The sequence below is a fragment of the Suncus etruscus genome, chromosome 15 (genome assembly GCF_024139225.1).
Source record: "Suncus etruscus isolate mSunEtr1 chromosome 15, mSunEtr1.pri.cur, whole genome shotgun sequence".
NCBI classification, from domain to species: domain Eukaryota; kingdom Metazoa; phylum Chordata; class Mammalia; order Eulipotyphla; family Soricidae; genus Suncus; species Suncus etruscus.
In genome coordinates this window covers 31629532-31770371 of record NC_064862.1, presented here as the reverse complement: position 1 = coordinate 31770371, position 140840 = coordinate 31629532, and the positions used below count along the sequence as shown (strand labels likewise).

The 140840-nt window shown below is 51.2% G+C and overlaps 2 protein-coding genes, 2 long non-coding RNA genes and 1 other non-coding gene across 6 annotated transcripts; 2 read left to right on the top strand and 3 right to left on the bottom strand.

Annotated features, from left to right (window-relative positions):
* Window positions 1–21940: 21940 nt before the first annotated feature.
* Window positions 21941–56984, top strand: LOC126029785 (uncharacterized protein KIAA1671-like). Its single transcript, XM_049788083.1, has 11 exons — window positions 21941–23481; window positions 25896–25974; window positions 32121–34754; window positions 38579–38689; window positions 38783–38928; window positions 40948–41045; window positions 41211–41247; window positions 41315–41388; window positions 41501–41559; window positions 55679–55887; window positions 56825–56984. The coding sequence occupies exons 1-11, from the start codon at window positions 21941–21943 to the stop codon at window positions 56982–56984; spliced, it is 5148 nt and encodes a 1715-aa protein (XP_049644040.1).
* A 40-nt stretch (window positions 56985–57024) lies between these two features.
* LOC126030606 (uncharacterized protein KIAA1671-like) lies at window positions 57025–140129 on the top strand. 2 transcript variants are annotated; one of them, XM_049788833.1, is made up of 8 exons: window positions 57025–57151; window positions 126175–126296; window positions 130108–130354; window positions 132732–132909; window positions 134688–134830; window positions 135451–135593; window positions 138319–138401; window positions 139971–140129. In XM_049788833.1, exons 1-7 carry the CDS (start codon window positions 57101–57103, stop codon window positions 138395–138397), a joined length of 963 nt encoding a protein of 320 aa, XP_049644790.1. In that variant the 5' UTR covers window positions 57025–57100; the 3' UTR covers window positions 138398–138401; window positions 139971–140129. The 2 variants fall into 2 exon arrangements, with proteins under 2 accessions (XP_049644790.1, XP_049644789.1); XM_049788832.1 differs by lacking the exon at window positions 57025–57151 and adding an exon at window positions 81900–82388.
* LOC126031455 (U1 spliceosomal RNA) lies at window positions 78237–78400 on the bottom strand. The gene has a single exon (XR_007503329.1). It is a non-coding gene; the product is annotated as a U1 spliceosomal RNA (small nuclear RNA).
* Window positions 79045–80567, bottom strand: LOC126030703 (uncharacterized). The gene is made up of 2 exons (XR_007503163.1): window positions 80459–80567; window positions 79045–79844 (listed from the first exon to the last, which is right to left on the bottom strand). It is a non-coding gene; the product is annotated as an uncharacterized LOC126030703 (long non-coding RNA).
* On the bottom strand, window positions 80655–81741 carry LOC126030700 (uncharacterized). Its single transcript, XR_007503161.1, has 3 exons — window positions 81726–81741; window positions 81290–81375; window positions 80655–80816 (listed from the first exon to the last, which is right to left on the bottom strand). It is a non-coding gene; the product is annotated as an uncharacterized LOC126030700 (long non-coding RNA).
* Window positions 140130–140840: the final 711 nt, after the last annotated feature.

Sequence of the window (140840 nt, the reverse complement as noted above, 5' to 3'; positions counted from 1 at the left end):
ACAACCAGTGGCTCTGCTGCAACCCCCACCCCTGCATTGGGAAATGTCTGGATGCTTCCACATTTTCATATTCCTGCTTCATGCAGGAATTCAGTCCCAGTTCGTTTAACTGCCTACTCAGGCTTACTCATCATTTGGGGGGCATACTTGGGTGTGCTCAGGGCTTATTTCTGGCTCTGTAGTTGAGCATTGTTCCCTGGTGGGACTCCAAGGATCATGTGGGGTGCTGGGGATCGAATTTGTGGGGGGGGGGGCTGGAGCAATAATATAGAGGGGAGGGTGTTTGCCTTGCACACAGTGAACCTGGGTTCCAACCTCGTCATCCCATTTGGTCCCCTGGACACAGCTGGGTGTGATCCCAAACCAAACCAAGCCAAACTAAACTAAAGCAAAACCCAACAAAAACCAGAACCTGGACTGGTTGCTGCAAGACAAACCCCTTACCTGCTGTTATATGCTCAAGTCCTCCTGCTTAGTCAGCATTTTTTTTGTTTTTTTGAGTCACACCCAGCAGTGCTCAGGGGTTAGTCCTGGCTCTACGCTCAGAAATCGCTTCTGGCAGGCTCTGGGGACCATACGGGATGCCGAGATTCGAATCACCGATCTTCCGTATGCAAGGCAAATGCCTTACCTCCATGCTATCTCTCTGGACCCTTATTCAGCATTTTAAATACCTTTGCCCCCCAGCCCCCGAAAATTAAAGCACCTTCATTTTATCAAGGGTGGGCTTCCCCCATCTCAGCCTCTCTGAGCCTTGTTTTCCTCTCCTGTACAACTGAGGCAAAATGTTGCCTGCCTCAGAAGTTGAGTGAATATTTGCCTGGGAAACACTATTTTCAACCCAGAGAAACTGTTGTACTGCTGTTGATGTTTAATCTCATTGTATGAAATTTGGACATTATACATAATCAAAGATTAAAATCACTCCTGATCTCCCTGCAACTATGAATTAACTTTCGTTAACCCTGAATGGACCTCAGGACCACATAGTTCTTAAGTCTTTTATTTTTTACTTTACTTGTTTTTTTTTTTTTGAGAGGGAGGGAGAGAGACAGACACACACACACACATACACACACACACACACACACACACACACACACAGATATTAGAAGGTTAACCCAATTTCTCTACATTGTATTCCACTAGCTCTCTGCACACATAAAAGTTCCTCTAGGTGTTGTCACTCTTGGACTTTTGATAGCCTTTTCCTATTCTTATCAGGACCTTTAGATTTCCTTGTGACTTCTACTTTTCCAAGGGGTTCACCCTTCTCTGGATAGATCCTCAGTCTCTGCATCTGAATGTTGCCTCTGAGAACTTCTCCAACACCTGGGAGCTCCAGATATGGATCTCAAAGGGATGTTGTTCTCCTGCCATTGGGCTACTCCTGTGCAGTTTCTTCTCTTCAGTCTTTTAAAAGTGACTCCCAAACAAACAAACAAACAAGCAAAGTTCACTTTTACTGGTTTCTGAGGCTAGAGGATACTTTCACCAGATTTAAAATGGAAAGTTACCCAGGTATAGATAGTGAGAAATCTCCCTGCTATTTTTTATTTATTTATTTATTTATTTTTTGTTTTTGGGCCACACCCGGCGTTGCTCAGGGTTACTCCTGGTAGTCTGCTCAGAAATAGGCTCCTGGCAGGCACGGGGGACCATATGGGACACCGGGACTCGAACCAACCAGCTTTGGTCCTGGATCGGCTGCTTGCAAGGCAAACACCGCTGTGCTATCTCTCCGGGCCCATCTCCCTGCTATTTTGCCCCCCTCGCCCACTCCTTTCCTGCCCTCCTCCCTAAGGAATGAACTTAAAACTTCTATTTAAATTTTATTTTCCAGGGCCAGAGCAGGGAGGGTGCATGCCTTTGCTACCTACAAGGAATTCTTGCAGGTAGGAAAACCAAAAACAAAGCCCCCAAAATTTTTTTTGTATTTTCTCCTCCAAAAGCTGGGTCACTGCCCTTAGCCCAAAACAATGAGATTTGGGGGCCAGAAAGATAGCATAGTGGGCAGGTTGGCCCACTTCAGTTTGTTCCCCAGTATCCCATGTGGTTTCCTGAGCTTGCCAGGAGTTATTCCTGAGTGCAGAGCCATCTGGAGTAATGCCTGAACACTACTTAGTATGCCCCTCCCCCCCCAAAAAAAAGATTTTTATTTTTTCTCCTTTTGGTTTTGGAGGTATATCCAGCTGTGCTCAGTGCTTACACCTGGCTCTGTGCTCAGGGAGGGATCACTGCTGATGGGGTGTGTGGATTATATGCGGTGCCTCCAGGGATCGAATTTGAGTCAGCCATTTGCAAGACAAGTGCCCTACCTGCTGTACTATGGTTCCAGAGACTTGAGGATCCTAAGAAAATTCCTCTCAGGGAGCAAAGATTACCTTATACACGGAACCTTGTTCCCTGTCTATATTGAGACCATATTCCTATCCATATCCAACAGAGATTTTCTTAGTACTCTCTCTGCCTGTTAATAAGGAGGAAGAATGTGTGGGCCGGGGCAAGAAGGGGGTGGTGACCGATCACGAGTCCATGGCATGTCTTGGTCCGGATCACAAATGCTCTCTGCCGGAATGAGTTGTCCTTTCCTTCCCGGATTCGGTGGAGCAGACCTGTCATTTCCTCTGCTCGCCCCTCCTTGCACCCTGTGTTTAAGGGAGAAGGCCAGAGGGGTCACAAGAAAGCCTGGCTCTGGATCATGAACTCCCCTCAGTGGGAGACTCTGGCAGACTTACATGCTGTTCCAGATAGATAAGGCTGTGTCTGGTGGAGCAGTTGCACCACTGGGGCCTGTCTCTGTGTGCAGAGAAGAAAAAGAGCTCTAGAGGTCCTGGGCATGGATGCCATCTGGCTGTCTGCTTCCTCTCTCTGCCCTCTCTCTCCCCTCACTCCCCACACTCAAGTGCTTCCACAGGAGTACATCCCATTGGGACTGCACAGTCTAGAAGGTTCCCTGATGTCTCACTTCAGGATCAGAGTAGTCTGAAACACTGCTTTATTATTATTATTATTATTATTATTAATTATTTTAAGTTGAACACTGTGAGATTGCAGAGTTAAAAAGGTGTAGGGGGCTGCGCAGCAGGTAGAGTGTTTGCTTTGCATGCGACCAACCTGACCTACCATATGGTCTCCTGAGCCTGCCCAGAGTAATTTCTTTTCTTTTTTTTTTTTTTTTTTTTTGGTTTTTGGGTCACACCCGGCGTTGTCAGGGGTTACTCCTGGCTGTCTGCTCAGAAATAGCTCCTGGTAGGCACGGGGGACCATATGGGACACCGGGATTCGAACCAACCACCTTTGGTCCTGGATCGGCTGCTTGCAAGGCAAACGCCGCTGTGCTATCTCTCCGGCCCCCCCAGAGTAATTTCTGAGTGCAGAAACAGGAGTAAATCCTGAGCATTGTTGGGTGTGGCTCAAAAATAAAAGCAAATACAAACATATAAAAGTTGTTGATTGAGGCCATAGCACAATGGGAAGAGTGTTTGCCTTGCATGCGGCCAACCGGGTTACCTCCCTGACATTCCGTATGGTCCCCCAAGCAATGCCGGGAGTAATTCCTAAATGCAGAGCCAGGAGTAAATCCTGAACATTGTTAGGTATGTGGGACACCCCTCCCCCAAATGTTGTTCATGTCATATAATATGCAACACCAATGCACATTTATAATATGTTGTTTCAATCATATAATATGCAACACCAATGCACATTTCCCATCACCAATGTCCCGTTTCCTTCCTGTTCCTACTCCCAGTCTGCCCCCCTCCCTGCCCCCATCTTTTACATACCATGGTTTGCAGTACTGCTGCTCAAAGGGTATCATGCATATGGCTTTGCCTTCTTTTAGCACTGTTCTGGATAACATTTTCTTTTTTCTTTTTTTCTTAATCCATTGACATCTACAGTTTACTAACTCTGTGGGAAGCCAATATCAGGGCCCTGGGCCTGGAGAGATAGCACAGCGGTGTTTGCCTTGCAAGCAGCCGATCCAGGACCAAGGGTGGTTGGTTCGAATCCCATTGTCCCATATGGTCCCCCGTGCCTGCCATGAGCTATTTCTGAGCAGACAGCCAGGAGTAACCCCTGAGCACCGCCGGGTGTGGCCCAAAAAAACAAAAACAAAAACAAAAACAAAATATCAGGGCCCTGTCTTGCAAGATATTGTGCCACTAAAGGTCCTAAAGAGCTGGAAAAAGGTGGGGATGAGGGTGGAACATCTCCATGGGGATGACCAACTCAAAGAACTTCATAGAGACCTGAGTTGTTCAGACAGCCATTCAGCTCTCTTCTACCTCCTCCAGGTAGTCCTCTATTCTTTTCTCCCCAGTCTAGTTAAGCTTTCTATTGGGCTTCCTGTTGCTACTTGAAACACAGCAACATTGTTGGGCCCCAAAAGATAATTCATAGGGCCTGAGCACATGCTTTGTATGCAGGAGGACCTGGTTTGGTTGCTGGTACCACACAGTCTTCTAAGCACTGCCAGGAGCGACCTCCAGGTATGGAGCCAGAAGAAGTCTTTGAGCATTACTAGCTATGTGGGTGCACCCCCCAAAAAAAATAAATAAGTAAATACTTTCCAAAATGAGGCCTCTGAGTGTAAGCTTCGCATGACAGAGGCCTCGTGGGTTTGAGTCCCAAGCACCGCATGACTCCTGAGCACCGAGCCTGGAGTAACTCCTGAGTATCACCCTGCTTTTGCTGGAATTGGGGTGAATGAAGGAAAACTAGTCCTTGCTTATTCAACTTAGGAAAGGCTCAAAGCCTGTTTCTGTTTTCTTTCCTTTCTTTTTTGTCCTGAAAATTCTGTTCTTTCTACTTCCTTGCTTGACAATTTCCTGCTGGTTGGTTGGGCTTTTGCTGAATTCATAATTTTATTTATAAAATTTTTATATCTTTTCTGAAAGTTTCTGTTGTGGAACCAGAGCGATAGCACAGTGGGTAGGGCTTTTGCCTTGCACTCAGCCGACCCGGGTTCGATCCCCAGCATCCCATATGGTTCGTTGAGTCTGCCAGGAGTGATTTCTGAGAGCCAGGAGTAAAACCTGAGCGCTGCCAAGTGTGACCCTCCTCCCAAATTTTCTGTTGTAAGTAAAAAAAAATTCATGTCGTGGATCTTCAGATACAAAATAATGATTAGGGTTAGAGCCATAGACCAGTGGGTAAGCTGTTTGCTTTGCACAAACAAAGGACTTGGTTCTGTCCTCAGCATCCCCTATGGTCTCTGAGTCTGCCAGGTGTTGTTAGATGGCCAGTTGCCACGCAGAACATATGAGAGAGAGAGGGAGAGGGAGAGGGAGAGAGAGAGAAGACAGAACGACAGAGAGAGAGAAGACAGAGACAGAGAGTGAGAAGGCAGCGACAGAGAGAGAAAAGGTAGATATATTTCTTTTTTTTTTTGTTTTGTTTTTGTTTTGGGACACACCTGGCAATACTGAAAGGTTACTCCTGGCTCTGTGCTCAAAAATCACTCCTGGCAGGCTTGGGGGACCATATGGAATGCCGGGGGTTGAACCCAGGTCCATTCTGGGTCAGCAGCATGCAAGGCATGCAGACTTTTGATTAAGCCATGCATCTGTTTACAAGCCCTGTTTGCTTGTTGTTGTCCAGTCTCTGCCCTCCCAGAGACCAGTGGTGAGTTTTGGGGGATTTTTTTGATACCATTCTGGGAACAGGGAGGGTCTAGTCTTTGTTGTTTTCCTAGATTTAGGCTCAAACTCTGTAAATGGCACCGCTCTGGTTCTCATTGTAATTCCTGAATGCAGAACCAGGAGTAACCTCTGTTACTCCCCCAAACAAAACAAAGCAACAGCAGCAACAACAACAATAACAAGAAAGTGACAATAAAACCAAACAATGAAAATGAAGTAACAATGCTGAAATTCTGCCCTTGCATCTAATAGGTGGGAGCCTGGGGTTGTTTTCTGGTGTTCAATAGACTGATTAGAAGAAGGGTCAGAGGTTTCAGGGACTTCAGGAGAGGAAACAGGCCGACATTCTTAGCAGCTCCATCCTGTGTCTGAAATATCAAAGTGTGTAGAGCTCCCACTGCCTCCCGGTTCCTTGCAGAATCAGGCGTCAGGCAGGCTGGGGTGGAGGGTCTTGGGATGGGTGGGGCTCCGTGACTGCTGCTGAGAACCTCAAGTTTACGCCACTCTGCAGACATCATGAGCAGGTAAATTGACCCAGAAGGTTGGAAGTCATTTTGGCTCAGAAAATTAGCTTAGGCCACTTTGTGGCAGAAGTAATATTCCTTATCTACAGTTCAAAAAGGACTAACCGGATGGGTGGAATTTGGACTCCTGTAGCCAGAAAGTTGTCCAGAGATGCTTATTTTATTTATTATTTTATTTTATTTCATTTAGTTTGCTTTGGGGTCACACATGGCAGTGTCCTGGGCTTATCCCTGGCTCTGCACTCAGGATTCACTCCTGCCAGTGCTAAGGAGACCAGATGGGAAGCTGATGACCGAACCCAGGTTGGCCTCTTGCCAAGCAAACACCCTCCCTGCTGTATTATTATTGGTCCAGCCCCAGAGATATATTTGTGCTTAGAGGGAATCATTATTTGTTCTGAAGGTCACTGCTCCTGTCTCAGCTTTCTTACAGAGAGAGGCAGCCTTGGGCTCCCAGGGGCCCTGAGCCAAGTTTTGCACCCAGTGTCCTCTTGAATTAATGTTTGGATTTCCTTTGCTCTGAGCAAGGGTTTGGCGGCTGGGTGTTTGGTTGAGTCGCCTCTTCCTTTTCCTCCTCCTCCTCCACTTCTCCTCCTCTTCTTTCTCTTCTTCTACCTCCTCCTCTTCCTCCCCCTCTTCCTCCTCTCCTCCTTTTCCTCCTTCCCTTCTCCTTCTCCTCCTCCCCCTTGTCCTTCTCCCCTCTTCCTATTCTTCTTCCTCCTCCCCTTCTCCTTTTCTCCCCCTTTCTCCCTCCTCCCCCTCCTCTTTGTCTTCCTCCTCCTTCTCTTCCTACCCTCCTCCTCCTCCTCCTCAAAGCTGAACTTGGACTCTCCATCTTCCTCCCCCCTGCTGCTTTCATTGCCCTCACACATCTCCCTATCAAGTTCATGGTAATCAGGAGAACCATCAAAGTGACCCATCAGGGCACAGCCAGCCAGGTGCCTTGATTTATGGCTCCTGATACATCTTTATGGGCCCTGCCCCCAGGGGAGAGGTTGAAAACCCTGACCTCTGAAACTTGGGGCTCAAACAGCAAGGGGTGTGTTCCTCTTCCCGTGAAGGTCTATTCGCAATTATCAAAAGGTTTACAATACCCTTTGGACACAGCTAGCCCTTTGGCAGGCAACATTTATCTTTAAGAAAATGATTACACGGCAAGAGAGAGAGAGTTCAACAGGTAGGGCTCTTGCCTTGCACAAAGTGGACCTGGGTTTGATCCCCAGATACCCATATGGTTCCCTAAGCACCACCAAGAGTGAGCACCACCACAGAGTCAGGAAAAGCCTTGAGCACTGTGGAGTATGATCCCCCCAATTTCTCCCCTCAAAAAAAAAAAAAAAAACTGAGGAAGAAAATGCCTGCTTGGCTACAGCGAGGAAACACAGCAGGTAGTGCACTTGCCTTGCATGGGACTGACCCAAATTCAACCCCTGGCATCACATATGATTTTCTGTGCATCTGTAGGAGTGATCCCTGAGCACAGAGCCAGGAGAAAGCCTTGAGCAAAGCCAGGTGCGACCCAAACCAGGAACAAAACCAAAACAGAACAAATAAAAAGTAAAGGCTAGAGAGAAGGAAAAGAAAATGATTGCATTGAGACCGGAGAGATAGCATGGAGTTAAGGCGTTTGCCTTGCATGCAGAAGGATGGTGGTTCGAATCCCGGCATCCCATATGGTTCCCTGAACCTGCCGAGAGTGATTTCTGAGCATAGAGCCAGGAGTAACCCCTGAGCGCTGCCTGGTGTGACCCCACCCCCACCCCTAAAAAAGAAAACGATCGCATTGGCATGTGTGTTCATTTCTGCTGGGCCTGAGCAGGCAGTAATTGGAAGCATCTGAAGTCTTGAGAGGAGATGGATCCCTGAGTCCTGAGCTACCCTCCGTCACGGGGTTATTGTTGTGAATCATCTCTGATCTGTTATAAAATGAAACATCACAAACGCAAAAGTCCTGAACTTGTACATTCCATTTTATATTTTGGGGTGAGAGAGGGTGTACTTAGGAAGCGTGGGGAATCCCTCCTGAGGATTCTCAGTCATCGGGGGGTGGGGGTTCAATGCCACAGCTGAGGGTGCAGGGCCATATGGACCCTGTGGTGCTAGCAAGTACCTGAACCACTTCTGTGGTGCTCAGGACCCTCCAGGGCCACACCTAGCAGTGCTTGGTTGTGGCTCACCCCCTCTCCTATGTCTCCAGTCCCTCATTTCACCTCTGATGAAGGCTCCCTTTAGGTTGGAATTACACAAGTTGGCAAACAGCATAAAGGTAATGGTGCTGCTGGCTCTGGACTAGACTGGTGTGGTGTTGGGATAAAGGCATCTTTTCTAGGGCTATAGTGATGGTACAATGGGTAGGGCACTTGTTTTGGATGCAGTGACCTGGGTTTGATCCCCTGCATCCTATCATCCTAGAGGGTCCTCTGAGCACTGTCTGAGTGAAGAACCAGGAGTAATCCTTGAAGATCACTGGGTGTGGCCCCAAAACTGAAATAAACAGACAAAACCAAAATTTTCTAATCTATAGTGCTCTGAGTTAACACTTTGCACTATGCTGAAGGTTGTTTGGGGGGGGGGGATGTGATGTTGAGGATCAGAACTGATCAGAGCAGAGCATGTACTCTATACCTTGGAGTCATCTCCCCATCGCTCATTTGGGGGGGTGTTGGCCCACATCCGGTGGAGCTCAGGGGTTACTCCTGGCTATGCACTCAGAAATTGCTCCTGGCTTGGGGGACCATATGGGACTCCGGGGATCGAACTGAGGTCTGTCCTGGGTCAGTCGTGTGCAAGGCAAGCACCCTACTGCTTCACTACTGCTCTGCCCTGCCCCCCTTCCATCGCTCATTTGTATTAATTTTTTTTTGTCTCATTGTCACGGGAACCCCTGAAGAGATCTGGTGAGTAGGAGCTAGTTAAGTATTTCCAACAAAATAATGTAAGAGGGTTGGAATTTTATTTTATGTTTATGGATTTATTTTCTAGTTTTGTTTTGGGAGCACACCTAGTGATAGTTGGGAGCAACACCTGGCTCTGATCAGGGAACACGCTCCTAGTGGTGCTCAGAGGACTGTGTGGTATCAGATATTGAACCTGAGACCCTTACAGGCATGGCCTGCAGTTGGTCCTTTGAGAAGACTGGGCTTTGGGGCATCACATCCTAGGAAGAGTTCAGTCTCTTAGGGGACCGACTTTGCCACAACCCAGTGCAGGTGGCTATAAACTCAACTTTCTCTACTTATCAGGTATCATTGGTACCTATCCCTCCATGACAACTACTCCCCTCCATCCTCTTCCCTGCGGGAGAAGCCATTGAACATCTGTAAACAAACAGGCATGGCTGTGTGCCAATAAAACTTTATTTGCTCAGCCAGACAGTGGGCGGGCTGTGGTCGACCTGCCTGTAGTTTGCCCATCTCAGACTTAGAGGAAAACAAATCCAACCAGCTTGCTGCTTGATTAATGGTTTCAGGGAGTGCTTCAGCTCAGGTCCAGAAATAGCACAAATAGTAGGAAGGAACTGGCCAATGAAGTTTGAAAAGGCGGATGTTCTCACCGAGGCATAAAGATAAGTGGTAGCATTCTTTCTCCAGATCAGCAGCTGCACCTGGAACCAGGAATGCTGGGGTGATGCAGTCTGGAGCGTGCTTTGGGGTCTCTAAGTGTGTATATTTAAGTCCTAAAGAATCTGGAAAGCCTTCTCAGAAGGTTGCAGGGCATCCCCCAGACCCTTTTAAGAAACCATAAAGCTCTTCAGTGGGGACACGTGATCCTACTGTATTAGCCAGGAAACTTTGAGCTGGGAGTGGCCTGCTCAAACTATTTCAGTAGATACCATAATCTGAATCACCAGATGTGCTGAATGTGATTACTTGGGAGCCTGACATGGGCCTGGAAGGGAAGAGTTTGATGCTTAAAGCACTGTTTAGAGAAACAGCAGGTTGCAGTAAGAATATGGCAGGCAGAGTGCTTGCCTTGCACATTGACCTGGGCTCCATCCCCAGCACCCCATAAACTCCCATGAATCCTGCCAAGAGTGATCTCTGGGCCATGAGTAAGCCCAGAAAACAGTAGGGTGTGACCCCCTCAAACAAATCAACAGAAATAGTGCAACGTCTGTAGCGTGCTTAACTCATTCCCAGCGCTAGGGGAGGATTTTATTGATTTCCTTAGCAGTCTTTACCAAGCACTTCATTTTTACAAAGAATCTTCAGGGCTGTGGACATCAAGTGCCTAGATTGAGAATCCAGGGCATTTGGCTCCATGGGAAACCAGCTGAGCTCATAGAGAAGTGAGTATAACACAGACATGGTGCATCTGGGCATTTAGCAGATGGAAGAGAGCAGGATTCGGACAGTCTCAGGGAACTTTGGGGGGGCCCCTCGCCAATCTGCTGTTTCTTTTTGAGAGAACCAAAGTCCAGAATGAAGGACAGACTGACTTGAGGAGTCTTCCTGGCAAGTTAGTGGAGAGACTAATTCCCGAGGGGGAGAACATACTGTGGGATTCTGATTTCATGAACTACCCAGAAATTGCAAATCCACAGAGACAGAAGGCAGAGTGGAGGTGCCAAAGGCTGGGCGAGGGTAGGAGAGGGGCACGGGAATTGGGGAGGCCACATCTCAGGTATGGTACTTCCTTTTTTTTTGTTTGTTTGTTTTTTCTTTGGGTCACACCCGGCAGTGCTCAGGGGTTACTCCTGACTACGCTCAGAAATCGCTTCTGGCAAGGTAGGGGGACTATATGGGATGCCAGGATTCGAACCACTGCTCTTCTGCATGCAAGGCAAATGCCCTACCTCCATGCTATCTCTCCGGCCCCTAAGCTCCATTGTTTTTTTTTTGTTTTGTTTTGTACTGTTTTGTTTTGGGGGGGCACACCTGGTGATGGTGATACTCATGGGTTACTGTTGGCTATGCGCTCGGAAATCGCTCCTGGCTTGGGGGACCATATGGGACACCAGGAGATCGAACTGCAGTCCATCCTAGGTCAGCGCGTGCAAGGCAAACAAGGCATGGGTGATACATATTTGTGGTGATGCATATTCTTTTGGAACCAGGTAGTCGTGAGAGCTATGCAACATTGTGAGTTTACTAAATGCTACTGTGTTGTTTCGAGTGTGTGCATATGTGTTTGTTTTGGCCACACTGGCAGTGCTCAGGGTCTTCTCCTGCTGTCTCTGTACTTAAGGGTCACTCCTAGTGGGTTTAGGGGGCCATATGTGATGCTGGGACTTGAACCTGGGTCAGCTGCATTTAAGTCAAGTAGCTACCACTGTATTATTGTTCTAGCCCCTATACTGTACTTTTTCTTTTCTTTTTTTTTTTTTTTTTTGGTTTTTGGGCCACACCCAGCGGTGCTCAGGGGTTACTCCTAGCTGTCTGCTCAGAAATAGCTCCTGGCAGGCACGGGGGACCATATGGGACACTGGGATTCGAACCAACCACCTTTGGTCCTGGATTGGCTGCTTGCAAGGCAAACGCCACTGTGCTATCTCTCCGGGCCCGTAATCTGTACTTTTTCAAGAGCACAATTTCACACCACGACCATCACTACAATACCAATACCTGTTCCTCACCAGGGCCCATAGGCCAACCTGTCCCCAGTGCTTTCTTCCTCTGGCACCTCTGCTCTGCTGTCTGCGCCCTGGGGTTTGCTTCCCTTGAGTTCCGGTTCTCTGGATGAGATTATTCAAGATTTGCCCTTTTCTGACTTATTTTACCTAACACAGGGGTCTCAAACTTGCAGCCCGTAGGCCGCAAATGGCCCTCCATACAACATTTTGTGGCCCTGCCCTAGAGGAATCTTTTTTCTGTTTTGTTTTGTTTTAGTTGTTTGGGTCACACCCCCCAATGTTCAAGGCTTACTACTGACTTTGCACTCAAGGATCACCTCGACTTTGCCTCTTGTGGCCCCCAGATAAATTGAGTTTGAGACCCCTGACCTAACACAACCCCTTCCAACCCACCCATATTGTTGCAAAAGGCAAGATTTCATTTCTCCTTATCACAGAGTAGTTTTCTGTTGTGTGTGAACCCTACATTTCCCTTACCCCCTTCCTTTTGTGGTTGAGTATGCTGTTTTGATGACCCCCTCAAACACACACACACACACACACACACACACACACACATGTGAATATGAGCAAGCACCTGGCTTTGATGTCTACATGTTTGGTTGTGGTGCTTATCAAGAGTTATAGTCTTTTGCAGTGCTGTTGGTGACATTATGGTCTCGGGCTCATTGGCGCGCTTCCTAGGCATTGACCACAGTACTCACATGTCTGTAGTCTCAGCATTTGACTACGGTGGGCTGGACATTGTTGTGGTACTGGGGTCTCTCTGCTCAGAGTTGTGGGCCTCAAACTTGGGGCCTCACACTCACAGAGCAATCTCTGTAAGTCACTGAACTGTACCTCAGACCCATCAGGTCTTTCTCCATGATCTCTTGGTCAAGTCCAAATCTAGACTCTAGTGAACAGAAGGGTGCGCATGTATTTTTGAATCCTGTGTTTTTGAGTTCTTAGAGTTGATAGCTAGGGTGGTGTGGTAGATCTTAATTATCTTTTTCTTCCCAGACCTCATTTATGCAAACCAAATGCTTTATGTTGAGTTACTGCTTTAAATATATAGGGGATTGGGCCACACCTGGTGATGCTCAGGGGTTACTCCTGGCTCTGCACTCAGAAATTACTCCTGGCAGGCTTGGGAGTACTACATGGGATATTGGGGATCAAACTCAGGACCGTCCCAGGTCGGCTGCATGCAAGGCAAATGTCCTACCCATTGTACTATCACTCTGGTCCTACTTCCTTTAATGTTCTCTGGACTGTTTTCCTTAGAGGCTGTGATGCCTTACCTCCTCCCCCCAATAATGTAAGTGGGTTCTTACTTCTTTCTCTACACTTCTGCTGGCTCCTATTTTCACTCTTTTGATGTAGGGCTTTTATTATCATTAATCATGGAATTCATTTATTTCCCTCTCCCTTTCCTTTGTGGTAATGGTGGTTGTGATTTTTGGAGTCACACATGGGTGTGTTGTGTGCCAAAAATCACCCCCGGAGATACCAACCAGCAGAGCTGCTGGGATCGTGTTTGGTACTTGGGCCACTGCCGGGGATCCAACTCTTTGCGTCGCTTGCTAGCTTCAAGTTTGCATGTTGAAATGTGCTTTGGAACAGAATCATGTCCAAACCCCTTTGACGGCTTTGAATAGATTTGCCTAAAGGTCATGAGTCTCTGTGAACTCAGCGAGTGACAGAGTAATTAAAACTATCACCTTCAGGGGTCCAGAAAGATAGTACAGCAGTAGGATGTTTTGGCCTTGCACACAGAACTTGCACACAGGACTGACGGTGGTTTGAATCCCGGCATCCCATATGGTCCCCTGAGTATGCCAGGAGTGATTTTCTGAGCTTGGAACTAGGAGTAACCCCTGAGCGCTGCCAGATGTGACCCAAAAACAAACAATAAAAGGCAAACAAACAAACAAACAAACAAAAAACCCTCCCACACTTAGTTTGATTTACATTTGTATTTTATTTGTTTTTTTGGGGGAAGGTAGACCTGGTGGCACTCAGGGGTTACTTCTGGCTCTGTGCTTAGATATTACTCCTGGCAGGCAGGCTCAGGGAACCTTTGGGGATGCCCAGGGATCAAATCTGGGTCTGCCACATGCAAGGTAAATAAATACCTTGCCCGCTTTGCTCCAGTTCCTACACTTGAATTTTTTTTATTTTCTCACTTTCATTTTATTTTGTTTGGGAAGTAACACCTGGTGGTGCTCAGGAGCTATTCCTAGCTTGGTGCCTGGTACACCTCCATGCAGTTCATGGGATCAAACCTGGGCCTCTAGTACACCTGTGGGATGATGTCCTTTGAGCTCTCTCCAGCCCCTTTATTACTCTCTAAATGTGGCAAAATAGACAAAATTATCGTCTTGGCTTTTATTTGAGTAGAGGGGAGGAGGTTGGGCCATACCTAGCTGTGCTCAGGGCTTACTTCTGACTTTGCTCAGGGAGCAATCTTGGATGCTCAGGGGACTCTTGTGGGGTGTGGGAGTTGAACCCTAGTCAGCTGTATGCAAGGAAAACACTTTACCTTCTGGCTGTCTTATCTCTCTGGCCTCCATCTTTATTATTTTAATCTTGTAATTCAGAGATATTAAGTATATCACCGACATCTCCTCCAGAACTTCTTTTTCTCGTACCTGAACTCTGTACCCAATAGTCATCTACACTCTGATTTCCTAGCACCTCCATTCTACTACTATATGGCCATTCTAGGTCCTACAGAAGTAGACTCAGACAATATTCTGTTTCCTGAGGAGGGAGAGGGAGAGCTATACCCAGGAATGCTCAGCTCTTGGGCCTGGCTCTGTGTTCAGGTATCACTCCTGGCAGTATTTGGGGGACCCTGTATAGTGCTGGGGATCAATCCAGGGCCAACCAAGTGTAAGGTCAGCATCTTAACCCCCACACTATCATTTCCCTGACACCTGTTCATATTTTATGATGATCCTAGTGCATTTGGCATATTGTCCTCAAGGTCTGTCCTTCTTGTCACCTGTCTCCATTTCCTCCCCTTTTACGGCTGAATAATATTCCATTGTGCGGCCAGATCTGTTTCCTTGCTTTGTTCATCTGACAATAGACATTTCGTTTTATCCATTTTGGGCTGTTAGAGATTATTAATGAATATTTGTTCATGAGCAAGTATGGATCTGTTTGACTCTCCCTGCACTCAGTTCTCTTGGGCAAATTACTGATTTTGATTGCTGGTTTATAAGAAGATCCTGTTTTGTTTTGTTTTCCTTTGTTTTGCAGGGCAGAGGGCAGTGCTCAGGGGTTATTCTTGGCTCTGCACACAAGAATTACTCCTGGCAGTGCTCAAGAGACCAAATGAGAATGTTGGGGAAAGGACCCAGGTCAGCCACATGCAAGCAAGCATCCTACTTGCTGTGCTCTCTCTCCAGCCCCGAGGTTCCTGTTTTAATTCTTGGGGATACACCATCATGGTTCCCCAGCATGTCCAGTTCACCTTCCCTAGCCACACTGCACAGGCTCCCTGCTTCTCCACATCCTCACTGACACTAATAGATGGTTTCTCCACTCATAGCCAATGAGTGGGATGTGTCCTGAGCACTGGGGCATCATAAAGCACAATTTGTCCCAGTTAAGCCCATGTGGACTTTGGAAGATGTTTTGCAGGTAGGGACCTCGGGAGCTGCCAGCTCTGGGCAAATCCTTAATCCCTCCAGCTTCAGTCGTTTCATCCCAGGGCCAGAGAGATAGATAGGAAAGCAGATAAGGCCCTTGCCTTGCATTTGGCTGAACTAGATTCAGTCCCCTGCATTCCATCAGGTCCTCTGAGCATCGCCATGAGTAATTTCTGAGTGCAGAACCAGGGGTAGTTCCTGATCACAGTTGACAAAAACAAGAACAAAAACCTTCATCCATAATAGGCACTCACAGTAGGGCCTGCTCTATTGACTGGTTCAAGGCACAAACGGAGATCATATGCTTCACGCACAGTACCTAGCAGATCATATGCTTAACACACAGCAGCACCTTTTACTTTTTTTTTTTTCCCTTATTGCTTTTAGGCCACACCCAAGGGTGCTCAGGAGTGACTCCTGGCATGTTCAGGGGCCTATGTGGTACGTGGAATTAGGTTTGGTCCTCTCTGGTGCAGAGCGTGTGTTTAGTTCATTGAGTCATCTTCTGGCCCATACTAAGCTATTTTTATTCCTCATTTTCTGAGGTTCTGCTATGGGGAGGGGGAGTGTTCCTACATCCCCAGTTTCTCTGATTCTCTGTTCCTCTTTCCCTTTGTTGTAGTTGTGTTGGTGGTGGCTGTGGCCAATGTTGTGGTTGTGGTTGCAATAATTAGGGTAGTATACATGTCCTACCAAGGTACTTGCAAAATTTTCTTTCCTTCTCTCTCTTTTTCTTTCATTATATTTTGGTTTTTTTGGCCACACCCAGCAGTGCTTAGGGCTTTTTATTTTGTTTTAGATGCACTAGGTGGTGCTCAGGGGTTACTCCTGGCTCTGCACTCAAGAATCACTCCTGGTGGTACTCAGGAGACCATAAAGGATGCCAGGGATCGAACTCAGGCTCGGCTGCATGCAAGGCAAGGACCCTACTGCTTTGCTATCACCATGGCCCCACCTGTCACTTACTGATGTGGCTTAATGTCTTTTTCCCTCCTCCTGCTGGTTAGCCGTGTAGGAACAGTTTTGTTTCGTTTTGGGGCCACACCCGGCAGCACTCAGGGGTTCCTCCTGGCTCTGTGCTCAGAAATTGCTCCTGGCACGCTCAAGGGACCATATGAGATGCCGGGAATCAAACCTGGGTCTGTCCTTTGTCAATCGTGTGCAAGGCAAACTCCCTACCACTGTGCTATCACTCTGGCCCTGGGAACAGGTTTTTGATGCTGTCTTTGCTGCTCTGGCCAAGAGTCTGGGAACTGAAGGGTGCGTGGTGAGGGAGTCCTGGTGGGGACAAAGTATGGATGAGGAGCTGGGCCTACAGTCCTAGGGAGAGTGGGAACACTACGGTGACATTTAGACCCTGAGTCCTTCCCATCCGGGCCTGTGGGTGGAAGAGCCGCCAGCCTGGACTGTCTTGGCGTTTCCTGGCGGGGCGAGTGGGAGAGCCCGTGGCCTGTCCACTGGCACCATTAGCATGATTTGCACAGTTGGGATTCCCGGTTTGGTTCCAGCAGAGGCTGAGCTATGAGAGGACTGGCCCCCCTCCCCACCAGATGGTGGCATTCCCAGGAAAGGGCACCCGGAGATGGCTGATGAATGGTGCACCCCCCAGTCAGATTCAGGGGTAATTATGAAAGAACAGCAACAGCTGTGAGCATGAATCAACGACTCTGAAATCCAGAGAGAGGCTGCCAAGCGGTGGGGTTTGTGAATGGAAGTACTTCTCTTGGGTTCTTGGGGATTTCTCCTGCCCTCCACTCGGGAAGAGCACACCAGTCTCAAAGCAGCACAGATCCGGGTCTGTGGGCGGAAGGTCCCTGGGGGAGACAATGGAAGGCTGGCTAGAGCCTGCAAAGACTAGGGGTCTGCCTGGCTGCCTCCTTGGTAAAATGGCTTCCTTTGCAGGAAGTGGCAGGAAATGAGAATTTCAGACACTTCCAATCAGAGTGGGGAGATGAAAATGGTGGGTAGGTTAGGAAACAGAGAGACAGACTGTAGCTACCCTCAGTGCTAGATTTTTGGGCCACACTTGGCTACTCAGAGGTTCCTCCTGGCTCTGTATTCAGGGGTCACTTATGAAGGCTCAGGGGACCAGAGAGGGTTCTTGGGATTGAACTCAGATCATCTAGGTGCAAGGCAAGCGACTTACCCGCTGTGCTTTCACTCTGGGTCACCTTCTGCTTGAGATCAGCCTGAAGTCTGTCTCCCAGACCAGGGCAGGGATACCTCTCCACCTCCTCGGACACCCCATGTCCTTCTCCCCAGTGATCATACATCTCATTTCAGACATGGCCCTATTCCAGGGGATCTTCTTTGAGAAGCTCTTATGTACCTGGCTTGGGCCATAGGTCTAATACATCTAAAAACTGGGAGAGAGGGAGGAAGAAAAAGGAGCGAGGCCACCCAGGAATAAATAGCAGCTGGTTTCCGTGAGTGGGCTTCCGAAATGTTTTGGAAGAGACTTCGCATCTCTTAAATTAGGCTTGACATATGGAATACATTTGAAGTCGGATGTCAAAGCCTCTATTTCAATCCGTTTCCTTGTATTTTACACCAGGTTAAATGAAAACCTGGGAATCAGGAGTTTCTAGGTCTGGAATAGGCTTATTTTTATTTAGCTGTCCACTGCAGTGGTTTCAAAACACCCCTTTCCCCCCTTCACTTCCTCGAGATATTAGTAAACTTGCTAAATTGGTCCTGCAGCCATTTTTACGTGATAGGCACTTGATAACCCCCAACCCCACACTGGGCTAGGGATCGAACCCAGATCTCATGCACACAAGGCATTTTTGCTTTACCTCTGAGCCCTGTCCCCTAGCCCACTACTCCCAGCCAGGCAATTGGAAAAGAGACTTGAGAAGCCCCAAATGTAGAGATGAGGGTGCCCTGGGGGAAGGGGCTTGAACTGAATCTTCTTAAACCTTTTCTACTTTGCCTCCCCTGCAGTAAGGATACTGGGACCAGCCCTCACCTTCCTTGAACCCTTATTCAGCAGGTTGCCCTTTTCAGACACGGTCAGCAGGAAGCTTCATTCCTCCTTCGGACCAGGTGCTGGTATGGCCCGTCCTCCCTGGTGGTGCTGTTCTGTGCTAGCCTCTGGGTGGAGCTGGCACCTTCTGCTTCCACATAGATGCCCTCTGCCCAGCAGCTGGGGTTATGGCCCCGCACCAAGTAGAGCAGACTGGAGCCAAAATTCTAGCCCCAGTATCCTGATTTTCTCAGGGCACCAAGGCCCCTTAGAGTCCAAGAGAAGCAGGCAGTGGTGTTGCTGGGCATAAGAGAACCATCCTTCATGGGTTTGTTTATTCTCCCAGTTGCTGTTTATGGAGACAGTGTATTTGGTAGTGCCAAGTGTCAAGCCGGGCACTTGCATTAGTAGAAAGATAAAATGTGTGTGGGGAGGAACTTTAGCTAAAGGAGAAGCTCCAATGTGAGGTGAAGGACGCAGGGATGGATGTGACCTGTCTAGTGTCTGTGGTGTTCTGTGATCTTGGGGTCACAGGAGCTTGGTCTAAGTTGGTGGGGGCCTTAGGAACCTGAGCTGCATGAGGGAGTGATCAAAGGGAGTCTAGTGGGCAGACAGTATGTGGACTAAGGTCCTGAGCTAGCTTTGGGGGGCCTTTGGGGGTACAGAGTCCAAATACTTAACATGGTGCTGGAGAACTGGGAGAAACAGCCCTTAGGGTGCTTACAGCCGTCTCTACCCAGAGAACCACCTTGACCTCCACTACCAGATCAGGGCACCACCCTTGCTCTAGATGTTGGGATGTTTGTCCCCCAACATTGCAATAGTGTGTGCATGCAAGGAATTAATGCTTGCACATGAGAATGTCTGCATGTATGACTGTACATGTGTGTGAGTTTATGTACTGCATTTTGTGCATGAGGGTGTGTGTCTTTATATGTGTGCATTATGTGGACACGTGTCATGTATGCATGTATGAGAGTCTATCTGCATGTGTGTGTGTGTGTGTGTGTGTGTTTGAGTACCCCCCCCCCCCATTCCGTGCAAGGGCTGGGTCGGCTTCATCCCTGTGCACACCGAAGGCACTGCAGGCAACGGGAGGTTTGGAGTTTTCCGAGGGAGCCTGCTGAGAACCTGGCGCTTTCTGTGCCTGCCTCACCCAGCGGAGGCAGCTTTGAGAATCAGAGCGGAGCTCTTTGGAGTTTCCGAGCTGGAGGATCTGCCAGCGGATGTGGTGCGTGCTCAGCACCTCTGTGAGCAGATTGTTGGGGCTCCGGAGCCCAGGCAGCCATGGCCATCCTCGCCCTGGTCTCCCCAGCTCTGAGGAAACTGTGCTGGGGGAGAACCAGCTTCCCCCAGGCCTGCCCACCTCTGGCCCTTCTGAAGGTGGAGCACTCTCCGTGAAGAGGTGACTCGGTGGGCACCCTTTGTTGCCACACCTCCCCGAGGCAGGACTGCCAGCTGGGGGGGTAAGTGAGGCGGGTGCATGAGGGATGGGAATGTTGGGGAGGGGGCGCCTCTGGGCTCTGCTAGGACATTGTCTCCCTGTCCCTAAACTCGGTGATTATCCTGCGTCTCATGCCTTTTGGGAGAGACCTTTGGCTTCTGGGAGACCCTGGGCTTGGTGGTGGTGGTGGTGGTGGTGGGGGCTGTGCCCAAGTATCTGGGAGCTGCGTTAGTCACTGAGGAAGGATTTCACCCTGTGTCTGGACGTTTAGCCCGGGGATGAATCTGCAGTAGCACCACAGAACTTATCAGGGACAGAAACAGATCAAAATCCTCCTGCCTTTCTTTTCTGTGGGCTGCAGGAGTGAGACAGAGCTGGGGGGCAGCCATGTGAGCTTTGAGTGGCCCCTTCCCCAGTCCCCCCACTGTCACCTCAGGAAGGGAAGCTGGAGACTTGCATGGAACAAAATGCCTTCTCCCCCCTACCCCCAGTCTGGTGAGTTGGCGGGCGTTTTTAGGCTCCCCCACAGGCTCCAGACAGGTATGTTGGGCAGAGAACACTGGCATAAGAGTGGGGGCAGGGAAAGGACAAGAACTCCAGAATAGGGACTGGCCTGGCACTGCCAAGCTCCACTTTATTTACTTATTTACTTACTTATTTATTTATTTATTTATTTATTTATTTTGGTTTTTTGGGTCACACCCGTTTCATGCTCAGGGGTTACTCCTAGCTAAGCGCTCAGAAATCGCCCCTGGCTTGGGGGGGACCGTATGGGACGCCGGGGGATCGAACCGAGGTCCTTCCTTGTCTAGCACTTGCAAGGCAGACACCTTACCTCTAGCGCCACCTCACCGGCCCCCAAGCTCCATTTTATAAAGATGGGATTGAAAAGGGGTGATTTGTCGCTGGCGCTCTGCTGTGTGCTCCCAGGCCACGTGCATGCCCTCTCTGGGTCTTTGGCTTCCATTGTCTATCAGGGAGGGTTAGGGTGAGAGGAGAGAAGGGCTTAGAGATAGGTGGATCTGGGGCTTGTGTCTGAGCCAGTTGATGGCCATGCTCCCCACCCACGGGGCTGGAAGGAGGAGGGAATCCATCTGCAAAACTTACCAGGAGGCTCAGTTTAACGGAAGGCCACTGCTGGTGCTGCCCCTGTGCTGACCCAGATGACAGCAGCTGGCACAGGGAGGAAAGGAGCCGTGTAGGGCCCAGCCCAGCTTAGCAGGCTGGGTGAAAACTTTGGCTACTGAGGAGCAGGAACAGGAGGGTGGCCTCTTGGGTGTTATCTGAATCTGTCACCTTCGAGGGGACTTTGGCTTTGTTCAGTTGGTCCCGTCCTGGCTCTGTGGATCTCAGCAGCACGGGGCAAAGCAGGATAAGCTCGGGCACATCCTCAGGGCTGCTGGACAGAGCTGGCTCTCAGAGCATGCCCTGGACCTGGGCTCCAGCCCCAGTCACTGCCTCTTTCCCGCTCAGCACCTTCCCACAGGTTTCATACCTAGCCCAGCCACTGAGTCAATTTCCCTAATGCAGTCCAGAGAAGGGCCCTGTGGTTGTCATTGCCAGTGTTGGGGAGACGGTCCACTCCTCAGTTGTATGCTTTGTGGTATGAGTTGCAGGTGGGTGGAAGTGGGCACCCATAGCCTCACACTTGCCATGTCAGTGCTCTGCCATGTGCCCTGCCCATTCCCTCCAGAGTGTACTGAGTTGGGCTGGGGAAACCTGGAGAAGGCCATCACCTCTTGTGCTCCCTCTCAGCTGACGGGAACTTCAGAGCACAGACTGTGGGGGAGATTGGCCTGAGCTGGTGGGGAGCTTTAGTTCAGAACCCAGGACTCCAGACAGTTTTTACTCCAGACCCTCACTGAACTTTAAATTTACTTCTCCTGGGGGTCAGAGAGAAGTACAATGGTTAGAGCATTTGCTTTGCAGACTGCCGACTTGGGTTTGCCCTCTAGCTCCCTACAAGCCTCTACAAGCCCCACCAGAAAGATTCCTGAGTACAGAGCCAGGAGTAAGTCCTGAGCACTGCCAGGCGTGCTTCCCATCTCCAAATTAATAAGTAACTTTGTTTTTTCAATTTTCTCTTCTCAGCGTTCGTTTCTCCTCACCGGATATTCTGAACCCCTATGGACCTGCTCCTATAACCATGGTGACGCGGGTCCAGGTGGGCTCCGTGACGCCCCTGCCCGGAGTGCCAGGCCTGAGTGAGCTCGCCAAGGAGGAGACGCTGCATCGGGCCTACTTCCGCCAGGCTGTTGACCCACCAGGGGCCCCCTCAGCACGGCTCTTGGACAGAAAAAGCCCCCTCAGGAGCCCTACTCGCATCCTCCCTCTGTCCCGACTGGCTCCCAAACCGTTCTCCAAAGACCAGGCCCCCGACATGAAATCACCCGACACATCTTGGGGCCTGGCCCGGCCTGGTTTTCCTTGTGGGCATCCCCAGGATGGGGTGGCCAGGGAGCTGGGGGAGAAGATGCCCAACTCGGTGGGGCAGGAGGTGGGGGTCGGGACCGGCCTGAAGAGAAGCACCTCTTTGTTCTACAAGGCTGAGTTTCTGCAGATCAGTCCCTCCACCAACCGTGTCTTGGAGAACACTGAAGTGGACCCCACTCTGGGCAAGGGGGTCCTTGCCTCAGGGACCCCCAAGGTCAACAACACACGCTCAACTCAGGAGCCCCTTCCGGGTCCTCTGCCTGAGGTGGCTGCCAAGCCGGCCGTGCCAGCTAGAAAGCCGGTGGGGACCGTCACCCGGCCAGCTTTCCTGCCACTGGACACAAGGCTGGCTGTCACCTCAGACAAGACAAGCCCAAAGGAGCTCCAGACCCAGGCCAGTGGTGTGGAGGACCTGGTCGCCCCAGCTCTGGAGCCCAGACCTCGTCCGAAGAGAAGGCCCGTTTCGGCCATTTACATGGAATCCATTCAGCCTCAGAGGGTCATTTTGGAGGGTGCTTCTCCCGTGGGGAAAATGCCCCCCACTCCTCCTGAGAAGACCTGGGTCAGGCGACCCAGGCCCCTCTCCATGGACCTCACTGCCCGGTTTGAGAGCAGAGAGGTCTTGCTTAAGAAGGGGGCTGAGGAGGCCCTGGCTGGGGGGATTCCCCAGCGTCAGGGACCTGAGAGGGCCAAGCCAGAGCCCAAAGTGGATGGAGAGCACTCGGTTCCAGCTACAGACACCCCAGAGGTGGCCCCAAAGCACCCAGAGCGGAGGGAGAAGTCGGTTCTAAAGCAGCTGGAGATGGGCAGCCTCCGAACAGTGGGGGGCTCAGCCAAGGCCGACAACCTCTTGCAGGACCAGACTGTGGGGGACCAGAAAGTTCAGCTGGACAGGGAACCAGAGCCAACACCTCAGGTCTCTTCTTCTAGGCCAGGAAAAGGCCAAGACCCTGCTGAGGTCAAGAACAGAGCGGCTGATGGGGAGACTGGGACCCCTAGAGAATCTGGCTCCCGCCTTGGCCTCTGGAAACACATCAGCTCTGTAGAAGGGGAGAGCTCCCCAGTCTTGGTGGCAGCTTCCAAACCCCCACCTATCTCTCCTGAGCCCCCGTCAGAGGCGCCAGCGCTGGGGAGAGCTGGAGTGAGTGTCCTGGATCGCATCAAGGGCTGGGCAGGCGAGAACTCGGAGCCCAGGCCGGAGAGGAGGAGAAAGACGGTCCAGGCACGGCCACTGTCGATGGATCTGACCAAACTGTGAGTGGAAATGTTCTGGAGCTTTCTCTTTGCACCCCCTGGCCATCTCTGACCACTGTCCAGAGATACCCCTCTCCCCCAGAGAAGGGAAACAAAAGAGATAAGGTGTTTATGTGGGATGCATCGGTGCATCGAAAGCCTGTTTGTTGTCCTCCATGGTCTTAGCATGTTGTTGATCTCATGCCCTGTTTGGGCATGAGTGATCACAGCAGAGATCAAGGGCACAAGACCTACCAGGTGCCCTGCCAGCTTCCTGTGTCCTGAGGCTCAGGAATCTGAGCACAGGGCCTAACCCTCGGCAAGGCAACCAAAGATTGAACTGGAGCGATGGCGCTAGTGGTAAGGCATCTACCTTGCAAGCGCTAACCTAGGACGGACCGTGGTTCGATCCCCCGCTGTCCCATAGGGTCCCCCAAGCCAGGAGCGATTTCTGAGCGTGTAGCCAGGTGTAACTCCTGAGCATCACCGGGTGTGGCCCAAAAAACAAAAACAAACAAACAAACAAAAAAGATTGAAATCAGACATTGGGCTGGTCTCAGTCAGAATGAATTCTCAATATCTTAGTTTTTTTTTAGTTTTTTGTCTCCAAATGGAACCGGTATGAAGACCATCTGCCAGGATTTGGGGACAGTTGGGAGGAGGATCTTGGGCACTGCTCTGCCCCCTTGGAAACCCTTTGTACCCACTCTGTGCCCCATGATTGATTCTCTCAGCCCCATTGGCAGCTGATTCTCCCAGCTCTCACTGCCTCTGTTCCCTCTGCCTCCTTGAAGAGACTGGGTGTGTGCACTAACTTGTTAATGCCATGCATGCCACTGACATGCTTTGTGAGGGTGGGGGTTCCCAGAGGGAGGGGGACGTTGGATCCACTGCCCAGTAGCCCTGAGAACCAGGGCAGCCAGTTGGAATGGTAGGGTGGTGGTGGCATGCTCTTTGCATTTAAAATCATGTGGAGAGGGGCCTAGGACATAGCTGAGACTGTCTGGTGTGCACAAGGCCCCAGGTTCTAGCACCAGCACAGTTCCGACTCCCCAATAACCCTGTGGCCCCCAGCACTGCTGGATCCTTGCATTGACCCATTCAGCTTGGAGAGCTGGCCCAAATGTCACAGGGTGTGGCCCTCTACCAAGGTCTTCTTTGTACATCCATACAGTCTAGTTCAGTTGTTCTGGGAGAAACTACCATGGGGGGGGGGGGGCATACCTGGCAGTGCTCAGGGGTTACTCCCGGCTCTGCACTCAGAAATCGCCCCTGGCAGAGTCGGGGGACCATATGGGATACTGGGAATTGAGCCCAGGTCTGTCTCTGATAGTCCATGTGCAAGGCAAATGCCCTACCACTGTGCTATGGCTCCGGCCTCAAAGCTACTAACTTATTTTTGGAGGAGGATGGGATCACATCAACAGTGCTTAGGGCTTGTTACCCCTGGATCTGTGTTCAGGGATCACTCTGAGCATTGCTCAGGGAACCATATGGGGTGCTGGAGATCAAACCCAGGTCTGCCTTGTGCAAAGCAAGAGGCTTCTATCTTGTTTATTCTTAAAAATTTCCCAAGTGAGTCAGTCCGCTGCCCTCCCTGCAGCCCACAAGCCCCTATGTGTTGGTAACAGAGAAAGGGACATCCAGGCCAGCCTACTCATGCTGTGTCTTCTCAAGTGTTTCTGATAGTTGGGGAAACTGAGGCTCTAGGTGTAGAAAGGCCTCCCTAGGGCCTCATCCTGCCCCTTTCTCTGCAGCTTCCAGCCTTTTTAGGCACATACCCCACATATTCTTGGGAGATGGGAAAAGTTCCAAAACCCTGCACTCTTCCTTTCTCCCTCTTCCCTTTTACAGATGGGAAACTGAGGCCTCAGGGAGGGACAATGACTTGGCCAGGGTCACTCGGAGAGGCAGAGGCACGGTTGGACAGTGGTAGAGCCCCTGTTGTGCCGGGAGTTGCCAACAACAACCACCAATTATCCCTCCCAGGGCATCTTCACTCTTCCCACAACGCCCTCACGTAGCTATTAGGACCTTGGGCAGCCTCTTATCTGCCCTACAAAAGGCGAGGGGGAGGCGTTAATTATCCCGTTTTGGAGATGAAGAAACAGAGGCTCAGGAGAGATCACAGATCAGACCTGAGCTGCTACAGAGGCTGGTCAGACAGAGAGCTGGGCCAGCTGGGCCCTGGGTCTCCTGGGGTGTCCTCCTACCCTCCACAATGCTGTGTTTAAGGTAAGGCCACTGGCCCCCTGGGGTGTCCTGCTGGGTTTCTATCCCAGGGGACCGGAAATGGCCTTTTCCCCAGAGTCTCTGAGACTCAGGCTGACCTCACCGGGCCATCCTGAGCTCTGAGATTCGGCCTGTGGAGCAGAGGGGCGCTCTGGCTCCTGGCCCCATTGTGGTAACCTGGGTCTCTGTGTCAGGTTTTCCAGCCCAGCTGCCAGCCACGAAGTCAGATATGAGAAGCTTTCTGCCCGGAGCAGCACGATTCCCCAGGAGCCCCAAGATAAGGTACAGAGTGTGGCACTTTGGGCTTTCTGGTTCACATCACACTGCTGGGAGAGAGAGCTTTGGTGACTCTGGGAAAGTACCTGAAACCTCGCCTAAACAAGAAGGTGTTTTCTTGTTTACTTTAGTTTTTCTTTCAATTTGGGGATTTTTTTTTTTTTTCCCAATTTGGAGATTTCTAAAGCTCTTTCTGGCCTGTTCCTTCATGGACAATGCTGTTTACAAATATAAAGCACCAGCCATTGATTTTGTTTGCTTGTTTGTTCGTTTTTCATTCAAGGAAGAGGAGGAGGAGGAGGAGGGGTATGGCTTTCCTCTGTAGGAATGCCTGCTTTATTAAGAAGATAAATCTAGATTTTAGAAATGTTAATGAGAATTTCTTCCAGTTTTTTTTTTTCCTGCTGATGTCCCTGTTCTGTTCCTTACCCTCACTTTCATACCTTGCAGCAGGAGCTAAATTACAGCTACTAAGTTGCTTAAAAAGATTTTTATGTCATCTCTTTAATAAGAAAGAGCTCATAAAATAACAGCAAGGTATAACTGACTTGTGGTTGATGCTCTCTCTAGAGTTTTAAGTTGTTTTTAAAATCAACTTTATTCGGGCTGAAGAGATAGAGCAAGGGTTAAAGCTCTTGCCTTGCACGTGACCAACCTGGGGATCAGTCATGGCACCACTTATGCTCTCCTGATCTGTCAGGGGTGTCCCCTGAGCAAAGGCAGGAGGAAGCCTGGTGTGACCCTAAGCCTAAAAACAAACAAACAAATCTGACTTGTTTCCCTCGGTATGTTGATCTCACAACTCTTGGGTTGTATTTTACAAGTTACCTTGAGATTGATCATTGCATTATGCATCTATCAATAGCTCATTACACACTGTTCTGGGAACGAGAGTACTGTTGACGTATTCAGCCCTTGGGGACATTTAGGTGGTTTCATTTGGGGATCTCTGTGAATCCAGCAGCCAATGGCCATTTGTAGGTAAGGCTCTGTCCAGACCTCTGTTTCCTTGTCTTTTGTTTTGTTTTGTTTTTGTTTTGGGTCACACTTAGCAGTGCTCAGGGGTTACTCCTGGCTATATGCTCAGAAATTGCTCCTGTCAGGCTTGGGGGACCATATGGGATACCGGGATTCGAACCACCGACCTTCTGCATGCAAGGCAAACACCTTACCTCCATGCTATCTCTCCAGCCCTCTGTTTCCTTGTCTTTGAGGTAAGTTGATAGTGAGGCATAGCAGAGCTGGCTCATAGGCTCAGTTTCAAATACCAGAATTTGGATCCAAGCCTGTTGTTCCTGATATAAATCCTCAGAAAAAAAAATAAGTGGTTTTAAATCACAGTGCCCTCCACCCTTGGTGGCTGCGGTTTATCCTGTTTTAGTTTTTTTCTCCCACCTCCTGAGCCGTTTCTTTGATAATGCTTGGGAGATAATCCAACTTCAGCAAAACTCCTCAGATTCAGTGAGATGATAGTAGCAACCATGAAGGCAAGAACAGAGATGGTGAAAATCAAGTTGGGTAGGGGCCGGGAAGGTGGCGCTAGAGGTAAGGTGTCTGCCTTGCAAGCGTTAGCCAAGGAAGGACCGCGGTTCGATCCCCCGGTGTCCCATATGGTCCCCGCAAGCCAGGGGCGATTTCTGAGTGCATAGCCAGGAGTAACCCCTGAGCGTCAAACGGGTATGGCCCAAAAACCAAAAAAAAAAAGAAAATCAGGTGGGTAAAACCTTGGCTCTAAGGGAAGAACTGGAAGCACATCTCTTATTTCTCTTCTCTATGATGCTGTGTGTTTGACTACTAAAAAAAATACTCGAGGAACTGAAGAGATAGCACAGCAGTAGGGTGTTTGCCTTGCACGCAGCCAGCGATCCAAGAGGGACAGTGTTTAGAATCCCGGCATCCCATGTGGTCCCCCGAACTTGCCAGAATTGATTTCTGAGCATAGAGCCAGGAGTAACCCCTGAATGCCACCGGGTGTAAATCCCCCCCCCAATATTCAAAACATTAAAGAAATTCTTGCTTTTTTTGTTTTTGTTTTTGTTTGGGGCCACAGCTATGCTGAGTCAGGGGTTACTCCTGACTCTGCACTCAGGAATCACTTTTGGAGGGGTTCAGGGGCTGGGGATCAAACCTGGATCGACCTTGACAAGGCAAATGCTCTTCCTGTTGTATTACTGCTCCCGTCCAAGAAATTATTGCTTTAAATCAAATGAGGTTCCACCTGAAATGTTTCTTGGTGGTTGTTTGTTTATTAGGCAGTGCTGGGGATAAAGCCTAGGGCCTGATACATGCAGAGGCTGTGCTCTGTCTCTGAGCCATATCTCCAGCTCCTTGATGATTTTTAAAATTGTGTTAAAATAGGGGCCAGAGAGATACCATGGAGGTAGGACGTTTGCCTTGCATGCAGAAGGATGGTGATTCGAATCCCAGCATTCCATATGGTTCCCCGAGCCTGCCAGGAGCGATACTGGTAGTGCTTAGGGGACCACATGGGGTGCTGGGGTCAAACCCAGGGCAACCATGTGCAAGGCAAGCACTCTCCACTGTTCTATTGTTCCAGCTATTCATTATAACCCCTTAAAAAGCATCTGATTTTGGGGGCCGGGCGGTGGCGCTAGAGGTAAGGTGCCTGCCTGCCTTACCTGCGCTAGCCTTGGACGGACCGCGGTTCGATCCCCTGGCATCCCATATAGTCCCCCACGCCAGGAGCGACTTCTGAGCGCATAGCCAGGAGTAACCCCTGAGCGTCACCGGGTGTGGCCCAAAAACCAAAAACCAAAAAAAAAAAAAAAAAAAAAAAGCATCTGATTTTGTGGCATTAAGGACATTTGCTTGTTTGTTTGTTTTTTGGGCCATGCAGCAGTGGCATCACTCTGGAGTTACTCTTCTTGACTCTGCACTCAGAAATTGCTCCTGGCAGGCCACTTGCAAGGCAAATACCCTATCTGCTGTGCTATTACTCTGGCCCAGTAAGGAAAGTTTCAATGTTGTGCAACCTCTAAAACTTTCTGTTTCCAGAATTTTTCAGAACCCCAAGGGACAGCCATCAATCTCTTTCCAGTCACTTCCTAGCCCCTTGTCTTGGGCTCTGGAAACCCTGAAAGGAAGCTGCTTTCTTTCTCTCTAAACTTGCCTACACTCAATATACCTTGTCAATGGAGTAATAAAAACAAAAACATGTAGCCTTTTGTGCCTGTTTAGCTTCTGCTACATTGCATCACATTTTAAGGGTTTAACATGTTGAAACCTTCATAGTTTTGTTTTTGTTTTTGTTTTTAAGACAGAGTCCTGTGCCGGTGGGTGGCTAGACCATGTTTTATTTATCCAGTTGATGCACTGATGGACTTTTGGGTTACTTTTACCCTTCTACTCTTATTATGAATAAGATAATATAGCCTGCTTTTATATTTGGGGGGGCATGGCATTGGGTCACACCTGTAGGAACTCAGGGGTTACTTCTGGCTCTGTGCTCAGAAATCACTCCTGGCAGGTTCAGGATATGGGATGCCTAAAATCAAAACCAGGTTTGTCCTGGTTGGCTGAATGCAAGGCAAACACCCTACTGCTGTGCTATCTTTCCAGCCCCTAGCAGGGGTCTCAAACTTGTGGCTCGCGGGCCGCAAATGGCCCTCCGTACAACATTTTGTGGCCCTGCCCTAGAGGAATCTTTTTTTTGTTTGTTTTGTTTCGTTTTAGTTGTTTGGGTCACACCCCCCAATGTTCAAGGCTTACTACTGACTTTGCACTCAAGGATCACCTCGACTTTGTCTCCTGTGGCCCCCAGGTAAATTGAGTTTGAGACCCTTGCTATGGCCTGCTTTTCATTAGAGCCTCCACAGTTCTTTGGGGATATCTACTCTGTGAGTGAGATGGGTGGTTCATCTGGAAATGCTTTTGTTTCGTGTTGGGGCCACACATGGCAATGTTCAGGGCTTACTCCTTCCTCTGCATTTAGGAATCTTTCCTGGTGGTGCTCAGGGGACCATCTGGGATGCTGGGGATCGAACCCGGGTTGGCTACAGGCAAGGAAGTGCTTCACCTTCTGTTCTATCTTGCCAGCCCCAGGGAATGCTATGCATACTACCTTGTTCAATACTAATTTCAAATCCATCACTCCAGCAAGGAAAAAATGCTAACTAATATATGTATATGATACAAAATGAAGTGAAACCGAAGCATGTAAGAGCAAATAACAATGTGCTTTCCACTTTCTTTCCTCCCACTACACTCCCCCACCTCTCTTACTCATGCTTTGCTGCCTATCTTTCCTCCATTGTTTAGCTACATTAGAGGTTCCAAAGGAAAAGCATCCCTTGATTTCACCCACAGGGACTCTTCTCTTGGTTGCTCCAGTTCCCTGTTGGTGGTATCATCTAGTTAGGAAAATACTGGCCTACATAGTCTGCATATACAGATACCCACAGACCACTTTCTTTTTTTCTTTCTTTTTTTTTTTTTTTTTTTTTTTTGGTTTTTGAGTCACACCTGGCAGCGCTCAGGGGTTACTCCTGGCTCCACATTCAGAAATCGCTCTTGGCAGGCTCAGGGGACCATATGGGATGCCGGGATTCGAACCACCGACCTTCTGCATAAAAGGCAAATACCTTACCTCCATGCTATCTTTCCCGCCCACGTGGACCACTTTCAAAATGAGATGCTATGGAGAAACCTGGAGGGTATCAGGCTGAGTGAAGTTAGCCAACAGGAAAGAGGCTGGCACAGAAAGAACCCTCTCATATGTGGGATATAAAGAAACACAATGGTGGAATAGCAAAGACCCGAGGACTGTGGAAACAAAAAGCATGGGAGTGGGTCTTTAGCAGGAAACAGGCCACCTGAAGGGACTGGGGAAGAGGACAGGGAGGGAACAATGTCTATGTTGGAGGGAAGCATTCAGCCAGGAGGAGGAGGGAGTGGTAACAGGTGGTAAAGTATTGTATGTGAAACCCTATCAGCAATAGTACTGTGAGCCACAGTGCAAAAATTCATACACATGTATGTGAATTTATATGCATATGTGAATTTATATATATATGAATATATATATATGTGTGTATATAAAGTATTTCTTGTGAAAGCAGACTAGTAATGGGGATACAAATTTGGGAAGGAAGTAGACACCAGTGAAGGAATTGGTGTTGAAACATTGTATGCCTGAAATCCAATCATGAATAACTGCAATTTCATAAAAATAAAAAGTTCATCAAATGGGATGCTCTACAACCTATGTTCTCTCTCCACTGGACTGTCTGTCCTCCAGCCAACACCTCATCTCTGTGTTCTCAGAGTCTGGTCACGGGAATTCTGCCCCACATTGGGTCCTAATGCTGCATCTTGAGGTTTGGATCTCTTGGTGGGTTTTGCCTTTCTAGACTGTGCCATCTGAACCAAGTTTCCGCAGTTTGGGAGAGGGGCTAGAGAGCTTAGCATAGCAGGTAGGGCACTTGGTTTGAACACAGCCGACCTGGGTTCAGTCTCTGGCACCCTCTGGGATCCCTTGAGCCTGCCAGGAGTGATCCCTGAGTTCAGACCCAGGAGTAAGCCCTGTGCAGTTCTTAGTGTGCTCACCCCTATGAACAAACAAGCATGAAAATAACAACAAAAGACCCTACAAGAATTCTGGAAAAAGAAAATCAGGCCGATGGGAGGAAATGACTGCTTTAAAACCATGAGCCTCACTTGGTTCACTATGGTTTTAGGGTATCTCTTTGGGGAATTCAAATGCCGCCATTTTACTCCCTCAGCTCTTCCCTTCCACCTCAAATCCTTTAAGTCAGTGTTTTTCAACCTTTTTTATGCAAGGCACACTTTTTTCATGAACAAAAAAATCACGAGGCATACCAACATTAGAAAATATTAAAAAAAATTAACACTGTGCCTGTATTGACTATATATATATATATATATATATAAAGTAATTCTCTTGAATAGAAATCAAATAAACACAAAGAAATTATTTTATAATTACTTTATTATGAAATAATAAATGATGATGATTTGGCCTATTTGTGAGCCAAAGCCGAATGTTATGGATGAAGTTGGAATTTTCATGGTCTGGCACACCAGATAATATCTCATGGCACAGTTGTGTGCTGCGGCACAATGGTTGAAAAATACTGCTCTAAGTTATGTGGCATTTTCTCTTTTCTCCTCAGCAGAAGGAAGGGCCTGTCTTGGATGCAGTGACGTCCCCAAAGAGCCCCTGGAAGCCTGGAGCCCTCAGGGAGAAGGCCTGGCCACCAGAGCGGAAGGACTCCACCAGCCACGTTCCTGACAGGTGCCAAGAAGGCAGTGCCACAATCACTCCAGAGGCTGATGGAAGCTTCCAGACCGTGCGGGCCACGCTGTTTGAGCATCATGTTGAGAGACACACAGTGACCACAACCATGGTGGCCGATGGGTCCAGGCGTAAGCCCAGACCTGAGAGAGGCTCGTGGCTGGGGAAAGACCCACCAGGGGACTCCTCCAAGCCAGAAGCTGGCAGGTGGCTGCAGTGCCCAGACACAGAGAAGTCGGTGAGAAGCACTCGCTCCAACGGGGAGCCCAAACCCCAACACTCTCCTGTCCCTGACAAGTCCCCTTTGGTCAACAATGACCAGAGCCCAGTCAGCCCCTTCCTGCGGCACCTGGAACCCCTGCCCATGGTGCAGAAGGTGCAACCACACCTCAGCGTGGTTCCGGCTGTGGGGGGTCGTGTTGATAGCCAGACTGTGCCCATGGCCCCCGAGGAAACCGCCGTGACCCTGCGGAGCAGTGGTTCTAGGCACCGGCTGAAGGTGGGGCAGCGACCCCCGGAGACCCTTCCTGGTTACCCTGAGGATCAGGGCTTAGGACACAGGACCAGTTTGATTTGGGAAGTTCCAGAGACATCTGCTGCCAGTGGACCAAAGACTGACCTTCAAGAACCAAAGGGCAACTGCCTGTCCCCCAGATGGACAAAGGTGGCCCGCTGGCATCCAGTTGACACTGTGCAGAGTGTGGAGAGCGGCCAGGAGCGGAGTCCTAAAGTGGTCAGGCCCTGCGCCACAGAGGCCACCTTGTCCAGGGCCACTCAGACAACTATCATCTCTGAGGTCCCCCGAGAAGGGCGCCAAGGGGCTGCCAACAAGCAGGACAGCTGCTTCCCTGGTGGAGAAAGGGGTCCCTCCTGGGGGCGCCCCACAGACACATGCTCGGACTTGTGGGCCCAGCCTGGCGCAGATCTCGCGGCACTTGTGCAGAAAGCCAAGGGCAGCAGCAATGGGGCTGCCCGTGGGGGTGAAACTCAGCAGGCGCAGGCGCCCGAGCCCCTGGTCAGGCTGCGTAGGGCCCCCGGGGACCAGAGACTGGACAGGTGGCGGCGGCGTACCCTGCCCAATGATGTCCGATTTGAGGAATTCAGCTTCCTGGCCCCAGAGCAGAGACAGTCGGACTACCTGGGCCCCTCCACCACTGCCTTAAGAGACCCCACACCAGCCCACAGGAGGGTAGAGGGCCAGGAAAAGCGCCCAGGTGGTTCCCGGGACCCAGCGCTGGCAACTGGGAAGCCTGTATCACAGGAGGAACCCAGGGCCACCTTCTTTGCATTGACTTGCCAGCTTCCTGAGGCTCAAAAACCAAAGAACTCAAAGCCAGAGACCCCACCCTTCATGGAACGTTCTAGAAAAATGGCTCCACCTCCATCACCTCAGTTAGCATCTCCCTCAGTGTCTGTAGGCCAGGAAGAGCCGTCGGAGCCCAGGGACAGTAAAAACTGTGCCAGAGGCAGAGAGCGTGATGGCATAAGCTTCTCCAAACCCCAAAAGCCAGCCAACATGTACCTGCCCTCTGGAGGAGACAGATTCCTGGATCCTTCTGGCGAGAAAAAGGATGCCGGTGCTTTCTGTGCCCAGCAGATTTCGGAGGATCGATCCAGTTTTCAAAACGAGTGGAGGAACAGCCGGAGCAAGAGTGCCCCAGACAGTGTCCCCCAAACAACACCCGCTTTCAAAAGCCCTAAAGCCAGTGATCTCATCCTGAGGCAGACAGTCAGTGAGAGGCACCCAGGCAGGACCAAAGATGGTTACCGGTCCAGTGTGCTGGACATCGATGCCCTGATGGAGGAGTACAGGAAGCAGCCGGCCTGGGGATCCACTGAGGCCCAGGAGAGTCCCTCTGTCCAAGCCAACCACTCCTCTCCTGAGAAGCAAGGCAAGCAAGGCAGGATGGATGGTGCCAGGAGGAGCCCAAAGGAGGGCCGGGAAACTGAGGGATCCTGGAAACGTAACAGTTTCTTTGAGAATAACCACGGCTCCACTCGGGCCAGCTCCCCAGGGACGGCCCTTAACCCCAAAATCAATGCCCTCCTTTGGACGGTGCTGCCCTCTGCGCCCTGTGAAAAGGATTCAGGGGCCTCCACTGGCTCAGAGGGTCCCAGGAACAATGCCTCAGGACCCCCCGAGAATGAGAAAGGGGCCTTTGCAGGCAGACACCATCCTTCGAGGTCTCCGAGCTACCCCGTGGAGCCCAGACCTGCTGCCTGGGTGGAGCTGGGCAGGAGATGCACCAGAAATGGAGAGGAGGGCAGCGGAGGGCCCCCACGGGCTGGCTCTTCTCACCATCGACTCACACCACCAGATGTCAAGAGGACTTGCTCTGAGAAGGGCCCCCCTGCCCACATCCGAGAGGGCTTGTCCGTCCTGCAGGATGCCTGGGAAAGGAGGCGAGAGCAGCCCAAAGGGAGATCTAGCCTCCCCACTGAGACTTTGGATGTCAGAGAGATCAACAGGGGACTCGGCCAGCAGGACTTGGGGTCGCGGGAACGTCAGAAGGTAAGTTTGCGGCTGTTCTGAGCAGCCAAAATGGGTGAAGCATGCGGGCTGGAGGTGGGGGGTGGAGCATCTCCAAATCAACCTACCTGGATCTGGTAAGTGGAGTCAGGCTGGGCGTGAGGCACTAGGGTGGGGTGGAGTCTGGGGCAAGCTCACGCTTCTGATGTCTCCATGGACACTTTGCTGCCACTCCTTCCCTGAATCTTGACAAACAGGAGTGGTGCTCCTTACCCTTACCAGGCAAGTGTGTTTAGCAAGAGAATCTGAAAATTCGACTTTTGCTGAGTGATCCCACTGAACGAGGAAAGGCACATCTCAGAAATGACTTCATTTCCCCTCCTCTCCCCTGAGGTTCTTGCTGACCCCAGTGGGAAGCCACTGACTTCTGTTCTGACGGGGAAGTGTTCACTGAGGTTCCGCTGGGTCCAGCTCCCTTAGTTTGTTTGTTTGTTTATTTATTTATTGGTTTGGGGCTACACCGGCTGTGCTCAGGGGTTACTCCTGGCACTGCATTCAGAAATCGTGCCTAGCAAGCATGGGGGACCATATGGGATGCTGGGATTCGAACCACCGTTAGTCCATCCTGGATCAGCTGTGTGCAAGGCAAACGCCCTACTGCTGTGCTCACAGTCAGGCCCCTCCCTTAGTTTTAGACCATCTTCCTCAGTTTCCAGGAAACATTAACAAGATCCTCCAGCCCCAGCAACTGTGCGTCTACATTCTGTCTATGGTTATGCAGATCCCGGTCATTTCCTGTGAAGGGATCACACAGCATGTGCATGTGGTGATGAGATCGTTCCCTGGGCATCAAATTTAGAAGTTCATCTAGGTGGTGGCTTATATCAGCGCCCTGAGCACCCCCTCCCCCTGTTGGTTTGTTTGTTTGGTTATTTTTTGGTGGGGGAACCACACCTGGCTGTGCTCAAGGCTAATAACTGACTCTGTGCTCAGGGATCACTCCTGGTGGTGCTCAAGGAACCATATGGGATGTCGGGGATTGAATCAGGATCAACCACGTGCAAAAAGCAAGGCAAACACCTTCAGCCCCGTGCTATCCCTTCACCCCTTCATTCCTTTTTATGGCTGAATACTATTCTACTGTCTGATGATCTCTGCTTTATCAGCAGATGGGCACTTGAGTTGCTCTTCCTTGGGGTCTAGGATGAAGGACACAGCTGGGAAACTTTCCTACATGTGTGTCTGTGCAGTCCTCTGCTTTTCTCACTTTGGCCCAGGAGCAAGATGCAGAGTTGCTGGGTTGAATGGTGACACTTGGCGTGCCTCTGTAGGCCTGCCAGGCCAGGTCACAAAGCAGCCACACCATTTCATGTCCCCACCGCTGAGGAGAGGGAGGCCTCCGGATTCTCTGCTTCCAGGCCCACGCTCCTTATCACCAGCCTGCTGATAGTCGGCTCCGGGGTTGTGAGCATTATCTCCTGCTGTCTCTGACTGGGCCTGCCTGTTGAACACGTTTTCCTGTGTGCATTGGCTGTGGGTTTCTTTCCTTGGATTCCTTTCTGCCTGCTGAGGCCAGTTTTTAAATTGGTTTGTTTGCCCTTTTTCCTTAATTGAGTCATAATTGTGCTTTATATATTTGTATATCACAGTCTTATCAGACCTAGCTGTTTTGATATGGAGGATTTTTCTCCCATTCTGTGTCTCTTCTCTTCCTTTGGAAAAAAAATATTGGTGGGCTGGGCCAGAGAGATAGCCATAGGGTATATACCTTGCATGTTGCTGCCAACCCTGGACATACCTGGGTTCAATTTCTGGCAACCCATATGGTTCCCCTGAGCCAGTAAAGAGTGATTTCTGAGCTCAGAGCCAGGAGTAACCCATATATATATATATAGGTGGGGCTGGAGTGATAGCACAGTAGGGCATTATCCCTTGCACCCCATATGGTCCCTTGAGGCCTGCCAGGAGTGATCCCTGAGTGCAGATCCATGAGCAAACCCTGAGCACTGCTGAGGTGACCCACCCCCAAAAAGACACAGCCAAGTGTCATCCGGTTTGGGCCTGTACTGGCTGAAGTTTGCCTGTCACTCTCCATGACAGTAACTGGGGCAGTGATTTCAGTGCTCCGAGCCTCAGTCTCTTTCTGCATCTATTGGGGTCTGGGAGGGTTTCCTACCTGGCTCCTGTGGACATTGACCATGGAGCTGGGCACTGTGTCACTTCATCCTGAGTAGCAGTCACCAGGGTGGTGGGGTATTTTCTGAACCTGCCTGAGGGGGGACCCTAGTGTACCGAAGGTGAGCCCTGTAGAATAAAAATATAAAATACAGGACCAGAGAGATAGCATGGAGGTAGGGCATTTGTCTTGCATGCAGAAAGACGGTGTTTTGATCCCGGCATCCCATATAGTCCCCCGAGCCTGCCAGGAGTGATTTTTGAGCATAGAGCCAGGAGTAACCCCTGAGTGCTGCCGTGTATGACCCAAAAACCAAATATATATATAAAATACAAAGTGATCCATGTGTTGGGTGAGACCACCCCAGGCACTGTGTTTTTAACCCTTTAGATTGACGGGTCTGATGAAGGGTAGCAGAAATAATTCACAAGCAATCAGAGTTTCATCGGAGTCAGCTTGCTTTTATTCCATGGCCCTGTCTGCCATGAGTGAGTCTCTCTGTCTCTGTCTCTGTCTCTGTCTCTCTCCCTCCCTCTCTCTCTCTCTCCTTCTCTCTCTCTCTCTCTCTCTCTCTCTCTCTCTCTCTCTCTCTCTCTCTCTCTCTCTCTCTCTCTCTCTCACCCCTCCCCATCCAGTCACTGGTGGGTTTGATGAAACTCACTGTATTTTCCTTCCACTGCTGGTGCCTTCTTGTCTGGGAAACCCTGGTCTCATCTCAGGTCACCAAGAGTTCTGTCTGTTTTCTCTGCGTTTTCTCCTTTTAGTTCATACATTTTGGTCTTTGATCTATTTTGAGTTGGTTTTGGCACCGGATGTGAGCCCCACAGCAGGTGTGGGAGGGAAGAGGTGCAGTATGGAGGCGGAGCAGGTGGAGGAGGGCAGGAGGGGAGCCCTGGCCAGCAGGGCTCTGAGGTGGAGCCGGGGGCTAGGGCTGGGCCCTGGGAAGAGCCAGGAGGCTCCTTTGAGGTGTATGAAACCCCAAGATAGCCCTGAGGAGGTCAGGAAAAGCTGTGTGTGTGTGTGTCTGTGTCTGTGTGTCTGTGTGTGTCTGTGTGTGTCTGTGTCTGTGGGGAGACAGCATTTACTTCCAGTCCTGGGGTGGAAGGAGCGGACCCCTTGGTCCCACTGAGCAAGTGACATAGCAGACTTGTCATCTTTGACACTCCCTCTGATGTGGGGGCCCTCAGGACTAAAGGAGCACCCTGGGGTGATCATGGAGGATCAGGGGACTATGTGGGACCTGTGGAGGCTGATGTCATGGCCTCATCGTGAGGGACTCTGGAGGCAGCACAGATGATGGGATCAGAGGGCCACGAGGGACACATGAAGGCTATGTGCTATGGGAGAGGGACTCTGCAGGGCTGTTGAGTCTTACGTCCTGGGGTGAGGGGACCTTGTGGGACCATGTCCTGAGAGTCCCTTTTTCTCACACAACCCCAGGACCCCATGGACAATGGCTTTTCCAAGTTCTCCAGGCTCAAAGAGGTGATAACACTTGCCCCAGGTCACACAGTGAAGCTACGATGAGAGAGGACAGTCTATGGGACGGACGCAGACCCGGTGTCCCTGCATATAGTCCCTGCAGGTTCCGTCCTTGCTTGTGGTGCCGAGTGATGTGGTCTGGTCTCACATGGTCTTGTATGTAGAAGAAAACCTCATACAGAGCCCTTTCCTGTGTCCTGTGCTCCAGGTGCGGCCCCTGGGGAACCATGAGCAGCTTCCCAGGAAGGTGTCCCCTGCCTCGGCGAGTCCCCGGAGGAGCCACAGTTTCTGCAGGGACAAGAAGAGCGGGCCCTTCGTGGTGAGTGAATGTGGGGCGGTGAGGAGGGGAACATGGGCCATGCCCATGGGTCAGGGACAACGGAGCCCCTGATAGGCTTGGTCGTGGTCCCAGCATGTGGCTGGGTTGAGAAATTTGGGCCCGGAAGCCTGGAGTTTGCACCCCGATCTGCTCGTGATTAGTCTCCTTGGCCGTGCCCTCATGATTCTGATGTATCTCCTGGGCTCCAAGATTCTGCACATGGGAGGAGGAGGGAGTTGGTATGTGGGGCCCAAGGGATCGAGGGGAACGGCTGCAGGATGGCCGGCTGAGTGAAGAGGTTCTGAAGCTGCCTCATTCAACCTCAGATTCTGCCTCCTCATGCCGGTGAGCCTGTGGCCTCAGTTCCCCTGTCTGTAAAAATGAGTTTATAGACATCTCATAGAACTAATGTGGGACTCTAATGGGCTCAGGGCCCCACAGGCTCTTCAGAAAGTGTCTCCATTCATACTTGCACTATTTTCCTCAGGCGTTCGTTCCTTAGTTCCTTTGAGGTGCTGTTAGGCTGCTGTCACTGAGTTCTGCCTCCTGGGTGTGTTTGTGGTGGGGGAGAGACTTCTCTCTCCTCTCAGCCATTGAGAGAAAGGAGTGGCTGTGTGAGCCCCTGAAAACAGGAGCCCAGGACACCGTGTCCCCATGGCCATCCAGGGCTCCCCACTTCCTACTGTCTTTCTTGCGCCTGACTATTTTCGTGGCTCCCAGAGGCCTGCTCTGGGTTTTGTGCTTGCTTTTAATGCACCTTCTAGACTTGGAGTGAGTTGGAACATTGTGTGTTTCTCTTGCCTGGTATCTTCTGTGGGAGGGAAGAGGGGGAGAAAGAGGAGAGAGAGAGAGAGAGAGAGAGAGAGAGAGAGAGAGAGAGAGAGAGAGAGAGAGAGAGAGAGAGAGAGAGAGAGAGCGAGGGAGAGAGAGAGAGAGAGAGAGAGAGAGAGAGAGAGAGAGAGAGAGAGAGAGAGAGAGGGGAGAGAGAGGAGAGTCTACTTCATGCCACTTATTCTTGTCTTATCAGTGTCAGCCTGAACCTGAAGGGGCCAGGTAGAGGCCTACAGGCCACACTCCAGCCTCTTGACCAGTTTTCTGGCTTCATGCCTGTAATCAAGGGAAGTAGCCAATAGGGGGCAGTGTGTGCTCTGTCATACTAACTGTCCCATACTACTATCCTCATGATTTCAAAAGGGAGCTTCAGATCCTAAGCTCTGATTCTGCCATTGAGGGGGCCTTGTGCAGGGGACCAGATGAGCCTCCATGGCCCTCAGACACTTCCTTCCCAAAATGAGGATGCTGAAGTGATAGCACAGTGGTAAAGTAAGGCGTTTGACTCGCACGTGGCCAACCTGGGACAGACCCAGGTTCAATCCCCGGGTATCCCTGAGCCTGCCAGGAGCGATTTCTGAGCGCTGAGTCAGGAGTAACCCCTGAGTACTGCTGGGTGTGGTCCAAAACCAAAAATAAATAAATAAAAAGGATGGTTGTCTTAGAGAGTTTCTGTTAGCAGTGTGAGATCCCTGAGCACTTAATTCAGTTCCAAAGGGATGCTAGTGGTGACCTAGAGATCTCCCCCCTGCCCTTCATCCCTTCTCCTCCTCCTCCTTCTCACCTCTTCCTTTTCCTTTTCACCCCCCTTTTGGTCACCAAGTTCAACTGTCCCTCAATAAATGGGGAAACTGAGCTGGGGAGAAAGTACAGGGCTGGGGGCCAGAGGATAGTACAGTTGTTAGGGAGCTTGCCTTGTATGTGGCCAACCTGGGTTTGATCATGGTCCCCTGAATATAGATTCAAGAGTAAGCCCTGCTTTGTGAGGAAGTCTGAGGCGTGTGAGGTAGCCTGGAGGTGTGTGAGGGAGGTTGGGCATTTGGATCCTGAATGGCTTTTTGCTGCTGGTTTCTAGCCAGACTCAGGTTCCCCTCATCTTTGTAAGTCTGCATCTCCAGCCCTGTTAGTTCCCTCTTCACCCCACTCACCCCTAGTATGAATCCTTTTGTCCAAAGGGGGAATCCGAGGCTCACTGAGTTTCAGTCACTGCCTCAAGGCCACTCAGTACAGGGAGAGCTGGAATAGGAACTGGGTCTGTCCTTTCCAGCCTTGGACTTGGGCCCTGTCTGCTGCGAAGTGAGATTTGGGCCTGTTCCCAGCCCCTGCCAGCCCCCCACCCCCTTGAGGCCGCATTAGCTCTGGGAAACCAGACACCCGGAGCCCTGGGCTCGAATGCCATCTATTTATTCAGTCTCCGTTGCCACCAGCTGTTCCACCAAGGCTGTCTCTGAGGGGGTCCTGGGACCCGCTGGGCCTGGTGCCCTGCTGATGGACGCCCCCAGTCCTGCCACACAGAATGTGGCTGGTCAGACTCTGTGCAGGGGCTCCGAGCCAGCTGTGGGGTCTTGCTGATTACCAGAGAAAGTGAGAGAGAATTTGCTTCTTGTAACCTCTTCTCTCCACTGTTAAGGTCAGGGTGGGTGCATCTAAGTAACTCAGTGTCTGACACTCAGGTGTCCTTGGATTCTAGCTGATGTCGGCTTCGCCTTCCAGATGTGGAGCATGAGGTATGCAGCTGGGCGTCAGGGACCAAATTGAGCCCCTTGTGTGCCAGGCATGTGCTGTGTTATGGAGCTGCGGGCTGGACGACGAGTACATCGTGTGCCTGCACCACTTAGTGCCAGCTGATTGGGGGAAACTGAGGTCCAGTGAGACGAGGGGTCTTTGTCATGGTCCCACAACAGCCAGGGAGGCAGCACTGGCACCGCCTGACTCCCTAGCTAGTGCTCTCCACTGCCCCCCATCTCCTGTCCTTTTTAGGGGGTCCCTCCTTGAGGCCTCCCTCAGGCTCCCTTCACTGTCCCCTATCGGAGCACTTGGTCAGCACTTATACCCCATCATCACACTTTGTGTGGGCTCAGCTATGGACTTGGGGTGCCCAAGGCCCCTAAGGATACAGGCTTCTGTCAGGGTCTCTACCAGCCTGGAGACTGTCCTCCCAAATTCTCAGACCTGATGCTGGGCATTCTCTTTTTGTTTTTGGTGCTCAGGGATTACTTCTGGCTTTGCGCTCAGAAATCACTACTGGCAGGCTTGACTATATGAGATGCCAGGTGCCAGGGATCAAACCTGGGTTGGCTGCATGCAAGCCAAATGACCAGTCCGCTGTGCTATCTTTCTGGCCCAACACTGGGCATTCTCTGGCTCCTCCAGAGATAAGTCTATTTCCTCCAGGGTCTGTGGGGTGCTAGGCCTGGAGTCACCTCCTGGGGTATACAATCCTGGGGAGAGGGGGTTCTGAGAAACCTGGGAGTTGTCCTGATATGCAGGAGAAAAAGAGACCTCTTGTGAAGGATAAGAGCAGAAGCCAAGGCTTGGAGTGGTGGTCAGGGGTTCAGCCAGAGATGTGGGGATGGATGGCAGAGAATAGGGTTAGAGGTGTGTCTTGGGGCAAGGTGGAATGTTTGGTTATGTTGGTCTTTCTTCCAATAGAAGGTTTTTGTTTGTTTGCTTGTTTTTCTTGTTGTTGGTTGGTTGTGTTTTTCTTTTCTTTTCTTTGGTTTTTGGGCCACATCCAGCAACGTTCAGGGGTAACTTCTGACTTTGTGCTCAGAAATCACTCCTGGCAGGCTTGGGAGACCATATGGGATTCTGGGGATCAAACCCAGGTATGTCCTGGGTTGGCCATATGCAAGGCAAACACCCTACCACTGTGCTATCGCTCTGGTCCCTGGTTGTGTTTTTCTGAGGGCCATACCCAACTATGCTCAGGAATCACTCCTGGCTGGGTTTGAGGACCTTAGAGGATGCTGGGAATAGAACCCGGGACAGCGTGGTGCAAGACAAGAACCCCACCCACTGTGCTCTCACATAGGCCCCTCTTCTGATAGGTTTATTTGGTGCAGGAAGTTGGTCTGCAATTGTGAACAAGTCACGGACAGACAGGCCTGCGGGGGCCACTGGCTTCTAAAAGCTGCATCTGTCCAACATAGAGGCTATGGCTGGCTCTGTGTCCCCATCTTTGCCTCCACTTCTGCCCATTCCAAGGCCAGGGGACAGATGTGACTGAAGGATGGGCTGGTGTCTGGGAAGTTGTGTGGTAGAGGTGGGCCGAGTTTAGGGCCCAAGACTGTTCCAAACTGTCCTATGATACAGAGGCCAAGAGAGAGATGAGATGGTCTGGTGTCTCTCCTGGGCTTGTCTTGGCTGACCTGGCCCAGTCAGTCATTCCTGGGGCTATTGGGAGCAGTTTCCCCACTGGTGGCCCTGAGGGATGGCGCCACCTCCTGGCCGCTCAGGTGCTGCTCTCTGTGCCCTGGCATCTCCCAGCAACATATTATGGAGACTGAGGGGGAGGGAATCCCAGGATTTGATCAGAACTGCTAGATGATGAGAAATTGAAAACAGTTTTAGGCTTCAATGACGAGGCTTTTGGTTCCTGTGGATGCAGCTGTCCAGAGATGAGAGGGAATTCCCCAAGCGTTTTTGTTTTAAATTGGCTTTTGGGTCACACCCAACTGTGCACAGGGCTTACTCCTAGCTCTAAACTCAGGAATCACTCCGGGTGGAGCTTAAAGGACCATATGAGGTATCGGGGCTTGAACCTACCACGAGCAAAATAGGTGCCTTCCCCTCTGTACTATCGCTCTGACCCACCCATTTTCCAGTCTTTTTTTTTTTTTTTTGGTTTTCGGGTCACACCTGGCAGCACTCAGGAGTTACTTCTGGCTCTATGCTCAGAAATCACTCCTGGCAGGCTCGGGGGACCATATGGGATGCCAGAATTCAAACCACCGTCCTACATGCAAGGCAAATGCTTTACCTTCATGCTATCTCTCTGGCCTCTTTTTTTTTTTTCCAGTCTTTTTATAGGCAATTCACATAGGGCTTTGTGATGAAGATACATTATCCTTGGCCTCTGGAACCCCACCCCTAATGGAGAGCTGGGCTTGGAGAAGGGAAGGGAGGCTGCAGTGAGAGGTTCCGGCCCCTGAGGCCAGTGACAGCTCTGCCACATGAGCCTGGGTGATGCGCAGATTTAGGAATGTGACTGGGGCACTGAACGACGCTTAAACCAGATAGCTCGCTGGGCACTCGGGACACCCGGGCCCTCTGACCCGTGACTCCATCCACTCACTAATTCCTTCTTGTTTTTCTGCTAGGCTGAATGGCCTGAGTAACCTATAGTTCAGCTGAATGAGGTTCTGTTTGTGGATTAAAAACCAGCCAGACCAGGAAGTTTTTGTTTCTTGAGTCTTAAAATGCAAATGATTACTGGGACTCAGTGTTCATTGTATTAGTAAGATTTTTATACATTCTTTTACCAGCTCTCTCTCCAGTCACCTGCCTGCTTAGTAATCCTTCACCTATTCATCTATTATCCTGCTCATCCTCCTCCCTCTCTATCCATTATCCATCCTTTTATTCTTCCTTCCATTTTCCTTCCAGCCTTCCATCCATCCATTTACCGATCTATCCTTCCACCCATTCATCCACCCATCCACCCACCCACCCACCCATCCATCCACCCACCCACCCATCCATCCATCCATCCATCCATCCATCCATCCATCCATCCATCCATCCATCCACCCACCCACCCATCCATCCATCCATCCATCCATCCATCCATCCATCCATCCATCCATCCATCCATCCATCCATCCATCCATTCGTTCAAATATGCACCCACCATCCAGTTATGAATACATAGACCTGAGTATTTAAAGATGGATAACATTAATTTTCTTCCTCAGATTACTCACATTTATAGACTATAAACAGGTAATTACAGGTTATCCAGGGTGATAAATATTAGTCACTCATTCATATACCCACCCACTCATTCATTCATTAGGCATTGGTTGAGAACTTACTATGCATCTTTTTTTTTTTGTTTGTTTTTGGGCCACACCCGGCGGTGTCAGGGGTTACTCCTGGCTGTCTGCTCATAAATAGCTCCTGACAGGCACAGAGGACCATATGGGACACCGGGATTTGAACCAACCACCTTTGGTCCTGGATCGTCTGCTTGCAAGGCAAACGCCACTGTGCTATCTCTTCAGACCCTTCCTGTGCATCTTGGTTCTTGAAGTCCCGGAGTAAACAGCACATCTGTGGCTCTCAGAGCTGATACTGTAACAGGGGGCAGCAGATACTAAACAAGGGGCCAGACTCAAAAGAGAGCTGCTCAGATGATGCCATATGCCACAAGGAAAATAGTATAGGGTGTTGGGAATCCAACAAGGGAGGGCTTTTCTCAGGAGGTGACAATAAGCCAAGAACTGAAGGAGTAAAACCCATCAATGGTGGACCAGAGGAGCAGCATCAGAGGAAGCAACAAGTATGAAGGTCCTAGGATCAATATCAGAAGAATCAGCACATGTGAAAGTCCTGAGGCTTGTTGGGTATAGCAGCACTACTGATTATGGCAATGTTGCTGCAGTCCATGGGGCTGAAGAGAATGACATGTAGGGCCTTGGTAGCAATCAGATCACAGATCACCAGGCCTTGGTGGCCACTGAAAAGAGAATAAGCATAGGGGTAATAAGCATAGGCTGAGTGAAGCAGAGGAGGGGGTCTCATAGATTCTGGAACAGTGTCCGATCTAAGTTGATTGAAGGAATTTCCCAGGTGGGAGAAATTTGACAAGGGGGAATGGCTTAAGCCATGAGGAGACTTGAGGGATTGGACAGTACAGTAGGTGAGGCACTTGCCTTACATACAGTTGACCTGGGTTCAATCCTCAGGCATCCTATATGGACCTCAAGCACCACTGCAAATGATCCCTGAGCACTGATCCAGGAATAAGCCTTGAGCATATATGGGTGTGGCCCCAAACCAATTTTTTTAATTAAAAGATGTTTTAATTAGAATTTTGTTTTGTTAAAAAAACAAAATTTTAGGTGCCGGAGAGATAGCATAAAGGTAGTGAATTTGCCTTGCATGCAGAAGGGTGGTGGTTCGAATCCCGGCATCCCATATGGTCTCCTGAGCTTGCCAGGAGCAATTTCTGAGCATAGTGCCAGGAGTAACCCCTGAGTGCTGCCAGATGTGACCCCAAAACCAAATAAAAAACCCCAAAATTTTAATTTAATCACCATGAGATACATAGTCACAACATTGTTCATGATTGAATTTCAATTATACAATGCCCAACACCCATCCCTTCACCAGTTCCCATTTTTTACCACCAAGGTCATCAGTTTCTCTCCTGTCCTCATTCCTGCCCTCTCCTTTGTCTACCTCTCTCTTTTCCTTCCTTTCTCTGTCTCTCTCCTCTCTTCTCCTCTCCTCTCCCCCACCGTTTCTCTCTCTCTCTTTCTCTTTTACTAGAAAAACATTTTTTGGGGGGTGGAGCAATAGCATAGCAGTAGGGAGTTTGCCTTACATGCAGCTGACCCAGGACTGACCAAGATTCTATTTCCAGCATCCCATATGGTCCCCAGAGCCTGCCAGGAGCGATTTCTGAGCACAGAGACAGGAATAACCCCTGAGCACCACCAGGTGTGTCCCCCCCGCCCAATAAATAAATAAGTAACTTAAAAAAATAAGAAACACATTTCTTTGAGAGTCCTTTTTCCAGGAGCTCCACGAAGCATCCCTGTCAGGTGTGTTGTTGGGTCAGGCGGAGGTTGCCCAAGGGCAAGACACAAGGAACCCTTAGGGTCAGCATATAGGCTTTGGTGTCACCTGTGCCAGGCAGCAGGAAGGAGGGAAAGGAATATCCTGGTCACATCCTATTAGAAGCAGCTCTGCCGTCCTCTAGTGGTCAAGGAGGAGAGCGCGCTTTGGGTACCAATGTGAAAAGTTGCATTTGCTTTGGTCAAACACAACATGGAATTTATCTTCTTCAAGCTTCCTCTGTAGTGTCATTATATACAATCACAGGGTTGTGTATCGTCATGACTACTGGCCAGTTCCAGGACGTTTTCATCTACTCCAGCTGAAGCTCAGTGTGTGTCATCCCCCCCCCCCCCCCCAGCCCCTGGCGCTCCACTAAAGTCCTCGGAAGTTGTCTAGTGTAGGTTCTCGGTAGTTGGGGTCGTGGAATATGTGACTGTGGCTCTCTAAGTCTGCCTTCAGCATCCTGCGGGCTCAGCCTTTTGTGTTGTGACCCTTGTGAGCACCCAGTTCTCTCTGTAAGGCCGAGTCATGTTCCACCATGGACACACATACATCTCCTCTTGCCCATCACTTGTCTCTGGATGGTTTTCCTGGATTGTTTCCACCATGTGACTATCAAGAAGAAAGTCACTGGCAGCACTGGTCTGCATGGTTCTGAGTTCCTGCTATATGTTACTGGTGGTATATATTGAGTGTGTATGTGTCATGTGCTAATTAAAAAACCAAAGTAGGGCCGGAGAGATAGCATGGAGGTAAGGCGTTTGCCTTTCATGCAGGAGGTCATCGGTTCAAATCCCGGCGCCCCATATGGTCCCCTGTGCCTGCCAGGAGCAATTTCTGAGCCTGGAGCCAGGAATAACCCCTGAGCACTGCCAGGTGTGACCCAAAAACCAAAAAAAAAAAAAACAAAAAAAACAAAAAAAAACCAAAGTAATTCTTTTTTTTTTTTTTTTTTTTGGGTTTTTCGGGCCACAGCTGTTTGATGATCAGGGGTTACTCCTGGCTAAGCGCTCAGAAATTGCCCCTGGCTTGGGGGGACCATATGGGACGCTGGGGGATCGAACCACGGTCCTTCCTTGGCAAGCGCTTGCAAGGCAGACACCTTACCTCTAGTGCCACCTCACCGGCCCCACCAAAGCAATTCTATGTTTAGAACCATGCCAGTCTTTCCCTCTGCTGCCATACATTGCTTTATAGTCCCTTGCTGTGCCAAGGATTCTAGTCTCCCCACATCCTCCTCCCAACACTTGTTTTTATTTTCTTGTTGTTTATTGGAATGAGTCATCCGAATGGGTGTGAAGTGGGGTCACATGGTGAGTTTGATTTCTACTCCCTGAGTCCCTAAGAATGTGTAGTATCTTTTTCTTATGTTTCTCTCCTGGTCTTGCATCATCTTTGTCCATTTTTTAAACTTTATTATTTATTTATTGATTGTTTTTTTGGGCCACACCCGGTGATGCTCAGAGGTTACTCCTGGCTCTGCACTCAGAAATCGCCCCTGGCAGGCTGGGGTCCCATATGGGATGCTGGAAATTGAACCCGATCCCTCCCAGGTCAGCCACATGCAAGGCAAACACCCTATTGTTGTGCTACCTCTCTGGCCCCATCTTTGTCCATTTTTAAAATCAGGCTGTCTATCTCCTGTTGTACAAGTCTTAGATGTAAATTACAAATAGGGCTCTCTGTATTACCGTATTTGCTGGCGTATAAGACAACCAGGCATATAAGGCAACCCCCTAATTTTTCAGTTAAAACATAGGTTTAGGCCTATATTTGCTGTATCAGACAGAACGTTCCTGTGCTGCATGTGCTGCATGTGTTCCTGTGCTCATGTACCACAGTGAGCCAATCACAACAAGCAAAGGTTCAGAGGTTCTACTGTAATAGACTTCCTCTCTGAGTGGCCAATCTGAGCAGGCTTTTTGCAGTGTAGATTTGGTACAGAACACTGTATAATTTGCATGCATAAAAAACCTGCTTGGATTGGCTGAGTGAGAGAGGCGGTCCGAGCAGCCTGGCAGTGATTGGTGCAGGATCGAGTTGGATAATTCGTTTCGTGGCAATATTCAGGCAATTTTCGTTTAGCGGCATATTGAAACATTTTTCAGGATATACTCGGCGTATAAGGGATACCTACTCAAGCCCCGATTTTCGGTTGACTTTTTTTTTGTTTCAAAAGTCGTCTTATACGCCGGAAAATACGATATGTTATATGGATTATATATACAGATCTAGATATGATGCTCCCAGGACCCTTGGCAGGTCCCTTGGCAGTGCCACCCTCAGGAGCTCTGCAGCCTGGCTCGTGTGCGCCCCCTCGTGGAGCTGCTAGGGATCGCGAGCTTCTTTGCCCTAGTACCTGTGGGTGGGATGCTGGAGCCCCTCCGCCTTCACCTGCTGCACCTTAACCCTTCCCATCCCACGGTGCACTGCAGCCATGTCCCAGGGGAGGAATTGGAATCCCAGGACCTAGGCAGGGGTCTCAAACTCGCGGGCCTCGGGCCGTTTGCGGCCCTCTGTACAACATTTTGTGTCCCTGCCCTAGAGGAATCTTTTTTTGTTTTGTTTTAGTTGTTTGGGTCACACCCCCCAATGTTCAAGGCTTACTACTGACTTTGCACTCAAGGATCACCCCGACTTTGCCTCCTGTGGCCTCCAGGTAAATTGAGTTTGAGACCCCTGAAGGGGCTGCTGTCTCCCTCGTGAGCTGTCACGCATCCTTCTGGGATACCTACTCAAGCCAGCTGGTCTTTGTCCCTAGATACCATGCGTGGGTCTGTTAAATACCTCCCTTGAGTCAGTGCCCTGGGCACCCGCCCAAGCCAGATTGCAGGAGAGGGGCAAGCCCAGAGGCATTCTTGTCTGCAGCCTCCACACCTCGCGTGCCTTGGCTCGTGCCTGAGATTCACTGAGCTCTTTAGGAATTACTTGTTTTTGTTTGGGGGCTACGCCCAGCATTGCTCAGGAATCATCCTGGATCCGTGCACAGGTTTCATTCCTGTCTCTGCACTCGGGGCTCACACCTGGAATTTATTTATTTATTAAATTATTTATTACTAGTGGCCTGGAACTCATGGGTGGGAGTGTGGAAAGGAGTGTGGAGCCTTCTCAAACATTGAGAACAGGAAGACCCAATCACCCAGTGGTTCCATTTTGGGGCCTTTGCCAAAAGAATGTAGACATGGAGCTGGAGAGATGGCCCAAGGGGATGAGTGCAGGTCCCCCCTCCCAATATCACAGACCCCAGGAGTAATTCCAGGCACAGAGCTGGAGTAACCCACCTACCCCAATATGGAAGCATGAGCTCAGAAATAGATGCTTCCAACCCCAGCATTGGGGGAGGGAGGGAGGGATAGAAGGAGTGAGAAAGAGAAAAAGAGAGAGAGAAAGAGAGAGAGAGGGGAAAGAGTAATAGTAGCATTGTTCTCAATAGCCAAGGTGTGGAAATAGCTCCAATAGCTGTGGGTGACTAAGTAGTAAAGGCAGCTGTGGTCCAGGGGCTAGAGCAGTAGTACAGCAGGTAAGACATTTGCCTTGCACGTGGTTGATTGGGTTCCATCCCTGGCATCCCATGTTGTCCCTCAAGCACTACCTGGACTGATAATTGAGCACAGAGCCAGGAGTTACTCCTCAGTACCACCAGGTGTGGCCACCAACCCAAAACTGAAAGAAGCTGTCATCCATGTATATACACAACGGACTATTCCTCAGCTATAAAAAAATATCATGATGGGGCCGGGAAAGTGGCACTAGAGGTAAGGTGTCTGCCTTACAAGCGCTAGCATAGGACAGACAGCGGTTCGATCCCCTGGCGTCCCATATGGTCCTCCCAAGCCAGGGGCGATTTCTGAGCGCTTAGCCAGGAGTAATCTCTGAGCGTCAAATGGGTGTGGCCCAAAAACCAAATATATATATATATATATATATCATGGTGGGTCTTGAGCAAGGAGGACATTTTCCTTGTGCGTAGCCCACTCGAGTTCAATTCTGGGCATTTCCCATGATCCTCTGAATCTGCCAGGAGTGATCCCTGAGCACACAGAGCCAGGTGTGATCCCTGAGCAACTGCTGGGTGTGGCTTCAAACAAACAAACAAACAAACAAACAGCCTTATTAAGATACGACCACATGCCATTTGAAACATGATTCTGTGACTTCTACTATGTTCCCAGAATGATGCAAACTTCAGCACATCTTCCTAAGAATGTTCCTCTCCCAACTACACAGAACCCATTGGCTGTTCCCCCCTACCCCTGCCTCCCCACATCCCTGGGTGGAGGCTCTCTGGAGTCTGACGTGAATGGATTGCTGGGTTTCCTGGGGCCTGTGATTCTCTCATGCTTGGCCAGGTCTCGTTCCTTTCTTTGCCATCTCTCATCCTGGTTGCATGAATGGGTCACATGTGCTTCCCTGCTCCATAGGAACCTGCTGTTTTGCTGCAATTTCTTCCCACATCCAACCCGTGTCTGCTTCTGTCGGTTCCCTGAGTTCTAGTTTCTGTCTTCCCTCCCCAAGTCCCTCCACCCCTCAAATAAGAATGACATATTTGTGGGGCTTCAGGTGCATCTTAGAGGTGACCTACAGGGAGCCAGAGCGATAATACAGTGGGAAGGTGTTTGCCTTGCATGCAGACTACCTAGGTTTGATCTCCGGCATCCCATACGGTCCCCCGAGTCTGCCAAGAGTGATTCCTGAGCACAGAGCCAGGAGTCATTTCTGGGCGGGTTGACAGTGCATACAGTTGACTCATACCTGCTCTAGAGTCCCAGTGGCAGGGGGTCCCATACTCCCACCATGGTTCCTCATCATTGGCCAGACCATCTGCCCCAGAAATGCCCTAAACTGGCAACCAGCCCATGTGCCTCTGAACATGATTTTCAGGACTTTGGGAGATTGGCCAGGCAACCTGGGGGGGAAAAGGGTCCTGCAGCAATTGGAAAATGGGGATTATACCAAAATCCAAGTCCATATTCCCGGCCTGGAGTGGCTGTGCAGGCTGTGGCCCAGCTGGGCTGACATGTAAAAGTTCATGTACAACATGCTATTGTAACCTGTGGGTACAGACTTTGTCTCCTCATCGCCTCCTTCCCTCCGGCCACTTTGTCACCATCTCCATTGACCCCAAGGAAGTGGGGCCCTGAGAGGCAGCTCACGATTGTGCTGGGTTGCAGCTGTGAGCCTGAGCATGCTGTCTTCCTCATCTACATGTCTCTCTTTGTGCCCTGCTGGAATAACCAGTTTTTACACTATTCAGGATAATTATTCTTTGTTTTTTCTTTTTTCTTTTTTGGTTTTTGGGTCATACCTGGCAATGCTCAGGGGTTACTCCTGGCTCTATGCTCAGAAATCGCTCCTGGCAGGCTCGGGGACCATATGGGATGCTGGGATTTGAACCACCGCCCTTCTGCAAGCAAGGCAAATGCCTTACCTCCATGCTTTCTCTCTGGCCCAAGTTTTCTTTCTTTCTTTCTTTCTTTCTTTCTTTCTTTCTTTCTTTCTTTCTTTCTTTCTTTCTTTCTTTCTTTCTTTCTTTCTTTCTTTCTTTCTTTCTTTCTTTCTTTCTTTCTTTCTTTCTTTCTTTCCTTTCTTTCTTTCTTCTTTCTTTCTTCTTTCTTTCTTTCTTTCTTTCTTTCTTTCTTTCTTTCTTTCTTTCTTTCTTTCTTTCTTTCTTTCTTTCTTTCTTTCTTTCTTTCTTTCTTTCTTCTTTCTTTCTTTCTTTCTTTCTTTCTTTCTTTCTTTCTTTCTTTCTTTCTTTCTTTCTTTCTTTCTTTCTTTCTTTCTTTCTTTTCTTCTTTCTTTCTTTCTTTCTTTCTTCTTCTTTCTTCTTCCTTCCTTCCCTCCCTCCCTCCCTCCCTCCCTCCCTCCCTCCTTTCTTTCTTCCTTCCTTCCTTCTTTCTTTCCCTCCCTCCCTCCCTCCCTCCCTCCCTCCTTTCTTTCTTTCTTTCTTTCTTTCTTTCTTTCTTTCTTTCTTTCTTTCTTTCTTTCTTTCTTTCTTTCTTTCTTTCTTTCTTTCTTTCTTTCTTTCTTTCTTTCTTTCTTTCTTTCTTTCTTTCTTTCATTCTTTCTTTCATTCTTTCTTTCTTTTCTTTTCTTTCTTTCTGTTTTCAGGTCACAGGAGTTGTTACTCCTGGCTCTGTGATTGGAAGGCTCTGTGCTTGGGGGACCAGATGGGTTACTGGGAATCGAACTGGGGTACCTCTTGAGTTGGCTGCATACAAGGCAAATGCCTTACTGCTGTACTATTACTCCAGCCCCAGGACAGTTCTTTGCCTATGCTTGTCCCACCTGAGCAGGAAGTACCCCTGGGTTGGCCCTCTAACCCTACCTGTTCTCCACTCATGAGGGTAGTCCTACTCTTCAATAAAGACCTTGAATCAGACAGACTTCTGGTTTGGGCCCCACAGCTAGCCTGTTTGTCTGCCAATACCTTTTGCCTGCTTGCAGATAGCTTGTGGTGGAAGTTCCTGAACCTGTTTTTATCTCCCTAACCTGGTGTGGATTCTTTCCTGTGCCAGGTCAGCGTTGCTTCCAGATCTGAGTTCCCCAATCCCCCACCCCCACCTCAGGACTGGGACATTAGATTCCACTACACACCCCTCCCCAGCTCGCCTACTGCCTTTCCACAGAGGGGCTGCTGCTCTGGGGATCCCCAGGGGGTAGCCAATGGGCATACACATGGGCCTGCTCAGGTCCAGGAAAGAGTTCCTGGTCAGTGAAGGGAGCTAGGAGAAGTGGATTTGGGGAACACTGAACACTTCCTAAGGCACCACACTGCTGACCAGGCACTGGGAGCATGTTTGGGGTAACCCTCACACCACTGGGGCATTCACACTCTGGAGGGATGTCCTGGAAATGTGGGCTGTATGCCTCACGTGCGCTCTGGGAGGCTCTCTGTGGGCTGTGCCTCTTACTCTGGGCATGTGTGTGTCCATATGTGTGTATGTGTGTATCTTTGTATGTGTGTGCATGTCTGCATTTACATGTGTGACTTGCATTGCAGTGAGTATACAAGTGTGTGTGGGAGTGAGGGGGCACCAGGGACCCCTCCCTGCGAGGGTCATAAATGTATCAGGTCTCTGCCAGGGTGGGCTGGGGAGGGATGCGTGCCAGCCCTTCCTCACCCATGCATTGCCCACCACATGTCCACAGAAGGCCCATGGGTTCTAGAGAAATCTGACTTGTACAGGCCGTTTGACATATGATGGCAGAGAGTTAAAGAGAAAGAAATACGACAGAGAGAAGAGCTACAGATGGGTTCCTCTAGCATCTCCCTGCCCCAGCCCCAAAATAAGGCCCAATAAAATCATACCTGGGTGCTTCCAGCTTTCAAGCTCCATTTCTCTGCTATCCTCATTCTCATCAGTGACCCTGCTCTATTCTGGGGGGTCTGTTCACGATGCCTCTATCTTCTGGAAGAAGGGAGGGCGCCGTACCCCAAAGCTCATCTGGAAGTTGGGAGCAGACCCCTGGACATGGGCGTGTGTGTGTGTCATCATGCAGGAAGGTGCCCGGTGTCTGGGGGACCCTGGCAGATCCAGTGGGTGGTCATTTGGGTGCTGCTGGGCAAAGCTTTCTGCTTTTGCTCACTTGGTGGATTCCCAGGGGGCCGAGTGAGGTGTTTTTCTCCTGCAAGGGGGAAATAAGATAAGTCTGAATAGTCGGGCCCAGAAGCCTCTGAGACCATTTCTCAGGGTTGGAGGCTGCTGGGGCTGTGGCTGGATGTCAGCTTGGGGGCATCAGACTGTGTGGGGTGTTCTGGGACTCCAAGCACTGCCCCAACCCTCAGTGGCTTCCTTCTGAAGGACTGAGGGGAGCAATGTTCGGCCTCCTGCAGTGCTGCCCCGTGACCACTTCCCTGTCTTTTCGTTTTTTCTTTTTTTTTATTTTGGTGTTTTGGGCCACACCCGGCAGTGCTCAGGGGTTACTCCTGGCTCTCTGTTCAGAAATAGCTCCTGGCAGGCACGGGGGACCATATGGGACACCGGAATTCAAACCAACCACCTTTGGTCCTGAATCGGCTGCTTGCAAGGCAAATGCCGCTGTGTTATCTCTCTGGGCGCCTCCTCTGTCTTTTCTGCCCCTGTTCCCTTTGGCCTACTCTGAGGCTGTGTCCTCTACTTCCTGCTCTTTTCTTTTTTTTGGTTTTTGGTTTTTGGGTCACACCCGGCAGCGCTCAGGGGTTACTCCTGGCTCTACACTCAGAAGTCACCCCTGGAAGGCATGGGGGACCATAAGGGATGCCAGGATTCGAACCACCGTCCTTCCGCATGCAAGGCAAATGCACTACCTTTATGCTATCTCTCCAGCCCCATTCCTGCTTTTTTCTGGCTCTTCCGAGGACAGGGATCCCACTGAAAGCCCCCATGAATCTTCTCCAGAATTTTAATGATGCTTGTAAAGGCTTTTACTACACTGGGCACGTCCATAGGCTCTGGGTGGATGCGCCTTTTGCAGGAGCCTCACTGAGCTCACCTCAGGGTGAAAGGCTGTATAAACAAAGCTCATTCGGTCTGCGGGATAGGGTGATGGGGAGAGGTTGGCAGGAAAAGTTTGGGCAGGGGGTCCCATTGGATTTTCTCCCATGAGTAAGGGGGAGCTAGGAAGATGCCCAAGATATGTGTGTGTTTGTGTGTGTGTGTGTGTTCATGTATGTGTGGTGTCTGTGTGCATTTGGTGTGACTGGGATGTGTGTAATATAGTCAATGTATTGTGTGTGTTGTTTGTGTCTATATGTGTGTGTTCTAGATGCAGGTGTGTTCTGCTTGTGTGTGTGGTGGGGGCTGTCCATCACATTAATGCAGGTATGGGATGGGTTCTTTAGTGTAAGTAGGAGTCAGTCTCATTCCAGTCTGAGGTGGGCAGCTGCCCTGAGTCACCGTAACTTAGTTCGTCACAGGACTGGCACTGGACTGTCTCCATGTTTGACTGTCCGTCTGGTGTATTATTTTTCCTCTTATTCTGAGCACCCTGCCCTGTCCCTGGCTCTGTTTCCCACCCCCTTCTTCCCTGCTCCTCAGTTCTCTCACCAACTGTGCTCAGTTCTCTCAGTCCCTGGCTGCCTGCAGGGCCATCTGTCTCCTGCTCTCTCTCACACTTTTTGGGGGTCACATTTTTCCTGCCCCCGTCTCTCTATCTTGGCCTTCCGGCTGTAGGTCATTCAGCAAACTGACCTGTACTATAGTGTCAGTCAGTGAGCAGGGCCCAGTTGTCTTGCTGTTCTGTTGTCACTGAGCAGGACTGTACCTTCAGTCAGTCAAGAAGCTGGGACTGTTCTGAGGGTTTAGCCAGCAGGTTGCCAGCAGGACTGGCTTCCAGCTGGTACCATTGGCAGGTGGCATAGGCCCCTGGCCATGCCCTCAGCTGTGCCCACAGCTCTGCTGTCAGCTGAAGCCAGCCCTTCGTGAGAGTGGGGGTGCAGTGGGTGGCTGGGCCCTGTCACCCGCCGGATGTGGGGTGCTGAGATCAGTGAAGCCACAGACCCACGCTTTGAAGCTGTCGCTGTCCCCACTGTGGTTTCCTCTGATGCTGAGCTTAGTGCTGGCCCCTGTTCTAGTGGGTTTCCTGTTAGCAGCTCTGCCGGTGTGAGGTGTTTTATATGAAGTGTATATTCCAGAGGGACCTGAGGGTCTGCAAGACCCCCCCCTTTCACCCTGTAGGACCCTCTTTCCTTGTGAGCTCACTGCAGCCCCTCTGTGTTTCCTGCTGGGCTGATGGCGATTGAGTGGGTCGGGGGCCAACTCACTGTGTAGGACCCACTCAGGGCAAGCTGCTCCCCAATTCTCCGAGCCTTGGGTTTCTCACTGGGCCAACCCACCTTGTAGGACCCACTCAGGAAAAGCTTCTCCCCAATTCTCTGAGCTTTGGGTTTCCCACTGGGCCAACACACCATGTAGGATCCACGCAGAGCAAGATGTTCCCCAATTCTCCGAGCCTTGGGTTTCTCACTGGGTGGACAAGAAGACCCCACCCCTCCCCTGGCTGGCCTGGGACTGCCTTTGGGATGGACCGCCCATTTGCAGAGGGGCCCACAGATTCAGAGAGGAGGGGTCCGCCCACTGAGACATGTCCAGGAAAGGTCAGTCTGGGTCAACCTCTGGGTGCTCAGGAGTTGCTACCTGCCTGTCACCCCACATCCTGCCACAGGAGATGATCTCGGGAAGCCCAGTGTGTCTCCTCAATGTCCCCCTGGGAGCCAGGAAGGGTCCCCAGGACTGGGGTCTGGTGGACAGGAGGTCTGGGTGTGAGCCTTTATTTGGTTTCCATTCCTGTGTGACCTTGAGTGGGTCTGTTGCCCTTCCTGGGCCTCAGTTTCCCCCTTTGTACAGGGCAGCTTAGGAACTGCGTGAGAATGCGTGTGAGCTGATAGCATCCTATCTGGGTGCTTACTGTGCAGAGTGGGGTTCACGACTACCGGGTGTGGTTTGGGGGGAAGGGCTCACACACATGTACACACAGCCCATATACACACATGGGTCCCAGGGGGACCCCTCTGCTGGTCTGGGTATCTCATCCCACCAGCTACATTAGCTGGGAGCCCCAGGCCCCCCACCCCAGTCTGGACTCTTACCACCTGGCCCTGGGTAACGCCTTCCCCTGCCCGAGAGGCAACCCTGGTGGTGGCCAGTCCCCGCTGCCTGGCTGGCCCCTGGCCCGGAGCCTGCTGCTGAATGATTCATGAGCCTTGAACTTGACTCCGAGTGACAAGCCGAGCGGGAAGAGCCGCCCCCTCCAGAGCAGAGCTGGAGGGAGGCGCGGCAGGCAGCCCTCGGCAGGCAGATCCCTGGCAGCCTCAGGATGGAGTATTACTACTGCCCCAGCCTGCTGAAGCTCCTGAGGTACCTCTGGGTGAGTGTCCACAGCCCGGCCACCTGCTGCGCCTCTCGGAGCCTCTCTGGCTGGGCTTTGGCCAGCTGCGTCATGTTTCCTTCCAGAAACGCTGGTGGTTAAGGGGAGCTGCTGAAGATGGGGGCACTGGTGGAGGGCTTACTTGCAGAGAAGGTGTGTGGGTGCAGTTGTCCTGAGATGTGTAGATAGGGTAGTTTCTCCCAGCCGCTAACACCCAGTCCCCTCCTAGCCCAGGAAATGGGGTGGGGGTCCTTTCATCTGCAGGCTCTAAGAAACAGAACAAAGTCAGGGCAGGAATGTGCAGAAGGCGACATTTCTTTGGTTTGGGGGGACATTCTTCATTCAGAAATTATCTCCCCTGTGCAGTATGTTTGTGTGTGTGTGTGTGTGTGTGTGTGTGTGTGTGTGTGTGTGTGTCTTCGACCTCATGAGATACAAAGGAGTGATTTTTGTCTTTCTTTCTCTGGACTTAATCAAACCAAAGTGGAAACTTGGAGCTCCGTCCTGCTCTGCTGCCCTCTCCCTTGGATCACTGAAGAAAATTAAAAAACCCCAACTTTTTCTTTTCCTGGAGTGAGGCCAGTACCCAGGAGCCTGTGCAGAAGCACTGTGCAGGGCAGTGAGCTTTTTACAGCCCTATTTAGACTTCAGGATGCTGCGTGTTTCTGGGCAACTTGCTCGGCCTCTCTGAGCCTGCTTCCAACTCTTTGAAACTGGGGAGGGGGCGTGGGTGTGGGTGATAGTGGCGTGGGCGAGGGACATTCATCAGGGTCCTGTGAGCAGAGGGGCTTAGCCTGGCATTCACCAGGGAGGGCTGGGGGAGATTTCCAGGTTTGCCACTGTGTTTAGTTTTCTCCCCCAAAAAAGGAACTTGGGAAGGATTTACACTCCCCCCCCTCCAAGCACAAGCCGTGCTTGCCGAGTTTTGCAAATACTTCAAATGCCTTCTAACCCCGGGAATTTTCCAAAGCTCCCAAAAATACCACTGGAAGGAAGCAGTGAGTGCCCTTCAGCCTCCCCTGCCCTGTGTCTCTGCTCCCCCCGAGCCCCGCTGGTGCATCTGGAGAGCAGAAGCACCACCTGGTCCCCGATCTCCGAGCACTGCTGTGCTGACCAGCAACACAGAGAGATACACCTGTGAGAAACGCACTCGAAGAGTCAGGGAACAGCCACAAGTCCTCTATGCTGTATCATACACATGATACAGCTCAAGGCTGTACCCACCAATTTCAGATCAGAATGAACCCAAGCACAGGCACTGCAGAACACTTGGCAGGTCCCAAGGATGACGAGGACGGAACATGCCACCCACAAACCACGTGCGTCTAGATTCTGCCGAGGGATCCTGAGGACATATGTTGGAGTCTGGGCTCAGTGTTCAGGATTTTGTGATTCTATTTGGGGCGGGGGGGGGGGCTGATTTTGGACCACACCTGGTGGCACTCAGGGCTTACTCCTGGCTCTGTGCTCAGAAACCGCTCCTGGCAGGCTTATGGGATGCCGAGGATCGAACCTGGGTCTGTCTCTGGTTGGCTGCATGCAAGGTAAATGCCCTACTGCTGTGCTATTGCTTCGGCCCCAATGTGGTACTCTTTTTTAAAAATATGCTAGTTCATATAGTTACAGTTGTATTAAGGTTCGTGGTACAGTGACTCCATGGCAGTGACTGGACTGTAGGAAGGAATCCTTATGTCTATGTTCCTGAATCCTGACACATTGAAAGCTCCCAGAAAACTGTGTCTCAGACATATCTCACACCTGAGTTTGTGTTATGGGGAAGCAGCATTGGAGTCCTCCTGAGACGGGGTCCCGATAGCAGAGGTGGTGGGGTGGATGGAGTCTTTCTCTTTCCTCCCTGCAGAGGGAGGCTGGGCTGGAGTTGGAATTCATGTTCCAGCGATATGACCCATCTTGCCTGTGAAGAGGCCCCTCCATCAATAAAGGGGGGCTAGGGGTGCTGGGGGGACAGGGTCTCAGAGAGGGCAGGGAGCCATATCACCCTTCTCATATGCCTGAGTCTATGTATCCCCACCCTGCCCTGGGCTGTTCCTGCGTTTCACCTTTTATAGTCAGCTGGTAACCTGGCACCTTGCTGCTTAAACGGCAGTCACGATCTCACATGGGGGTCAGATCACTGGATACTGGGGGATCATGAAAGAGTTGACAACAGTGAAAAGTTTCTAAGTGTGCACCCGCCAGGCCAGAGAGATAGTACAGCAGGTCAGGCACTTACTTATCTCGCACGTGGCTAACCCACGTTTGATCCCTGGCACCCCCCGTATGGTCCTCTGAACCCTACCAGGAGGGATCCCGTGTGTTCCTGCCAGTAATCATTCCCATTGCGTTTCTCAGGACGGAGTGTCGTCTCCGAAGCCCTGGTCCCTGCCTTTAGTTTCTATGTTTTGTTTGTTTGGGTTTTTTTCTTTTTTTTTGTTCCTTCCTTCCTTCCTTCCTTCCTTCCTTCCTTCCTTCCTTCCTTCCTTCCTTCCTTCCTTCCTTCCTTCCTTCCTTCCTTCCTTCCTTCCTTCCTTCCTTCCTCCCTCCCTTCCTTCCTCCCTCCCTCCCTTCCTTCCTTCCTCCCTCCCTCCCTCCCTCCTTCCCTCCCTCCCTCCCTACTTCCCTCCTTAGCTCCTTCCTTCCTTCCCTCCTTCCCTCCTTCCTTCCTTCCCTCCTTCCTTCCTTCCTTCCTTCCCTCCCTCCTTCCTTCCTTCCTTCCTTCCTTCCTTCCTTCCTTCCCTCCTTCCTTCCTTCCTTCCTTCCTTCCTTCCTTCCTTCCTTCCTTCCCTCCTTCCTTCCCTCCTTCCTTCCTTCCTTCCTTCCTTCCTTCCTTCCTTCCTTCCTTCCTTCCTTCCTTCCTTCCTTCCTTTCTTCTCTCCCTCTTTCGTTCCTTCCTTCCTTCCCTCCCTCCCTCCCTCCCTCCCTCCCTCCCTCCCTCCCTTCCTTCCTTCCTTCCTTCCTTCCTTCCTTCCTTCCTTCCTTCCTTCCTTCCTTCCTTCCTTCCTTCCTTCCTTCCTTCCTTCCCTTTCCTTTCCTTTGTTCTTATTTTTGTCTGTGGGTCACATCCAGCAGTGCTCAGGGGTTACTCCTGGCTCTGCACTCAGGAACCACTCCTGGTGGTTCTCAGGGTACCACTTAGGATTCTGGGGATCAAACCTGGGCTGGCCACATGCAAGACAAATGCCTGCCTGCTGTGCTATTGCTCCGGCCCACCGCCTTTGGCTTCTATTGGCTGTCTCACCCAGGGCAGCTCATTCAGCGTTGGGTTGGCGGGGGCAGTGGTTTGTAGCATGTCCTCTGTAGCAGGACGTTATGTCTCAGTGGTCCTCAAACTATGGCCCGCGGGCCACATATTGTATTTGTATCTGTTTTGCTTCTTCATTGCAAAATAAGATATATGCAGTATGCATAAGAATTCGTTCATGGGGGCCCGGAGAGATAGTACAGCGGCGTTTGCCTTGCAAGCAGCCGATCCAGGACCAAAGGTGGTTGGTTCGAATCCCGGTGTCCCATATGGTCCCCTGTGCCTGCCAGGAGCTATTTCTGAGCAGATAGCCAGGAGTAACCCCTGAGAACTGCCGGGTGTAACCCAAAAACCAAAAACCAAAAAAAAAAAAAAAAAAAAGAATTCATTCATGGGGCCAGCAAGGTGGCGCTAGAGGTAAGGTGTCTGCCTTGCAAGCGTTAGCCAAGGAAGGACCGAGGTTTGATCCCCCGGCATCCCATATGGTCCCCCCAAGCCAGGGGCAATTTCTGAGTGCTTAGCCAGGAGTAACCCCTGAGCATCTAACGGGTGTGGCTCGAAAAAACAAAAACAAACAAAGAATTCGTTCATAAGTTTTGTTTTTACTATAGTCAGACCCTCCAATGGTCTGAGGGACAGTGAACTGGCCCCCTGTTTAAAAAGTTTGAGGATCCCTGTATGTGGCTTTTGTCCCCCCACGTAGCTGTGATTCTGTGGGGGTCCAGTGTGGGAGAAGAAATGTCTGTTTTGACTCAGCCAAGGTGGGGGTAGGAGGTTATGGCTGGCTGGAGTTTCTGCACCTCCTTTGTTGTGGAGATAAAGCCTGCGGATGGTCTCATAGTCCGTGGGACTTGCTGGGCATTGGCACCAAGCTGGCTGCTTTTGGTCGTCAATCACAACGGTGATGATGGTGATGGTGGCTGGTGGTACAGGTGATGATGAGGGTGGTGTGGTGCAGGTGATGAAGAGTCATGTGAAGGAGGTTGATCAAGGGTTGAGGATGTGAGGCATGGAGGAGGAGGAGGAGGAGGAAGAAAATGACAGCGAGTCTACCAGTCCTCCTGAGCACTTGTAACATGCTAGGCCTCTCCAGAGTGCCTGGCCTGCCCTCGTGAGAATCCCATGGGCAGATCTCTTTATCATCTCTTTATCATCACACTGTGCTGTTGGGGAAACTGAGGCCCAGAGAGATTATGTGATCATCTGAGGGCCTCTCTAGAAAGGTCAGAGCTGGGATGTCCATCTCTATCCTCTCAGTAACTCCACAAATTCTGCTTTCTCAGACCGGTGAGCTTGGAGTGACTTTCCAGGCTCCTCTGGGACATCCTGAGAAGGGGCGGGCAGAGATACGAGGTCTCTGGCCTTGCCTCCTGGCTCTGCTGAAAGGAGAGGGGGAGAGAGAGAGAAGGAGAGGAAAAATGGAGAGGAAGAGAAAAAAAGAGAGACAGAGACAAGGGTCTGAGGCCACAGAGATAGCATGGAGGTAAGGCTTGCCTTGCATGCAAAAGGATGGTGATTCGAATCCCAGCATCCCTTATGGTCCCCTGAGCCTGTCAGGAGTGATTTCTGAGTGTAGAAGCAGGAGTAACCCCGAATACTGCTGGGTGTGACCCAATAAAAAACCAGAGACAAAGGTCTCTTGTGTAAAGCCCATCACAGCTTGAGAGAGAGACAGACAGACAGATAAGGGTTCCTTGTGCAAAGCCCATGATAGCTCAGCCTCAGAGTCTCCCTGTGTCTCAGGAGGGGGTAGGATGGTCCAGCCCACCCTGAGGATAATGAGGATAGTCCCCTGAGGGGCCCTTGGCGCTGGCCCAGCCCAAGCAGGTGTGCTGCTGCCTCCCTCCTTTTTGTTAGTTCATTTTTTTGGATCACACTGGGCAGTGCTCAGGGGTTACTCCTGGCTTTGTGCTCAGGAACCACCGTTAGCAATGTTTAGGGCACTTAATGGGATGCCAGGGTTGAACCCAGTCCAACAGTGTGCAAGGCAAGTGCATACTCACTATACCATTTCTGTGGCCCTGCCTCTATTCTCTTTGGGGAAGGGGTTTCCGAACTCTCCTTGGGGAGCTCTTGATGGGGTACAGGATCACCCCAGTCTTCTCTGCAACCTTCTCTGCAGGGGACCCACTACAACCTTCCCGGGGTTCCAAGGAGTCTGACAGGGTCTGCTCACCCTCTTCCCCTCTGAGTTATCGTCAGAGATGAGAAATGCCGAGTTCTGCTTCCAGCAGTTCTTCAAAGATGACTAGGCCCTGGCCTAAGGCCAGTTGCCTTTGCTGGCCCTCGAAGGCTCTCTGGTGCCTCTTATTAGGACCCATGGTTCTGTGGCCTGGTCTCCATGGAGTGACAGGAAAACCACTTTGTTTTCTATCGTGGTTGGAATGTTCCATCTCTACCATGTTCTGCTCTGAACAGTTTGTTGTGGAATTTGATTTGCAGGAAAAGAATCTCTCAGTGCAGTCAATTTGACTCTTATTTTTCCCACTGCCCATGCCCCACTGAAAACTGGTGTCACCCTGAGGCCTTCGGATAGGGGTCACCTGATCGAGACCACCATCAAGGGACAGGGCCGAGGCTAGAACCAGGGGACTAGAGGAATACCACATGGGTAGGGCATTTGCCTTGCAACCATCCATCCAGGTTTGATCCTAGCATCCCATATGGTTCCCTGAGTACCACCAGAAGTCAGGATTAGCACATGAACACCACAGGGTGTAGCCCCCAATCAAAACAAATGTAAGAACCCTGGTGATAAGCCACTGGCATCTCTGGGTTGGTTCCTCAGTTGCCCAGGCTTTGAGGAGCTTTATCTCCCCTGAGTCCCCAACCCCAGCACAGAGTAGATGCTTTAGGGGCCCTGCACTGTTGATAGATGGTTGGGACCTGCCAGCCCGGGCATCTCCCCATCACTCCCAAACCTCCAACCTCGAAATTTCCCTCCAAGCTGAGCTCTGTAGGACTGGGCAGTGTCTAGCTGAGTGGGGCCTGGTCAGGCCTGGGGGCTGACTCTGGTCTGTCCTGGCTCCAAGCCTCACCTGCCGCTTCCCCCAGAGTTTGTTCCCCACAGGTTCCTCATTCCACCCACCCAGGGGTGAGCTGTCAGTCAGTTCCAGCTTCTCCCAGTGGGGGAAGGTTCAAGACCTTGGTGAGGCCAGAGGCTAAGCTGACTTCGAGTGGGCACTGGAATCAGCCGCCAAAGCCAGATAGTCCCCTCAGGGGCTTCTCTGCAGTTGACTTAGACTCAGGTCAGGCCCTGCTCATGGGAGACATTGGGGACCAATGGTGAGTCGCCCTCGGCACCAGCATTCTAGTGAGGGGCTCCAACCATAGACCACGAGGCCTGAGACCACCGAAGAGAATGAAGTAGGAAGCAGGGACAGGGCCTCTAGAAGTCTCAGCTGAGCAGTGCCCCTGACCACCTGCCTGTCACCGACTGAACAGACTGTGAAAGGAGACAGAAGGAGGCCAGGAACTGTGGGGAGAGGAGCAGTTAGTGTGCAAAAGCCCTGAGGTTCGAGTGTTCAGAGTTGGAACAGTGAGGGGAAAGAGAAGCTGGTGGCTTGGTTGTGCGGTCACGGAATGATGACACTGGACAGCCACGTAACAAGGCCACAGAGTCCTGGAGCATCACTATGGAGTGCCCAGTGCATTGAGTCTCATCAGGGAAACCTCAGGGAAAATGGGTCTGAGGCCCAGTCAGGACTGGGTTCTGGGTACAAGCCTACAGGTGAGTCATGGCCTTTCTCTGCTGGGAGGGCAGCACTACCCTGCCCACCACTTTGTGTTCCTTGAGAACTGGAAATAACTCCTGTGAGGGCTGGAGCTGCTTCGGCCTCGGGACAGCTCTCCAGTCTGGGCACCTCATTGTGTGTGTGTGTTTTGTCTTTGGACCACACCGGGCAGTGCTCAGGGCTTATTTCACCTGGCTTTACACTCAGGGTTCACTCCTGGTGAGATTTGGGGACCATACAGAGTGCTGGGAATTGTATTTGGCTCAACTGAATCTTGAGTCACCTGCAAGGCAAGTGTTCTCCCCACTGGCCCTGGTACCTCAGTCTTGTGATGGTTTCTAACTTTCACACCATCTTTTTTTGTTTTTGTTTTTGTTTTTGGGCCACACCTGGCGATGCTCAGGGGTTACTCCTGGCTGTCTGCTCAGAAATAGCTCCTGGCAGGCACGGGGGACCATATGGGACACCGGGATTCGAACCAAACACCTTTGGTCCTGGATCGGCTGCTTGCAAGGCAAACGCCGCTGTGCTATCTCGCTGGGCCCCAACTTCTTCTTTTTTTTTTTTTTTTTGGTTTTTGATTTTCACACCATCTTGGCCTCTCCCACTCCCTTTGTTATTCCATAGACACCCCCTCTCCATCACACTCACTGTTAGTCCACAGGCCACAGGAATCCCTCTGTTAATCCACAGACCCCCTCACACCCTACTCATTCTCATGCCCCACTTTTAGTCCACAGCACAGTGAGGTCAGATGAGAAGTCTGGTCCTGTTGAGGCACTCCCACCCCAGCCTTGTTGGGCCCATCTTGGGGCTTCCATAATCCCGGAGGAGCCATTCTGAGTTTCAGACATTCCAGCACTAATGCTGGAATGCCAACCCCATGACAGCCCGAAAGGAATGGTCAGTGCAGGACACAGCTCAGGGCTGTGGGTGAAGCACTGGCAGCCAGGAACCTGGGCCATGATGCTGCATGGCTCTGAGGCCATCCCTTAACCTTTCTGTGCCTCAGTTTCTCTATTGAAAAACTTTCAGGGATTGACTCAGTTCCACCTGAAGGTTTTCTCTCTGGGAGACCACTCCATGCATTGCGTATATGAGACCTATGTTCAGCCCCCAGCATCAGACAGTCCTCAAGTTGGGAGCAGGCAGCCCCAGAGCACCATTGGGTGAGGCCAAACAGAACTTTGGGTTGATCCAATTCTGGCTGCTTGATCTCAAACAGGTGACTTCTTGTCTGAGATGGAATTCACGCCACTGGGCTCCCTCAGATAGGGGGGAAATCTTTCTCAAATAGGGGATCCCACTGACATCTCATTGTGGGAACCAGTGGGAGGGCACCCAGTCTCTGCTTACACTCCTTCCGACGCCTCAGCCCCTGGCTCAACGTGGGCGGTTTTGATTCTAGCAGACTGATTCCAGGGTCTGCACACCAGAGGGCGCCCATGTTCTAACAAACCACCCTGAGGGGCTCCTCACCCCCAGGACAGGTCCAGTCATGGTTTGCATTTTAGGGGACTGCACCATCACCCAGGGTTACACAGTGAACAGAAATCAGGATCAGTTTCTGGGAGCAGGGTTCCTTCACCCCCATTTCTCTGTCTCTCCGGCCTCTCTGCAGGCCTTAGTTTTAAGGCCTTGATTGGAGATGAGATTGGCAGGTTCTTGTCTTACACTCCCTTTGTGCCAGTTTATGTCACTGTTTGAGCTGTTTATCAAACACCAGGCCCTAGGTGGGCAGGTGGGGTTGGGGGTGTGGGGCTGAAAGCATGAAAATTCTCCCCCTTTCTTATGGAAAGTTCTGGAGACTAAAGTCAAAGCAAGCAGGTTTGGTACCTCCTACAGTCAGTAGACAACAGCTTCTCATGTGCCTTCATGTGATCTCCATGTGTGCATCCCGTGGGTCTCTCTGGGTACCCGTTGTCCCTCTTCCTGAAAGGACACAGTCAAAGGGGATCAGGGTCACCCTTGGTGGTCTCACTCACTTCATTATTACCTCATTCAAGGCCCAATTCCCAAACACTGTCTTCACAGGATCAGAGAGATAATATCGTGTCTGGGGCACTTGTCTTGCACACGGCTGACCTTGGGTTCAATCCCTGGAAACCCCAAATGGTCCCCTTAGCTCAGATCCAGGAATAAGTCCTGAGCACAGTGGGTACAGATCCAAATCAAGCCAAACACTGTGTCCTTATGCTGGGTTCTGGAATGAGGACTTCACCATGGGAAGTTTGGGGCTACAGAAAGTGGCCCAAAGTTGCCAGGCACTGAGAGAACATGTTCATAGTTTCAATTGTTGGTTTTGGAGGGCCACTGCCAGCTCAAGGTTCTCAAGGGACAGTTTGGGGCCTGGGTCTTCTGCAGATGGAGCAGGCACCCAGCTGGTTGAAGCTGCCTCTCTGGTGTATAGTGAAACTTCATCTTCTCCTCTCTGGCAGATGGGAAGGAGGAGGCCAAGGTCCCTGTTTCAAGGAAGATCATGGAGGAGTCTAGCTCAGGCCCAGCTCGGGTACATTTATGTTTAGGAGTTGTCATGAGTCGGTCCCTGTATTCCTTGATACTTAATTTTTCCCTTCTATGTACTAGACCTAATATTTCCTTGTTTCTGTATAGCCTGCCCTCCCTTGCTGAGTTTTGTTTGTTTTGTATTTTGGTTTGTGATCCATACCTGGCTGTACTCAGGATTTACGCCTGTCTCTGCACTCAGGACTCTGAGCTTAGGAATCATTCCTGGTGGACTCTGGGGACCATGTGGGATGCTGGGGATCATACTCGGGTCAACTGTGTGCAAGGCAAACTCCCCACGCACGGTACATCCCTGTCCTTATTTTACCTGTGGTTAGAAATGACGGGAATGGATGAATGAGATAGAGACCCCAGTACTGCCCTCCCTTAGCCAGGGCTCTGCCTGCAGGTAGGGGTGCAGGAGGCTAGTCTGCCTGTTCCTGGTTCAGGCCCTGATGCCTGTGTTTGTGGAGAGCAGCCCGAGCCCCATGAAAGCTGCCTTTGTCCTTGGTTTCTTCCTCCCCGTGGCCTGACCTCAGTCCCATCTTAGGAACAATGAGTGGCTCAGGTCAGCTCAAGCATGATGCAGGCTGTGGGGTGGCCGGATTACAGGGCTGAGGTGTTGGAGGCCAGGTTTCAAAGGCTGGGGTGTAGGGGCCGGGTTACAGGGCTGAGGTGTGTGTGTGTGTGGGGGGGGTGGTTACAGGGCTGAGGTATGGGGACCAGTTTACAGGCTCGAAGTATGGGAGGCAGGTTACAGGGCTGAGGTGTGGGGGCTGGTTACAGGGCTGCAATGTTAGATTAGGAGGGGGCTCCCCCTACAGCCAGGTGCATCTCTGCTTGGTGCAGGTCCCCAGAAGTGTCGGCCCTGAGCCTGCAGTTGGTCTGGGAGTAGCTGCTGAAGGGAAAGTGGCAGGAGAGAAATTGTAGCATGGCTGACAGTTCATCCTGAGGGTGGCACCATGGGTCGGAACTTGTGGGCTGTGAGTTTTGCTTTTTCTTTTTTCTTTTTGGTTTCTTTCCCCTCGTCCTCTTCTAAACTTAGAGTATTCCTGGATTCTTGAAAATTCTCACCCAGATGTCTGATTCATTTCCATACTCACCATTTCTTCCTGGTGCTTTCTATTTTGAGCAGTTTTTCTCTTCCTGGGTGCTGCAATCCAGCCCCTTGTCTCCTGTCTCCTCTCTGCAGCTCCGTGGGAGGGCGCTGGCAAGCTTGCAGCAGCCACCTGCCTCTCCAGGCACTTTGAGGGAACTTTGGGTCTCAAAGTGTAATCAGGTCATCTCACCGGGCTGCTGTCTCGGGTTCCATCCTATCTTCTGGGGATACTATATGATGGAGGCCATGGGCTCCTCAAATACATCCTCTCTCGTGTACATCTTGGGCCAGTGGAATAAAGAAATGAACCAGTGAGGCTTGGCTGCATGTGAGAAAAGTGACTTAACCCTTGTACTATCTCTGCAGCCCTTGACAGGGAAATTTCTTGAGGGTGGGCATGTATCTGGTTTCATCAATCCAGTTTCTAGACTAGGTGTTGGCACATAGTAGGTGCTCAATAAGTTGATCCGAGTGCATGGATGGATGAACAAGGAGTTTTGAGAGGGAGGTTAAGGCATGGTTTTGTTTGTTTCGTCCATTTGGTACTGATATAGGGCAGGGCATGCGGCAGGTACCCTGCTTCCGGAGCTGCCCACACCCCTGCCCCAGCCATGTGCCTGCCCTGCCCACCGGTACCCAGCCCCACTGCAGACTTTTCCTGTTGCTCCGGTCTGTGCAGGTGGACAGGAAATCCCTGAGGTCTGACCCAGGAGCTGCTGCTCTTAGTTTCCTCACACCAGGCGGGCCTGAGGAGAGACAAAAATGCCATATCAGGCCCAGCAAGGCACAGTGTTCCCCAGGGACCTCACTTCCCAGCTGTGCTCAGATTTAGAGCAACCCAGCAAGTTGCAGCAGGCAGGGAGGCTCAGAGAATGTTCCCCAGAGCTGGCCTCTGAGATCACTTTGTTCTATTGCTGGCCTAGTTGGTTACACCCCCAAGGAGAGAGAGACAGACCCACAGACAGAGAGAGACACAGACAGAAACAGAAAGATGGAGAGACACACATGGAGAGAGACACACAGAGACAGACACACACAAAGAGAGAGACAGAAACAGAGAGACAGAGAGATGGATAGACAGACAGATAAAGAATAGAGACATAGAGACAAAGAGAGAGACACAGGCATATAAAGACAGAAACAGAGACAAAGAGATGGAGATATAGACAGATAGAGAACAGAGAGACAGAGACACAGAGACAGACACAGAGAGTTCTTAATTGACCTTAGTGACTGTTTTGGCTACACTCTGAGTGCTCAGGGCTCACACCTCAGGTGCTCTGAGGAACCATTCGGTATTAAGGATGGAACCCAGAGATCCAATATGCCAAGAATGTGCCCCAGTCCTTTTAACATTCTCTTAGCCTGAAATACATTTTTAAAAACACAGATGGAGGATTGGGAAGTTGGGGAGTGAGCCAGTAAGGTGCTTGCCTTGAGCAGGTGGCTGACCCAAGGTTTGATCCCCTGGTCTTATTACAGGGTCAGTCTCCCCAGTATCATCAGGAGTGATCCCTGAGAGCAGAGCCTGGGGTAAGCCCCCAAGCATCGCTGGAGTGACTTAACACCACCCTACCCCCACCCAAATAAAACACAACACACACACACACACACACACACACACACACACACACACACACGCGTGTGTCAGACCTTGGTCTGTGCCCTGGCATTTCTTATTATGCCAAGAAAGTAGAGATCACTTGCGGTCATTGCAGGGTCTGTCATCTTCTCATCAATAACCACCCCAACCCTAAACCTAACCCCTTTATCATAATGCTTTGAACCATCACCTGAACGTGCTCCTGAGCATGGTGGCTAATTTGGGGCCAATAGAGAACCTTTCTGTGCAGAAGGCCTGGTGCGCCCCTGACTGCTGTCCTCACACCTGGGCTTGCTGCTGGCCAGCTCTGGGCTTGGCATGCATGGGGAAAGGCTTGTATGGAGGTCGTGACGCTTGATGCTGACAAGCAGGTGTTCTGCCCTGAGGCACCATCGAAACCTGGACCTTCACACCAGACTCTTGCCTCTGCTGGGTCTGAGTCCAGCGGTGAGATCCCAGAGGCCTGAGAAGCTCCCTATGATGGGTCCTGTCCAGCGGCCTCTTCCCGTCTGGGGCCTCAGGGTTTGCATGTGGGCGTGGGGAATTCTGGCTCCCTCAGCAACACTCCTGCTTGTTATTTTTGGGGGTCACTCCTGGCAGTGCTCAGGGATCCCTCCCAGATCTGTGAGGGTCGTTTGTGCTGGTGCTCAGGGACTATGTGGCTGTCAGGTGGGACCCTGGGCCTCCTGCGTGTACAGCTCCTGCTCTGGATTACAGCGTGGTCTGTATGGACAATCGATTGGGATTGTCTTCTCTGGCCTGTAAGCCTTGCCTCCCTGCTCCCCATGCATTGCATTGAGAAACCCCCTCTTCCCTTTGCCTGACTCTTGGGTCCCCCACTTTCTGTTTCTGACCTGGCCCTGATCTGGAACATTCCCCTGACTCTGATCCCAGCTGGGTATGGGTAATTGTGTAGCTTTTACCCAGGCTCTGGTCTTTCTTCTCCCCATCTTTCCCCCACTTGTCATATATTTGGTTTTGGGATATACCCATCTATGCTGGGGGACAGAAGCTGAGTTGCCGGGTTTTGGTCCCACCTTCCTCTGTAAGGCCAAAAGAATCACCAGGGACTGAGCCCCAGCCAGGCTCTTTTCTCTGCCCCCTTCTTGGATTCTTTTTTTTTGGGGGGGGGTGGAGCATGACTGGCAGAGTTCACGGGTTACTCCTGGCTCTGCTCTCAGAAAACACACCTGGCAGGCTCAGGGGACCATATGGGATGCTGGGGATCGATCCCTAGTTGGCTGCATACAAGGCAAATGCCCTCTCTACTGTATATGGTTCCAGCCCCATCCCCTTCTTGGATTCTTGTCTGCCCTTCTGAGGTAGTGCTGGGTCTACCACATTGTTGCAAGCTCAGTGAGGTGCAGAGACTTGCTCAGAGTCACACAACCCCAGAGTACTCTTCCAGCCACCATTTTCCCCTCAGCCCTGCTGCTCCCTGATACTCCTGTGAAAGTGCTCTTTCCCATTGAATTGTGTGTGTGTGTGTGTGTGTGTGTGTGTGTCTGTCTGTCTGTCTGTCTGTCTGTGAATCTCCCAGAGGAAGATATTTGGAGGAGGAAGGTATGAATAGTAATGACAAGATCAACCAACCGTGTTTATGATAGCAATGACTTGATGAATTAATTTTTTTTTTTTAACAAGAAGTGGGGTTGGGATCACCCAAGCAAGCTCAGGAGATCCCTGAGGGTTCACTCCCAGTGGCACTAGTCATTAGGTCACATCATTCAGTGCTCAGACCCGTGATACTGATTGTGCTCAATGGTGGTGAGGCCAGGGATCGAGCCTGGGTCTGGCACACACCAGCAGGTGCTCTCCCTCCCCTCTGTACCATCGCTCTGGCTCTGGACGCCACATCTGTGGACAAGAGACTCTTCTTTCCTTGCACCTGGCTCATTTCCTCATCTCCTCAGCACCTGATAATCTGTTATTTAGCAACCCCACCCTGTCCTCACCCCTTCCCTGCCCCTGGAGCTAACCCAGCATGTGTGTTGGGTAGCTTGACGCTGGAGAGAGGAAACACACAGCTAGCTTTCCTCGGAGAAAGGGAGAAAGCTCCTCATGGAAAGTTAGGGCAAGAGGGAAGCATGCTGGGAGCTGTGTTGCCATGGTGACGGGAGAAGGCAGTGAACCCCTCTGTTGGGTGCCGGTTAGGAACCAGGTTCTCTAGCACTGGATGTGCATCACGGGCCTGTGAGGCTGGGTCTGACTCTGGGCCCCACTGGCTGCTGGAACCAGAGTACTTCCGGTCTCATGTCCTGAGCCCTTAGGGCTGCTCTTGGCCTTCGGGCCTGGCAGCTCTCCCCGCTGTCAAAATGTCCTGTAGAGGCTGAATCGTGGCCTCCTGGATCATTCGTTCCTTCTTCACACTTTGTGCTCATTCATTGATTCACCTGCTAATCTGCTCCTCCACTGTTGATGGCCCTCCTAACCCACTCCCCCATCTCTGGGCCAGACCCTGCTCAAGACATTGAGTGTTGGTGCAGGATAAGAAAGTAGGGTTTGGGTCGGTGAGATAGCATGGAGGCAAGGTGTTTGCCCTGCATGCAGAAGGTCGGTGGTTCGAATCCCGGCATCCCATATGGTCCCCTGAGCCTGCCAGGAGCGATTTCTGAGTGCAGAGCCAGGAGTAACCCCTGAGTGCTGCTGAGTGTGACCCAAAAACAAAAACAAAAGCAAAAAAAGAAAGTAGGGTTCAGGGGCTGGAGAGATAGCACAGTATTAGGACGTTTGTCTTGCACACAGCCAACCCAGGACAGGTGGTGGTTCAAATCCCGGCATCCCATATGGTTCCCAAGCCTGCCAGGAGCGATTTCTGAGCATAGAACCAGGAGTAACCCCTGAGTGCTGCCAGGTGTGACCCAAAAACAAAAAAACAAAACAAAACAAAAAAGTGGGGTTCAGCACCTGCCCCTCCGACATATATATGTGTGTGTTCTAGTGTGTTCTAGCGGGAGGGATGGTAATTGATCTGAACAACTAATACTAATCAATGTATTAGTATTAGAGACATGCAGAGTGAAGTGGCAGAGAGTGGGATGTCTTCAAGGCCTCTGAGAGTAAGCATCTGGCATCAGGACAGAGAAGGAGGGGACTGAGAGACAATGTGTGAAACACTGGTACGTGCAAAGACCCTGAGGTGGGCATGCGCTTTTCAAGGGCTGAGGCCAAATGGGCCAGGCCAAGTGATGAGCAAGGGAGGGAAGAGAAGATGTGTAGGCCTGGAGGGCCAGGGTAGATCCTTGAGGGTTTGTTCTGGCTGACATGACATCTTTCATGGCTGTAGGATATGACATGAAGTATGTATTGGGGGTGGGTGGGAGATAAAGCTCACTAGAGTTGAGATGGGAGGAGGCAGAGAGAGAGAGAGAGAGAGAGAGAGAGAGAGAGAGAGAGAGACAGATAGACAGAGAGGTATCTACCATAGAGGCCAGGAGTAAAGGAAACAGGAGGGAAACTGGGGACATTGGTGGCAGGAACTGATCACTGATGGGCTGCATATTGAAACATTGTATGATAGAAATCCAACTATATAAACAGGTTTTTTTTGTGGGGGGTTTGGGTCACACTGGGCAGTGCTCAGGGTTCCTCTTGGCTCCACACTCAGAAATCGCTCCTGGCAGGCCGAGGGACCATATGAGATGCCAAGATTCGAACCACCGTCCTTCTGCATGCAAGGCAAATTCCCTACCTCCATGCTATCTCTCCAGCTCCTATAAAGAGCTTTTTAACTCTTTATCTCATGGCGATTTAATTAAAAAAAAAAAAAAGGAATCTCTGAATTAGAGTAATACTCACTGGGGCTAGAGAGAGCACAGTTGGAAGGGCACTTGCCTTGATGCAGCCAACCCAGGTTTGATCCCCGGCACTTCATATGGTCCCCTGATACTGCCAGGAGTGATTCCGGAGTGCAGAGCCAGAAGAAACCAGATGTGGCTTGGTGTGGCCCCTAAATAAACAAACAAATAATAATAACAATAATAATTATCATTCCCTGCTGTTGTCCGTGGTTGAAGGGTGACAGTAAACTGGGTCAGAGCTACCGGTTGTCCGTTCACTCCCACCCATTGAAGTGGGGGGTGCATGTGGGGGCTCTATGACCTCTTTGTTCACCACTGGAAACCAGAACCTCTGGAGGAAGGAGACCCCCTCTATCCTAGAGACCCACTGACCTTTGAGGCTGTGGGGGTGTCTTTGGGAGGGACCAAGGTTCCATCCCAGGAGCCATGAAGCAGGCTTTAGACAGTGAGTAAGGGAGCCCGTTAACTTACAAGCTGAAAGTCCAGCCGTGTTGACCACACACCCACCTCTTGGGATGTGGGTCCCCCTTCCTAGAAGCATTCAGGCTTTATGCATGGGGCCAGGGCAAGTTTTACTTTATAAGGATTCTTCGATGTCTGTGCTGCTCTGGACACAGCAGACAGCCTGGGAATTAGACAACTGGGTTGCCAGTTCTAGTCCCCATTCCTGCCAGCACATCCCTGGACAGGCCTTCTGCTCATTAAGCCTCACTGTCCTCTTCGAAATGCAGGTGATTATCCTTATAAACACGGTCACCTAGAGTGTGGTTGCAGGGGTGCTTGCAGGAGAGGTCTGTGGATCAGGAATCAGCTCCTGGCACACCATGAATCCTCAGGTAAGGGCAGCTATTATTCCTGCTGCCCCACCTTCCTTCGGCATGAAACATTAGCCTGTCTCCAGACTGGGGCTCAATGCTCCTGGAATGTCTGATCTTTTCTGAGGAGGAGGAAAGGGTTAGACAACTGAGACTCCCAGGGACATTTTGCACCGTGAAAAGTTGATGTTGCCAGTGAGGTTCTTGTAGAGAAAGCATGTGCAAAGGCCCAGGAGCAGCACTGAATATGGTCGAGTGTCCTGGCCTTTGCCACTGTTGTTCTCACTCTAAAGACTTTGGAAATACTCCTACACCTCCTTCAAAACCCCAGCCCTCTTTTAGTGACAACTCTTCCCTCTAAAATTTTCTTCCTTTTCTTCTCCCCTCAACTTTCACTTGGTTGGTTGAGTTTCATCCTTAGCTTAAGTGTTTACTCACTGAACCATCATAACCTTGGCTACTTCCCATTGTGTCTCTCCATCCATCCATCCATCCATCCATCCATCCATCCATCCATCCATCCATCCATCCATCCATCCACCCACCCACCCACCCACCCACCCACCCACCCATCCATCCATCCACCCACCCACCCACCCAACCATCCATCCATCCATCCACCCAACCATCCATCCATCCATCCATCCATCCATCCATCCATCCATCCACCCACCCACCTACCCATCCACCCATCTGTCCCCTCTGGCTTTTTCTTCTACCAGTTCAGGAATTCTCCTGAGCACTGTTTTTAACCACTATCCATAGACCCTTGACTGTTTTAACTGTTTGAAAGTTGGGGAGAATCTGGCATTGTTTGAGGTGGGTCACCCTCAGGCTTCTGGCAGAGAGAAGCAGAGGTCTGCTGTGGTTGCTGCTTCGGGGCCAGCACAGAGCTCAGAAAGAAAGGGCGTCTGCCGCGTGCAGGATCAGCCTTCCCCTGTCAATATGCAAGGACCATGATATGGGGGTATGTGTGCTCCTTCCTAGGACCGTGCCCGCTTCCTCCAACATTCAGAGTATCCCTGTCGAAAGGGCTGGTTTTCTTTCCTTGCCGAAGCTACATCCCCAGCATTTCCTGGAGAGAAATGAAGAAAAAGAGTTTTCAGAAGCCGTCCCAGAGGGAGGGGGGCTGTGCTCATGCCGCCCCAGATTTCAGGGAGCCGAGCTTTTTATGTCAGGGAGCCAGCCGGGCTTTTTATAGTTGCTCTCACAGACCACACTGTATCTTATAGAGAGAGGGAAGGGACAGAGCCAGCCAGCAGTCTGGCTTCAGAGCTTTTCTGGGACCTGCCCCACCCTGTAGCTAAAGGACGGTGGCAGCCAGCCTTTGCCTGACACTGGCTCTCTGCTCCGAATTTGGGTCTTCTGTCCACACTGGGCCTAGCTCAGGACTTCCTCCCCTCTGAAGAAGTGTGATGTAGAAGGAGGTGGGAAGGGGGGAGTCACAGGAACCCCCCCCTACTGAATAGCAGCATGCCATGTTCCCTCCCTGTGCTAAGACCAACCACATTTTAGTGCCCGGGAAGAGCAGAGGCTGAACCCCAGAGCCTGGCTTCAGTGACCGTGATTTCGGGGGCTTTATCTGAGAGATCGGGGGTTCATAACTTTCTTGCCACGGAGCTAACAGGAGCTGGGGTAGAGCTGCATATCTTGAACCCTGAGCCATACTATGTAGATGCTGCCAGTGCAGGGATGGGCATAAAATGAAATAGACTTGGGGGGGGGGGGCCACACTCAGCAGTGCTCAGGGGTAACTCCTGGCTCTGCTTGCAGGAATCATTCTTGGGGAGCCATATGGGATGCTGGATGTCTAACTCAGGCTAGCCACATGCAAGGCAAACACCCTACTTGCTGTGCTATCACACCCCACCCCCTTCCCCATGAGATGACTTAAGGCCTACACCTTCAGCAAAAAAGATAATGCAGTTTCTTTCTTTTTTGGGGGGGGAGTGCTCAGGGGTTACTCCTGGCTTTGCACTCAGAAATCACTCCTGGTAGAATCAGGACCACAGGGATGCGGGTATCAAACCTGGGTCAGCCATGTATTAGGCAAGTGCCCTACCTACTGTGTTATTGCTCTGGCCCGTTTCTTTTCTTTTCTTGGTTTTATTTTGTTTTGTTTTTTGTTTTTGGGCCACACCCGGTGGTGCTCAGGGGTTACTCCTGGCTGTCTGCTCAGAAATAGCTCCTGGCAGGCACAGGGGACCATATGGGACACCGGGATTCAAACCAACCACCTTTGGTCCTGGATCGGCTGCTTGCAAGGCAAACGCTGCTGTGCTATCTCTCCTTCTTATCTCCCTTCTTTTCTTTTCTTTTCTTTTCTTTTCTTTTCTTTTCTTTTCTTTTCTTTTCTTTTTTTTCTTTTCTTTTCTTTTCTTTTCTTTTCTCTTTTCTTTTCTTCTTTCTTTCTTTCTCTCTGTTTTTCTTCCTTCCTTTCTTTTATTCTTTTATCCTTCCTTCCTTCCTTCCTTCCTTCCTTCCTTCCTTCCTTCCTTCCTTCCTTCCTTCCTTCCTTCCTTCCTTCCTTCCTTCCTTCTTTTTTTTTTTTTGCGGAGGAAAGGCATACCTAACTGTGCTCAATCCTGTGGTAATCGATACATCTGAGGGTGCTTGGGGGACCTTAGGGGTGCCAGTGATCAAACCTGGGTCAATTTGAGTAAGGCAAGCACCTTACCTGCTGTACTTTCTCTCTGGCCCTTTTAATTTTATTTACTTATTTATTTATGGCTGCTCCTCCAGCAGTGCTTGGGGGCCCTGAGGTCCCTCTAGTACAGTGCTTCTCAAATAGTGGGGCACGTGAGGTTCCGTAAAGGGGGGGGCGCGTTTGACCTCGAAAAACACTGTCATAACAAGCTAAGCCCCGTGTTTATGTCTCTGTATGTCTCTGGAGCTGAGCGTTGCTGTTTCCTGCTTCAAACCCCGCTTCGAAAACCTATGCATTGCAAAACTTGCTCATTGTAGCCATTACTCCAGACATCACCGCTGATTAAATCAACTCAAATTATTTTATATATTTTTGTTTTGCAGGTTAAAGTTTTCTTTTAATAAAGATACTATTTACAGTCACGTGGGGGGCGCGAAAAATGTTTTCTTCTTTCTGGGGGGCATGACAAAAAATAATTGAGAAGCACTGCTCTAGTAGAACCTGGCCTGGCAGGTGGTGTGGACCTGAGCATCAATCAGGGCTGAGCCCAGCCCTTCTGGGGAGCTGCGTGTCTTACCTACCAGTGTCTCACCTACCAGTGTCTCACATCCATGTCTGTGCTCCAGTCTCTTGGACTCTCTGCCCGTTCCCTCATCCCCTCATGAGATTCTTTTATTTGGGGAGGGGGTTAGGTAACACCTGGCAACGCTAAGGGGTTCCTCCTGGCTCTACGCTCAGAAATCGCTCCTGGCAGGCACGGGGGACCATATGGGGTGCTGAGAATTGAACCGGGATCCATCTGGGGCTGGCTGCGTGCAAGGCAAATGCCCTACCCTGTGCTATCGCTCTGGCCCCCCTCGTGAGATTCTTTTAAAAGCTCAGAATCTATGTCAAAGACCATACAAACAAAATACCAACATTATAAAGACCAGATTGTCTTCCTTTTGCCTTGGACATTGGCTTGCTCCAGCGCTGCATGGAGCCAAGTCCCTTTTGCACCACATAACTAATGTCCCCCATGCCTGAGTCAATTGTCCAGCCGTGGGCTTCCTCGCCTGTTTCTCTAGCTCATCCACAGGTACCACAGGCACAGCTGAGGATGGAACTCAGTGCTAGAGCACAAACCTCTTGTGAATGTGGGGCACCAGCTCTTACACCCCCACCCTCCAAACTCATAGCAACAGAAAACAAAAAAGCAAAGCAAAGAAAAAAAAAGACTCTCTTGCCTGTGGCCCCATGTGGAATTGGATCATGAACCGTGGATGAAAAAGGCAGGCACATCCTCCCACCTCCAACCTTTTGTGACAAATTTCAAGCAAAGAGAAAAATTATTCAGGGAGCACACAGAGACCCAGCAGCCAGGCTCTCCTGTCGCAGTCACGCTGTGTTTTATTCTCCTTAGTAACCTCTGTCATCCACCCCTCCCTTTATCTACCCCCCCCCCCGGGTTTGGAGTCAGCTGTCAGCCCACGTGAACTGTAGCCAGTACAGTGCCATGAACTGTCAGCTCCTTGTTTTTTAAGATTTGATCACAGGAGGCCGGAGATAGCATGGAGGTAGGGCATTTGCCTTGCATGCAGAAGAAGGTAGTTCGGATTCCGGCATCCTGCCAGAAGCTATTTCTTTTCTTTCTTTTTTTTCCAAGGGAGAGTGCCAACGCAGTCCCCCACTACCACAAATTATGCAGTCGAGTTTCCCACATTTGAGGAAATTGCAGGGGTCAGCACATCCGGAGTGCAATGGATAAGCTTCACCCTGGGAAAACCACCTTCGTGATCATGGTATCCCAGGAGCTATTTCTGAATGTAGAGTCAGAAGTAACCTCTAAGTGCAGCCAAGTGTGACCCAAAAACGAAAACATACAAAAAATTTGATCCCAGATCTTTAATTCCTCTTGAGAATTAGGAATTAGGGGACAGCAGTAGGGATTTGCCTTGCATGCAGCCAATCCTGGAGAGACCTGGTTCAATTCCCGGCATCTCCCGGCATCCCATGTAGTTCTCCAGCCTGCCAGGGCGATTTCTGAGTGCAGAGCCAGGAGTAACCCCTGAGCACCGTCAGGTGTGGTCCAAAAAACCAATCAAACAATCAATCAATAAAGTTTAAAAAAAAATTAGGAATTAGGATCAACATCATCCTACATCTCTTTTCCCTGCAGCCATGCCCACACTCGATATTGTTATTATTTTTCTTTCTTTCTTTATATTTATTTATTTATTTATTTTGGCTGTTTTTGAGCCACACTCCATAGCATTTAGGGGCTATCTCCTCCCAGTGAGGTGCTCTGAGGCACTGAAGGGTGCTTGGGGTGACCATGTGTAGTGAAGATTGAATCCGGGGCATCTGGTTATGTATGCAAAGCCTGTGCTCCCGCAAGCTATAGGGTATTATCATTTTGGAAACGTTTTACTCCTTGCCTTTTTTTTTTTTTTTTTTTTTTTTGCTTAAATTCTTTTTTCCCCCCCTTCAGTTTCTTCTAAGTTTTCCAGTAGATTTCTCACCTCTGTTTCCAGATGGTCTGTTCAAAAAATAAAAGCTGTATCCCTTTCCAGAAATGTAGGTATTTCTGGTGTGCTTTAGTTAGGGCTGGTGGAGGGGGCAAAAGGATCCGGTGCTTTCTCGAGCCTCTCCACCTGGCAGTTCCCATTCCAGGCTGGGGGAAGCAAGAGCCTCGTCTGCTTTCTGCTGGAGGCCAGGGTGATGCTCCAAACAAGGGAGGGAAGAAGCCAGCCTGGGAGGCTGGAGGACTCTAAATAGCAAGGTTGGGCCAGTCTCAAGAGGGGAGGTGGAGCCCCGGGGTGCATTGCACCGTCTTCATCTGTAAGATGGGTCATGCTTCCTAACATATATGGACCCTGCAGGCCACTGGGAAAACCCATTGTCTCCTGTCCTCCTCTTTCCTCATTGGCCTCCTGAGAGACCGGGCCCTGTCGCACTAGCTCAGAGCATGTCCCTCTCGTGATTTTTGAATTAGGAAGCAGCTTGTTTCATGCTTCTGATACAGAATCTGTTTCTGAGTGGCAGCCAAGGCTGAGAATGTGGGGCTGGGGATTCACTTCCATGGGGGAGTGGGCAACTCCCTCTGGCAAGTTGGTGCTGGCTGAGGACTGGGGGTGCATGGGAGAATCCTCCCTGGAGGGCAGCTTGAGCATCCTCATAGCATGACTGGGGGGTCCCTAGCCTGTGAGCTGAAGCATGTGCTGTCATTGAACGATGTCTTCTGGCACATCAGAGCATCCCTGATCATTCCTAGGAGGGGTCACACACAGGGAGGAAAGAAAATCAGGCTGGCGGTAGCATGGCGGTTAGGATACTTGCCTTGCACGCAGCTGCCCTGAGTTCTATCCCTGGCACCCCATATGGTCCCTTGAGGCCTGCCAGGAGTGACCCCTGAGTGCAGAGCTACAAGTCAACACTGCGCACTGCTGAGGTGACCTCAGCACACCACGAAAAGGGTCATCCAGTTTGAGCTCAGGCTGGGTAAAGTTTGCCTGTCACGCTCCATGACAGTTAGTGGGGCAGAGATTTCAGTGCTCCAGGCCTTGGTCTCCTCCTGCAGCTAGTGGGGTCCGGTAGGGTTTCCGACCTGGTTTCTGTGGATGTTGGCTATGATGTCAGGCACTCTGTCAGCTTCTCCTGAGCAGCAGTCACCAGGACAGTGGCCTGTGTGGCTGAGCCTGGCCCCGAGCTATGGTATTTCCTGAACCTGTGGGAGACAGCCTGAGGGGAGACCCTGGTGGGCCACAGGTGAGCCCCACAAGCTATGTCCTGGAGGCAGACTAAGTCCATACTAAGGAGACTGCAGGTGGTGGCAAAGCACCTGGATGTGGCCTGACTGGCCCTGATTTCAGATTTAGACTCACCAGTGCCGGGGAGATCCAGGTTCTGGTGGTGACCAGGTGGGGGGCCCTCGCTTGGAACCCCAGGCAAGTATCTGCATCTCTGGGTGGAATCATGGACCCCTGCAAGGAGAAGACACCCCCACCCCTTTCTGTGCCTGCTCCTTAAGAATTTAGTCCCCACCCCACTTCTAGAGAGCCACTCAAGTCTCCCCTCCTCACCTGCAACAACTCTGGCTCTACTAGGGTTAAACCCCAGAGCTCACGTGACCCGGTCTACACTGAATCATTCACATTGCTCCTGGTGGGTGCCAGAGGCCTTCCAGGGATGGGCAGATGCTCTGTGCGGTGCCCCCGGTTGCCATGGAAACCCCTCCTGAAACTGAAATGCAGCCTGGACCAGTGTTCCTGGGAGGGTTGGTGGGAGGTGGTGCTGTTTTACCTGCCTGTTTGCTGCTGCCTTCTGGGGAGGGGGGAGAAGGGAGGGAGGGGAGAGAGAGAGAGAGAGAGAGAGAGAGAGAGAGAGAGAGAGAGAGAGAGAGAGAGAGAGAGAGAGAGAGAGAGAGAGAGAGAGAGAGAGAGGAGTCTAGAGAAGCTTGGAGAGGGGGAGAGAGGCTTGGAGAGGGAGTGAGAAAGAGAAGAGGTCTAGAGGGGCTTGGAGAGGGAGACACAGACCACCAGAGGGAGACAGACCTGACATGTGGCCAGAGGTCCCGAGACAGACCTCCAGAGAGGCAGAGCAGTTTCCCAACTGGCCTCACCTTTTCCGGTCTCCCAGGGGCTCAGGCAGGGCCCCCCAACCCAACCCAACCCAACCTACCCCACCCCACCCTGCTCAGCCTTGCACTCACTCACTCTCACTGCCAGTGGCTCCTCCGTGCACGGGGCGGGCCGGCTGTCAGCGCTGAAGTCAGCCCCGCGGGACGCTGAGCGAGTTGGGACTTGGGGGAAGGAAAAAAATAAAAGATGGGGGCGGACTCCAGCTCCCTGGGCGGCCGCCTCCCCCAGGAGCAGGCCCCTCCTGCATTCCTGGCCAGCGAAGCCCCTCGCTAAGACGGGCACTGATGTCATCGCGGGCTGTTCCGCCAGGGGACCCGGGGGCCCTGGTGACGGCCTCCGGAAATGAGCTAGCCGCCTGCTGGCAGCCAGGTCGGCCGCCTTTGGCCAGAAGAGAGGGAACCTGCAGGGGGTCAGGTGAGCGCTGGCCTGCTGGGGACCCCAGTAGTGGTGGCAGCTGCTCCCCACTGGGTCCGGGTCCTTCCCATATTGTGGACAGCCGGGGGCCGCCTACCTGCAGGAAAATAGTGTCCAGGGCCACCGCCCCTGGGGTACCGTCACACCCCAGCACGGGTTCAGCCTCCAGGTTCCAGAGAGCTCCGGGCTAGAATTTGACAGCGAACAGGACCTGGTCGGGGAGGCCTGGGGACTCCTGCTGTGACCTCCTGTCCCGTCGGGTCCATCAAGGGAGCCAGGAAGCCGGCCATGCAGCGATGTTGATGGACAGTCTGTAGTCCCTCTGAAGCAGGGGTGCTGGGTCGACTCCCCGTCTAGCCAGCCTGGACTTTGCATGAACAGCAAGTACTAGAGAAACCAGCGGGGGTGGGGGGGCAGCTACTAGCTTTTCTCACACCTTCCTCCCCTGCTGTGCTGCCTCCAGACTCTCTCCATGGATTACCTGGGGGACAAGCTCACAGTGGCCCAAAGCCACATGAGCCAGTGGGTGGGTACTGTGAGACGGTCCTTCCAGGAAGCCCTCACGCTGGTGAGCTCCACAGTGGGCCACGAGCGGCCGGGCGGGGACGAGCCGGCCAGCCGGACCCCCTTCAAGCGCACGTCGTCCTTCCGACACCTGGCCTCCCGCGGCCGAGAGTCCTTCAGGCGTTTCTCCACACGCAGCCAGCAGAGGTTTTCCTCCCTGAGAAAGAGGCAGACGGATTCTGAGCCACCAGATCTAGTAAGCTTAAGACAGTTTCTTTCTTTTTCTTTTTTTTTTTTTAAATATATTATTTGGTGGGGATTTTTTTTTTTTTTGGTTTGTTTGCATGTTTTAAATAGGAAAACAACAGTGAAAGACTTCTTGCAGGAGAGTCAGGGACCTTCCTGAGTTCCAACCAGGCAAACTGCCTCTTCTGCAATCCTTGTCCCCTCCCGTGTGTATGTATGCATGTACAGGTGTGTGCCAATGTGTGTGTGCATATGTGTGCTCATGAGTATATGTGGGCGTGTACTCATAAATGTGTGTGTAAATTTGTGCCTATGTTCTTCGTGCACGTATGTGAGAGTGTGCCTGGTGGTCGTTCCTTGGCTGTGGAGTTCCTCTTCTTTTCCAAAGTGATCCGTAAATTCATACCGGACACGGCGTCGGTCGGTGTAGACGGCGGGAGGAGGGGACGCACGCGCTCCTGAGCACTGGCTTTGTGGGTTGATTTATCTACAAGTGTGGACGTTCCAGCTCCGCTCGCTCATCAGCCCCCCCCTCCCTAAGCCGAACTCACTCTCCCCTATTTTTAGGGAGGATTAGTCGGCACCTGCTTCTACCCTTCTAGCCCTCCCAAGATGATGAGCCCCTAAGTCTTGTGCATGCTGAGGTCTTTGTTGTGGAGCAGAGTCACCCCCTCAGACGACACCCCCAGGAACCCCATGATGTGTGGGTTTACCCAGTGGTCTTTTTTTTTTTTTTTTTTTTTGGTTTTTGTGTTTGGGTCACACCCAGCATGCTCAGGGGTTACTCCTGGCTCTACGCTCAGAAATCACTCCTAGCAGGCTCGGGGGACCATATGGGATGCTGGGATTCGAACTACCATCCTTGTGCATGCAAGGCCAATGCCTTACCTCCATGCTATCTCTCCGGCCTCTACCCATTGGTCTTTAGTTGGAGGGACCAGAGCTTGGTGTAATGGGCCCAGATGGGTGGGCCCACGTTGGGCCCAGATTCCAGCCCCTCACTCGGTCATCTGAATGACCTGGACCCCCTCTGTAGAATGGTTGGTGTCACCAACCACGTAATAGAGCAGATTCAGTTCCAGGGACTGTTATGGGGGATTTGGAGAAGTGGGACTGGGCGCAGAGAGGGAGAGACACTTGTCTGGAGTAGCACAGCCACTGAGGGCAGAGTCTGAGGCCAGAAGTCTCAGACAGAGACTCTCACCTATCCCCAGAGAAGAGGATTTCTCCAGGCAGGACTGTGGTAGATAAGACACCCCACGCTCACTGGGCAGTGGGCATGCTAGATGCAGGGCTATGCCAACTCCGTCTCTAGTCCTGCCCTGGGTCAGTCTCGAAGGTTCTCGGGGAGCCTCCCAGCTCTTCCTCCTTATGCTTGAGACTTCTGGGTGCTCATGGCTACTCTCAGCAAGGCACAGGACCCCAGTATTTGCCTTGACTGCTGACCAGTGAGGACAGTGACTCCTGAAGTCACACAGCACCTGAGACTAATCCTAATCTGGTCAGGCAACTTGGCAGCCCAGATCCAATCTATGAGGCTTGACTGCATGAGACAGATTCCTCTCATCCAGTCTCGAGAATGAGTCACTGGGTGAGGGAAAGAAGATGAGATAGTACATGCATGTGTGTGCATTGTTTGCATGTGTGTGTATTGATGTGTGTGTACTGGTGTATTGGTGTGTACTAAGTGTATTGGTACACTTAGGAGTAAAGGCTTGATAACAACTTCAGGTCTCCCACCCTGGAAGCCATTGCCACTGGGGACATTAGCCGGAGTCATGGCCTCATTGTCCCATGTTACTCAGCATTGGGGCCTTGTTGTGATTTCCCTCCCAAACTGGGGCATGAGTGAATGAGGGTCCACCCAGTGGGACCGTTGCCTGCTGGGTCCCGTGCCCACAGCACCTGCTGTGATGCTACTGAGCTCAGGAAATCAATCCAGGCCCAGCTTCCTTCCCTGTAGCATGTGACATGTCCACCGCATGGGGGGGCCCCAGCTCAGCTGCCTGCTAGTGAAGCTCCTCAGTCAATGCTCCCTTCTATCTGGGAGGGGCAGCTGTGGGGGTCAATGCAGCGGATGGAGTGAACCCACCGTCCAGAGCTCCTTGTGCTGCTGATTTCTGGCCCCCCATTTGCCCCTTGCTGCCATGGCCCCATGGAGTGAGGGCAGAGTTCACCTAGGGAATCCCAGCCCCCAATCCTAGCCCAACTGTGCAACTTGGGAGGGGAGCCAGAGATGGGGGGTGGGCTTCTCCATACTCCATGTGCCTCAGTTTCCTCATCTGTGAACTGGGTGGGGTGTCCTTATTCTCTCTTTCACCTCACTTTCAGACACCCATGTATGTACCTGTGTCTCACGAGTGCCCGTATCTAGCCTGTCATTCGGGCCCTCAAATGGTTCTTTCGAAGCTTCCCATGAACTGAGAAATCCACACCTGCTCCCTTTGACTGGGGTGTGTGCGGCTCTGGGGAGGGGAGCAGGGTGGGGACTTCACTTAAATATTTGTTTTATGGGTGGAAATGTCTTAAAAGCACAGACTATTCCTAAAGAGTTGGGGACAGTGGCTGTATCAAAGGGGTGGGGCAGGACTTTAGTCTTTTAGGGCCCAGGCTTGGAGTGATTTATCTCCCTGACTGGCTTCGGTTAGCTCCAAATCAGCCTCCGCCTACTGTTTACTCAGCGCTTAGGGGTTGAGGGGAGTCGAAGAGTCTATCTTGCAGGCGTGCCCCTGAAACTGCTTTCTAAAGCCAGCCTTGAAGTCATTTGCTAATGGCCTGCCTGCCCCTGTGTCCTGGCTGAGGAAGAAAGGGGGAAAGAGGAAAACGAGTGTATTGTCTCGGAATGACAAAGGCAGGAAGACATGCGCCAGCCCGGCCCAGGCCCTGTGTGTGGAAGCCTGAGAACTAACCCAACACAGGGCGGTGGGCTCTGGGAGCAAGGGAGGCCACACAGAACATTCCAGAAGGAGGAGAACAATGGCTGGACCGTGGAGGCTGGAGAGAAAAGAAACGCGGGAAGTACCTTCTCCAGAACTGCTGAAGGGGTGTTTGGCAGAGACGGTGGTTACTGTGTTGCCGTCACCACATGTTGACTGAGCAGCCGTAGCCAGTCCTGTCCACCCTCTCACCCTGCACCATGGGGTTTCACCCCTAGCTCCCCCATTCTGGCACACAGAATACACTTCACTGTTGTATATCACAGTGGCTGTCAGGCTTCCCCCAGTCACCCCAGCAGACCTTAGGAATGGAGGTTGTGTGTGCCAGGCCTATAATGCAGGACCTTTTATCCATTCCCTACAGTTCCTGAGCTCCAGCCAAAGCTCCTGCCTTCACGAGCTGCTGTCGGGGGTGCCCAGAGTTAGGCCCGCCAGCCCACGAGGCTCTGTGGCACCCAGGGTCCAGCCTCAGTTACCAAAGGCCTGTGTGTAGCCATTCCCTCTCAACCCCTTTACACTCTGAGCCAGAGCATTTTTCTGGGGTGAGGGGACCATCCCATCTCTTCCTAACTAGATAGAGGTCAGTTGCACCCCCTGGATGGAAACTGACAAAGAAATAATAGAAATTTCTCCAGACTTGCCAAGTGTCTCTGTGAAGCAAAATTGGCCCCCTTCTGAGCACCTTCACACCATGTGATTTGTTTGGGGGAACTGTGATCACCAATTGGGGGTGGGAAGACCAGAGGTCCCAGATACTCAGAAGCACCCCCTGGGCATGCTCAGATCTGGGCTCATCCCATTCGCCTCCCCCGAGTGAAATGGCTGCCATCTCCCTGGGTTTCCATGGAGAAGAAAGCAGAAGCCCAGAGAGGTGAAGTTACACAGCTGAGATCCTGGGTGCTGGCACCGTAGTATAACCCTGTGCATATCTATATGGGGATTCAAGGCGGTGGACCCAAAGATGCCCTCCCCTGATGCTTGGTTCTCAGCTACAGCATCTGTGCTGAGCTCGCCGTGTTTGGTTCTGCATAGATTCCAGATAGAGCTGAAGGCTTGAGAGGTTCAGCAGGGCTCAGGTCTCTCCCAACCCACCCTGCACGCATGCCTGTACAATATGAACACAAACAACACCACCACCACCACATGTAATAAGGAGGAGAGAACTTGAAGGGGAATGGAGGCATTTGTGAGGCAATTTTAGTCATTACCTCCACTCTGTCTATATTTGCTTTTGGTTTGTTTGTTTGTTTGGGGTACACCCCATGATCCTCAGGGCATACTCCTGGCTCTGTACTCAGCGATCTCTCTGGTGGAGTTAGAGGACCTTGTGAGGTACCAGTGATGGAACTCAGGTGGGCTGTATGTGAGACAGTCGTACTCCCTGCTGGGCGATATATCATGCCAGCTCCGATCCCTCCAACTTCACTTATTTTTTTGTTTTGTTTTTAGGGCCACACCTGATGACACTCAGGGGTTACTCCTGGCTATGCGCTCAGAAATCACTCCTGGCTTGGGGGACCATATGGGATACGGGGGATCAAATTGCAGTCCGTCCTAGGCTAGTGTGGGCAAAGCAGATGCCTTACCACTTGCGCCACCACGCCGGCCCCTCCAACCTCACTTTCTGAGCCACTGTCTCCCCTGCCCAGAAATACTTCGATCGGGTTCTTCCTGTTTGAGTTAGAGAGTGAGATGTGGGAATCAGGAAATGTTGACTCCACAAATGAGTCAACTGATGAACCAACAAGTGGGATATTCCCCACTCCTGGGTCAGGGCTCCGCAGAAACATGCCCTAGGGCCCATGCCTTGGCAAGAATGGACTGGGGAGTGTGGCCTGAGAGGCCTTTATGGCAGGGTGAAGGTCTCTGTTTCAGCTCATACCTGAATGCTATAATAGGGATGAACCTGGAGAAGTTTTGGGGTGTGAATGGGCAGGTGGGTGGGGGATATTCTGGCCAAGCAGCAGGTGCAAAGGCCCTGAGCCAGGGCTGTGTTGCACATACCAGAAACCCACAAGCCAGATAGAGCCAGGAAGGAGGATCTGGGGTGAGGTGAGCCGGAGCCAGGTGGTGGCAGGGTCTTGGGCGCTCAGTAAGGACTGCCTTCTGTAAGGTTGGGGAGTAAGTGGAGGTATCTATTTCCTCCGTGCCTGTTGTACAGCTGGCACAGTCATGCTGTCCAGTCTCTTGTGAGTGGGACCCCAGCTCCATCTCTTGCTGCCCTCAGCTGGACCATGCAGCCTTACCAGCAACCTGGCCTCAGCAACCCATCTAGGGCATGGTGTTGGGACGCTGGGTCATGTAGCTCTGCCCAGGTGTCCTCTGCCAGGGATTGCAAGGGCAGGTGTACTGGCCACACCTTCCGCAGCTCTCCTTTCCCTGCAGAATGATGTCACCCTAGGAACAATGGCCCCTTCACAGAACCTGCTGGGGCCAAAGGCTGGGCCCCAGGACTGTGCCTCTGGAGGGCCCTGTAGAGGGGCAGGACCAGGGCTTGGCTGCTCCTCAGGACTCTGCTGTATGAAAGGTTGATCTCCTCTTTCCTCCCCAGCCCACTTTCCTATCCCCAGCTCAAAAAGTGGCGTGTACACCTTTTCACCCTGGGAACTACAGAAAAACATACAAAACAAATCCCACTTCTTCTGATAGGGCCACACATGTCTCCTGCCATCTGGACGAGCTTTTTTCTGGTCTTTCTCTTCTCTGATTGGGCGCTAATCTCCTGTTTTTCCTGTCCTTGTGAGGTTGGACATGCCACAAGTGAATCCATATCAGTGACCAGGCCTCTCATGCAGCTGCCGGTCTGTGCTCCTATGCAGGAAAACCCGCCGCAGGCAGAAGGGGTGCCAGGGGTGGCCTCTGGTCTCTGCCCTGTCTGAACCTAGCTCCCCTCTCTTCCTATCAGCTTTCTGTCCCTCACTCAGCATTTTCAAACCTCAGCTGTTTGATCCAGACAAATGATGCAGGAAACTAGAAATGGCGGAAGGAAATCTGGACGAGAACTTATCACAGTTGCTGTTGTGGATTTTGTGAAGAACAAGGCGTGGAGCAAGGAGTCATGCAGATAGTTCTCGAGAGGAATTACATTAGGTCAGGTGGCAGTGGGTAGGGGTCTTGGAAGGTCATGGTGGGGCCTTGATATGCAGCATCTATAGCCATGCTATGAACACTCCACATGGTTCCTCTTTCCAGCCACTGAGCCACTAGCAAGCTGTTACTGTATGGAGTTGGAAGTCTTGATGATGTATGATGAATATAATATTACTATTTTTGGAGGAGTCACATCCGCCTGTGCACAAGAGTTACTCCTGGCTCTGTGTTTCTGAGAGTGCTCAGGGAACTGAATCTGGGTTGGTTGTCTGCAAACCAAACTCCCTACCCACTGAACTATCTCTCTGGTCCCCTATAATTTCATTATCTTACAGGGTAGTACCATGCAGACCCAGTTCCCAGAAACACCATAAGAACAGGCAACTTGGGCTGGAGTGGAAGTGCAAGCAGTAGGGCATCTGCCTTGTATGCACTAACCTAGGATGGACCGGTTCACTGTCCCCCAAGCCAGGAGCATTTTATTATTTTTGTTTTTTGGGTCACACCCGGCAGCGCTCAGGGGTTCCTCCTGGCTCTACGCTCAGAAATTGCTCCTGGCAGGCTCGGGGGATCATATGGGATGCCGGGATTCGAACTACTGACCTTTTGCATGCAAGGCAAAGGCTTTACCTCCCTCCATGCTATCTCCCTGTTTTTTTTTTTTGTTTTTTTTTTTTAGGCCACACCTGGCTATACTCAACGCTATGCACTCAGGAATCACTCCTGGAGGGATTCAGGGGACTATATGTTATACCTGGGATTAAACCAGGATTGGGGCCCGGAGAGATAGCACAGTGGTGTTTGCCTTGCAAGCAGCCGATCCAGGACCTAAGACGGTTGGTTCGAATCCCAGTGTCCCATATGGTCCCCCGTGCCTGCCAGGAGCTATTTCTGAGCAGATAGCCAGGAGTAACCCCTGAGCACCACCAGGTGTGGCTCAAAAACCAAAAAAAAAAAAAAAAACAACAACAAAAAAACAACCCCAAAAAAACAGGTTTTGCTACAAGGCAATGCCTTAACTGTGGTATCAATCCTGCCAGTTTTGATATTCCTTTTTTTATTTGTTTTTGTTTTTGTTTTTATGGGGCCACACCTGGAGGCACTCAGGGGTTACTCCTGGTTCTGTGCTCAGAAATTACTCCTGGCTCGGAGAACCATATGGGATGCCAGGGATTGAACCTGCGTTCATCCTGGATCAGCTGCGTGCAAGGCAAATTCCCTACCACCATGCTACCACTCCGGCCCCACCAGTTTTAGACATTTCTTATCTTTGCTTTTGAGTATAATTGAGTCCATTATAGGTTTGTAGAATTTAATTTGGGTCAGGGGTGGTTGTGTCAATGGCCGTGTTTAATAACAACTGTCTCCCAGAATTTTTTCTTTATCTCTGGGGAGTGGGGCCAAGCCAGCTGCTGCCCAAAACATTGGCTTTTAAGTGGAAAGGTGGCCAGTTCTCTACTCATCTGTCTCCTGGCTCTGTCACTCACTTACTACTCAGTGCGGGTGTTCAGCTTAGTCTCTGTCCCCTACCACCTCAGCCCAGGGAATGAAAACTATATTATGGGGCTGCACGTGGACAGTGGGCCCAAGCCTGGAGCACAGTTGGGCCTCAACAATGTCTGCCATCATGTCTAACAGTTCATAGTAGGAAAGGAGGGTGCAGAGGGTGCCTCAGCAGTCCCCCCTTCCCATGTCCACATTGCTGTGAAGGCCCTCCAGTATCCCTACCCAGCTCTGCCAGGCTGATCTGGGTGACAGCTAGTGGGACACAGCTATGAAGGTGTCACTTCAAGAATCAGGTGACAGAGTGCCTGCAGCTTCTCTGTTTTTTTCCCTCTTTTCTTGCTCAGAGCCTGGTCTCTAGAGGACCTGGAAGCTGGCCCAGAAACAACACACTGGGGCTGGAGTGATAGCACAGCGGCAAGGCATTTGCCTTGCACACAGCCAACCTGGGATGAACCTAGGTTTGATCCCAGGCATACCATATGGTCCAGTGAACCTGCCAGGAGCGATTTCTGAGCATGGAGCCAGGAGTAACCCCTGAGTGGTGCCGGGTGTGGCCAAAAAAAAAAAAAGAAAGAAAGAAACAATCCTCTGAGCTCATACCAATGAGCTCCACATGGCCCCTTCCTCCAGTAAACTAGACTAGATGGCATCCTAATTCCCAGCTCAATTTCTACCACAGGAGCTGAGGCACCTTCCCCAAGCCCTCAGGCACAACTACTCAGCTCAGCCCCACCCGAGATCCCCAACTTCCAGAAACAGAGTGGATGCATCCTTGTATTTCCAGCCACCATGCTGGGGGCTGCTGGTTTTGCAGCAGCCTCTGACCACTACCCAGGCAGGGCTGCTTAGTACTAAATGCATCACCTTACAGGTGGGCACCAGAAGCTGGGCAGAACTCACGTGTCCTGTCCCCGATCTGTACTGGTCTTCCCAGCAGATGCCCTTTCTGTCTTCTGGGATTCTTGCTCAGAAAAGTGATTCATGAATCATTTTGGGGGTGATTCTGCCCCTGAGGCTGAGTTCAGGGCCACAGGAGATTCTCAGCAGCTGTCTCTTTCAGAGGTTGGCACCAGCCTCCTGGCATGAGGTGGAATCTAAGTCCTTGATCCTAAGTGTTCATCACCCCCCTCCCAGCCCCATCTAACTCATGAAACATTCATGGTCACGGGTGGTCACGGGCCTTGAGCTGCAGCCAACTCTGCTCGTGGCTTGGGCCTGAGGACTGCTCTGGTCCCCGCAGTCTGCCCTCATCTGAAAGACAGAGTGATCCTCAGACATGAGTTATTGCCAAGGGAAAACATTTTGTAGAGTCTGCGAACAGTTGTTTTTGGAAACATGGAAATTGGGCTTTTATTTAGTTTAGGAGAAAGGACAGGGCTTGGTGGGCTCTGGAGGAAAAGCCTAGACTTTTCTTCTCTCAGGTCACGGTTTGTCCCTCAGTTTTGTCCCTGAGCTCTGGGACCTCAGAGACAGGGCTTCACTTCTCTAAGCTCCCAGTGCTTCCAGCTTGCAAGGGCCCAGAAGCTCTTCCTCCACACCTTACTGTGATAACTTAGTGATAACATAGTGTGATTAGGGCCTGTGGAACTGCAGGAAACTCCAGCTCTTCATTTTTTCTTTCCCCCACACCTGGTGGTTCTCAGGGCTTATTCCTGGCTCTGGAATCACTCTTGGTGGTACTTGAGGAACTATATGGGTCTATAAAGAAGGCAATGAACTACTTGCTACACTTTTACTCTAGCCCCGCCTTCACTTTTGTTGTTGTTGTTGTTGTTGTTGCTGTGGGGTTTTATTCTTTTTTGTTGTTGTTGTTCTTTGAGCCATACATGGTGGAGCTCAGGGCTTACTCTGAGCTCAGCAACCTGGCTCACTCCTGGCTGGGATTAGAGGACTATGTGCAGTGTCAAGGATCCAACCTGGATCAGCCACATCCAAGACAAGCACCTTATAGGCTGTACTATCTTCCAGGCCCCAGCTCTAAACTCTGAACATAAACCATTTGTTTCTTCTCTTTCCAATGGACTGGAATGAAAGAGTCTATTTTCCCTCCGTTTTATGGGGTGGTAACTAACGTATCATGACATATTCCTCCAACTTAACATCTCTGTTCAAGCCCTAATGATTTGACAGCTGAATGACTTGCAGAGTGACTAGCACAAGAAGTTTAATGATATCATCCACTAACACACTTTAAGCTAATGGTTTTTTTCTCCCTGGTGATGGGAATGTTTCAAAATTGCCTTCCCAGAGGGCCAAGAGGACAAGCTCGTATGGTCTTGTGTGATTCACCGAGCAGAAGACCTGCAGCTCTGCTGTGCCTGATCCCCAGGACCCTGCCCCCTTTCCAGCTGCAGCCAGGTGCTCGTGAGCACCGTAACCACTGGGCAGCACCAGTGGCACAGGCGAGGAAGTGCCAACGGACCACCTCAGCTGTAGGGCTTGTGTGTGAACTTGGGTGATCACTATGACATGGGGAGGGGAAACAGTTGAGATACACACATGGTCGTTTTGTAGGATCTGACCTCACATCGCTCATTATCTTCACAGGACCTTTCTTTCTTTTTTTTTTTTTTTTGGGGGGGGGCACACCTGGTAATGCTTAGAGGTACTCCAGACTATGCGCTCAGAAATCGCTCCTGGCTTGGGGGGACAGTATGGGACACGGGGGGCAGAGGTCGTCGAAACAAATGCCTTACTGTTCCGCACCACCACTCTGGCCCCCCACAGGGCCTTTCACATCCTTCAAACCTGTTTCTTTGCCAACTGTGAGCATGGACGCTTATTTTTGTGGGAGAGCAGGAGTGCCATACTTGGTGATGCTCTGGGGTTCTTCTTGTCTCTGCATTCAGGAATTACTCCTGGTGGTGCTCTGCAGACCCTATGGGCTGCTGGGGATCAAACTTGTTTTGGCCACATGCAAAACAAATGTTCTACCTGCTGTACTTAATATTGCTCTGACCCGAAAGCATTTACCTTCTGCATCCGTGTTCCTCAAACCTACTCATGTTCCACCACACAAAAAGGTCAGTTTCTCACTCATTTACAACCCCCCAGCAGGCCTGGTGCCTCTTAAGAGCCTGGGTGTAAGGACAGTTAGGAAAACGTGGCATCTATGTATGTGTCAGCGGAGAGAGCTCAAGGACTATCCAAGCCATGGGTCACAGTCCTGTCAGGCTTCAGGGACTCCGTGTGCTGAGTCCAGCCACCAGGCCCAGCCTGTGACCCACTTCACCTTCAGCCACCCCACAGGAGAGCAGGCGTCATTTCTATCATTCCTGTTTCTCCGGGAGAAGATCTGACCTGGTCAGTCACCTCACTGATGTAATCTGGCCTCCAGCCCAGGCTGCTGACTCACTTTTTATCCCTCCCTCACAGGGCAGTGGGTGGAGGGAGCCAGGGTCCAGGTCCTCTGACCCCTTCAGTCCCCATGGGCCTGAGTGGCCAGGTTGGCCTGTACCTTCCAGGATGCCAACAATACGTGTGACCTCTGTGGAATGTTTCTGGAAACATTTTGCCAAATATCCCCCCAGGAGACAGAATTGCCATTGGTGGAACATCATCGATGTAGATAATCAGGTCTCCACAGGGGAGGTGGAGAGGAGACAAGGCTCCCTGCACCCTCCCAAATTCTGGATAATCATGCCTCCTTCTTTCCAGGGGACCCTAAATGAAGGCAGAACATTTTTTGGCACCTGGCATAATTTGGGTGGATCCCTTCCATGCCCATGAAGCAATTATTTTCTTCAGCTATAAGAGGGAGCAGATAGGACTGGGGTGATAGTTCAGAGGTCAAGGGGTATAGGCACTCAATCCCTGCTACCACCAGGTATGGCTCTGGTCACCTTTCCCGACACTTAATGACACTGCATCAGCAAATCTGAGCTCTGAACCCACTGAGAATTTGCCAGGAGGGGCCTCTGGACCACCTGGGTGTGACTTGGAACTCCTCTACCCTACTTAGAAACAAGCAGATCGTGTAGGATAGAGCTGGGTTTCCCAGACGTCTTTGCATTTCACTATGTCTGTCATGGTCTGGGGGGTGTGTGTTTGAGGGGTCATAGATATGACATGTGTACTTTTCTCCTGGCTTTTGAAGGTGCTTTTCATCGCCAATTTGAATACCCGGCCTGTGTCACTGTGCTCTATATCCACATATATGCTCTCTGCCCAAAGCTAGGATTATCTGGCAACTCACATTCCTGTCACTCAATGGCCCCATTTCTAGAAAGGGCCCTTCCCGGGCACACCTGTAATTTAGCATCTGTAAACTCTTTTCTTCTTGGTCACTGCCTTCTGCTCCAGGCAGGTGGAGGGATGAATTTGGGGCCCCTGTGGAAGCTGTTGGTTCCCCACCCTCTGCAGGAATCTTAGCAGAAGCACCTGGAAAGTTCTGGAAGCTTCTCTTGGTTTGGGAAATGAGACCATCCATAGCAGATCTTCATTCATGACAGATTTTATATGAGCCCAGCAAGCACAGACAAGTCTTGAGGAGGGGGTGTTGGAGGAGGGAACCTCACCAGAACTTCTAGTTCATATCAGCTCTTGCTTTTTTTTATATGTTGTTTTTGTTTCTTCATTTTTGGGCCACACCCAGCAGCACTCAGGAGTTAGTTATTCCTGGCTCTGCACTCAGAAATTACTCCCAGCAGACTCAGGGGGACCTTATGGGATACCAAAGATCAAACTCAGGTCTGCTGCGTGCAAGGCAAATGCCTTACTCACTGTGCTATCACTGACCCACCAGCTCTTGCTTTTTGATCTTGGAGTTAAGAAGCCAGGACCAGGGCCCAGAGAGATAGCACAGCGGCGTTTGCCTTGCAAGCAGCCAATCCAGGACCAAAGGTGGTTGGTTCGAATCCCGGTGTCCCATATGGTCCCCCATGCCTGCCAGGAGCTATTTCTGAGCAGACAGCCAGGAGTGACCCCTGAGCACTGCCAGGTGTGGCCCAAAAAACAAAAAAAAAAGAAGCCAGGACCAGAGAGGGGAAGAGGCCTAGACACTTTCACACAGAAAGTTGATGTCAAAGCATGGTAACTGGAACTTCAGTCTCTAAGTTCAGAGTTGGGGATATTCAGAGGCCACGCCCTTCTCGGCCTCTGGTCCAGTTTCCTTGAGCTCCTTCCATTTTCAGCACCCTGCATACCGACAGCTTTGGTTTTCCTGTTTGCAGAGGGGGCCATGGTTGGACCTTTCTGGCTCTTCCTAGAAGAATCAGCCTGGATTCAAATCCCATGTCATCAGTGTGTGGATTTTAGTTTGGTATGGATATCTGTTTGCTTTGGCTTTGGGGTCACCCCACTGTATTCAGGCCTTGCTACAAGTTCTGTGCTCTGTGATCACTTAGGATTACTTAGGGATCTACAGACTAGTAGGAACCATACAGTGTGCCCAGTACTGAACCCAGTTTGGTCACATGCAAGGCAAGTACTCTGCCCTCTGTGCTATTGCTCCAGCCCTGAACGTGGGTTTTTTTGGGGGGGAGGGGTCATACCCGGCAGTGGTTACTCCTGGCTCCGTGCTCAGAAAATTGCTTCTGGCAGGCTCTGGGGATCATATGGGATGCCGGAATTTGAACCACCGTCCTTCTGCATTCAAGGCAAATGCCCAACCTCCATGCTATCTCTCCGGCCCCACATGTGGCTTTTTTAAAACAGAGTCTCCAGGAGGCCTCAGTTTCTGCCACTCCAGAGGATCATGGATTCTCATCCCTCTGTTCTCCCTCAGTTATGTGCTCAGTGAGTGCTCACCATGGGCTTGGCTTAGGATCAGCCATGTGGGGATCTTAAAGGACTGCCCAGGGGCCCAGAGAGATAGCACAGCAGCATTTGCCTTGCAAGCAACCGATCCAGGACCAAAGGTGGTTGGTTCAAATCCCGGTGTCCCATATGGTCCCCCATGTCTGCCAGGAGCTATTTCTGAGCAGACAGCCAGGAATAACTCCTGAGCACTGCCGGGTGTGGCCCAAAAACCAAAAAAAAAAAAGGACTGCCCAGGGCTCGGGCTCTAATTTCTTCCCTTCCTTTACATGGGCCCTGGAATGCCTCCTCCTAAGGCTCTTGTTTTTTCCTGGACCCCTATCACCACCAACCACCACTGCATCATCAGGAGAAGAGGGGGGAACACCCCACAGTGCTCTGTGGGGTGACAAAGCCAGCAGTGACTTCCTATTGTGTCTTTCCCGGCCTCATCTGTACTGCTCTACCCACCTTCCTTGCCTTCAGGCCTACCCGCAGGAGTCCTGAGCTTGCTATTTGAGGAGCAAAGCATACTGGGGCCATGAGGAAGGAAGGAAGAGAGGGAAGGAGGGATGAATATCCAGATGGATGGATGGATGGATGGAAGGAAGGACAACACTGAGTTAAGTAGAGGATATTTTGATGTGAGGGATGGCAGAGCAGGGGAAAATACTTCACAGCCTGCATTGGATATGGTGTCTTTTCTCATGCATCAATACTGGCCCTTCTGGGGTGTATATGTGCGGTGGGTGGGGTGCAGTTAAGGGGAAGGGCTGGAAAAAGAATGACGCTGTCAGGGCTTTGCTGAGGTTCCTAATCTTGTCATATAATATTGGGGACACTCCACAGTTTTGCATCTATTCTGGAATGAAATCCTGGGCCACTGGGAAGGTATATCACTGATCTCTGAGCACACTGGGGGCCCTGGGTTAGACCCCCAGCACTTCATGGTTTCCCCACCAGCTCTAACAGGAGTTACATCTTCCTTCATTCCACCTGAAAAAGCTCCAGCTTGGGGAGGAGTTTTGAGGTGGGGATGGAGGAAATGGCAGGGTGGGAGAGTCAGTGGACAGGATGTGATCCTCACCCCACTGCTGCTGTTGCCTGCTGTGTCTGGAGCAGTGGCCAGAGTCATGGCCACTATGAGCTGTAGTGTCTTTGTGCAAGGAAGCTGGAAGCCCCAAGAGGTGTCAGCAGCAACTTCAGCCGGTGACTATGGTTATCAGTTCTCTGAGAAGAGCCCCAGTGGAGGTCAGATTTAGGACCCAAGTTATTCCCAGGAGCCAGGAACTCTGTCTGGTGAGCCCTGGGGGGAGATGGTAATGAGGGCAACAGCCATGAGAAATAGGTTTCTCTGCAGTTCCATGGGGCAGCAGCATTGGCTGTGTTGGGGAGTGCTGAGGATTGGTTGGGCCAAGAAAGAAATCATGCTAGCCTCCATGGCTTGTCTGTCAGTCCCTCTAGAAGGGCCACATTTGCTCCGGTGACATGAATATAAGTACAACTCATTTCTCCAACTTTCTGATCAGAAATGTGTCCACACTCCTGCTTGCTTGTGCTTTCTGGCAGCTTCTTCCAGACCACAGAGCAAAGCTGAGAAGTATTCCTTGGGCCAGTGCAATATCTGGTACATCCTGACACTCAGTAGCCCAACGTGAATGAAGGGTTGGATGGATGGCAGATAGATGAATGACTAGATAGAGGGTGGGTGGATGGGGGATGTATGTATGAGTGAATGGATGATGGGAGAAGGATGGATGATGATGGATGGAATGGGGATAGATGGATGGGAATGGATGGATTGTTGGAAGGTTGGCTAGATGATTGTATAGATTATGGATGGATGAATGAATGATGAACTGAAACACATGGATGCTTCTAAGCTCCCTGGGACCATCTGCTCACTCTCTGCTGGATAGCAGGGCTCAGTGAGGTGGTGCTTTTTTGCAGTGTCAGGCTTATAACTGGGCCTTCTCTGTGAGTTTCCTCTCTGAGGACCATGGGGAAGGTGGCCCATGCAGGTGGAGCCTCAGCACACAGGCTTTGTCTTAGTGCATTAGAGAAAATCCAGCTTTATTGTCTCCCCCATAATTACTACCTTCCAGGCCACATGGGTCTTTCATGGGTGCTCTTAGCCCTCAGGATCCTCACAGCTGCCTGGGGCTCCCTTCCAGACCTCTGTTTCCACCATTCTTGGAGCTGGAACCAGGCAGCTCCAAGGGAACTACTCTGAGGTGGTGCCTGGGGGAAGTGCCTTCTCATTCCAGCCTTGTCTGAACCTAGGGACCTCTCCCTGCTGCTTCTGCACACTCCTCTCAGGACCTGAGTCCTCCAGAATTCTTCTGTCTGCGGTGTCTTCCCCCCTCCAAATATGCCAGATCCTGGGCAGAAATTTCTTTGTCCTAGAGAGTCAGAAAGAAAATTTGTGTGTTGGGGGGGAGGGGGCGCGCGTGGAGAGATAGCATGGAGGTAGGGCATTTGCCTTGCATGCAGAAGGACGGTGGTTTGAATCCTGGTATCTCATATGGTCCCCCGATCCTGCCAGGAGCGATTTCTGAGCATAGAGCCAGGAGTAACCCTTGAGTGCTGCCGGGTATGACCAAAAACCAAGGAAGGGAGGGAGGGAGGGAGGAAATAAATAAGGAAGGAAGGAAGGAAGAGAAGGAGGGAGGGAGGCAGGCAGGGAGGGAGGGAGGGAGGGAGGGAGGGAGGGGATAAATTAGGGGCCAGAGCGGTGGTGCAAAGGGTAAAGCATCTGCTTTGCCCTCGCTAGCCTAGGATGGACTGCGGTTTGATCCCCTGATGTCCCATATGGTCCCCCAAACCAGGAGCAATGATTTCTGAGTGCATAGCCAGGAGTAACCCCTGAGCATCACCAGGTGTGGCCCAAACACAAAAACAAAAACAAAAACAAAAAAAAGAAAGAAAATCAAACAAAAGACCAGAAGCCTGGACTCCGGTGTCACGTGTGTCTGTCCCCACCCTAGCTTTGTAGCTCACCAGGTCTGTGTCCAGGGTAAGTTATGCACAACTCTGAGCCTTGGTTTTTTTTACCTTTAAGAAGGGGTTTGAGTAGGACAGGAGAGATATATAGCAGGTGCTTAGCAGGTGTATAGGTGTATACAAATACTTCTCAGCTTTGCCCTGTGGTCTGGAAGAAATTGCCAGCAAGTACAAGCAAGCAGGAGTGTGGACACATTTCTGATCAGAAAGTCAGAGGAACGAGCTGTGCTGTTACATATGCAAATGCAAGAAGTCAGTCAGAGCAAATGTGGCCCTTTTAGGGGGACTGACGGACAGGTCATGGGGGCTATCATGATCTCTTTTTTGCCCCAACTAATCTGTATACACCTACCTCTATAGTAAGTGTGGCACTTGCCTCGCATGCATACAGTAGACCACAGTTTGATCCCTGGCACTATATATGGTGAACTCCAGACCCCAAACATTAAAATCAAGTGGGTTACCAACAGCACCTCCTAGCACAGTTATGAAGAACAGTGGATCTGCCATTTAGGCCCCTAGGAACATACCAGACTCCTAATGTGCTTGTTTCTCTTGGCTGGAGCAGTGGCTCAACACGCTGAATGCATGCTTTGTTTGTTTGGGGGTATTTGGTTGTTTTCTCTTGGCACTCATGTCTTACTACTGGCTCTGTCCTTAGGGAACACTCCTGGTATGCTCCAGGGGCCCTATATGGTGTTAGACATAGAACTGGGGTCAGCCACATGCAAGACAAGTGCTTTAAACCCCTCCCCCCCATCGTCTCTTCAGCCCTTGTTCATGTACTTTGCACACAATGGGACTAGTTTCCATCCCTAACAGCACATGAGCACTATGAGGATGACCCCTGAATAACCCCTGAGCAATAACAGGTATAGCCCCCCCCCAAATTAGAATGAAAAAGTTCTTATTACTCGTATTAGCATTATTGTTATTCATCACTGCGTTATGAGGACATTCAGAGTAACTATCAAAAATAATAATATATCCTTAGGCATGATTTACGTAAAGCAAAGTGCAGATATGGATACAACCTTTTTGTTTATTTGGTTTTTGGGCCACACCTGGTGATGCTCAGAGGTTACTCCTGGCTATGTGCTCAGAAATCGCTCCTGGCTCAGGAGACCATATGGTACAACCACGGTCCATCCATCCTGGATCAGCTGTGTGCAAGGCAAATGTCCTACCTCTGCGCTACTACTCTGGCCCCTGGGTACGACCTTATTGATTTCAGTAGATGCACCACCATGTAGTCCATAGCTCTTTTGAGGTCTAGAATATTCTCATCACCGTATGGAATTTATCCAGTGTCCCTTCTTACTAAATCCCCTTATTTTGAACTTGCTAAGCTCTGGATAAGTGAGTGAATTAATGAGTGAGCAAGGATGAATTAAAGTAAAGGTGTGTTACATTAACCTATATAGTTAATGAGAGAGGCTATTCCTCTCTCAAGTAGAAATTGGCAAATGTCCTATCCTGCTGTACTCCAGGCCCCTCAAGTGGAAATTGCAAAGGAAATAAACAGATTTTTTTCCTAATTTTTGTTATGACACCACGATTTACCAAGTTATTCATAATAGTCATTCCAGACATTAAATTTTCAAACATCAATCCCATCACTAGTGTGACCTGTCCTTTACCAATTTCCTATCCACCCCCTCGCTTGCTTCCTTGCAGACACAAACAAATTGACTTTATATTGTTTGTTATAACACAAAAGCAAATGGAATGATCAAAATTTAGAACAACACGGCTCATTTTGAAATGGTCGTCCTATTTCTCACGGTGTTATTAAAGTCTAGGGATTTACTGAGCTGTGGCTGGTGCTGCTTGAGCCTTTCTGTGAGAATCTCGAGGATCACTGAGCTTGGCAGATTTCTATGGAAATTTCCCATCAGATTTGCTGTGACTACTGTAAGATACTGAGGTGACCTGGTCCAGGATTTATAGACCTGAAACTAAGTTGGTAGCTTGGAAGTAAAGATTAAGTTTCAGAGCTGGGCTGTTTCTGTCGGAGAGGGTAAGGGGTAGCATTGGGCTGCTGTGGTTCTTGCAAAAAGGGGAAACCCTCTTCGCTCCCTTTTCTGAGAAGGCCACAGAGGCATCAGCCTGGACTGACCAGGTTACCTAGGAAGTATCAGTAGCCTGTATTTTCTTTTTGGAGCTTGGTGGAGACCTGGGCCCTTTCTCTGCTGGGAAGATGGTGGGTTTCTCAGTCAGGGGATGGATGGGTGTGTTTGTGGGGAGGTGGGGTTCAGCCTAATCACAGTCCCAGAGTTTATAAACCACACAGGAAAATCTTGACCTATTAGAGGCTTTGCAGATGCTCTGTGGAGCCCCCGGTTTCAGCCCACACCCCATTGCAAGGTCCTGCATCTCTATATCCAGGCCCAGGAGCAGATTGAGGTGGGATGTATCTGGCGAGTGCCCAGTGAGGGGGTGTGTCCAGGATCACAGGCCTTAGGGTCAATGTCTACCTCTGGGCTCAGCGTCAGGTTCAATGTCCACCTCTGGGCATTATGGTTTTCAGCATAGATGTCAGTAAGGGATGTCAGTTAGGGCTCAGTATTGAGGTCTGTTGGCACAGGCTGGTTCTTTCAACTCCTCTACTTGACTCAGCTAGGCTGTTGTGGATCTGTGACTTGGTTTCCCCCTTTGAGGTGATCAGTACCAAAAAAATGTGCTTTGTGGCTAAGGCAAGGGGAGAGAGAGGGGGGGGAAGAGAGGGAAAGAGAGAAAGAGAAAGAGAGAGAAAGAGAAAGAGAGAGGGGGAAAGAGAGAAAGAGAGAGAAAGGGAAAGAGAAAGAGAAGGGGAAAGAGAAAGAGAGGGAAAGAGAAAGAGAAAGAGAGAGAAAGAGAAAGAGAGAAAGAGAAAGAGAGAAAGAGAGGAGAGAAAGTGTGTGTGTGTGTGTGTGTGTGTGTGTGTGTGTGTGTGTGTGTGTGTGTGTGTGTGTGTGTGTGTGTGTGTGTGCGGCGCACAGGAGGGGGTTCCCCAAATGCAGCTTCATCCTGATGACTCTCCTGCTCCTGAGTTCCCCCTTCATTAGTAAGCTTTGGGGCAGGCTGGGGGCTGCTCCAGACACCCTGCTGTGTGCAGATGAAGGAAAGAGTGAGAGTTCTGAGATCCATTGTGTTTCCTGGTTGTGATCCTGGTTACATAAGCCGATCAGACTAGCTGTTATGTAAATCTCAATGGAGCCACAAGCTCCAACCACCAGATTTAAACCCTTTTATGAGACCCCAGGAAGGGGCGGGGGCTAGAGCAGAGCACATGCCCCTCTAGTGTGGGGCTCTGGTTTTGAGCCATAGCTCGAAGAAGAGAAAGAATTTCTGGGGCCAGAGACATAGCATGGAAGTAAGGCGTTTGCCTTTCATGCAGAAGGTTGGTGGTTCGAATCCCGACGTCCCATATGGTCCCCTGTGCCTGCTAGGGGTGATTTCTGAGCATAGAGAGCCAGGAGTAACCCCTGAGTGCTGCCAGGTGTGACCCAAAAACCAAAAAAAAAAAAAAAAAAGAATTTCAAGAGTCCTTATTGGTGAATCACTAAAAATATAGAAAGTACAATAACCACCTCCCCTCGTCCTACTCAGGAAAGAGATTGAATTGAAGGAAAGAGATTGAAATTTGGGGTGAGAAATTGCACCAATACCCAAGGGTGTTGTCCATGCCAGATGCCTTCACAGTAGCCTTGTGAGCAGCTCAGGGAATTCAGTCTCTGGGCTGGCCCTATTCCCTGCTGACCTCAAACTTACCTTTCCCAGGAAAGCAGAAGCTTCCCCTCCAACCCCAAACACAGCACAGTGTCTTCGACTTTGTGACAGGCTGCACTTCTGTGGATATGCTGAGATTTTTTGAAAAAGAAGAAAGGAAAGAGGGACACTAGCTTTGAGCTCCTAATTCTTTTTTTTTTTTTTTTTTGGTCACATCCAGTGGTGCTCATGGGTTACTCCTGGCTCTGCACTCAAAAATTGCTCCTGGCAAGCTCGGGGGACCACATGAAATACTGGGGATCGAATCCAAGCAAATGCTGTACCCACTGTGCTATCTATTGCTCCATCTTCAGAGTTGCTCATTCTAACTAGGGGGACTGAGACAGCAGACAGGAGCTGAGTCCCAGTTCTGGGACCAACCCTGGAGAACCAAGTCAGGGGCACGTAGCCCGGGACTTTATGGGCAGAATTCCCTGCAGGTTGGTCCCCATACCCACCTGCCACTCCTGGTCCCTGCATCAGCCATATTTTGGGGTCTTTGTTGGGGAGTTGCCTCCTGCCAGGATCCAACCAGTAGAGCCCCCTGACTGGTGGGTTGAAGGGCTGGCCCTTGGCCACAGACCATCCTCGGAAACCTTTCAGCACTAGGGACCCTCCTTCATCCCTGTGCCCTGCCCTCCTGGACCCATAGCCTTGTTTTGTCAGTGATAGGGGCAGAATCCCATGGCCACATTGCCTGTCTCTGCTGTCTTAATCTGGGATGACTATCTCTTTCCTCATTCACGAAGGCCCTAGGACACTTTGGTCTGGGGTCAGCTTTCGACTCAACCAGCTTGTGGCTGGGTGGCAGTTTCCTTTGCTCTTCTGGGCCTTGAACTCTTCCTCTACAAAAGAGGAGCTTCTGGGCCCGGAGAGATAGCATAGCGGTGTTTGCCTTGCAAGCAGGCGATCCAGGACCAAAGGGGGTTGGTTCAAATCCCGGTGTCCCATATGGTCCCCCGTGCCTGCCAGGAGCTATTTCTGAGCAGACAGCCAGGAGTAACCCCTGAGCACCGCGGGGTGTGGCCCAAAAACCAAAAAAAAAAAAAAAAAAAAAAAAAAGAGGAGCTTCATGGGCCAGAGAGATAGCACAGTAGGGCGCTTGCTTTGCACGCAGCCGATCCAGAACCGATGGTGAATTGAATCCCAGCATCCCATTGATAAGGTCGGGAATTTCACACGCACCCCTCTAATGACTTCAAGAGGCAGAGACCATGCAAAAGCAAGGGGTTTTTTATATACAAGCATGCAGGGGCCCTCCCCAGAGGATGAGAGAGAGCCCCAAACCAGATTTAACAAACCTTTATATAGCTTTACAGACTAGTGGAAAAATTACAGTAGGGTAGTTTCATTTCAGGTAGGATGGTTCATTTGACATTTGCTCAGTTACGTTTTGCAAGATTTAGTATAACCAAAAGTCACAAGGTTTGGCAACAGTTAAAATGTATTTTTGGGGGGGCCGGAGAGATAGCACAGCAGTAAGGCATTTGCCTTAGATCAGGAGTCCTCAAACCTTTTTTTTTGTTTGTTTTTTGTTTTTTTGGCCACAACCCAGAGGTGCTCAGGGGTTACTCCTGGCTGTCTGCTCAGAAATAGCTCCTGACAGCACGGGGGACCATATGACACCGGGATTCGAACCAACCACCTTTGGTCCTGTGATCGCTGCTTGCAAGGCAAACACCGCTGTGCTATCTCTCCGGGGCCCAGGGGTACCTCAACACCTTTTAAACGGGGCCAGTTCACTGTCCCTCAGACCATTGGAGGGTCTGACTATAGTAAAAACAAAACTTATGAACGAACTCTTATGCATACTGCATATATCTTATTTTGCAATGAAGAAACAAAACAGATACAAATACAATATGTGGCCCGAGGCCGTAGTTTTGAGGACCACTGCCTTAGATGCAGTAGGAGCCTCCCATATGGTCCCCCGAGCCTGCCAGGAGCGATTTCTGAGCTATAGAGCCAGGAGTAACCTCTGAGCACTGCCGGGTGTGCCCAAAACAAAACAAAACAAAAATGTATTTTTTGGTCAAGGGCAGGTTCTTGGGATTTAGGAAGGAGTGGGGGTCCAAGAGATTAAGGGTGAGTCCTTGGGAAGCTGCAGAGAAAAATTATTTTATTTCTTTTACCTTTCACCATTTGGTCTCTCCAGCCTGTCAGGTACTATTTCTGAATACAGAGCCAGGAGTAACCCCTGGGCACTGCTGGGTGTGACCCAAAAACAAACAAACAAACAAAAAAAGAGGAGCTTCACTCTCTTGGGCTTGTTCTTGGGTTAGCAGTGGTGCGGGCAGGGTATGTAGCCCGTGGTTATCCACTGTCGCAGCTGTTGGTAGCAGCAGGGATCACTGGGAGATGCTGGGCAATGTGTCACTTACCTGACATCCTGAGTTGAGGTTTTTTCAGAATATAAAAGATGGTACCCATATGTCATCTCAGATTCTTGCCGGTCTTCTGTCCACGGCAGTGGATTTAGTAGCACAAAGAAACAGTGGTCAGGATGTGGGTCCATTCCCATGAGAGTTTGGGAAACTCTTCCTCCTGATCTGGTGATGCCCACGAGAGAATGCGAGGTTTCTCTGAAAAGTGGGGTCCCGGCTCCACTTCTTGAGACTCTGACTTCTTGAGTCCCAGAGAGCAGAGAACTGGAGTTGCAATTCAGAACTAGAGAATGTACCTTAATTCCATAGGGGGTTTAAGAACTGGGTCTGTACCTGCTGACTCAGGTTTCTTCCCGAGCACTGTATATGAGTCCCCAAGTCCTACCAGGAGTGATCTCTGAGCACAGATCCAGGAGTAAGCCCTGAGCTCATGGGTGTGGTGACATCCAACAGAACCAAAACAAAAACATTCAAAGCTCCCAGGTGCATCAGAACCTAGTGGAAGAAAAAGGCTTCAGGCTTCAAGGTTCAGGGGGCAAATCCCAGACTTACTGCTTAGCTGCTGAGCTGTGGCAGGCAAGTTCCCATCCACACCTCTCAGAACCTGAACCAAAGTGGCCCCTAGCAGGACCGTGTCGGGCAACACTCAAGATTCCTGTGAGTCAGACGAGAACCATGTATAGATCCCATTTCCCTGGATCAGGGTTGGCCGGCCTCGCTTCAGCTCAGCGCCTCCTTGCAGCCAGCTTGTGCCTCCCTTGCTTACAAAGCTCCCTTCTCACTGTTTTCTTACCCCCACCTCCTCATTCTTTGAATCTGGGAGTTTCCCAGATTTTTTTTTTTTTTTTTGCAGGTGCCTGGGATTGAACCCAGGTCCCCAGAAATGTTTTGTCTGTCTGTACTTGAGAAATTTCCAGTGAATGTGTGTTCCTTGGACTGATGGTCTAGAGAGGGCCCTGGTCCCTTGGTTAACATAATTCTAAGGAAGGATTTCAGAGCCTCTGGGGCTTAGACACAAACTCAGTAGGAGCCTTCAGTGTGTGTGTGTTGTGTGTGTGTCTGTCTGTCTGTCTGTCTGAGAAGGCCTGAAAACCTAGGGAAGGGGGATGGCTTAACTTGGGAGCTTTCAGAGCAGGCATGCATGTGTGTGTGTGTGTGTGTGTGTGTGTGTGTATAAAGGCCTGAAAACCTAGAGATGGAGGATGTCTTAACTTGGGAACAGTCAGCCTTACTGTGGCCTTTCTTCTGAAATGCAAAATCTGGGCATGAAAATGGGCTTCTCAAGACCAGAGGATGCAACGTCATAGAACCATCGAATTTGCCCAACATCTTACCTGGGGCTAGCGTCTTGTCTAATGTTGCTTTTGGAAACATGCCCAGCTCACTCCCTACCCCCAATCTTGCCCCTAGAGCCCTGCAGGACAGCTTCCAGGCCAGAGCGTTAGTACAGTGGGTTCCCTTGCCTTGCATGCAGCCAACTCTTTTTTTTTTTTTTTTGGTTTTTGGGTCTCACCCGGCAGTGCTCAGGAGTTACTCCTGGCTCCATGCTCAGAAGTCACTCCTGGCAAGCATGGGAGACCATATGGGACGCCAGGATTCGAACTGATGACCTTTTGCATGAGAGGCAAACGCCTTACCTCCATGCTATCTCTCCGGCCCCGCAGCCAACTCTTTTTAATTCCCGGCATCTCATATGGTCTCTAGAGCAACACTAGGAATAATTCTGGGTGCAGATCCCTGAGCATCATCCAGTGTGCCCCCCAAAAACAAAAACAAACAAAAGAGTGATCCCCAGATGGCCTTCTAAAGCCAGCATCTGTGCTTTCACTCTGGTTTTCGGAGTGCAAAAGGGAAGGGGCAGGAATGGCCTGACCCTCCCATTTAAGCACAGATAGGGCAGGACCATGAGATGAGGGCTCAGCGAATCATTTGGGGGCAAATCTGGAATGCAGAGTCTTGCTGAAGTCCAGGACCTGGGTTTACTGCTCTGTTTCATGGCAGCCGAGCCCCTTGCAAGCTGTTTGTATAGCTCGAGCCTGGTTGGCCTCTAGTCCTTATTGAAATGAGCAGAGGTTTCCGGGAACAGAGCAAATCCATAGAGTTTAATTAATGACTCTGCCAGAGGGCTTGGCAGCTGGATTCCTGTGTTTACCACAGGCTTGGCTGGCACGAAGTTCAGGAAGATCTGCAGAGAGGGTGGGGCTCGCTCCCCACCCACCCGTGCCCGCCTGCGCCTCTGTGTGTGTGTGTGTGTGTGTGTGTGTGTGTGTGTAAGGGAGAGAACCTGAAATCTAATCCCCACATCTCCCTCCAGCTCTGCTTCTGTTATTTTTAAAAGCACTGGCGTTTTTGTTTTTCGCCTCCTTTATCAATTTGTCGAAACAAAATCATACCCCAGGGACCCTGGAAATAAAAGTATCTGATGTTGGCAGAGCTAAATAGAAAAGTGTTCTCTCTCTCTCTCTCTCTCTCTCTCTCTCTCTCTCTCTCTCTCTCTCTCTCTCTCTCTCTCTCTCTCTCTCATCTGTTCTATTTGTAGCTGCACTGAGCCAGGTTGCAGGGGTTAGAAAGTGGCTTAGGGGAGGGTTCATGCCTTGTACAATGTGAGACTTGGTAGGGGGGTTCCTACCCCTAGGACTGGCCCTGTTGGACCCCGAGTACCCCCAGAATAATAAAATAATAAGTCAATAAGGCCAGCGAGATAAGACGGCAGGTAAGGTGCTTGCCTTGTAGCCAACCTGGCTCCAATCTTGACACCCATCGGGTCACCTCCGAGCATCTTTAGGTGTGGCCCCAAAACCCAAATTTTAAAAAGAAGTAAATAAACCAGTTTGCCTCAGTAATGGGCAGTGAGGCGGAGATTATCTTGGGGGTACTGTGGAGTGACACGGGAAGCCACATGAATACCTTCCAAGCCTCAAGTGCATCTCGCAGCTTGAAAGAAGGTCACCCAGGTCACAGATCCATGGCATCGCATGGACACTGCATCCCTCTCAGACCCGCCCCTGGGCACAGGGGTGCTGCTAATAATAACAGCAGCATGTATATCGCTGATAATCTACCCAGATACTCACGCAAACAGATGCGCTTCATTTGCACAGAGACTCAACCAGCTCAGGCAGGCAAAGCCCTTAGCAGCAGGGCAGTTTCCAGGTGTGCCACAAATGTCAGCAATTATCATCATCATCATATGCATCCCGTCTCAAGTGTCATGGCCAAGTCTGGGGGAGATTCTCGGGCTCCCCAAATCGGATCAGTGCAGCAGAGTGAGGGTCAGATGCGTGTTTTAGGAGGTCCCTGTGCCTGGCCCCACCCTCCGTCTCCCCTGACTCTCAGCCTGGGGTCCTCCGTGCTCGGTTGGTGTTCGCTGCTGTAGTAGCAGGAGTCGCCTGCTCTCCCCACCCCATCTCCCGCTCTATGTTCACACTTCTGCCGTTTCCTTCCCACTCCCAAAGTCTCAGAAGTGGGGGAGAGACGTGTGACTAATTAACGCCTCTTAATTGGGGAAATATGACCTTTGAGATGTCATTAGAGTGGCAGCCACCCAAAGAAGGTGCCTCTGTCCCCTCACATGGATCTCTCGGTGGGTGTCAGCTCTGGAAATGGATGACGAAAGTGTTTCCTCCCCAGCCCCTGTCCTCCGTCAGCCCTCCACCCTCCCCTCCATCAGCCAGGACCACGGGCAGCTGAGGTGCGAGCCTGTTCCACGTGCTTTAGTGCTTTGCGTCCTGACAGGCCTCCCCCTGAACGACCTGTTCAAGGTCGCACGGCTGCTGTGTCAGAGCTGGCATTTGACCTCAGACTTTGAATTTGGCCTGTCAGCCTAGCCGCACTATGTCCCAGACCACTAGTAACTTGCACTGGCATTCTCAGTTGGAAAGTGGCCCAGTGCTGCTCAAGAGAGGAAGCAGGGGGAGAGCTGTGATTCTTATGCAGAGCCCCCTGGTCTTTATGTGAAGTTGTGGGGCCACAACCAGCCTCAAGAGCTCAGGGCTTACTCTACACTCGGAATTACTCCTAGTGGTGCTCTGGGGAGACTATATGAGATGCCAGGATCAATCCTGGGCTGGCTGTATGCAAGGTAACTGCCCTAACCACTATGCTCTCCATTTCCTATATGGATTCCTTGATGTGTATTTCCACATAAGTTTGTGTCTTTTTGTCTTTGTCTTTGTATGGCAGAGCTTGGCCTGCTCAGCTGGCAGTGCCAATGCCAGCAGTTTAGGGGCCATCTGGGCCATGCCTATTGTATTTGGAGGCCACTGGGGCCACATCTGGTTGAGTTTGGGGTATGGATTTGTGCAGTTTTGGAGCCCACTCAAAGCATTGCACATGCCAGACATAAGCTCCACCCTTGAGCACTCTCCCTGAGTATTCACTCTATTTTTTGCAACCCTTCTCTCCTGCCTGCCACTCCCCCCCCCCCACGTCATTAGCATATGGTCTCTGCTTTGTGGCTAAAGAAATTGAGCATCCACATCTGGAAATGTCAGCATCAGACACAGCTCTGGAATTCTGAGCCTGTGCCTTCTTCCTGCTCAGAGCCAGATTGTGGCATTTCTGGCCCTGTCTGCACAGAGAAAAAGGGAGGACATGAATTCAGTGAATTCAGTACTGGGCATCATGGAAGTTTCCAGGAGTCAGGCAGGTGGGAACTTGGTTCTGATTCTGGCTATTTTTTAAATGTATTTGGTATTTGAGTTTGGGGCCATACCTGTAAAATAAAAATCCACTAGTTGTGAGATCACCCCACACGACAAAGTCGTGGATTTTTATTTTACAATATCTGGCGGTGCTCAAAGCTTACTTCTGGCTCTGCACTCAGGGCTCACCCCTGGCTATGCTCAGAGGACCACAGGAATGATTGAACCCGGGCTAGGCACATGCAAGGCAATCACCCTACCCACTGTACTATCTCTCTGGCCCAGCTCTGACAGTTTATTCTGCTGTGAGGCCAGAGGACCTGCCTGCACTGCATTTGCCTCCATAGCCCCATCTCTCCTGCCACGTATGTTTGTTTTGTGTGTGTCTATATTATATAGTGGTGGTTGTCCCAGCTGTGCACAGGAGATCATGCATTGTTGGGGATCAAACCTGGAACTCTCCCATGCCAGCAATTCACTTGTGTTCTATCTCTGGAGGAAAACATGTGTGTGTGTGTGTGTGTGTGTGTGTTTGTGTGTGTGTGCGCCTGCTTGCATGTGAGCAAGTAGTGTGGAAGACCTTCCCCTTACTCCAGGAGCAGACAAGTCCCACATCTGTGGTACAGTTTTGAAGCTGTCACCATTAGTCAGACAAGCCACTTGCAGGCATTAATGAAAGGGATGGTGAGTTTTCTGTCTCTGGAGAAAAGCAAGCAGTAGTGGGTGTTTCTAATGCATGGCAGAATTGGAAGGGACAACCTTTGCTGTGTGCAGATGAGTGGCACTGGGATCCTGCCCCGGGGTACCGTGAGACCGCACCCACCTTCTGGCTCAACACATGGGCAGAGGCTGCCCAGGGGTTTGTGCTGGGGATGCTCAAGCCATGTCAGGATTCTGCTCTGCTACTTTTACAGGATGTGGGAGAGGGGAACCTCTCTAGCAGTGCTCAAGAGGCCCAGGAGTGTCTCTGGTGACTTTTAGTCAACCAGGCAAGTACCTGCATCAGTTCTAGGATTCCAAGAATAAATGTGGTGCTGCTTGGGCCCTGTGGTGCTTGCACATGTCCTGGTGGTGCTCAGAGGGGCTGCATCTAATGGGGATGCTCAGGGACCATGCGGTACCAGGGATAGAACCAGGGTTGGTCGCCTGAACCCTCATTGTATACATCTGAACCCTCATGCTATCTCTCCTGCCCCTCTGCCTTTCATTAGTTAAGTCTGCTGTGAGCAGGTAAGGGGACATTGTCCCTGACTCCCTGCTTTCATCTTGGCTGTTTTTTTTTTTAAAGAGGTATGTGTCTTATTTCCAATGGGAAATGTGTGAAATTGTTGCCGTATTTTTCCTTTTTTAATTCGGCATGAAAGGACATGCATGGCCATTCGCTGCCAGCATCTCAGGCTGCCAATACCCACACCCAGAATTCTCTGTTCTATCCTGCAGACTGTGGGGTGGCTGGGAAAGACAGGCCCCAGCATTGTAAAAGTCATCTTCATCATCACCTTGCTTTCCCTGCCTCTGGGAGGCTTTGACCATAGTTGATAACAGAGATGAAGAGAAGCTGGCAACAAGCATGAATGCTCGAAAGGGGTTCATCTGGTTTCCGCTGCATCTCTGCCCTGCCTGCTGCTCTATCACTGATTCAGAGGACACATATCACTGAATCACTGATTTAGACTGAATGTGTGCCAGGGAATCAAGACGGGCCTCCTTGAACACCTAGTGTCTCTTTTTAACTTTTCTGCTCAACGACTAATATGACCTTGTTGCCTCCTCACCCAGAGGTTTCCTTCCAACCAAATGAAAGTGGCTCAACCCTTTCTGAGGGTTTGTTCCTCAGCCAGCACCTCTGTGTTATTGGGAAAGTCCCTAGGAGGTAACCGATTTACACTTGGGGATTCTGAGGCCCAGAGAACATCAGCTACATGTGACCATGTGTCTGTCAACGCAAAGAACATCAGAGGGGACCTGTTTGTCTTCAAGGCTGCTCTTTCCTAGCCACTGAGTGATGATGGTGGCTGTTCCTTTTTCTTATACTGGTCTCAGTATAAAATTCAGCTCACTCCTGATTTTCCCAGGCTAGACTAGGTTCTGCTGCAGTAACAAACAATGCCCCTATGAAAATTAAACACACACACACATTCACACATAGAGACACAGTCGCACACACACTCAAACAGCCACTTTTGTTCATAACAGGTCCATGAACTCATTCACATACGTGAATGCTCATTCACTAACTTCTGAATCAAGATCTGGATTTATAGTAAGCCATGAACTTGAACCGTGGCTCCAGAATGAACTTTATGTGACCTTGGGCTTACCCCTTTTTCAGCTTCACCCCATTCCTCCCTTAAAACAGGAGTAATTAGAGGGACCAGAGAGGTAGCACAGCGGTAGGGTGTTTGCCTTGCATAATGCTGACCCAAGACAGACAGTGGTTTGAATCCCGGCATCCCCTATGGTCGGTCCCCTGAGTCAGCCAGGAACAATTTCTGAATGAAGAACCAGGAGTAACTCCTGAGCGCCTCTGGGTGTGACCCCAAAACCAAACTGCCCCCCAAAAAAGAAGTAATTAGAGTCTTTGCCTCATGAGGATATGGAGGCCAATTAGACTCTTTGCCTCGTGATAGGGTAAATCTCACAGAAAGGGGCTTCTTTGTTCGAGATGGAAATTCAGTGGGCTGCGGATCTGTTTCCCAGAGGGCCGCCCTTTAACACTGCAGTACCCGTAATTCTGTGCTCAAGTCCCAGGGGGAGGTCGAGGGTGAGGGTGGAGATGCGAAAGCTGAAGCAGCAGCCCCTGGTTGCCTGGCAACAGCAAACCCATCCTAGTCCACAAGCAGACATGCCAGAATGTGTCAGCCTCTGAGATCCTGGTCCACGAGAGGGGAGGATCAGCCACGTGCCTTGACCCTGGCCTCAAGGTGCAGAATGCAGTGCCTTCTCTGGCATGTCAGACCAGGAGGAACATTCTTTTTTTTTCTTTTCTTTTTTTTTTTTTTTTTGTGTCACACCCAGCAGCGCTCAGGAGTTACTCATGAAATCGCTCCTGGCAGGCTCGGGGGACCATATGGGATGCTGGGATTCAAACCACCGATCTTCTGCATGCAAGGCAAATGCCTTACCTCCAGGCTATCTCTCTGGCCCCAGGAGGAGCATTTTGAAAGCCACAAGGGATCCTGGAAACTGCAGGGAGAGGTTTTCCCCTAGGATTCTCTACATTGCCCTCAGAGCACGTAGCACCCTCTTGGCTGTTGGCTTTGGTTTCCAAGTAGTATTTTGGGGTAATGGTTGCTGTGGTTCTCTGTCTTTCTGTGCTGCATCTTTATTTTTGGATTAGGGGCCACATTAGAGATGCTCAGATTTACTCCTGGCTCTGTGCTCAGGGATCACACCTGGCGGTGCTCGGGAGACCCTCTGGGATGTTGAGGATCGAACCCAGGTTGGTTGCTTGCAAGGCAAATGCCCTCCCTGCTGTGTTATCTGGCCCCTGTGTGCATCTTTAAACCAGGACAGCTCATCCCTTAGCTGGAAAATGTGCAGCTCCTCTTCTTGGCTGATTGGTGAGGTTGGGTGGAGGCCTTGCTAGTGTCCCTAGGGCTGGACAGGTCAGTGGTTTCTAGACATTGGTGCACAGGTCAAGGACATGGGCTTGGGGCTCCTCACTGGTGCCCTCACTGAGAGACTAAGTTCTTCCTTTGTAGCAGGCACTGGGCAACGTGGGTGCCTGATGGTGGTGGGGTGTCTGGAAGGAGGGAATAATGGTATCGACACTCAGCCCAGCCTCCTGGGACAGAACTCCAGGCCCAGCTCTCTGAAGTTGAGGGACAGGAGACAGAGGAACTACAGTCTTTTAAAAGGGCTGCCTTCCTTGAGAAAGGGAGCTTGTCAGTCATCTGGAGGCGTGGAAATAGCTTTTCTCTCCTTTGTGAAATGAGTCAATACCAAAGGGAAAGTTGTCGGGTTTATTATTACTGTTTTTATCTATTTATTTTGAGAGAGGCATCTTGATTTAGCCATTAAAATGCTGACGGCCCATGTCGGCTGGCCAGCTAAACCCCACATCCATCTTTCCTTCCTCCCTCCCTCCCTTCCTTCCTTTCTATAAATGACCCAGCCTGGTCTCTTTTCACCTGGTTCCAGAGTCTCATCCAGCCAGCAGAGTTATGATTCCTGATCCCAATAGCCTCTGGAACAGTACTTCCCCAATGCTGAACCCCAATGCTCCTCTCCACTTCCAATGTCCCTCCACTTCCACCCTGGCCAGGCACGACAAACCAGTGCTCTGGACAGTCGGGCAAAGGCAGACAAAGATTGTCTCAAACTTATTCTGGCTCTGCCAGCTTTGTGTTATGTATCCTTAGGCCTCTGAATCATGGTTTTCTCAACCGTGTGTGTCCTTAGCAGCACCTCTGCAATTTCGGGTTTGGAAGATGAGGCTCCCCACTTGCCGGGGCTGACTGAGCCGAATCCCCTGGCCTGGCTAGGTCCTCACTGGTGCTGTACAATTCAGAGCCATAGCAACATCTAGGATGGGCTGGGCCATTCAGTCTGCCTGTCTTGACCTGTCCCCTCCCTCCAGGAAGGGGACAGCAGTGCAGGGTTTCCTGGTTGTCCTTTGTGCTCTGCTGCCCCCCCATCCCCATGCCTTCTCCTCTGCAGGTTTCTGAGTCCTGGTCCCTGAGATGAGGCCTCCACGAGGTCCAGGCTTTGCTCGGGGTGTGCATGTGAGGGGACCTGTGAGTCTTTACAGGTCATGTATGTGTAGGCAGGGCCCTTGCCTTGTGCACGGCCAACCCAGGTTTGATCCTCAGCCTCCCTGTATGGTCCCCTGAGCCTGCCAGGAGTCATTTCTGAGTGTAGAGCCAGGAGTAAGCCCTGAGCATCAATAGGTATCCAACCCCCCATTTCTCCTCCCCCCCCCAAAAAAAAAATTATGGGTATATGACAGGCCTAGTAATGGTGGCATTTTTGGGTGGTCTTTGTGTAATCAGTTTCCCATAGAAGGGCTCAGCAGGGGCCAGAGTGATAGAACAGTAGTAGGCGTTTGCTTTGCACAACCCAGGACAGACCCGGTTCGATTCCCTGCATGCCATATATTACCCCCAGCCTGCCAGGAGCGATTTCTGAGAGCAGAGTCAGGAGTCACCCCTGAGCACAGTCCCCAGTATGGCCCAAAAACAAACAAACAAAAAAAAAACAAACAATGGCTCAGCTGTGCTCAAAGCTTCTAGCTTAATGCCTCAAACAAACCTGCTCTTCGTTAAATAAGAAAAAAAAAAAAAAACAATTTGCTGTGCCCCTCCCTGCCTTGCCCCAGGCCTCTCTGGCAAATCCCTGAGATGTTTGTACTGAAAACATCTACCACAATAGCAGCACCCAGGGCCAAGAGTGCCCGGCCCAGCCCACTGGCTGTTTTTAGGGCTCTGAGCTGGGCAGGACAGGGTGAGGGGGAGAGAGCTCAGGCTGCTACAAGGCTGTGGTTTCCTCCTGTCCCCAAGCAGTCACTTCCCTCACGCCTCAATTTCCCTGTCTGGGAAGGGGGATACTAACTCTGAACAATATTTCTTCTTCCTTCCCCGCCATTGGAACCGACTGGAGACTGCAGTAACCTATGCACCCAAAACTGTGCTTATTTACCAAGCACAAGAGCACAAATGCATGGGCTCAGTTAAGGTACCCCGAGGGATCTGGGTTGACCTCAGCCCTTGCCGGCTCTCACTCTGCCCCCTTCTCTCACCTGGAGCCTGAGGCTGGCAGTGAGAGTCTTCCACACAGCACTCCCATGAAGGTGGCACCTAATATGGGGGGTTGCAGTACCCCGGGAGGGATGCTGGGACTGGAGCACAATCTGGGGACAGAAGGAAAGCGATTGCTTAAACCTAGGCCAGGAAAGGCCCAGGTCAGAAATGCAGTGAGATGTGGTGAAAGCAACAATTTGATTTTATTTTGGGGCCACACCCAGTGATGCTCAGGGGTTATTCCTGGCTCTGCACTCAGGGATCACTCTGGCATGTGGGGACCCTGTGTGTTGCTAGGGATGGAACCTGAGTCCGCCTCATTCAAGGCAAGCATAACTCCCCACTGTACTATTGCTCTAGCCATGAATGCAAGATTTATGGTTTCAGAATTATTGATATAGTGACTGCAATATCTTGAGGTGACATCAATTTAGATGGGGATAAATGTTCCTGCATTTGGGGATTACAGTGTTTTCCTCACCACCCCCACAGTGCCAGAGAATGAAACTCATTGTAGGTGGCGTCTACAATAGTACCTGCCTCTGGGCTTTTGCACATCCTTCTGGATAGCTGCTGGTATCACCCTCAGCTGAGACTTTGCACAAATGGTGCAGGAGAGACAGAAACAGTTTAGGCTGCAGCCTTCTCTCTCTCTCTCTCTCTCTCTCTCTCTCTCTCTCTCTCTCTCTCTCTCTCTCTCTCTCTCTCTGTCTCTCTCTCTCTCTCTTTCTCTCTCTCTCTCTCTCTCTCTTTCTCTCTCTCTCCCCCCCCACCTCTCTTTCACACACACACACACACACACATACACGTTCCCTGTTCCAGGACAGCTCAATCACCCAGTTACTGTGCATCCTGGGCACTCTGCCATCAAGATCTATATCCTGGGGCTGGAGTGATGGCACAGTGGTAAGGCATTTGCCTTGCACATGACTGACCTGGGAATGACCGAGGTTCGATCCCCGGCATCTCATATGGTCCCCAGAGCCTGCCAAGAGCAATTTCTGAGTGCAGAACCAGGAGTAACTTCTGAGCTCCGCTGGGTGTGGCTCCAAAACAACAAAAGATCTATATACTGCACAGCTCTCCCAGGCAGGGATGGGTCTGCCTGATCTATAGATCACACAGTAAGCGCTTATTGAATGAATGCATGAATGAATGAATGAGAAGCCAGACTTCCTATATGCTCCAACCTTGTGCTTAATAGTATGTGCAATTTCCCACTTGCTGGAATGGGGGCCACTCCAGCCCCCATTTACTAGTGAGATCATTGGTACCCACTGCCTTAGAAGTGGCTTCCATGAGCCCTTTCTGTCACCTACACCTTAAGCCTCTTCCTTCCTTCCTTCCTTCCTTCCTTCCTTCCTTCCTTCCTTCCTTCCTTCCTTCCTTCCTTCCTTCCTTCCTTCCTTCCTTCCTTCCTTCCTTCCTTCCTCTCCTCCCTCCCTCCCTCCCTCCCTCCCCTCCCTCCCTCCCTCCCTCCCTCCCTCCCTTTGCCCTCCCTCCCTCCCAGCCTCCCTCCTTTCCTTCCTTCTTTCCTCTGAGGTTCCCTACATTGTTCACCTACATTGTGCCAGAGCTGGGAGGAGAGAAATGATCCCGGGACAGTCCCAGCCCTCGAGACACTCAGTCTTGGGATGGGCTTGGTCAGGGCTGGTACAAATCTTTACCACTGGCGCTCCTCGTTCCCAAAGAGAATTCTGAGTGGGGACTTTGTGTCTCATGGGATGGACTCTGCACAGGAGCAGCAGCTACCCAGGGTCCGGGAGGTGGCCAGGGTCCGGCCCTGGGCTTTTCCCAGAAGCCCTGATGCTCCACATTGGTGATGGCAGATGGTCCCAGCTGAGGGTCTTGCGTGCCTCAGCCTCTCAGAAGCCTCCCTGGTTTCTCACACCCCCTCATTCTCGAATGTGCCCACCCAGAGAGCAGCACTCAGTTTCCAGAAGCTAAGATAGCTGTTGCCACGAGAATCCTTGCAATTCCCATAAATTCTGCCAGTTCTGCGAAGAGATACCATGGCTGTGGGGGAAGGGCATCGGGGAGGCTGCAGTATTGCCTCCCAGGAACCCCACAAACTCCCGTGTTCCTGAAAGTGCTTCATGTCGTCATCCTGCTGTCAGGGCTGGGGAGAGGCCAAGTCCCGAGGAACACCTGGAGGACAGGCATCACTCCTGAGGACGCCCTACACACCCAAAGTTATGCCCAGTTCTTTAGCTCAGACCGTCCCAGCTCCCAAGCTAAGAGGCCAAGTGACTTAGCTGAGACCACTGAGCTTCTGAGTGGCAGGGAGCCAGGACTGGCGCCTGGGCCTGAGTGTTCAAGGCACCTGCCATGAAGCCTCTTTCTGGATCTGTGCAGTCCACACCCAGTCCCTCCCTGGAAGGGCATCACACTGACCACGGACGCCTCCAGGAAGTCACAGACCTGCTGGGGCTCTGTCAGGGAGCTCTCTGCACTCTGCAGCCACTGGAAAGGGCCAGGCCTCGCCCGCATCCGAGTGAGTGAGTCTCCCTCCAGGCATGGCTCAGGCCTGCCCTGCCCTGCCCTGGCCCCTGTGCAGCTGAGGTTTCACACTGGGGCTGAGGAGGGTCTGGGAGCACAGAGAAGACGGGCTGTGAAACCAGGGAGCCTGAGGCGCAGGGGTCCATACCACTGATTCTCCCCTTGTCCACTCAGGGGTCACCTGCGCAGGACACTGAGCCTCTTGGCCTGACTGGCTCTCACTCCAGGGGAAGTGGTGCTCCCTTCATGCTGGGTGCTCCCCAATCTTATCTGTGTGCTCTGCAGGTCTGTGAGGTGGGAGTGGGCCTGTCCTTCCCCTTCCCCATCATCCCCTCCCCTTTGTGCCAGCCATGCCCACCCCGTGCTGCCTTCTCCATCCTTCCCCCGTCCCATTCAGACCCCCATTTCAAGGTGTGGGTCCTGTCTCACAGTTCTGCATTTTCCCTGTAGGGCCCAGAACTGAAAACTCCCATTCATCATGGTAAATGGGAGGCCCGAGCCATAGCACAGTGGTAGGGCAGTTGCCTTGCACGAGGTCAGCCTGGGTTTGATCCCCAGCATCCCATGTGGTCCCCTGAGCCCACCGCAAGTGATTCCTGAGTGCAGTCAGGAGCAAGCCCTGAACACCATTGGGTGTGGCCCAGAACAAAACAAAAGCTAACAGGGAGGTAGGTCAAGGGTGGGTTTTCTGGGACTGTAGTGACAGCATAGCAGTAGGGCGTTTGCCTTGCACACAGTCGACCTAGGACAGACTCGGGTTCGATTCCCAGCATCTCATATAGTCCCCCGTGCCTGCTAGGAGTGATTTCTGAGCGCAGAGCCAGGAGTAACCCCTGAGCAACTGCCCGCTGTCACTGCTGGGGGGAGTGGGGGTGGTGGTGGCCCAAAATAAAAATAAACATATTTTAAAAAGGGAGGGGAAAAAAGGTGGGTTTCTGTGCTTTCTCTGTGAGAGGACCTTTGCCACCTCTCCACATCAGCTCCCTACTCTGCCCCCTGTAGCACTCATAGTGTTTTTGTGAACACCTGCGAACACACATGAACATGTGTGTTTGCATACACATGTGCACATAGATGCATATGTATACATACATGTGCATGGTTTGGAGTTGCCATGTCACTGGATCTCTGACTGCCTTTGTTGCCTGCTGGTGCATCGTTGTGTCTGTGCTTGCACTGGTGTGAGTAGGGTGTGTGAGCGGTGCCATGACTGCAGATGGAATCGCAGCCACAGTCCAGAGTCCAGGGCCATGCCCACCCTGTCTGCGGATTCACACCTGCCCACACCCCACCACTGCCGCTGTTGCCTGGCAGATTGAGCCTGCGCCTGGCATAGATGGGAAAGGACTGTTTTGACGTGGGCTGTTTCCAAAAAAGACATCACATTTGGGCTGGGCTGTTTCCGAATCCTGTGTCGAGAGATCTGTGTCTGGGTGGGTGGGACCAGATGCAGGAGGGGGGAAAGGCTGGGAAACAGAACGGGAAGATATTTCATGGAGTTGTCTGCTTTGACGCTTAGGTTTTTTTTTTTGTTTGTTTGTTTGTTTTGCTTTTGTTTTGGGGCCACACCCGGCATCATTCAGGGGTTACTCCTGGCTCTGCACTCAGAAATCACTCCTGGCAGGATCGGGGGAGCATATGGGGTGCCAGGGATTGAACCCTGGTTCGTCCTGGGTCGGCAGTGTGCATGGTAAACGCCCTACTGCTGTGCTATCACTCTGGCCCTTACGCTTAAGTATATTTGAGCCACAAGTGTTCCAGAAGATCAAGAGAGAGGTCAGGGGCCCAAGGGAGGACAGCAGGGAAGGCATTTGAGGCCCTAAAACAAGTCCCTGATCCTATCTACACTGCCTACTTGTGCCCCAGTTCCTTCCACTCAGGGCTGCATGAGACCGAGACTGGCCTCTGCTGGGTGGTTCCTCCTGTCACTGCCATGGTGGTCCCAGAGTGCCAATCTCTCAGCTGTGAGGCTAGGATGTGGGTGGTAAAAGCCCAGCACTCACACACAGGGACCCCGGGAGGATAAGGCATCCTGCCGGGCACCAGGCGCTGTTGTTCTTAGCACAGTCTGGGCTGCTGGGCAAATGAGGGGACCCGTCAGAGTAGACAGGACAAGCCCTCCCCCCCCCCCCAGCTGTCATTCCTATTTGTGGCCTCTGAGGCCATCAGCACAGACAGAGGAAGCCCCGCTGGGCCCTCCTAGCTGCGCCACATATATGGGGCCAGCTGCAAGCACGCCCCCTGCCCCCTGCCTGGTCCTCCATCTCCTGGGCTCCACCCATGGAGACAGTCTGTCTGTCTGAGGAGCTGTCTGTGAGCCTCAGGCCACAAGCTAAATGGTGGTGCAGGGGTGCTGGCGGAGAGAAGCTTCTTGTGTCATGGGAGGAAGGGATAGATTTGGGGAATCCCATTTGGGCCACACCCTTGTCCTGGACTGTCCCAAGTGCTTGGGGCCTGTTGGTACTTTGTTAGTGCTTTGGTGCAAATAGTGCCATGGGGTTGGAGGGGGGAAGCTGTAATCGCCATCACTTAATGTCACCACTGCCATCTTCACCATGGTCACAAGCCACTTAGAATCTCTGGCATTTAGCGCACACATCGGGGCTGGCGACGTCTCCCTCAGACACTTCACGGATCTGGGGGTCGTGGGATCGAGAGGTCTGGCCTGCACTGCCTCACCGTAGTCTGTGCCACCTTGCGATGCTCTGGCACCTTGAGTTCCTTCACATCTGCAGGTTGCATCTGAGTCGGGTTCAGGTCGCTGCTATGGCCACCATCACCTGGGGCAGGGTGTTTGCAGACTCATTTTCCCCCAACCCCAAGGCAGAGCCCCCACCCATCACCCCCTCTTCAATGAGGCTGGGAACCTTCTATAGGGGTGGCATGAGCTCAAGCAGTTACTTCCCTGGGGCTGCAGCAGGTAGGGTTTGCCCACAGCACCCCTGCAGAAGTCTCCAGACACAAGCCAGGGAGGACTTGCTGAGCTGTCAGATGGACTTACCAGTCTCAGCTTTCAAGCCAGGGGATACCTCCCTGCTGTGCCCTCCACATCTGCCTATTTAGGTGTTCTGTCCCCTCTCTGTCTCAGTTCCCTTTCTGTCTCCATTTCTCTGCCTCTTTCCTGCGTCCTCTCTTATATACCCTCAAGACCTTCCCTGGCCTAGTCAGTAAAACCCAAAGCTGGCCACTACTTGCCCTGTAAACGTTGCCCCATCCAAGCCACCACAGCCTGGACTCACTGACCAACACCTGGCCTCACCTGGCCACACCTGCCCTTACCTACTTCCCTTTTACTCCACCCTTCTTTCCTTTTTTTTGAGCACTTACTACGTGCTGTTAGGTGGGGGAGCATGTCACTGGTAGAGACCATGTGTCCTGGGCATATAGGACCCCAGCCTGTACCCCATGATTTCTGCTCCCCACCTAAAGCCAGAGCTCTGGGGCAGGCAGCTTCCTGGCTAAACGGTTCTGCTTGGGATAAACTTATGGCACCAAGGTGCAGGTATTGGGCTCTGCAGGCCTGGGACAGGCATCTGTGCCATGGGCTGAATCACATCACACTTGGGGAAGTCACCCCGAATTTGAGAAAGGGAGCCGGACTGATGGTGCATGGTGGAGACGAGGCAGACCTGGCTTGAGAGCCAGGAGCGTGAGTCTTGAACTGCTCTGACTAGCTGTGTCAGCTGGAGGCCCAGTTGCTAGTCTGACTCAGGTTCTTTCTTAGGCAAATGTGTCAAACATCCCAAAATATGTGTAGGCTCAATAACTTCTCTCCCTAACTCATCTTTTTTTGGGAGGGGGGAGTGTAGTGCTCACTGGTGCTCAACCAGTTAGTTACTCCTGGCTCTGCACTCAGGAATCACTCCTGGCAGGGCTTGGGAGATCATATGAGGTGCCAGGGCCAAACCCGTGTCAGGTATATGTAAAGCAAGAACCTTATTTACTGTATTACTGTTCCAATCCGACCATGCCTCTTCTGGTAAGGAAATCTACATGTACTCACTGGGAAAAAATTCTCCTACATGTACTTATTTAATTGCTATGTGATAGGCCAGGGCCTTGCTCTAACCGCTGGGGTACAGCTATTAGTAGGTATCTAGCCCCCCAACTTATCGCAGCCAGTATATAGATCAAGAATCATCACACAGGGCCTGGAGAGATAGCACAACGGTGTTTGCCTTGCAAGCAGCCGATCCAGGACCAAAGGTGGTTGGTTCGAATCTCGGTGTTCCATATGGTCCCCCGTGCCTGCCAGGAGCTATTTCTGAGCAGACAGCCAGAAGTAACCCCTGAGCACCGCCGGGTGTGACCCAAAAACCAAAAAAAAAAAAAAAAAAAAAAAGAATCATCACACAACTATCTGGTGGGCCAATGCCAGCCAGCCAGAACCTCTTTGCAAACATAATTTCATTGGAAAAGCACAGGGTACTTATAAATAAAGTTTTATTGAGGCATTGTCACAAGTAAATAAAGTTTTATTGGCACACAGTCATGAGCATTTACTCTTCAAATGTCTCTGCTGCTTTTGCAGCTGAAAAAATTAAATGAAACAGTGAGAGTCACAGACTGGGTGTATAGTCCCTGAAGTCTAAAATATTGACTCTGTAGCCCTTTCAAAAAAGTTTGCAAGGGTCTGGGCCAGAGAGATAGCACAGTGGCGTTTGCCTTGCAAGCAGCCGTCCCAGGACCAAAGGTGGTTGGTTCAAATCCCGCATCCCATATGGTCCCCCGTGCCTGCCAGGAGCTATTCCTGAGCAGATAGCCAGGAAGTAACCCCCTGAGCACCGCCGGATACGGCCTAAAAAAAAAAAAAAAAAAAGTTTGCAAGGGTCTGACATGAGTAAGGCATGAAAGAACCGCTCCTGAACCAGAGAGAAAGAGTACAGTGGGTAGGGGCCGTTCGCAGGTGGCTAACCTGGTTTGATCCCTGGCACCATGGGGACTCTCATGCCCTGCCAGAAATGGTTCAAAACAAAAACAAATCTTTCTGATGAGTCCTGATCTTTCCTTCATTCCCGATGTGTAGAATGGGCTGTAGAGGTGTGTGATTTAATTGTGTTTCATCTCAGTGGCACAGAGACGCACAGTGTGGGGTACTAAACGGAAACAGCACTGTGTTGGTAAGACAGGCCACTCTCACTGCAGAAGGCACCGCTGTTGGTGCTACAGAACCTTCCTGAATCATTCCTTGACTAACACTCTTGAGCTGTGTGTTTGTTTTTCACAAAGCCGGTGTCATTAAACTCTGGTGTTTGTTTTGTTACTACTGTCCTAATAAAACTCTCTCTGCGAAGGTAAAAGTTCTTCGCTGAATATCCTTTTCCTTCATTTCTTGGCAGAAAGTCCACTGGTCTGTATTGAATTGACACTTGGTCATTCATAATTTTATGACAATCATTTGCCCTCAGGGAGCATTTGTATTTATAGATCTTGTGAGCACATCTGATGATTTTTCTTTGTGTTGTTTTCTTTTGCTTTGGGGGGAATCATAATCTTCTGATAGTTGGAGACTGCTCCCAGCTCAGTTGCTCATGAGTGGTTACCAGTAGAGCTTAGAAGACCCTGCCATTTCTGGGGTCTCACCTGATACTCCGGGTTGTTGTCTCTCTAGCCTCTGAGCAGTTTCTTGTGATAGAACCTGGCGTAAAAAAAAAATCTACAATGGGTTTGGAGTGATGGGCATAGCGGTGGGGTATTTGCAACCCACCTAGGCTGGATGTGGATTTGATTCCCGCATCCTGTATGGTCCCCCTGACCTGCCAGGAGGCGATTTCTGAACACAGAGCCAGGAGTAACCCCTGAGCACCACCAGCTGTGGCCCAAATCCAAACGCAAATCTACAAGTTGTGAGATCACCCCACTCGCCATGTTCCTACCCCCTTAGGTGATGGGGTCCTAAGAATGTAAGGTAGTGGTAATGAAATAATAAGCCAAACTAGTCAGAAAAGAGCCTTGAAGCCAGTCTGCTTTCGTCTCCATGTCTCTCTGCCTCAGCCAAAAGCCAGAACTGACTTTTATTATCCCAGAGCCAAATCCACCAGGACAGAGTGGGACAGGGCAGTGACCCCAGGTGGGCTTTGACATAGCAAAGGAGAGATTGGTGGGAAATTGGAAGATGGAGAAACGCCTTTGTTTTGGGTTAATAGCTGGATGTCATCTTACACTCTGGAACTGAGTTGTGAAATTGGGGGCCCGGTTCTTGCTTCCCCCGTCAGATCAGGTTTGGGCTTGTCTTCATGGGGCTCCACATCTGTCTTCCCAAAACAGCGGGTACAGAGCTGCTGCCCTGGGGTCTGGCTGACATGTGAGTGGTTTTGTGCAAGATGAAGGCTCCAGATTTACCCACATGACTTAGGGTGTGTCATGCGAGCCCCGTCTCTAAACCAGTTTTCCCTAGATGTTTTTGATCATTTTCAGATATTTGAGCTCTGCCGAGTTCCTTGGGGAAACCTTGGAAAGGTGAGGGCCGGTGGATGTTGGGGGTTGGCAGGACCACTGAGCTTCAAGTTCCAGAAACCCCAGTTCCACCCCACACATCCCCTCTCGCTCTGCCTCTAATGCCCTAAGCTGTGCCAACTAAGACACCAAGAGTGACTCCTTGGTGCCAGGGATCCTCACTGGAGAGGCCAGTGCCCATTTCCATCCTCACTGTGGCACCTTGAGGTGCCTCTCACCTCACCCACCCCAGTCCCCAGGGCACAGTGTGATGTTCTCTATAGCAATGCCATCTTCTAGAACGTTTTGTTCGGCGGACAGTCTAGAGGGCCACAGGGGATATTCTTCCCATTTTTATACTTTCATGAGCTTGAATTTAAACTGCTCAGATGTGTCTTTAGGGGTAGAGAAGAAGAGAGAGATGGAAATACTTGGGTGGGCAAGTGAGGTTTGCTAGGAATTGTTGAGTTCAGAGAAGGCTTCTTGGAGGAGGAGACAACCAAGTTGAGTCTGAAGGGCAGCTGGAAGGTTGGGGGCAACTCCATTGGCCTGGAGGGAGGGAGGAGAATGTCCAAGGGACTGAGGCAGTGAAGGGATAAAAAGTTGGAGCAGATGGGGGGGGCAGAGGAGGGCCTGGGGAAGGGGCACTCTTGAACCCCAGTAATGAAAGGGCCACAAGTAACCACAAGGTGTATGCATTTTACCCTAAGACAGGGTGACTGGGGGGGGCGTGGGCCTCCAATGTGGGTGGAAAAAACTGTTATGTGAAGGGAGCACTGGGGGCTGAGTGAAGGGCAGGGACATCTGGCAAGGCTGGCTGAATGTTCTAGAAGGGTGACTTGTGTGTTGGTTGAGGGTGGGCAGAGTTGCAAAGGAATCAGATGCCCCCCTGACCTCTGAGTGTGCCCCTAAACATTTCTGCCCACCCTCCCACAGCTCAGCACACACAGGGCCGTCCTGGCTCGGAAGGGGACCTGGGTACTGACCGACTGACATCTTTGAAGGCAGGCGGCAGCTGGGGGCCAGCTCAGATGTCCTTGGCCATTTCTGGTCCCGCACAGAGGGTCAAGTGACCCTCGAGGTCAGCAGCAGCCGGGCCTGCCCAAGTGGGGATTGACTTCACCCCTAAAACACGCCATGGTTCTGCTCCTGGCCCCATTGCATATGTTCATATATACAGTGCACACATAAACATGTGTAAATACACATGATATACATAGGCTCCTATACTAAAACATGCACTCACACACTAACATTCAGGCATGCTTAGACACTCATACATTCGCACATACACACTCACATCATCAGACACACTAAAATATACAGTGAGGTATGCACACTAATACACAGGCACTCCCATGCACAACCAGATTCTTCAGCCACTCGCCCCAGGTCACCCCCAGATTGGGCAAAACTCTGGGGAGCAGGCTGCAAGGAACGTGGGGCCCGATGCCCCATCTCCAGGCTGGAGTTTGTTGCATTCTCAGATGTTTGATGTGGGCCTATTCTTCTCTTCTCTTGGGTTCTTGATGCACTTATCTGTAAAGTGAGGGTGGGGGGGGCAGCCCATAGGCTCTGTTGCAGCATTGCTACAGACCCCCGCTTAGCCTGGAGACCTGTGAGTGTCTGAGTTAACACCTTGATGAGTCAGAGGTCCCAAGGGTTGACAGGGCCCAGGGACTCGAGAGGATGGTTTCGGGTGCATGAGGACTGTTGCTTTGGCAAGGAGAAAGCTAGAATCCAGCTGCAGGATGAGGCAGAAGAGAGAAACATGGGGCTGGGTTCTGTGATGCCTGGGCAAACTTGGTGTATCTGGGGCCAGGGCAGTGGGCAGGGCACTTGCCTTGCACACGGCCACCCCAGGTTGGATCCCTGGCATCCTATCTGGTCTCCTGAACTCAGAAAGAGGAGTGAACCCCGAGCATCTCTGGGTGTGGCTGATCCTCCCCAAAGCTCTGGAGTGTGGCTGTGCCTCCTCTGAGACAGGAGGGTACCAGGCGTGTTTGGGCAGTGCCACACATCAGCCTGTCCCCGGCTTCTTGACCCAACCCTCTGTTCCCCTTTCCTCTGCAGGACCAGCTGAAACAGTGCTTCTCCCGACGGACGCCCGAGGCCAAGGACACCGACACCCTTGTGCAGGAGGCCGAGAGCCAGTATGGGACGTGGACGGACCAGCGCCGGAGGAGCGGGGAGAGGTAGGGGTTATGCAGCTGGCCCAGAATGGCAGCTAAGAGTGGGAACAAGATGTCTGTCTCCCTGAGTCCATTTCTCCCCCCAACCCCTTCATGGAGAAGTGAAGTGCTGGAGTTGCCCCGGCTCCATTCAGGCAACTCGGGACCTGCAAGCTCTAAAACGCCCTTGGGAAGAGGCATTTAGGGGGCCCAGACGTGACCAGAAAGTGCAGTGAAATACCCGGATCAGGCACCTGGGTGGGGAGAAAAGGCAGGTGTGTGGTCCTGGGGTGGGGCCAGAGAAGGGGGTTGCTTAAGGAGCCGGGTTTCTTGTCAAGGGATAAAGGAGGATGCCTCTGAGGGACATGGTGGCAGCATCATGGGACATTGTACCGAATGTCACTGATTAGAAAAATGAGAAAGTGGATGTTGTGTGTCCCACAAAAGCCTTCATTAATCACGACCTACCTTCCTTCCTTCCTTCCTTCTTCCTTCCTTCCTTCCTTCCTTCCTTCCTTCCTTCCTTCCTTCCTTCCTTCCTTCCTTCTTTCCTTCCTTCCTTCCTTCTTTCCTTCCTTCCTTCCTTCCTTCCTTCCTTCCTCCCTCCCTCCTTTCCTTACTTTCTTCCTCCCTCCCTTCCTTCCTCCCTCCCTCCCTCCCTCCCTCCCTTCCTTCCTTCCTTCCTTCCTTCCTTCCTTCCTTCCTTCCTTCCTTCCTTCCTTCCTTCCTCTCTTCCTTCCTCCTTCCCTCCCTCCCCCTCCCTTTTTCCCTACCTTCTTCCTCCCTTCCCTCCCTTCTTCCTCCTTTCCTTCCTTTTTCCCTCCCTCCCTCCTCCCTCCCTCCCTTCCTTCCTTCCTTCCTTCCTTTTTTCCCTCCCTCCCTCCCTCCCTCCTTCCTTCCTTCCTTCCTTCCTTTTTTCCCTCCCTCCCTCCCTCCCTCCCTCCTGCCTTCCTTCCTTCCTTCCTTCCTTCCTTCCTTCCTTCCTTCCTTCCTTCCTTCCTTCCTTCCTTCCTTCCTTCCTTCCTTCCTCCCTCCCCTCCTCCCCTCCCCTTCCCTCCCTCCTTCTCTCCTTTCTTCCCTCCCTCCAAGAAGGTGACACTTCAAAAAGCAGCCAGAATTCATGGAATATGCACAGAGCACTTTTGCTGGCAGTCAGAGGCATCAGTGCTGTTACCCCATCTTGCAGAGACACAGACAGTGAACCCCCAACCCAGCAGTGTTGAGGGGGTACCTTGGCAGTCAGTAATAATTTCGTTTGTTATTTGGTGTGGGGCACATCTGGCAGTGCTTAGGGTTTGCTCCTGGCTCTGCACTCAGGGATCACTACTGGCAGACTCGGGGGGCCAAACCAGGGTCAGCCATGTGCAAGGCAAATGCCCTCCTTGCTATGCTATGGCTCCTGTTTCTGCCTGTTGTTTTTTTTTTTTAATTTTTATTATTTTTTTTTATTTTTTTTGGTTTTTGGGCCACACCCGGCGTTGCTCAGGAATTACTCCTGGCTGTCTGCTCAGAAATAGCTCCTGGCAGGCACGGGGGACCATATGGGACACGGGGATTCGAACCAACCACCTTTGGTCCTGGATCGGCTGCTTGCAAGGCAAACGCCGCTGTGCTATCTCTCTGGGCCCTCTGCCTGTTGTTTTAATGAATCATTTTCCTTTGTCCCACTCGAGCTGGATCTGAGGCCATACTCTGCTTGGAATTGCAAGGGGGACCCAACATATTCTTTGCTGGGGTGGGGGGAAGCACCACCAGTTATGGAAGCATGTGGTCTCTTAGGGTGAGCCCTGGGTTCTGCCCCAGCCACTGGCCTGGTCTGCCACTTCCTTCATCTGTGTCACCTAGGATGCCCAGAACAGTCACTGTCAGTGAGGGAGGCTGCATGAAGGATGGCAGGGCTGCAGACTGGTCAGAAGATGAGAAAGAAATTTGGTGGGGTGGGTCTCTGGCAGTGCCCATGAAAGCTTGTCTTTTCTCCTTCCTGCGTTTATTCACAAGCTCCCTTTATTTTCATTTATGGAACTGGGGAGATGCCCCAGGAGAATGGAAGGTACTTACCTGCCTTTTGGCAGCCAACCCTGGTCTGATCCACAGTACAATAAGGCCTTCCAGGCACCCCCAGGTAAGGTTCCAAACACCCACAAGAGAGCCAGAGTGATAACACAATGGTAGGGCATTTGCCTTGCATGTTGCTGAACTGGGATGGACCTGGGTTCAATCGCCGGTATCCCCTATGGTCCCCCAGGCCTGCCAGAAGTGATTTCTGAGCACAGAGCCAGAAGTAACTCCTGAACGCCCCTGGGTGTGGCCCAAAAGCCAAAATACCAAACACCACAAAAAAAAGAAAATTTCACCAGTGTACAGGAGGATGCATGGGCTTCCAGCAAGTCTGGAATTGGGACTCACTGCATGCATGACCCTAGAGATAGCCAAGTCCTCTGTCTGGGTCTCCCCACCCCAGCTCTGACAGGATCCAGCGCCCCCTTCTGTCTCCCAGAGGCTCTGCAGCACAATTTCCCCGCGTCCCCATAGCAAAACCTGCGCGGTGGCGCCATCTGCTGGTTTCAACTGCTCCCTTGAACACCCAGGCCTGGGTAGAAATTCCAACTTGAGGAAAGGGGCTAAGAACACGGGTTCTGGAGGCCTTTGCTGCCTGGAGGACCGTGGAGGTCCCTGTATAACAAGATGGCCCTCCTGACCACGGAGAGGGTGGAGGGACACGATTTCCCGTTTGAAGAGGCTCCTGAGAAGGAGCTGAGTGAAACTTGAAGGCCTGAGCAAAGGAACCAATAACCAAACTTTCAAGTCTCCTGTCCCTGCATAGATCCCGCCCTCTTTTGGGTCTGTGCACACTGGCAGCATCCTATGCAATACACATGTGTCATTTTACACAACCCTGTGGCCACTGCAGAGGAGCAGGTAGCACAGAACCATTTCCCAGGCACTGTTTCACGGACCCCCAGTTGCCCCCAGAATACTGTTGTTTCGACATGTAGTCTGCCCCCCAAGAAAGCTAGTGATGTGATCTTGGTACTACGTTGCCATCTCCGAGCCCATGGCAGGTTCGGTGTTTTGCTTGTTTATTTGTTCCTGGGCCACAACTTGCAGTGCTCAGGGCTTGCTCCTTTCTCTGTGCTCCTGGTAACCCGGGTTCAATCCCTGGCATCTCATATGGTCCCCCAAGCCTACCAGGAGTAAATTTTTTGTTTGTTTTGGGTCACACCTGGCAGTGCTCAGGGGTCACTCCTGGCTCCATGCTCAGAAATTGCTCCTGGCAGGCTCGGGGGACCATATGGGATGCCGGGATTTGAAACACCGACCTTCTGCATGCAAGTCTTACCTCCATGCTATCTCTCCAGCCCCAGGAGTAATTTATGAGCACCCTCAAATGTGGCCCCCCAAAACAGTGGGGTGCAAGCAGACTGTGGAGCTCTTTTCAATATCTTGGCCCTATTATTGGGTGATATGTGGCACCAATGAGGGTCTGGTGTCCAAGGGGTGTTTGCTTTTCCTCCAGACTTTGGGGCTCGAGCCTGTTTATTTTTTTATATTTTGGGCCACACTCGTTTGATGCTCAGGGGTTATTCCTGGCTATGCGCTCAGAAATCGCCCCTGGCTTGGGGGGGGGGGCGGGATCATATGGGACGCTGGGGAATCGAACTATGGTCTGTCCTAGGCTAGCATTTGCAAGGAAGACGCCTTGTCATTCAGCAAGTGGCAAACGGTCACAGGGGCTTCCCAGTGCAGGGATGGCACCTTCTCTAATGCCCAGGAGCCCCAGCTGGTTGGCAGCCACAGCTTACCCCTTCAGCGATATCTCCCCCTTTCCTTCTAGCCTGGCCCCTGAGTCCCCATCTCCAGATGGTAGTGCTGCATCACCACGCAAACAGCCCCCTAGTAGCCAACTGTCCTCGCCATCCTCCCAAACGGAGCCGAGCTCAACGGCCGACAGCACTCGGGAGCCACGGAGTGCCAGCGTGGATCGCTCCAGCACTGAGCTGGACTCGGCTGATGGCACTGAGGTGCCACCCCCGCTGGACAGTGACACCACAAAGACCGTGGACGATTTTGCTGGCATCGATGTGAGTGGATCCTCCCGGAGATGGTGGGGGATACGTGTGGGCTTGTGTGTGTGTGTGTGTGTGTGTGTGTGTGTGTGTTGGGGTGGAGGCCAGCCCATGTTGGGTGCATAAGGCACTGTGGCAGGGCTGTGTCTGTGTGTAGCCCAGACTCAGACATATGTCTCGAGATGAATGTCATCACCTTGCTAAACTTTCTCAACTGCCAGGAATCAGCGCAGGGGGTGCCTCTTCCAGTGCCTTCTAATGTTTTCCATTACTACTGAGCAGAGGGGTACGAGATAATACAGCGGGGAGGGCACTTGCTTGGACACGGCCCACCTGGGTTCGATCCCTGGCATCCCATATGGTGCCCTGAACACTGCCAGGAGTGACCCCTGAGTGCAGAGCCAGGAGTAATTTTTCCTGAGATGCAGGTCTGTCAGTACTGCTGACCTAGAGGGTCTGTCTGTTTAGGGGCCCAGGATGAAGATGCCTGGAATCCTCCAGAGAAGGATCGCAGACTGCTTCAGGGAAACCCCCTCAGGCCCCTCTCAGTACAGTCAAGGTCTCCTGCTGACCTCTCTGGATGGGGACAGATAAGAGTCTGCATCTGGGCACCCCACACTGTACCCCCATGCACGACCGTGTGTCCCCTGCTTTTATATACTTGCAAACATCAGATGCCCTGTGATGCCACTATCCCAGCACGGGGCGATTTCTGCTCCTGATTCTCTATGAACCACCACCATGGGTGCACTGACCCGGCCCAGACTCAGCTTCAGGACAATGTGGCCTGGTTGCGACTTGGGGCACCATCCCCCAGTTCTTCTAAGCTGCTTTCACACAGGCGCTGAGGCTTGTGGGGACTCGGGAGGCCAAAGAAATTGCGCCCTTGCTATAGCGCTTGGGGATAGGGTTTTCATCTCTTCCCCCTGCAGACTCTGTGGCCCCCAGGGCTACAGCGATGTGCCAACTCCAGACCCTAATGGAATCAGCCCCTTGTGGGGACTTAGGCGGGGACATTTCTGGGACTTTCCCAGGCCTGAGCTCAGCCCTCCTTCCCTGGCTGCACTGGAGTGGCAGCATGACCCTCTCTCTCTCTTTCCTTCTGGGATCCTTCTGCGCCCACCCAGGGACCCCTCACTGGGGTGAGCCAGGGCTCTGGGACCCATCACTGATCCTCCAGCTGCCTCTGCTCTTAAGGCAGTATCCCGGGTACTGCTCTGAGTGCCAGCGAAGCTTGGGCAACACCAAAAGCCCAGCAGCACTCAGACCCAGTGCTTCAGGTAGCCGAGAACTGACTTAGACTGTGAGGTCAGTTAGTTGATCAGCAAACGTGTCCTGTTGATTTGGGGCCGCACTCAAAAGTGGTGGTGGAGAGGGCGCTACTCCCAGCTCTGTACTCAAGGGTTGCTCCTGGGGGTATTGGGGGAAGAGGTGTCCATGCAGCACTGTGGTGAGTCTACTCTGTGTGCAAAGCCTGTGAGACACAAACACACACACACACACACACACACACACACACACACACACACACACACACACACCGTTTCTCTGCTCCGGCCACATGCAGGACATTGCTCAGGCATCCCCTGACAAGGAGGCAGGGGGGACGGGTAACTTTCCTGCCCTGCATGTCCACCCCTGCAAGGTCCAGGGGGTTTTGTCTGGTATGTCGAATGAAGCCCTCTAGGCTTGGTCATGTTACTGTGAAATGAGGGTCTGGGATGTGGCTGAATTTATCCCAGGTCCGTCCCAGCACTGTGTGGATTTGGGCTCCATGACACTGAATGAATGAATGAGGGCCAGAGGGGTTGCTCTGTAGTTGAGTTCTTGCCTTGCATCTGGGAAGCTCAGAGTTCGGGTTCCATCCCCGGCATCCCCCCCACTCAGAGGAGACATGACCCAGGACCCCCTACCAGTGGTCCTCAAACTATGGCCCGAGGGCCACATATTGTATTTGTATCTGTTTTGTTTCTTCCTTGCAAAATAAGATATATGCAGTGTGTATAAGAATTCGTTCAGGGCCCGGAGAGATAGCACAGCGGTGTTTGCCTTGCAAGCAGCCCATCCAGAACCTAAGGTGGTTGGTTCGAATCCCGGTGTCCCATATGGTCCCCCTTGCCTGCCAGGAGCTATTTCTGAGCAAACAGCCAGGAGTAACCCCTGAGCATCGCCGGGTGTGACCCAAAAACCAAAAAAAAAAAAAAAAAAAAAAAAAGAATTCGTTCATAAGTTTTGTTTTTACTATAGTCAGACCCTCCAGTGGTCTGAGGGACAGTGAACTGGCCCCCCCGTTTAAAAAGTTTGAGGACCCCTGCGTGTATCCCTATCACCTCTCCCTTGGTGGGTGTCCCCGAGATCAGCTTTTTGAGTTCCCACTTCTGCTGCCCCACAGCAAACCTCAGTCCTCGACTCAAGTGCCCTCAAGACCCGGGTGCAGCTGAGCAAGAGAAGCCGCCGCCAGCGGACGCCCATCTCCCACGCACACCGCCGCAGCCGCCTGAGCGAGGCAGACACCATGACCCCCTGGGAAGAGGAGGTGGACAGTGCCTGGATGTTCCGGGACTCCACGGGTAGGCCAGGGCCCCCCCTCACCCAGCCCCCAGGCACGTGTCCTGGGCAAGTTGCCTGCTCCGCAGGCCAGGGGACATCAGGACAAAGTGGTTCCGGCCTCTGACTGCTCATCCCCCAAGGCATGTTAGAAGCTGGGAAATAAATTCTCTGTGGTTTTGGTTTGTGGGGAGGGGCTGAACCCAGCCTAGCTAAAGGAGATCCCTCTTGGCCTTGTGCTTGGGGTCACCCTTGGTGGTGCTCAATACCCTGGGTTTTTTTTTCCCCATACTCAGAGCCCACACTCCACTCTCTGTGTCTCTCTGGGCCCAAGGAAAGAATGTTTGAGGTTTTGGGGGTAATATTTCCATGAAATGGAACAGAACTGCATTTGCTTCCACCCTCACAAAATATACCCAGTGATCCCCGTCTAGGCCGGCGGCTCTTCTTCCAGACCGCCACCCCTCCCATCCAGAGAGCAGTCCTGTCTTGCTGGGGGGTCTTTTCCCAAAGTCGTTAGCACCCTGGAGAAGGGATCCAGATGTAATGGGGACTTAGGGTGCTGTTGGGGCTCTATTGTTGGCCTCTTTGTTTTGTTTCTGTTTTGAACACACCCAGTAGTATTAATGGCTTTCTCCTGTCTCTTTGCTCAGGAGTTACTCCTTGCAGGCACAGGGGACCATATGGGATATTGGGGATCAAATCCGGGTCAGGCACTTGCAAAGCTAAGTGCCTCACTTGATGTACTAAGGCTCTGGCCTCCTAAAGAAGGGGGTGCCCATATAGTTCCCCCAAGCCAGAAGTGATTTCTGAGCATAGAGCCAGGAGTAATCCCTGAGTGTCACTGGGTGTGGCCCCAAAACCAAAAACAAAAAACGAAAAGAAAAAAAAAAAAGGAAATGCCCTGGGGTTGTTAGGCAGTTTTATCCCCTGGAAACAGGGGAATAGGCTAGTTAAGTTGGGAACCTCTGATCTGGGGATGATTTCAGGCTCCACCCATCCCATCACTGTCCCAGCATAAAGAGCTCAGAGATGTGGGTGGTGATCCACTGGCAAAGGCAGGGGTCATGCCTAGCAGCAGAAGGGAGAGTGGGGGGCCCGGAGAGATAGCACAGCAGCGTTTGCCTCGCAAGCAGCCGATCCAGGACCTAAGGTGGTTGGTTCGAATCCCGGTGTCCCATATGGTCCCCCGTGCCTGCCAGGAGCTATTTCTGAGCACACAGCCAGGAGTAACCCCTGAGCATCGCTGGGTGTGGCCCAAAAACCAAAAAAAAAAAAAAAAAAAGAGAAGGGAGAGTGGGGAGCAGGGCGGGGGAAGAGTATGGGGGTGCATAGACTGTCTGCCTTACAGGTGACCTTCCCTGCAAAACACACACGCACACACACACACACACACTCCTCGGAACTTCTCAAGGAGGGTCCCCAGCATCTTGGCCCTATCCACTTATGACCTTGGTTCTCAGAACTGCATCTGCCAGACTGGGGTTGCCCACAGAGGGGTCCAGGGCAACTTCTGGATGTACCCCATCTCCTGGGCTCACCTGGGCACCTCCTTCATACCCATCCTGCCTCTGTCCATATGTGGCCCAGGGGTTCCCCTAAAGAGGGAACAGCAGTCCCTCATCAGAGTCACAGGTCACAACTTGTTCCACAAGACGCAGCCTGGTGAGGGGCCAAGTCATGGAAGGAAATGGAGAGTGTCTCCCAAAAGTCCCCACAGTACCTCAGTTTCCCTGGTGGGACCTGAGCCGAGTTGCGGAGTTGTGAGAGTGGCAGCTCCAGCTTCTCTCCTCTGTCACAGAAGAGAAGTCACCCCGGAGGGAAGAGTCTGATGATGAGGAGAAGCCCGAGGAGAAGGAGAAGTCGTCCCAGGCTGACAGGACGCCTGGAGGCCACACACAGAGGATGCGGCCCTTCCCCGCGGTGGACCCTGCAGTTCTGAAGGTGCCACAAGCAAGAGCAGCAGGGCCAGGCCGGCCTCCCCTCACGTCCTCTCGTCCCCGTCTTCTCTCCTCCTCCTTTATTTTCTCCCTCTTCCCTCCCCCTCCATTGTTCCTTCCTTCCTCCTCCATCTCTCTTCCTTTTCTCCTTCCTTTCTCCTTCTGCCCTCTCCCCATTCTTCCTCCTGTCTTTCTTTTTCCTCCTCCTCTTCCTCTCCTTCCTCCTCCTCCCTCCCATACCAGTAGTTCCAGAGCTGCACCCAGCCCTGTTCAGGAGACCATCTGGTACCTGGGTCAGCCAAATCTGGGCCTGAACCCTGCCTCTTGTGCTATCTTGGGCCCTGTGGATTTGGGAGTTGGGGTGGGGGGCAGAAATGGAACTCGGGTCCCTCAGCGTCACTTCACCTTTGTCAGGCTCAATGAGGCTCATCTCTGGTGCCACTGTCCAAGGGTGGCTGCTGGGCCCCACAACTGCCCAGTTTCTTCATTTTCTTCAGTCCTTCTCCCCCTGGCCGTTGAGTTCTGACTGGGTCCTTTCAGTTTCTGGGGAGCCCCCCTAAGTGGCAGTGGCAGTGGGGAGACCCTCCCAGCCCGAAGGTGCTCACGGTCTCCTCCTCTGCTCAGGCGCAGCTGCACAAGAGGCCAGAGGCAGACAGCTCTGGAGACTCCCCCAGCTGGACTCCCCAGCCCAAGACCCCCAAGTCGCCCTTCCAGCCTGGGGTCCTGGGCAGTCGCGTGCTGCCATCCAGCGTGGAAAAGGACGAGAGGTGAGGGCCCCAAAGTCGGTGTATGCTGGGAGTGTGGGGTCTGCCCAGGTCTAGAGCCAAGTGGAAGCAGAGACTAGACAGCATTTCTCCAGAGCAGGAGATGCAGGCCTTGCTCTGGGGCAGGGGGAATCAGAGAAGTCTGGGTGGGGAGGGGCCAGTCCTAACCTCTCCCTCCTCCTTCCATGAGCTCCCCAGAAGTGCTGGAGGAAAACCACAGATCTAACCCAGCCCCCGGTGGACTATGGAAAAACTAAGAGCTTACTCTCCTCTCACCCTCCGGGAACTGGACAGCCACACAGGGTGGCCAGGCTGGGCTCCAGGCCCCCAAATATCTGAGGCCACCCCCCTCCTCGGCTTCTGAGCTGTAGGACCTAGGAGAAGGACCCCTGTGTCCCTTCCTCCCCATTACCAGCCCCCTCTGCATGCCCTTGCATGGTCTTGGTCAGTATACATGAAGACTTCTCTGTATATGTGTCAGTTAAAAGTAAGGAAATAAATTTTATCTTCCCAGAACCATCCTAGTTATGAAGCAAATATATATATTTACAGAAGAAAAAATGAGCTGAAGAGATAGTGCAGCCAATAAAGCACTTGCCTTGCCTATGGCCAACCCAGATTCAGTCCTGGCACTGAGTATGGTTCTCCCAAGACCTGCCAGGAGTGATTCCAGAGCACCTTCAAGTGTGCCCTCAACACATGAGTCTCCCAAAGAAGAAAAACCTTCTTAGAAGTCTGTAGAGCATACCTGAGTGGATATCTGGATACCAAAGGCCTAGTTGACATATAAAATTAACCTCAAGACCCTCCAGGGCACTGGCTTGGGGGGGGGTGGGGGGAGATAGTAGAGCTGCTGAGGCACCCGGCCAGATGACTTGGCAGCTGTGAGTCCTGGGGATGGCCTCGAGAGGATCGACACACCCCAATTTCCAGGCCCCACCCGGTGTTAGCTCCTCTCCTGCTCATCAGCAATGCCAACATGGGACTCTTTTTTTTTTGGGGGGGGGGTCACACCCGGCAGCACTCAGGGGTTACTCCTGGCTCTACGCTCAGAAATCGCTCCTGGGGGGCCAGAGAGATAGCACAGTGGCGTTTGCCTTGCAAGCAGCCGATCCAGGACCAAAGGTGGTTGGTTCGAATCCCGGCGTCCCATATGGTCCCCCGTGCCTGCCAGGAGCTATTTCTGAGCAGATGGCCGGGAGTAACCCCTGAGCACCGCCAGGTGTGGCCCAAAAACCAAAAAAAAAAAAAGAAAAAGAAAAAGAAAAAAAAAGTCGCTCTTGGCAGGCTCAGGGGAAAGGCAAACGCCTTACCTCCATGCTATCTCTCGGCCCCGGGACTTTTTTTTTTATGTTATGCATTTATGTTTTTTTTTTTTTTTGGGCCACACCCTGTGACGCTCAGGGGTTACTCCTGGCTATGCGCTCAGAAGTTGCTCCTGGCTTCTTGGGGGACCATATGGGACGCCGGGGGATCGAACCGCGGTCCGTCCTAGGCTAGCGCAGGCAAGGCAGGCACCTTACCTCCAGCGCCACCGCCCGGCCCCTATGTTTTTAATCTAAATTATTTTTTATTATATCTTTATTTAAACACCATGATTACAAATATGATTAGTTGGGTTTTAGTCACATAAAGAATATCCCTCTTCACCAGTGCCTCATTCCCACTACCAATGCCCCCATCTCCCTCTACTCATATCCCTTGCCCGTATTCAAGACAGGCATTCTACTTCTCTTATCTTATTCATTAACATTGTCATGGTACTTGTTAGTGTATTATTTCTCTAACTGTACTCACCCCTCTTTGAGGTGAGCTTCATATAGTTAGCCGGTCCTTCCGACCCTCATCTCTGGGCATTATTACAATAATGTCTTTTATTTTTCTTAAAATACATAGATAAGGGAGACTATTCTGTGTGTGTCTCTCTCCCTTTGACTTATTTCACTCAGCATAATAGTTTCCATGTCCATCCATGTATTAGAAAATTTTATGACTTCATCTCGTCTGATGGCTGCATAATATTCCATTGTGTATGTGTACCACAGTTTCTTTAGCCATTCATCTGTTGAAGGGCATCTTGGTTGTTTTCTGAGTCTGGTTATTGTAAATAGTGCTGTGATGAATATAGGTGTGAGGAAGATATTTTTGTACTGCATTTTTGTGTTCCTAGGGCATATTCCTAGGAGTGGTATAGCTGGATCATATCGGAGCTCAATTTCCAGGTTTTTTTGAGGAATCTCCATATTGTTTTCCATAAGGGCTGGACTAGATGGCATTCCCATCAGCAGTGAATACAAGTTCCTTTCTCCCCACATCCCCACCAGCACAGATTGTTATTGTTCTTTTGTGATGTGTGCCATCTCTATGGTGTGAGATGGTACCTCGTTGTTTTGCTTTGCATCTCCCTGATAATTAGTGATGTAGAAAATTTTTTCATGTGCGTTTTGGCCATTTGTCTTTCTTCTTTAAGAAATTGTCTGTTCATTTCTTCTCCCCATTTTTTTATGAAGTTAAATGGTTTTTCTTGTTAAGTTCTTTCAATACCTTCCTTGTATGTCTTAGATATTAGCCCCTTGTCTTATGGTTATTGGATGAATAGTTTCTCAACATGGGACTTTTACCCTCTGCTAATGCCCAGCTCTGTCCACAGATGGGAAGTCTGGGGGCTGGAATTGGCATCTGCGGGTGTCCCCCCAGTTCTCACACAAACTTTCACCTGTGCTTTCAGGTCTGAGGTGGCCTCTCCTCAATGGCTGAAGGACCTGAAGACCAAGAAGAGACAGAGCCTGTATGAGAATCAAGCCTGAGCAGGTAGGAAGAAGCTCTGGTGGACACTGGGACTGAACCCAGCTTTGGGGGCATTAGATGGGGGAAAGGAAAGGCCTTCCTTGGGGCCAAGATGGATGAGGGGCCCCATTAGGGCTGAGTCTGGGCTCTGCACCTGGCAGCCCTCTCTACCCCTTAGCCCGCCTCTGGAAGCGGAACAGGCAGGATGAAGAGACCGGCTTACCCTGGAGTGTTACTTGGGACCGGAAGAGTAGCACAGTGGGGAGGGCACTTGCCTTGCATATGGACACCCCATATGGTCCCCTGAGCCCAGCAGGAGTGATTCTTTGCACAGAACCTGGAGTAAGCACTGCCAGGTGTGGCCCAAACAACCAAAAGTGTAAAAACAAAATAAAAAAAAAAGCACAGAATGTTCCCAAGCCCTAATTTATGGCCAGCACAATGCAAGTTCCTTTGGAAGAGAAAGGATGGGAGAAACGAAGATCCCATACTTCGTACTCAGCCCCGCGTGCCTGAAGTCTGCTTTTTCTTTCTTACGATGTAGTGGTGTTCCCCAGCCAGCCCTGTCTTCAGGGGAGCCCAGGACTTACTGAGAATGCCTGAAGGGTAGCCCTGAGCCCAGGGGGGACCAGCTCCTTTTGCCTTTCTGACATGATGTAACTGGGGACTCTCTCACCCTGTCCCTTACCCCCCAAACCTGCCTTCCAGAAAGCTCTGAAGCAATTTCCATCACTCCCTCAAGAGCAGAGCCTGGATGTGGGATGGGTGCCCTATAGATGCTTTTCCCACACACACTGAGCTGTGGGGAGTACTTAATAATGGGAGCATTATGTAATGCACGTGTGTATACTATATGATGCTATGTACTAAGTATCGGTGGGGTATAGAACATTCTAGAACAATCCTAACATCCCAGATAAATCCATGCTTGAAGGTTTTGGAGAAAGAATCACGAGGAAGGAAGGAAGGAAGGAAGGAGGAAGGAAGGAAGGAAGGAAGGAAGGAAGGAAGGAAGGAAGGAAGGAAGGAAGGAAGGAAGAAAGGAAGGAAGGAAGGAAGGAAGGAAGGAAGGAAGGAAGGAAGGAAGGAAGGAAGGAGAGGAAGGAAGGAGAGGAAGGAAGGGAGGGAGATTAGTATTTGAGCACTAGGGAAAGAGCTCTTGCAAGGCTTGTGCTAGACCAGCCCCAACTCTGGTCACCAGCATGACATGATCCCTAAGCCCTGCCCTGGTAGCCCTGGTGGCCCCTAGCAACACTGGGCCGGTGCTCTGAATACCGTGGGAGCCGCCCTACCTGCCACCTCTCCCTGGGCCCTTCTTGGGAGCAGCCCCTTCAAGCAAGGCACTTGTGCTGTTCATTGCTGGCTCAGGGAGTATCCATGAAGCCTCCAACAACGCATTTGCAGAAACAGGCCCAGAACTGGGCCTTGGCCCCTGCTGTTCCCTCATGCCACACTGATTCCTCTGTCCTGCTCTCTGCCACTCTCCACACCCCAGAACCCCTCATTGTGTGGGCATGACTCCCATGGGAAATAGCAGAATGGGGACTAGCGGGGCTTCTCCTCCTACTGACCTGAGTCTGCCCCTCTCCACAGGGAGCACGGAGCGTCCAGTCAACAGAAGCCTTAACAGTCAGACGGAAGATGCTCTGCACTGCGACCACCTGCTTTGGGTCCTCCCAGGCGATGGGGATGCTGGCTGCAGGGGTCAAGGCAGGGGGTCACCCACACAAGCACCTCCAAGTCACCCCCCAGTAGCACTTTCGCTGGGAAAGAAGATGGGCCACCCAAAACCATCCAGAACTGTCCAGGCCGGTGGTTTTGCTTTTCCATAAAGATCGGGCACGTTGTCCTGGGAGCATGTGCCTGTGGCTGGACCGTCTCTCAGAGTCTGGAAAACACCAGAACCAAGACAGCGCCTCTCCCTCAGCTCCCTACCTGTATCCTCACTCTGCTCAGGGCTGGTCTTTCTCTCCAAGGACTTTTCCAGGGACAAAGGAGCCGCAGCTCCCACTATCATCTTCATCTCGGTCCTTTGGTGTTAGTTCAGGGTTTTCAGGGGCTTTGGACAGGCAAGTTCCTTCTCCCCCTGAAGAACCCACAGTTCTGCATCGTGAGCACGCCCACCTGCTCTGCCTAGAATCTCTCCTGCAGGGCCCTTGCCGATCCATTCACCATCCCTCTTTCTTTTGGCTTTGGAGGCGATGAAGCAATAACTCAGCCAGTTTTCCTTGGCATTTGCTAAGGGACTTGTGTTTTTATGTGAAAAAGGAGAGAGGGGCTGGAAAGATAGGACAGTGAGGATGGCACTTGCCTTGCATGTAGCAGACCAAGCTTCTATCCCTGGTATCCTACATGGTTTCTTGAGTCTTCCCAGGAATAATTACTGAGTGCAGAGCCAGGAGTAACCCCTGAAAACTTCCAGGTGTCATCTAAATACAAACACAACAAAAAGGAAAGAAAAGA

Coding starts and splice junctions, on each gene's coding strand:
- LOC126029785 (XM_049788083.1), top strand. CDS start 21,941: ATGGTGACGCGGGTCCAGGTGGGCTCCGTGACGCCCCTGCCCGGAGTG. Junction 34,755..38,578: donor GGTCGCGGGAACGTCAGAAG/GTAAGTTTGCGG, acceptor CCTGTGCTCCAG/GTGCGGCCCCTGGGGAACCA. Junction 55,888..56,824: donor CTGTTAGCAGCTCTGCCGGT/GTGAGGTGTTTT, acceptor TCATCCCACCAG/CTACATTAGCTGGGAGCCCC.
- LOC126030606 (XM_049788832.1), top strand. CDS start 82,101: ATGGATTACCTGGGGGACAAGCTCACAGTGGCCCAAAGCCACATGAGC. Junction 130,355..132,731: donor ACGATTTTGCTGGCATCGAT/GTGAGTGGATCC, acceptor GCTGCCCCACAG/CAAACCTCAGTCCTCGACTC. Junction 132,910..134,687: donor GATGTTCCGGGACTCCACGG/GTAGGCCAGGGC, acceptor CCTCTGTCACAG/AAGAGAAGTCACCCCGGAGG.